Below are 144179 nucleotides of genomic sequence, written 5' to 3'. Positions count from 1 at the left end.
TCAATGGACAAGAATTTTGAGCAAACTCCAGGAGATAGTGAAGGACAGGGAAGCCTGGCGTGCTGCAATCCCTGGAGTTGCAAAGTTGCATATGACTTAGCAACTGAACAACAAGAGCCGTTATTTCTTTTTTTTTTGTAATTTATTTTTTATTTTTGCTTGCACTGGGTCTTTGTTGCTGTACGTGGGCTTTCTCTAGTTGCAATGTGTGAGGGCTACTATTTGTTGCGATGTACAGGCCTCCCATTGTGGTGGCTTCTCTTGTTGCAGAATCAGGCTCCAGAGTGTATGGGCTTCAGTAGTTGCAGTCCATGAACTCTAGAACATGGGCTCAGTGTTTGTGGTGCATAGGTTCAGTTACTCCATTGCATATGGAATCTTCCCAGACCAGAGATTGAACTTGAGTCCTCTGCATTGGCAGGTGGACCATCAGGGAAGTCCCATTATTTCTTTAAGCACTTTTCAGCATTACATTTTTCCTCCTCTCCTTTTAGGAATCCAATATTGTGAATGTTAGATCTTTTCCTATACTGTACTGTGCTCTGCTTAATCAGTCCTGTTTGACTCTTTGTGATCCAGTGGACTGTAGTCTGCCAGGCTCCTCTATCCATGGGGGTTCTCTAGGCAAGAATACTGGAGTGGGTTCCTATGCCCTCCTCCAGGGGATCTTCCCAACTCACGGATGGAACTCAGGTCTCCTGCATTGCAGGTGAATTCTTTACCATCTGATCCACCAGGGAAGCCTAAGAATACTGGAGTGGGTTGCCATGCCCTCCTCCAGGGGATCTTCCCAACCCATGGATCGAACTCAGGTCTCCTGCATTGCAGGTGAATTCTTTACCATCTGATCCACCAGGGAAGCCTAAGAATACTGGAGTGGGTTGCCATGCCCTTTTCCAGGGGAACTTCCCAACCCATGGATCGAACTCAGGTCTCCTGCATTGCAGGTGAATTCTTTACCATCTGATCCACCAGGGAAGCCTAAGAATACTGGAGTGGGTTGCCATGCCCTTTTCCAGGGGATCTTCCCAACCCATGGATCGAACTCAGGTCTCCTGCATTGCAGGTGGATTCTTTGCGAGCTGAGCTACCAGTTCAGTTCAGTCGCTCAGTCATGTCCAACTCTTTGCGATACCATGGACCGCAGCATGCCAGGCCTCCTTGTCTATCACCAACTCCCAGAGTTTACCCAAACTCTTGTCCATTGAGTCTGTGATGCCATCCGGCCATGTCATCCTCTGTCGTCCCCTTCTCCTCCTGCCCTCTATCTTTCCTAGCATCAGGGTCTTTTCAAATGAGTCAGCTCTTTGCATCAGGTGACCAAAGTATTGGAGTTTCATCTTCAGCATCAGTCCTTCCAATGAACACCCAGGACTGATCTCCTTTAGGATGGACTGGTTGGATCTCCTTGCAGTCCAAGGGACTCTCAAGAGTCTTCTCCAACACCACAGTTCAAACGCATCAATTCTTCGGTGCTCAGCTTTCTTTATAGTCCAACTCTCACATCCATACATAACTACTGGAAAAACCATAGCCTTGATTAGATGGACCTTTGTTGGCAAAGTAATATCTCTGCTTTTTAATATGCCAGGGTAGCCCATAATTCCATAAATTTTGTTAATCTAAGGTCTGTTAATTTTTTTTTAATTAGTCTATTTTTTCTCTGTTATTCAGATTAGGTCACTTCTATTGTTCTATCTTGTAGTTCACAATTTCTTTCCTTTGTTATGTCCATTCTCTTGGTTAGTCCATACATTGAACTTTGTACTTCAACTGTTTTGTTATTCCGTTCCGAACTTTCCATTTGATTCTTTTTTACCTTTTATTTCTTTGCTGAGATTTTCCAGTTTTTCATGTTTCAAGTGTGTTCATAGTTGCTTACTAATGCAACTTTAACCTGGTTGCTTTAACATTTTTTTCAGATAATTTTATTTTCTCTGTCATCTTTGTGTTGGCATTTAATAAGTTTTTCCATTAATTTTGAGATTTTTCTATTTCTTGGTATGACAAGTGATTTTTTTATTGAAACTGGCATATTTTTATATTATCCTATGAGACTGTGGATCTTATTCAAACCTTCAGTTTTAGCTGACTTTTGCCAGCATTGCTAAAGTAGTGGAGAGAAAGTGCCACCTTATTACCATCACAGAGAGGTTCACTCTCCAGTGGTACCAGAAGAAGGGACTTCTCATTACTTCTGTGTAGGGATGGAAGTTATGGCTCCACACTGGCATTGCAGGGAAAGGGAAGGAGGAAATGTGCTTGTTACTGATCTTCAGAGATGAAATTCCTGACTCTCTACTTGGTCTTCTTTGACACCACTCCTGCAGAAGTGGTGAGACATCCTGTTACCTCACAAGTCTAGACGTGTAGGCCCCCACTTAGCTTTGGTGGTGTGGGTATGGGTGGGGCCAAAGATTTTTCTATGGCATTTGGCTGAAGTAGAGTTGTAATCACGTAAAATTTTGTGTCCTAATACTCTACTTCTTTCCTAGTTCTTTGATTAGAGTGAGTAAACACACATACATCAACTGTTGGGCTGCACCCCATAGGCCTATATCAGCATTATAATTGCCCAGCTGCAAGACTTGAGAAAGAGTGAAAAGTCATTGGCAAAGACATCAATGATTTCTTCAATAAGGAATCTTACACTTCCAAGAAAAGGCCCTGAAGAGACACCCCACCATGTGCAGCAGACAGCAGGTAGGACATGGTAGTGGTCTCAGTCTTCATTAGCAGAGGGAAGGAGAAGATACCAGTTATAGGGGTAATTCGGAGAAGGCAATGGCACCCTACTCCAGTACTCTTGCCTGGAAAATCCCATGGACGGAGGAGCCTGGTAGGCTGCAGTCCATGGGGTCGCTAAGAGTCAGACACGACTGAGCAACTTCACTTTCACTTTTCACTTTCCTGCATTGGAGAAGGAAATGGCAACCCACTCCAGTGTTCTTGCCTGGAGAATCCCAGGGATGGGGGAGCCTGGTGGGCTGCCATCTATGGGGTCGCACAGAGTGGGACACGACTGAAGTGACTTAGCAGCAGCATAGGGGTAATTGATGGCAGGTTTGCTCCTCAGTTACCAGGGAAACTATCAAAGGCACATGCCCTTCACTGCCCCTTTGATAAGCTATCCTGATGGAGACATTCTGATCTAAAAATTAGAACAATCACTAGTTGGGTCCAGGGAGCAAGAATGTAGGCAGTTACTGCTTAGGCTCCATGATTAATAAGGAAGGTCAGTCATGTGAGTAGGGTGTATGTAAGGCAGGGACTGATGGAACAGAAGATGTACAAAGAGCAAGAGAAACATCTTGAGTGGCCAGATGTCTCTTTCACACACATACACACACATAAACACAAAGGTAGGACCTTTTTTTCCCCCTGTGTCTTCCCATTAGCATTTCCAGGTTTCTGGCTTCTTTAGCTCTACATATAATATATAATAGGCAAAAAGAAAATATAGAAAACTCACCTGTGGTTATTCCTTGGGTCTCAAGGCCCTTAACCACTCTGCTTTGTGTATTTTTCAGTGTTTTCTTAAGTTCATTTTCTACATTATGAACTTGGTAGGAGGAATAAGAAAAGTTTATCCCATTTTCCCAGAAGTAGAAGTTTCAGGAAATATAATACTTAGAAAGGTTCTTTGGTAATACAAACACATTTATGAAATAAGTATAAGTTTTTAAAGTTTCAGCCAGCCATCCCATGATTTAGGGGAAAATGGAAAGAATTCCCAAATGACTGACTTCTGACCAAATGACTGACTGATAATAAACCATCTTCAATATATCTTCAGTACAACCATCTTATCAATACACGGAATGATATATGTCTAGATACAAGGGAGAGAGTTGACACTAATGATTGATGCTAAATATGTAAATATTAAATACATTTTATATTAAAATCTTGGTTTTGCTTTATCTAACAAAAAAGATAGATATTCTGGGTATTTCATCCTATGAATTTACTTTAAGTTCTCCCAATGAGATTCAGGAGATTTAGGAAAAAGTTTTGAGAGCATTGCTGTATTTATTTTCCAGCCCAACTTTTCTTTACAGGGGAAATGAAAACTGATGGTTCTTCAGTCATCTACCCAGATAAGTGAAGCATTCATCTACCCAGATAAATTATTTGAATATTTATGTTTACTTGTGTGTGTGTGTGTGTGTGTGCTCACGCGCGCGCGCGCGTGCGCTCAGTTACTCTGTCATGTCTGACTCTTTGTGACCCCATGGAGCCCGTCAGGCTCCTCCGTCCATGGAATTTTCCAGGCAAGTCTACTGGAGTGATTGCCATTTCCTACTCTAGGGGATCTTCCTGACCCAGGGAACACATTTGTGTCTCTTGTGTCTCCTGTATTGACAGGCAGATTCTTTACCACTGAGCTTTCTGAAAAGCCCCAACTTTGTAGTTTTTAGTTCAGTTCAGTTCAGTTTCTCAGTCATGTCCGACTCTTTGCGACCCCATGAAACGCAGCATGCCAGGCCTCGCTGTCCATCACCAACTCCCAGAGTTTGCCCAAACTCATGTCCATTGAGTTGGTGATGCCATCCAGCCATCTCATTCTCTGTCGTCCCCTTCTTCTCCCACCCTCAGTCTTTCCCAGCATCAGGGTCTTGTCAACTCTTCGCATGAGGTGGCCAAAGTATTGGAGTTTCAACATAAGTCCTTCCAATGAACACCCAGGACTGATTTCCTTTAGGATGGACTGGTTGGATCTCCTTGCAGTCCAAGGGACTCTCAAGAGTCTTCTCCAACACCACAGTTCAAAAGCATCAATTCTTCGGCACTAAGCATTCTTGACAGTCCAACTCTCACATCCATATGTGACTACTAGAAAACCATAGCCTTGACTAGATGGACCTTTCTTGGTAAAGTAATGTCTCTGCTTTTTAATATGATGTCTAGGTTGGTTAAACTTTCCTTCCAAGGAGTAAGCGTCTTTTAATTTCATGGTTGCAATCACCATCTGCAGTGATTTTGGAGCCCAGAAAAAAAAAGTCAGCCACTGTTTCCACTGTTTCTCCATCTATTTCCCATGAAGTGATGGGACCAGATGCCATGATCTTCATTTTCTGAATGTTGAGCTTGAAGCCTACTTTTTCACTCTCCACTTTCACTTTCATCAAGAGGCTCTTTAGTTCTTCTTCACGTTCTGCCATAAGGGTGGTGTCATCTGCATATCTGAGGTTATTGATATTTCTCCCAGAAATCTTGATTCCAGCTTGTGCTTCCTCCACACCAGTGTTTCTCATGATGTACTCTACATAGAAGTTAAATAAGCAGGGTGACAATAAACAGCCTTGACGTACTCCTTTTCCTATTTGGAACCAGTCTGTTGTTCCATGTCCAGTTCTAACTGTTGCTTCCTGACCTGCATACAGGTTTCTCAAGAGGCAGGTCAGGTGGTCTGCTATTCCCATCTCTTGAAGAATTTTCCACAGTTTATTGTGATCCACACAGTCAAAGGCTTTGGCATAGTCAATAAAGCAGACATAGATGTTTTTCTGGAACTCTCTTGCTTTTTCAGTGATCCAGTGGATGTTGGCAATTTGACCTCTGGTTCCTCTGCTTTTTCTAAAACCAACTTGAACATCTGGAATTTCACGGTTCACATATTGCTGAAGCCTGGCTTGGAGAATTTTGAGCATTACTTTACTAGCGTGTGAGATGAGTGCAATTGTGCAGTAGTTTGAGCATTCTTTGGCATTGCTTTTCATTGGGATTGGAATGAAAACTGAAAGACTGACCTTTTCCAGTCCTGTGGCCATTGCTGAGTTTTCCAAATGTGCTGGCATATTGAGTGCAGCACTTTCACAGCATCATCTTTTAGGATTTGAAGTATCTCAACTGTGAAAAGAAGAGAAGCAAAAAGCAAAGGAGAAGAGGAAAGATACAAACATCTGAATGCAGAGTTCCAAAGAATAAAAAGAAGAAATAAGAAAGCCTTCTTCAGCGATCAATGCAAAGAAATAGAGGAAAACAACAGAATGGGAAAGACTAGAGATCTCTTCAAGAAAATTAGAGATACCAAGGGAACGTTTCATGCAAAGATGGGCTCGATAAAGGACAGAAGTGGTATGGTCCTAACAGAAGCAGAAGATATTAAGAAGAGGTGGCAAGAATACACAGAAGAACTGTACAAAAAAGATCTTCATGACCCAGATAATCATGATGGTGTGATCACTCACCTAGAGCCAGACATCCTGGAATGTGAGTCAAGTGGGCCTTAGAAAGCATCACTACGAACAAAGCTAGTGGAGGTGATGGGATTCCAGTTGAGCTATTTCAAATCCTGAAAGATGATGCTGTGAAAGTGCTTCACTCAATATGCCAGCTAATTTGAAAAACTCAGCAGTGGCCACAGGACTGGAAATGGTCAGTTTTTATTCCAATCCCAATGAAAGGCAATGCCAAAGAATGCTCAAACTACCGCACAATTGTATTCATCTCACACGCTAGTAAAGTAATGCTCAAAATTCTCCAAGCCAGGCTTCAGCAATATGTGAACTGTGAACTTCCTGATGTTCAAGCTGGTTTTAGAAAAGGCAGAGGAACCAGAAATCAAATTGCCAACATCCGCTGGATCATCCAAAAAGCAAGAGAGTTCCAGAAAAACATCTATGTCTGCTTTATTGACTATGCCAAAGCCTTTGACTGTGTGGATCACAATAAACTGTGGAAAATTCTTCAAGAGATGGGAATAGCAGACCACCTGACCTGCCTCTTGAGAAACCTGTATGCAGGTCAGGAAGCAACAGTTAGAACTGGACATGGAACAACAGACTGGTTCCAAATAGGAAAAGGAGTACGTCCAGGCTGTATATTGTTGCCCTGCTTATTTAACTTATATGCAGAATACATCATGAGAAATGCTGGACTGGAAGAAACACAAGCTGGAATCAAGATTTCTGGGAGAAATATCAATAACCTCAGATATGCAGATGACACCACCCTTATGGCAGAAAGTGAAGAGGAACTCAAAAGCCTCTTGATGAAAGTGAAAGTGGAGAGTGAAAAAGTTGGCTTCAAGCTCAACATTCAGAAAATGAAGATCATGGCATCTGGTCCCATCACTTCATGGGAAATAGATGGGGAAACAGTGGAAACAGTGTCAGACTTGAGTTTTTTGGGCTCCAAAATCACTTCAGATTGCGACTGCAGCCATGAAATTAAAAGACGCTTACTCCTTGGAAGGAAAGTTATGACCAACCTAGATAGCATATTCAAAAGCAGAGACATTACTTTGCCAACAAAGGTCCATCTAGTCAAGGCTATGGTTTTTCCTGTTGTGACGTATGGATGTGAGAGTTGGACTGTGAAGAAGGCTGAGTGCTGAAGAATTGATGCTTTTGAACTGTGGTGTTGGAGAAGACTCTTGAGAGTCCCTTGGACTGCAAGGAGATCCAGCCAGTCCATTCTGAAGGAGATCAGCCCTGGATTTCTTTGGAAGGAATGATGCTAAAGCTGAAACTCCAGTACTTTGGCCACCTCATGTGAAGAGTTGACTCATTGGAAAAGACTCTGATGCTGGGAGGGATTGGGGGCAGGAGGAGAAGGGGATAACAGAGGATGAGATGGCTGGATGGCATCACTGACTCAATGGAAGAGAGTATGGGTGAACTCTAGGAGTTGGTGATGGACAGGGAGGCCTGGCGTGCTGTGATTCATGGGGTTGCAAAGAGTCAGACACGACTGAGCTATTGAACTGAACTGAACTGAACTGGAATTCGATCACCTCCACGAACTTTGTTCATGGTGATGCTTCCTAAGGCCCACTTGACTTCACATTCCAGGATGTCTGGCTCTAGGTGAGTGATCACAGCATCATGGTTATCTGGGTCATGAAGATATTTTTTGTACAGTTCTGTGTGTTCTTGCCATCTCTTCTTAATATCTTCTGTTCCAGTTAGGTCCATACCATTTGTATCCTTTATTGAGCCCATCTATGCATGAAATATTCCCTTGGTATCTCTAATTTTCTTGAAGAGATCCCTAGTCTTTCCCATTATTTTGTTTTCCTCTATTTCTTTGTATTGATCGCTAAGGAAGTGCCGGGAGCCGGCATATTGCATATTGAGTGCATATTGCATATTGAGTGCAGCCCTTTCCACAGCATCATCTTTCAGGATCTGGAATAGCTCAACTGGAATTCTATCACTGCCGGGAGCCAGAGTGAGGAACTCCACCCATGACAAAGGTCATGAGGAAGGAGGCTCAGCATACGCAAAGGCGGGATCGAGCCTCAGGAGTCCCCCTGGAAATTCTCGAGCATCTACCCCCAAAACCAGAGTCTGCCTACTTTCTGCTTTGTGCTTTCACCTACACCTCTGACTTTACGGGGGACTGTCCCCCACTACCTCTCTCTGAAAAAAGAATTAGCTTACAGCTCCAGTTAATAATTCCTGGGTGTGACAGTGTTTAACCTACAAACTCCTTTGGAAATCCTCTAGCCTGCCTGAATAGGTTTTTCCGGCCACATGTGATTGTTCAGAGCCTCCCAACTGTGAGAGGCAGGAGATGTTCTAAACTGTCTAAACACAGATTCTTTTGAGTAGTTAAAAGATTGATTAGAAATTGTATTGGTGAAGGGTTTTTCACTTATTGAGCCAATGTTTGCTGCTAAGTCTCCATACTCCTTACCTACTGTGTCCTTGGCAGTGTATTGATTGATATAATGGGTGTATAGAAATGTAAAATGCAGCTTTGTCCAATGCTTTTTTGGAGGCTGGTGCCTGCCTTTGGAATAATCACCTTTAGAGAAAAATAAGTTTCTTAAAATGTTAACAGGCCTCCGGGCCAGAAGATGATGTCAATCACCTGAACTTTTGCATATGATAAGTTTGAAAGCCTGGCTTAGATTAGAACCAGGAACTGTTGTCCTTGCATGACTCCACCCCTTCCCCCATTAACCTCTATGCATAACTTAAGGTATAAAAACTACTTTGGAAAATAAAGTGTGGGCCTTGTTCAATGAAACTTGGTCTCCCCATGTCGCTCTCTCTTTCTCAAATTCTGGCTGAGTCTCCATCTGGAGCGCGGAACCCGCCATGCTTGCTAATTATGCCTGGGCTTCTAAGATCCGACCGGGGAGGCCTCAGTGTCTCCTCTCCTTCGGGAGAACGGAAGGACGCCTGCGGCCTACGTAAGTGGTGCAAACTTCTTGTCTTGAAGTTTTATTGGTCTCCTGCGTAAACCAAGCTACTCAGCCTCTTTTCTCCACTGAATTTTCCTACTGAGCTATCCTCATTCTATTACTCTTTATATCTTTAATTAACATTTAATTAAGCAGTTGTTTCCTGATCCTCGCCTATGCCGTCTCTCCTTCGAATACCCTGGATCAGCTGGGGCTGGTCCCCGGCAAGGAAGGCCTTCTAATCTCTCCTTGCTATTCTTTGGAACTCTGCATTCAAATGGGTGTATCTTTCCTTTTCTCCTTTGCTTTTTGCTTCTCTTCTTTTCACAGCTATTTGTAACGGCTCCTCAGACAGCCATTTTGCTTTTTTGCATTTCTTTCTCTTGGAAATGGTCTTGATCCCTGTCTCTTATACAGTGTCATGAACCTCTGTCCATAGTTCATCAGGTACTCTATCAGATCTAGTCCCTTAAATCTATTTCTCACTTTCACTGTATAATCATGAGGGATTTGATTTACATCATACCTGAATGGTCTAGTGGTTTTCCCACTGCTAAGTTGCTTCAGTTGTGTCCGACTCTGTGCGACCCCAGAGAGGACAGCCCACCAGGCTCCCCTGTCCCTGATTTTCCCACTAGGTATATCTAAAAAGTAGGAGAAAAAAAGTATAACTCAGTGACTCTAATCAGAGCAGGTTTCCGCAGACACAGGGAATCTGGTCATGAAGGAATTGCCACAACCTCTGTGTGGCACAGCCAGGGGTGTCACAGTTCTAGTTGGAGGTTATGTTCCATACTCAGTATTACAAAAACAGTAATTTGGTAATTATGCCGCTAAGAGACTGCTCTGAAATGTTTGCCAATGTCTGTTAATGACTCAGGGCAATTGACAGAAACAGCATTTGATAGTTTGAACAAATCAAAAAGTTTTTTTTTTCTTCCTCAGCAGGACATAAAAAATCCGTTACTGATTGCCAGACTGGCAAATGCAATCATGCTGCCAGGCCTGATGGTGACTGAAATTGTTTATGGACTGCTCAGTGAGTTTTCAAGAGGATTCTGGGAACAACAATAGGTGACATGCTTTAATTGAAGAAGCTAAGATCAAAGAATTACAAAGTTTCCAAAAAATCATTAGTAAAAATAAAATTATTTCTTAGTTCCCTGCCTAAGAATCGATCCTAGGTAGCCTGGATGAAAACCAGGAATCCTAGCTGCTAGACCACCAGGGGCTAGAGGCTAAAGGCAAAGTGGCTCTGACTCTTGTTCTCCCTCCATCCCCCACACCGCCCCCCTTTGAAAGCAAGAATGTTTCAAAGAGGCAAAAACTGTAAAAATAGATACAAAGTTTATTGTTCAAGATACAGTGCAGAAAAGCAGTTTGTTTACTTAAGACAGAAGCAAGGCAGAAATACACACTAGGAGAGGAGTGCAGACATCTTGAGAAACGAGCACTTAAGTAAAGAGGTGATGTAAATCACCTTTATGCTAAGTCGCTTCAGTCGTGTCCGACTCTGTGCAACCCCATAGACGGCTGGGCCGCCCCCGTCCCTGGGATTCTCCAGGCAAGAACACTGGAGTGGGTTGCCATTTCCTTCTCCAATGCATGAAAGGGAAAAGTGAAAGTGAATTCGCTCAGTCATGTCCGACTCTTAGTGACCCCATGGTCTGCAGCCTACCAGGCTCCTCCGTCCATGGGATTTTTCAGGCAAGAGTACTGGAGTGGGGTGCCATTGCCTTCTCCAATCACCTTTATAGGACAGTGTTTCTGGGTCTTTGTTTCTGTTTGGTCAATTATCTTGTTTCTTTCTTCACAAGTGACTGGTCTTAGGACTCTCCCCAGGATGTGTGGACAACTTCTTACTAAAATGGATCCGACCCCAGAGGCCTGTGGGTGCATGTCCACACTTATTATAGGATAGGGTTCCCTCCCTTTTTGACCCCCCAAGCAGCCTTCCTGGGCATGTGCAGATAGGCAAGTCTTCCTTGACCTTAGGAGTGGGCACCTTATCTCTGGACTTTTAGCAGAGCTCAGCTTTTGCCACTAGCTTTTTTGTCCTTGGAGTATCTGAGTGAGAACAAAGTTCTAGTTTTAGTTCATTTGACAAACACCAGCTGTCCAGCCAAGGGGCCCATCTATCTCCTACCTCACTGCCAACTCCAATACTTGGCAAACCACTCTTGGCAACAAATGATCCATAACATGTCATTGCCAGCAATAACCATCTACAGTTCATACCCAAGATAACAAATCATCCCCAGAATTTCGACAAATGGGGACTTCAGACATGCTTTACCAACTGCAATGGTTTGGCCATAAAATTTAATTGCAGAAATAAAATAATAACAGTAATAATAATCACTGTTTTTATTTATTCATTTCTTTGGCTACCTTGGGACTTAGTTGCAACATGTGAGATATTCATTGCATCATGTGGTATCTTGTGGGCCCTTAGGCTTCAGCAGTTGCAGCATGAAGGCTTAATAGTTGTGGTGCATGGGCTTAGTTGCTTCATGGCATGTGGGAATCTTAGTTTTCTGACTAGGGATTGAACCTGTGTTCTTTGCATTGCAAGTTATATTCTTAACCACTGGACCACCAGGGAAGTCCCAATAATAACCATTGTTATTTCCTGTTCTCCTATAAAACCAGCAGCCATGACATGATTTTATTTGGAAATGCCCTTTTCTTTACTGACCAGTCTTTTTAGACAGATGATGGAAGTGTGACAGTTATGCAGAATGCACCAAATGCATTTATCATGATTTTCACAGATATGTCAGTAGTAAAACATGGTTCTCCTTGACACTTTATAGCAGGTTCAGTAAAGATGGGTTTGTTGTTTTGTCTCCATGACACATCACTTACATACTGCATACTCATCTACTGAGCCCTTTATCTGTACCTATGTATCCAGTAATTTATGCATCTCTCCATTAACCCACCTATCCATCCATTCATCCATACATCCATGTACTTTTTCCAATACCTTTCTCTCTAATTAGAAAAAAATAAGATGATAAGTGAGAGGAAGAAAACAAAAGGGAAGAAAATGTATTTTCAAAAAAGGCTTATAGAGCAGGAAGAAAGAAAAGAGGAACAGCATGATGAAATGAGAGAAACACTGTAACTGGATTCGGAATATATTTTCTTTTGCAGCTCCTTCACTTCTTGGCTGTATGATCAGTGACAGCTTCCTTGATATTCCTGAATCTCACTTCTTACGTTTTTCAAGGGGTAATATTGTATCTCTACTCACTTCAAACGATTAATGGGAAAGTGTCGTTCATTAACAAACATGAAGCATTCTGTAATTGTAAAGTTCAAAGTAAATTCTATATAGTTTTTATAATAAACTTGAATATAATGTAGATAGTTTAATATGACTTAGTTACCGGACATTTTCATTCTGTAACTGTACTTTCTCCTCCCAGAATTTCTTGTAGTATTCTTGTGATTTCATTTTTAAACATTTAAATCTCTACTTTGTTTGAAATTTATCCTTGGGTATGTGTGAAAAATTGACCAACTTTTATCTTCTTTTCCTCCATGCGAATCTCTAGTTATTCTAATGTTTATTAAAAAGTCTACCTTTCCCACTGATTTGAGATACTGATTTAGAGGCTTCCCTGGTGCCTCAGATGGTAAAGAATCTGCCTGCAATGTAGGAGACCTGGATTTGATCCTTGGGTCAAGAAGATCCCCTGGAGAACAGAATGCCTACCCACTCCAGTATTCTCTCCTGGAGAATCCCAGGGACAGAGGAACCTGGTGATTTACCATCCATGGGAACTCAAAGAGTCGGAAATGACCGAGCGACTAACACTTTCGCATGTACTAAGTTTTCATGTGAAATTGAATGTGTTTTGTATTTTTATATTAGTCTGCCTGTCTATTCCTATGTGAATACAATGCCTTTTAATTATACATACTTCATAATATGTCTTACTATTTGCTTCTATGCATTATTTTCTTTAATCTTACAATGACTTTATATACCCTTTGACCATGATCTTTTCTCTTCATGTTTAAGTGAGATAGCTTTTTTTCACACCCAGTAAAAAAGCATTGGCCAGCAGAGTTTTCCTAGCTTCACAGTTGTAGAACTCCCTCTCATTATTGCTGTGTTCAAATACATGATCTGATACTTTCTGTGGCCTGTCTTCTCTGACACCTCCCCTACTTTTATCTGAATCTTTTCTTTCCTTTGGTCCCAGTGTCTCTCAACTGCTCAGTTTCCTTTCTACTCCAGAAGATTCTCCTGAAGGCTAGTCTTTGTCATACCTGAACACTGCAGTTGTTTTATTTCAAATTTTCTCAGGGTACAAACTGATGTATACCACCTGATCCTTTGCTGTCTCTTTGCACTCACGCACAGATTGGAGCCTATGAAACCAATTCTCAGTTTTGGTGTTATTCCAAGAATGACCCTCTGAACTCTTCCTAACGGATCCTTCAGTTTGGGGTCCTTGAGCAGTTCAGTTTCTGAGTCTTCCAGCTCATCCAGCTGTCAGAAACCCCTTTGCTTACTCCCTGCTTCCTCCCTCAGAGTTGAGAATACTATGGCAGGCTTGTTATAGTTTGGCCTCAATTCCTCAAATTTGGGAGTTCGTGGAGATATCTTGTTGTTTACTTCTGTTGTGTGTTTTGGCTGCATGTTTGTTTAATTCTAGGGCTTCCCTCATGGCCCAGATGGTTAAGAATCTGCCTGCAGTGCAGAAGACCTGAATTTGATTCTTGGGTTGGAAAGATCCCCTTCAGAAGGGAATGGCAACCCACTCCAGTATTCTTGCCTGGAGAATTCCATGGACAAAGGAGCCTTGCGGGCTACAGTTCATGGGGTTGCAAAGAGTTGGGCATGACTGAGTGACTAAATGCTTTCACTTTTGTAATTCTGGTTGTTTTGCCTGTTTTGTAGAGTAATATGGAAAAATCGACAACTATGCTGTACCTCTTCAATCTTCCCTTGAACTCCTTCCCGAATTTCCTTATAATGGTTTCAGAAGGTTCACCTTTCTGAACAGTTATTTACTATTCAACCTGACTTTTGTTTTCATGTAGGTTATGAGGTAAAGATTTAACTATTTTTTTCATTTATATAATTCCACTCCCCAACATATGTGCATCTTTTCTTCCTGTGAAATGTAATACCATATCTCTTACATGTTTCATAGATGCTGGGTTCTATTCTGAGATTTGTTGTCTCTATTTGTATTCTTCCACCAGGATTACTCTGTTCTAATTACTGTAGTAATTCTAATTCTTGATATTTGACCTCATAAGCTTTCCCCACATCTCTTCCCTGCTCTTATTTAAAATGCTTTGTTTATTCTTTGCCTCCTTTCCGTATATGCATTTTTATTATTAGCTTGGTAATTTTGCTAAAAATATTTTTAGGATTTAGAAAGACCTGAATTTTTTAATGTATTAATTTTTCTTAACTATGCATATGGTATCTCACCATTTATTTATGGATTTTATGTATATTAAGCTGGAATCCAGGAGCTTTCTGAACTCTCTTGTTAGTTTTCACAGATTCTCTGTAGAGCTTTGAGAGTCATTTCCTAGGCAGGTTGATAAGGAGTCTAGGGGTCCCCAAGGAGAGAGGGGTCTGGAATTCTCAAGGAGAAAGAAAGGACAAACTTTTTTTCTTTCTCTACATTCCTTAGGATTATATAACAATAATGTATCCTGCCTGAGGACAGTCTCTGGATTAAGGACAGTCTCTGGATTAAACCTTCTGGCTAATTCTGTTATCTTAAAATGTAAATTATGGGAGTAGGTCTGGTGAGATCTTTACAACCTCCAGACATTCTTTGGATTCATTGGAGAGTATATAACTTCATTGTTAACACTAGCAAGCGGGTACTCTTTCTGCCCCCTTCTGATGCCTATGTCAGAAGCTTTCTCTATCTCCTTTATACTTTAATAAAACTTTATTACAAAAAAGCTCTGAGCTATCAAGCCTCGTCTCTGGCCCCGGATTGAATTCTTCTCCTCCGGGGGCCAAGAATCCCGGTGTCTTCGTGTGATTCAACAACAACCTTTCAGCTTCTTGAATGCTCTTTGTAGATAATATCATCTGCAAAGGTTAGTTTCTTTGCTTTCCAAGCTTCTATGTTTTTTACTTTGTCTCATTATTTAGCTAAGGCTTCCAGTTCAATGTTTAGTAGTGGTGGTTTGAACAGAATTCTTATCTTGTTAATGTTATTGAGAATTTTATTTCCAAGGCTGCTGCTAAGTCACTTCAGTCGTGTCCGACTCTCTGTGCCCACCAGGCTCCCCTGTCCCTGGGAATTCTCCAGGCAAGAACGCTGGAGTGGATTGCCATTTCCTTCTCCAATGCATGAAAGTGAAAAGTGAAAGGGAAGTTGCTCATTAGTGTCCGACTCTTAGCGACTCCATGGACTGCAGCCCACCAGGTTCCTCTGCCCACAGGATTTTCCAGGCAAGAGTACTGGAGTGGGTTGCCATTGCTTACCATAAAATATAATACTTGTTACATATTTTTGTAAGATATTTTTATCAGATTGAAAAAAGATACTTCAGGTCCTTGTTTCCTGAGAGTTCTTATCATGAGTAAGTATTAAATTTTAATCAAAGTTTCTTTTTTATCATTTTGCCTTGTGCAGGTTTTACTCTGTTAAGGTGATGAGTATATTAAGAGTTTTTTCCTCAATAGTAAATCTTCTTTACTGGATTAAACTCACCTTGCTTGTGATATATGTTATGATTTATATTTCACATAATATGAATTCCAAAATATTGCTTTTGATCCCTGTCTTTCATAAATGTTGTTCTCAATCAGGGGTGGAATAAAGTATTTATCTTCTTAGAAGAATGAGTGGTATTAGAGGAGAGGGTGAGGAAAGTGTACTATTAGCAAGCAGTTCTTTTTGGGAAGCAGGGAGGTAGGTGGAAGGTAGATGGCTGTCTCTTAGCATCCTCCAGGCTTAAGATTACCAGGTTGCTGATGCTGTTGCCCTAGTCACAGCTGATGACCACATGGTACCAAACTATTTTGAGGATTGAGACAAGACTCATCCTATGAGGATGGACCCTTAAAAATCTCAGCTAGCTGACTCTGCAGGTCATTTCACTATCTTATAATAAGGAAATTTACCAATTTATGGGACTTTTTTTTCTGCACACTATTGTTGTTGTTGTTCAGTTACCCAGTTGTATCTGACTCTCTGTGACCCCAGGTACTGCAGCATGCCAGGCTCCTCTGTCCTCCACTATTTCCTAGAGTTTGCTCAAATTCATGTCCATTGAGTCAGTGATGCTATCTGACTACTCCATCCTCTGCCACCCCCTTCTCTTTTTGCCTTCAATCTTCCCCAGCATCAGGGTCTTTTTCAGTGAGTCAGCTCTTTGCATCAGGTGGCTAGAGTATTGCAGCTTCAGCATCAGCCCTTCTAATGAATACTCAGGACGGATTTCCTTTAGGATTGACTGGTTTGATCTCCCTGCAGTCCAAGGGATTCTCAAGAGTCCAGCAGCACAATTTGAAAGCATCAGTTCTTTGGTGTTCAGCCTTTTTTATGGTTCAACTTTCACATCCATACTTGACTACTGGAAAAACCATAGCTTTAACTATACAGACCTTTGTTGGCAAAATGATGTTTTGCTTTTTAATACTCTGTCTAGATTTGTCATAGCTTTCCCTCCAAGAAGCAAGCATCTTTATTTTCATGTCTGCGGTCACTGTTTGCGCTGATTTTGGAGCCCAAGAAAATACAACTTGTCACTGCTTTCATTTTTACTCTTCTACTTGCCATGAAGTGATGGAACCAGATGCTATGATCTTAGATTTCTGAATGTTGATTTTTAAACCAGGTTTTTCACTCTCCTCTTTCACCATCATTAAGAGGCTCTTTAGTTCCTCTTTGCTTTCTGCCATTAAGGTGGTATCATCTGTATATCTGAGGTTGTTGATATTTCTCCCAGCAGTCTTGATTCCAGCTTGTGATGCCTTCAGCCTGGCATTCCTCATGATATACTCTGAGTAAAAGTTAAATAAACAGGGTGAAAATATACACCCTTGTCATACTCCTTTCCCAATTTGGAACCAATCAGTTGTTCCATGTCTGGTTCTAACTGTTGCATACTGATCTGCATACATCTCTCCACTTCTTTGGAGACAAATAGAGTGGTCTGGTATTCCCATCTCTTTAAGGATTTTCCACAATTTTTTATGATCCATACAGTCAAAGGCTGTAGCACAGTCAGTGAAACATAAGTAGATGTTTTTCTGGAACTCCCTTGCTTTCTCCATGATCCAACAACTGTTGGCAGTTTAATCTCTGTTCCTCTACCTTTTCAAAATCCAGTTTGTACATCTGGAAGTTCTAGGTTTATGTGCTGCTGAAGCCTGGCTTGAAGGATTTTGAGTGTAACTTTGCTGGCATGTAAAATGAGTGCAATTATATGGTAGTTTGAACATTTTTTGGCATTTCCCTTCTTTAAAACTGAAATGAAAGTTGACCTTTTCCAGTCCTGTGGCTGTTGCACATGTAGTTTTGCTAGAAGAGATTCTGTCAGTGGCTTGAAATTTAAATTGACTGAATCATATAATTTGGAACCTTGCAGAAATGGAAATGTTATTTTAACCCAGTGGTAAAGAATCCACCTGCCAGAGCAGGAGACGCTGGTTCCATCCCTGGTTCTGGAATATCTCCTGGAGAAGAAGATAGAAACCTACTCCAGTATTCTTGCCTGGACAGAGGAGCCTAGTGGGCTCCAGTCCATGGAGTTGCAAAGAGTTCGACACACTTAGCACCTGAGTAGGCACATGCTATACCCAAGCTAAAGCTAGAAAATTTAACCTAAGCCTTGAAGAAGCTAGTGACATGCTAGGTCTTTCTCAAAAATTTAGTTTTCTCTCCTCATCAATAGAAGTGAGTCTCAGAAAAAACCTGATTAGGGGTTTTAACATTTCCTTTTGAGGTTATTGTTTTAAATTTTATTAAAAAAAAAAAGCAACCATTCATATAGGGAAAATGGATAAAGGGACTCTTTTAATCATTATTCTCCAACAAAGCAGAGTCAGTTAGACATACACAGAGGAAAAATTATTATGAGGAATTGGCTCACATGATTATGGAGGAAGTTAGTCCTGCAGTTTACCCTCTGCCATCTGGACGCCCAGGATAGCCAATAGTGTAATTTCAGTCCAAATTCAAGGCTGAGAATCATGGGCACTGACAGTGAAAATTCCAGTCCAAGGAGGAGAGAAATAATGGTCAATATGGTCTAAGAGACAATCAAGTTGACAGAAAATTGATCACACATAGGCCCACAGGTAACTAGTTAGAATTTTCATTCTAAATTAGTGCTTCTCAAACTATCTGTGGTGAAGGACCAGTCCCCTCCTCCTTTCATTGCACACCAGAATATTTTATTTATAAAATACCATAAAAATGAAATTACTAGGAAAGTGACACGAAAAAGAAAAACATAAAACACAGGCCCATTTTTTGTTCATCTGTATTTAACAGATAAAAATGACCATTTAAAATTGTTATAACAGTTGCTAAATTTTGTTCTCAGTTTCTGCACTTATCTTATCAGGAAGCGATAACAAGCTGACTGGCACTGGTCCTTGAACCACACTCTGAGTAGCACTGGTCTGAGGATTCGCAAGACCTCTAGATAAAATCTCTGACTGTAGTTATTCATTCACTGGCTTGACTGGAACCTAATAGATGGGAAAGCTACACTATTTTGAGAAAACTCTGTAGGTATTAAGCCTGTTTAGTAATAGCCTGTGACTGTTTTAAGCCCTGAAACAAATCGTCCACCAGACTCCCAAACTCACACTAATAGGAAGCAGATTGGAAAACCATGCAGCATCCAGGAAGAACATCCTTTTTAATACTCATCTCCTCTATGGTCAAATAGACAAGGAAGAACCTCCCACAGCTGCAAAACTGGAGAGAAGTGGGAAAGCAGATTTTTTCTTGTGGCTTATACCAAATTGATTAAGAAAATACTTGTACTGCCTGAATAAGGAATCAGAATACCACACATTGAGATTTAATGTGTATTGTGAACTGTTGGTGTCAATTCTTCCTTTCAAAATGAGAAGTGTAATTGTAGTAATCTTATTTCATTTCTTATATCAAATATTGTTTAGGGCATAGAAAATCTATCTTTTAGGGATTCCCTGGTGGCTCAGATGGTAAAGAACCTGCATGTGATGCAGGAGACCTGAGTTCAATCCCTGTGTCAGGAAGATCCCCTGGAGGAAGGCATGGCCAACCCAAACCAGCATTCTTGCCTGGAGAATTCCATGGACAATGGAGCCTGGTGGGCTACAGTCCATGGGGTCACAAAGAGTCAGATATGACTGAGCATACCTGAATATATTCAGATGTTTGGGTATTTTCATATATACTCAATTTTCTTGTTCTGGCATAAGGGCCTTGTTAATTTTTTTCATTGTACTTGACTGTAAGTTATTTTTTTTCTTGTATATTTATCTAGGATTTCTCAGCATTTGTTTTAGGAGGGAGTCTTGTGTTAATTTTATTTTGCCGGAATTGTTCAAAGGCTTTGTAAAACAAAGAACTTCAGATATGCAGATGATACCATTCTAAAGGCAGAAAGAGAAAAGGAATTAAAGAACGTCTTGATGAGGGTGAAAGAGGAGAGTGAAAAAGCTGGCTTGAAACTCAACATGAAAAAACTTAAAATCATGGCATCCAGTTCCATCACTTCATGGCAAATAGATGGGAAAAAGTGGTGAGTGACAGATTTTATTTTCTTGGGCTCCAAAACCACTGTGGACAGTGACCACAGCCATAAAATTAAAGGATGCTTTCTCCTTGGAGGGAAAGCTATGATAAACCTAGACAGCATATTAAAAAGCAGAGGCATCACTTTGCCGACAAAGGTCCATGGAGTCAAAGCTATGATTTTTCCAATAGTCATATACAGATGTGAGAGTTGGGCCATAAAGAAGGCTGAGCACCAAAAAACTGATGCTTTCAAGAAGACTCTTGAGAGTCCCTTGGACAACAAGGAGATCAAACCAGTCAATCCTAAAGGAAATAATCCCTGAGTATTCATTAAAAGGACTGATGCTGATGCTGAAGCTCCAATACTGTGGCCATCTAATGCGAAGAGCTGACTCATTGGAAAAGACCTTGATTCTGGGAAAGACTGAGGGCAAAAGAAGAAGGGGGCAGCAGAGGATGGGATGGTTAGATAGCCTCACCAACTCAATGGACATGAGTTTGATCAAACTCCAGGAGATATTGAACGACAGGGAAACCTGGCATGCCGTAGTCCAGGCAGGTGTCGCAAAGAATAGGACTTAGCAACAGGATGACAACAAAATCAAGATGTCAATACCTACAGAGGTATGATTCACCAATTTTCTTATTCTGCCTAATTGGGTGCTTTAGTGGGTATTTGGCGGTATGGTAGAATGGATAAGAACATGCAATTTAGGGTCAGAAATTTTGGGGTGGTAATACTATCTGTTGGAGAAGGAGATGGCACCCCACTCCAGTACTCTTGCCTGGAAAATCCCATGGATGGAGGAGCCTTGTAGGCTGCAGTCCATGGGGTTGCGAGGAGTCAGACACAACTGAGTGACTTCCCTGTCACTTTTCACTTTCATGCATTGGAAAAGGAAATGGCAATCCACTCCAGTGTTCTTGCCTGGAGAATCCCAGGGACGGGGGAGCCTGGTGGGCTGCTGTCTATGGGGTCACACAGAGTCAGACACGACTGAAGTGACTTAGCAGCAGCAGCAGCAGCAGCAGCAATACTATCTGTATCTTTGGTAAGTTACACTACCTCTCTAAGACTGACTTTATTCATATTAAAGTAAATGGTTTTTACTTCATGGGATTATTGAGATGATTAATTACAATGTCTGACACAAAGAAAATGAATTAATAAATGTTAGCTATACTTATTACAGAATATTGTTCAAATTCTTTGTCAGGATTTAAAGATCATAAGCTGGCTTACTTCACTCTGTATAATAGGCTCCAGTTTCATCCACCTCATTAGAACTGATTCAAATGTATTCTTTTTAATGGCTGAGTAATACTCCATTGTGTATATGTACCACAGCTTTCTTATCCATTCATCTGCTGATGGACATCTAGGTTACTTCCATGTCCTGGCTATTATAAACAGTGCTGCGATGAACATTGGGGTACACATGTCTCTTTCAGTTCTGGTTTCCTCGGTGTGTATGTCCAGCAGTGGGATTGCTGGGTCATAAGGCAGTTCTATTTCCAATTTTTTAAGGAATCTCCACACTGTTCTCCATAGTGGCTGTACTAGTTTGTATTCCCACCAACAGTGTAAGAGGGTTCCCTTTTCTCCACATCCTCTCCAGCATTTATTACTTGTAGACTTTCGGATCGCACAATACAGTATACTAACGCATATATATGGAATTTAGAAAGATGGTAACAATAACCTTGTATACGAGACAGCAAAAGAGACACAGATGTATAGAACAGCCTTTTGGACTCTGTGGGAGAGGGAGAGGGTAGGATGATTTGGGAGAATGGCATTGAAATATGTATAATATCATAAATGAAACGAGTCGCCAGTCCAGATTCGATGCACGATACTGGATGCTTGGGGCTGGTGCACTGGTTCGACCCAGAGGGATGGTATGGGGAGGGAGGAGGGAGGAGGGTTCAGGATGGGGAACACATGTATGCCTGTGGTGGATTCATTTCGATATATGGCAGAACCAATACAAAATTGTAAAATTTAAAAATAAAATAAAATTAAAAATAAATAAAGAAATAAAAGAACACACAAAAAAAGAAAAAAAAATAAAGATCATAAGCTATTCTTCCAGTTTTATCTCTTCATGCAACTTGTTTCCTTGCTCCAAAAGTTACTGAAATTATCTCTGTTCTCTAAACAAAGTTTTTCCCACCTTTCACATTAATTTTGTCTACATGAAGCATTCTTATCTTGTTAATTGGATCGATTCCTCTAGATTGAAGAAACTATTTTTTTAAAAAAAAACTTGTTAATATTCCTTGATAAAATATGGTATAATGACTGTCACATCATGGTATGTGATTAGTATTAGTATTATTTTAGCTTCCTCTTTCATTTCCTAACACCAGATGATTTTCTTTTTCTTTATTTAGTATTTCTTCTTCTAGAGCAGTTAAGTAAGTTTACAAACTGTAATTCTCCAAATTAAACACATACATTACATAGTTTATAATATTTGAGAAAGGGGTATTTGTTGAGGTTAAACTCTGTACATTTGGATAAAATGAAGAAAATACTTTTTTTTTTTTTTTTACTATTACAATGCATTTTTGCAATTTAAGGGCTTTTGGATAATCTCAAAATTTCTTTCTGGTTATACTTCCTAGTAGTCATGATCTTCGAAACTTAAAACTGCTGAGAAGCTTGTCACTTGACATATTATAGAAGTGAGATTTCCAGACTTTAATGTTATGTTGATTCTTACTATTTCCATTATTTTGAAATTGTTTATTTCAGATGTTCATGAAAATCAAAAGCCTTTAGAATAATTATAAATTTTATTTGATCCATTAATAGCTTTTCATAGAATATCATTACATTCTGCCCTTTCAGCAAGTGGTATGCTTATTCAGATATTTTAAATAACAGTTCCAGTAGTTTTCATTTTATTATGTTAAAATGTGTTTGCCTATCACAACTGCATCTGCATTGAACTATCCTTACTTTTGACATTAGAGACAAAGATCAGTCAGTACTTTAATTGCCTGAGGCCTATCAACAGACATGAAACTTTCCTTAAAGTAGTAATCATCTTTAGAAAAGAAATTATACTTTAAAGTTCAATTTATACATTTACTAATTCTGTGTATATTCTCAAGATGGTGGGTTATACATTCAGTTTAGTTCAGTTCAGTTCAGTCACTCAGTCGTGTCTGACTCTCTGCGACTCCATGAATCGCAGCACGCCAGGCCTCCCTATCCATCACCATATCCCAGAGTTTACTCAAACTCATGCCCATCGAGTCGGTGATGCCATCTCATCCTCTGTCCTCCCCTTCTTCTCCTGCCCCCAATCCCTCCCAGCATCAGTTTTTCCAATGAGTCAACTCTTCACATGAGGTGGTCAAAGTATTGGAGTTTCAGCTTTAGCATCAGTCCTTTCAATGAACACCCAGGATTGATCTCCTTTAGAATGAACTGGTTGGATCTCCTTGCAGTCCAAGGGACTCTCAAGAGTCTTCTCCAATACCACAGTTCAAAAGCATCAATTCTTCGGTGCTCAGCTTTCTTCACAGTCCAACTCTCACATCCATACAGGACCACTGGAAAAACCATAGCCTTGACTAGACAGACCTTTGTTGGCAAAGTAATGTCTCTGCTTTTTAATATGCAATCTAGGTTGGTCATAACTTACTACCTCTTTCTTTTTATGTTACATTAATTTGGGAATCAACTTCTATTTCAGGTGCCATAGTAATTTCTCATTGTTGATAGAATTACAATGAGAAAATCTTGAAAAGAACACGTTTGATTTAAATTAAGCAAAAAAGGAAATACATATTTTTGTATAAAATTAATTGTCTGCAGAGTTTATGAAATAAAGATAATGGCTTTTTCTGTCTTAGTTATAACCAGAAAGTATGATAAGAGGAGTGCAACCCTTCAGTGAAAATGAAAACGAATCCTCAGTGACAGTAAGAGAATTAAATCCCTTAGGAGCTTATCTTAAGGAAGAATAAATAAAAGTGTGCTAGGAAACAAGTTTTAAAAACTTAAAACTAATTTTATTTAGAAATATAGTCATATTTGTGCATTTTCCCAGTGAAGACTGAATGCTGCTTTAAAGGAAATAAAGTTAACTGAATATATATTCTTCCTAAATTGTTTCAATTAAACATAAGGTCTAACATTCCTGTGAGCTTATATCTTTCCAGAGTTGGTTGTATTATGTGTCTACTCCTTTTCTGATTAAGGATATGAGGTTGTAAGGAACAGAATATCACTCAAGTAAGATTAAACAAAAATGTAATGTCACCAAATGCAAACAGAATTTGTGTTTTATACTTTTTCTGGTCAGTCTGATTCAGTTCAGTTCAGTTGCTCAGTTGTGTCCGACTCTTTGTGACCCCATGGACTGCCTCCTTGTCCATCACCAACTCCCAGAGTTTACCCAAACTCATGTCCATTGAATCGGTGATGCCATCCAAACATCTCATTGTCTGTCATCCCCATCTCCTGTCACATTGTACAGGAGACAGGGATGAAGACCATCCCCATAGAAAAGCAATGCAAAAAAGCAAAATGGCTGTCTGGGGAGGCCTTACAAATAGCTGTGAAAAGAAGAGAAGCAAAAAGCAAAGGAGAAAAGGAAAGATATAAGCATCTGAATGCAGAGTTCCAGAGAATAGCAAGAAGAGATAAGAAAGCCTTCCTCAGCGATCATTGCAAAGAAATAGAGGAAAACAACAGAATGGGAAAGACTAGAGATCTCTTCAAGACAATTAGAGATACCAAGGGAACATTTCATGCATAGATGGGCTTGATAAAGGACAAAAATGGTATGGACCTAACAGAAGCAGTCGTAAGAATACACAGAAGAACTGTACAAAAAATATCTTCATGACCAAGATAATCACGATGATGTGATCATTCACCTAGAGCCAGACATCCAAGAATGTGAAGTCAAGTGGGCCTTAGGAAGCATCACTATGAACAAAGCTAGTGGAGGTGATGGAATTCCAGTTGAGCTATTTCAAATCCTGGAAGAAGATGCTGTTAGAGTGCTGCACTCAATATGCCAGCACATTTGGAAAACTCAGCAGTGGCCAGGACTGGAAAAAGTCCGTTTTCATTCCAATCCCAATGAAAGGCAATGCCAAAGAATGCTCAAACTACCACACAGTTGCACTCATCTCACAAACTAGAAGAGTAATGCTCAAAATTCTCCAAGCAAGTCTTCAACAGTACGTGAACCGTGAACTTCCAGATGTTCAAGCTGGATTTAGAAAAGGCAGAGGAACCAGAGATCAAATTACCAATGTCCATTAGATTGTAAAAAAAAAGCAAGAGAGTTCCAGAAAAATGTCTATTTCTGCTTTATCAACTATTCCAAAGCCTTTGACCATGTGGACCACAATAAACTCTGGAAAATTCTGAAAGAGATGGGAATACCAGACCACCTGACCTGCCTCTTGAGAAACCTATATGCAGGTCAGGAAGCAACAGTTAGAACTGGACATGGAACAATAGACTGGTTCCAAATAGGAAAAGGAGTACGTCAAGTCTGTATATTGTCACCCTGCTTATTTAACTTCTATGCAGAATACATCATGAGAAACGCTGGGCTGGAGGAAGCACAAGCTGGAATCAAGATTGCCAGGAGAAATATGAATAACCTCAGATATGCAGATGACACCACCCTTATGGCAGAAAGTGAAGAAGAGCTAAAGAGCCTCTTGAGGAAAGTGAAAGTGGAGAGTGAAAAAGTTGGCTTAAAGCTCAACATTCAGAAAACTAAAATCATGGCATCCGGTCCCATCTACTGTTGCTACTGCTAAGTCAATTCAGTCGTGTCCGACTCTGTGCGACCCCATAGACGGCAGCCCACCAGGCTCCCCAGTCCCTGGGATTCTCCAGGCAAGAATACTGGAGTGGGTTGCCATTTCCTTCTCCAATGCATAAAAGTGGAAAGTGAAAGTGAAGTCGCTCAGTCGTGTCCGACTCTTAGCGATCCCATGGGCTGCAGCCCACCAGGCTCCTCCGTCCATGGGATTTTCCAGGCAAGAGTACTGGAGTGGGGTGCCACTGCCTTCTCCATCCGGTCCCATCACTTCATGGCAAATAGATGGGGAAACAGTGGAAACAGTGACAGACTTTATTTTCTTGGGCTCAAAAATCACTGCAGATGGTGATTGAAGCTGTAAAATTAAAAGACATTTACTCCTTTGGAAGAAAGTTATGACCAACCTAGACAGCATATTAAAAAGCAGAGACATTACTTTGCCAACCAGGGTCCATCTATTCAAAGCTATGGTTTTTCCAATAGTCATGTATCGATGTGAGAGTTAGACTATAAAGAAGCTGAGCGCCAAAGAATTGATGTTTTTGAGCTGTGGTGTTGGAGAAGACTCTTAAGAGTCCCTTGGACTGCAAGGAGATCCAACCAGTCCATCCTAAAGGAGATCAGTCCTGAATATTCATTGGAAGGACTGATGCTGAAGCTGAAACTCCAGTAGTTTGGCCACCTGATGTGAAGAATTGACTCATTTGAAAAGACCCTGATGCAGGGAAAGATTGAAGCAGAAGGAGAAGGGGATGACAGAGGATGAGATGGTTCGATGGCATCACACACTCAATGGACATGAGTTTGAGTAAACTCTGAGAGTTGGTGAGGGACAGGGAAGCCTGGCATGCTGCAGTCCACGGAGTTTCAAATTGTTGGACATTACTTGGTGACTGAACAACAACAAAAGTAGATAGATACATAATGTAGTTCATCACTGAGTCTTGGTTGATTGATTTGGCTTTTTCCAGTGGGTTGCTTTTCCTCGGTTTTAGTGTGTCTCATAATGTCTCATTGAATGCTGACATGGTATATAGAGGAGCAGTCTGAGATAGTAATTCTCATAATGGGCAGTGGCCATTCCTGTGGGATATTTAGTTCAGATAGGATTTAGTTGTTACATTAAACTGTAATGTAATTACAATTGTAATTACAGTGGTCTCTCTTGTGTGTAGCCTGATTTGAATTTCTCTATGATTATCTTATTCTTATGGAGTTGCTTTTTCTCAATTTTTTTGTTTTATCCTGTTTTAGGTTTTCCTGGGTCTGTCTCCATACTCTTGGCCCTCCCCAAGCGGTAGGCTGCTATTGACTGTTTTTTTGGTGCTTGCTGTTAACCTGAGATGTAATACAGAGGTGTATGCTAAGATGCTTCAGTTATGTCTAACTCTTTTTGATCCTATGAACTGCAGTCTGCTAGGCTTCTCTGCCTATGGGATTCTCCAGGCAAGAACACCTGAGTGAGTTGCCGTGCTCTCCTCCAGGAGGTCTTCTGGACCCAGGGATCAATCTATGTCTCTCATGTCTCCTGCACTGGCAAGTGGGTTCTTTTAACTCTAGCACCACTTGAGAGGAGTTCTCTGTTATTTTGTCTTAGGTCGTTTCCAGTTTATGCTTGGAAGGTAAAGATCTTATTGCCAACATCTGCAGCCAATTTGGGGTAAGAGGACAGGGAGCTCAAAATCCACTTTACATCCATTTGGTCATTTTCTCTGTTATTGTCTGTAATTCAGAGATCCTATTTTCTAACCTCTTAGGAAAAAAGAAAGAAAGGAGAAGAGAAGGAAAGAAAAATCCCTCTAGGTGTTTATGAGCATGATGGTGGTATAGTCATATGGCTGATCAGAGTGGAGAAAGAATTTGTGGCTCTAACTTCTCCAAGCAGATTTTCAAAAATCCTCTCATTTTAGTAATTTTCTCTCCACTTTGCTTTGCCCACAGTTCCTAAAATTTGGGGGACGTTTTGAATTTTAAGTTAGGTTATATTGTAGCACTCCTCATTGTTATTTTAGGATTCAGGGTTTTGTTTTTTTCAGATCTGTTTTCATCTTCCATAATTTTGTTACTGTAGGTTTGCCTTCTGTTTTCCCTAAATTTTGGGGTTCATATCTTTAAACAAAATCCTATTACTCTTACACTAGTGGGAGGGATCCCAATGAATGCACTTATGAATGTGCTTAATTGCAATTAATGTGCTTAATCCTCCATGTTTATACAGAAGTTCCATGGTTGGCAATCTTAAAGTGATGAATCATTTTCACTTCTTAGCAGGTTTTTCTATTATATGTGTAAATAAACTTTAGGGAGGGCCCATGTAGCCTTATTGATGTCACCAGAAATAGGTGAAATTGTCTAGGATGTGCAGTTTACATTTTATCTCTGGGATATGTGTTTGTCACATCTTATTTTCTAATTAAGATTTCAAATACCTTGATGGGAAAGTTCATATGTCTTTATAATGCTTTTTACATCTTGCCTTGATCTCCATTATTTTAAGCTATTTCATGTATTTAGCCTAATTAAAATTCTAGCCTTAAAGTCCTATAATTTTTATAGAAAAATTGTGTTACATAAGGATTATTCTTTGTTTTACATTTACTCAGAGTTGCTTTTTTCCCAAAAAAATGTTATTTGAATATGAAAATTGGAAGAATCTATGTGTAGCAGGCTTTTAAATACAGTTTAAAAACTGAATCCCTTTTTTAAAATGTTGTTTGAGTGAGGTTAAGTGCCCCTGGTAATATAAATACAAAACTGGCTCTTCTGTTTCCTCTAAAAGGTGTCAAAGTAATGTTAAAAAGTTCCAGAGTTTTTTAATAAAAATTCTCAATGTGGGCATACAGTACTGGGGGCCAGATCATTTTCTAATGCTATTTATATTTATTTATTGAGCAGCTACTCACCATAAGAATCTGTGTTAGATACTCTGAAGGACTTTGAGGAGCACCAGTTCCCACCAGGACCCAATTTGTTACTTTGTGCTGTATTCCTCTTCTCCACACAGCAAGAACCCTGAATACTTCTTTAATTTTGTATCTATCTGACATGGTGGATGTTCACTAAACTTATTGTGGTAATTACCTCATGATTCATGTGAATCAAATCATTATGCCATACACTTTATACAGTTCTGGATATAAATTATATCTCAATAAAACTAGAAGAAAAAAAAGTTTTTTCTTTGTAACATGGATAGCTATGGAATTTAGGTGCAAAATATTAAAGATAATAAAGGAAAGGGGATGACTCGCTTTCTGCAGTGAATTGTTTATTTAACCCAAACACACATGAAAACCTAATTCCAGAAGCATTTGCTGTCATTGTTCTATTTATATTTAATTACTTGGAGAAAAAAAATAAGGCATCTTACACAAATAGCTTCTCTTTTCTAATAAAAGAGATTGTCAGATATAGTCAAGTCATTATAGATGGAAATGTGAGCTAGATTATTAAAACTCTGACTCATTCATCTTGCTTCGTGGCAGCTTTTCAAAAGGGAAGATAGAAACCAAGACGTATGAAGGTTTGCTCATGTTTCTTTCCCTTGTGCAATCTAGTTCCCTCTCGGTCTGTTTTTGGTTACTGTCAGATTGATTCCAGGGAGACAGCATTACGATCAGATTTATCATGTGTTTAGGAAAAAACCTTCCTTGGATTACTTAGCATTGAAAAAAATTATAATTTGTATTGAGCCTTTGATCTTGGGTCAGTTAAACCCATGAAGAATGAGTTGGAAGTGCGGGAAACACGTCCTGGAGTAATTTTGATGGGATTACTAAACTTTCCATCCTGGCTGTAGAGAAGATAAAAGTGGTGCTTCTCTAATTTAATAAAAATGCAAGATAAGTGAGGGATCTGTTGATGAAAGGGACAAACACTCTCATTTGCGTTGGTCCATTTAGAATATTCTGATGAAAACTCTAATACACTTGAATTCTGGGCTTTATTGTGGTGGAAAGTGCTCAGTTGTCTCTAAAATGAAGAGCTTTTTCTGTTCCTATAGAAAGATGATGTACTGGCCTAAAAAATCTAGATACAGAAGACATTGAAAGCATTATGATAGTGTGCTTGGTCCTTCCTTTAGTCACTGAGAGTATTTTATTTTTGGCACATAGTAAATGTCAGGCATTTTGATAGGCACATGAAAAATGTTTTTATAGAAGAAGAAATGGTTCCCATATCATATAATAAAGATCAGGTCTGAAATTTGAATCCATGTTTGTACTTTTCTAAAATCTTTTCTATGAATAAGAGGTGATAGAGCTTGATTTTTGAGAGTGTGGTCTCTACCGACTGTTAGCTGTCAGTCCTGAGAAAGAATTGCCTTTGCTTGAGGTGAAAAGAACCATGGCTCTTAGCAGAATAATGAGGCTTAGAATAAGACCCAAAGTTGCTGCTGTGAGTTTCCAAGATCTGATAGGAGGTGAGAGAAGTCGGGAAAATTTCCCAATTGGCTCTACGTTTCCACACGTCAGAAAACAGTGCCTGACAAAATGTGGATTAGAAATAAATACTAGTGGTGATGGTAGAGTTAAAATTTCAGTAACAAAACCAGACAGCAGTTACCCTGATACCTCTGAACTTGTAAACTAAACCTTTAATTTTTTTTTTTTTTTGACTATTTGGGAACCCCAAAGGAATTTTAGCTCAGAAGACACTTATTTGATATAAGTTTATGTTTGGTCTTTATTTCCTTTTCTTTCTCTTTCCTTCTTCTAAGAAGTAAAGTTAAATTTCAGCATGTGTCTTATAAGGGAGTTTAGGTTACAGTGATTTAGTAAAACACAGGAAAACAAGAAAATGTGTCACACATACCAAATTAACGATGTTGAGCTATGTTACTAATACATGTAAGTTCAGTTTTGTTTAACACTATCTGCCAAAATAAATTTTATTTCTTATAACTTAAAGTATGTGTATGTATTATAGTTTATTATGTATTGTTAATTCTACTGTTTTGGCTGCAATAAAATTAATTTTGAAAAAAAGGAATGTTGAAAGGAGGACACATATTTATTAAGATTTATTCAAGATGACAAGCATTGCTAGAGGAAGAATAAAAATTAGAAACATCTTCATGGGGGCAGCAAGCTTGAACCTGGGAAGATGGTGTTGAGCGTCAATTCCGAAAAGTGAGGTGTGAATGAAAATAGGAGGGTTAGAAACTATGTGATGTCAAGGGTAAGACAATGCCAGAAGAATGGACTGGGACAAGTAAAATGGGAATGAGCATGCTGACATTCTGATTTTTATGTGACATTTAGTGTGCAGTGGAAGTGATTATTCAAAGGAATCCTACAGGGTCAAGCATGTACTTTTTCATTGTGTCAAATAGCCTGGGTACCAAAAGGCTTCACATGAGTGAATTCTACTTACAACATTGTCCACCTTTTGTTGTTGTTTTGTTCTCAGGGAACATTTGACTTCAAATAAATAACACATCTTGATAATTATTTCTCCTCTGGAGAAATTTTGTGCAAATGAACTAGAAAGTGTGAAGTCATAAGCTAAAATCTAATCTTAGGAAAACCATGATGTCTCATTTCTCTTTCCTCTAAAAGGTGAAATCAAAGAGAAATAGAGGGTCATTTTCTACTGATGGTTGAAAGGTGTTGAAGAAATACAGAGCATAAGCCTATCATTTCCACAGCCCTGAACTATGCTGTCCTCTGAATGCAAGATGGAAAACTGAAGTTGCAGCTTATTGCAGTTGGCCTCTTGTGACCCATGATTAACTTCAGTGTAATTTAAATAGCAGAAGTAACCCAAGTAAGAAAGAGGCAGCTCCTAATATCGATCTAGGCAGTAATATCAAGGGGAACATCAACTACCAACTTTTCATGGACAGCTGTGATTTCTTATCTCTATCTCAATGGAAGAATAAAATCAAAATTATGGTTTACTGAGCTGAAGAAGAGTCTGACTCATAGGTTATAGCCTCAATTAATTTCTGAGTTCTTGCTTCAAGTCTAAAGTATGACCTAGTCAGGTTCAACACTAATTCATGCAGCTGTCACATTTATAACTGAAATACTGGGGGAGAGAGACAGGGGAAGACACCTCCAGGAAATAGATGATTTGAGTTGTAAGCAATTCCTGTTATCCAGCTAAGAGAAAAGCGGGAACCACAGAGATTGAATGTAAAAAATTTATTTATAATTTTAGATTGCCAGTATGGAAATGGAAAAGGTCCCTGGCTGTATACAGCCCCAAATGTAAATAGATTCATTAGCTGTTAACTGTGTAACACCTCGTCTATTATTCTGAATTTACCATAAACTTTTTTTTTAAAGGCATCAATTTTTTTTAAAAACTTGTCTGGAATATAAATGGAGCTACGTTCCTCCAAATAGAATTGCTTCTGAAATAGCAAGACCTGGGAAACACTCACAGCTACTCTGTATCAGCATTACAATAGTAAGGCCCAGAAAATTTCAGCTCTAGGGTATCCGGTCCTCAGCCTGTTGACCTGGCAGTGTATCAAGAGTGAGCCTGCACTGCTTCAAGCCCTTTCAGATAGAATGTTTCAGTGAGAGCTTTTTATGGGGAGGTCATTTTTTTCTTTCTTAAGATCATTTATCACTTAGTATATAAACCAATATTTACTTGAATCTGTCACAAAGACTCAAACTTATTCCAGAACATATTAAAGGGAATGTGTAGAATATGTGTGTACAAAAGAAAGGCTGTCGGTTCCCATATTTTGGGCAATTGTAAAGTACCTCTTCCCTTCCTCTCCTATACTGACCTCACTCAAGTGTTCTTGCCCTGCCTTACAAAAAACTCTGGCTCATGTGTATTTCACACAAAGCTAGCTATTGGGCTAAAGACTGTGGACAAGAGAAAGAGAAGCTTGCAATTTTCTAATTTTTGTGGTTAAGAAAACACAGTGATATGACTGTTTATAGTTAGGGCAGGCAAAAGCAAATCCCTACTTTGCCACTGATAATTATTATCTCTGGAAAATTATTTGACTTTTCTAAATATCAGTTTCTCTGACTGTCAAATGAAAAAATGAGAGCATCTATATCCTAAAGTTGCTGTGAGGGTTAAATGAAATCATGTACATGAATGTGTCTCAATTAATTTCCAAATCACTCTGTGAAATGAAATTCTTATTACAAGTATTTCTCACCCTATGGATGAGGAAACAAAGCCTTACAGAAATAATTAAAATTAAAATTAACTAACATTCCCCAGGCCATGATGTTGACAAGTGTGGGACATGATAGTCAAACCCAGCTCTGCTTGACTCTAAGGCCTGAACTGTTCACCATCGCATGATCCTCCCTTGTAAGCATTCACTAGTTTCTAGTGAGAAAGGATTCCAGTCATTGGCAGAACTCCACTGCATATTATCTGTATTTTTAATATGTGTAATTTGGCCTATTACAATTGTAGAGAAAGCTGTTTCCAGTTTTCATACCATACTACTGGCTGAACCATTTCTAATCAAAACTTTGGTTATTATTTTAAAGTCCCAGATCTGAAAACTTCTCAAGTGTTTCTATAGCTTGATAGCTAACAAGTAAGTCCCAAAGGGTATGTTGCAGTGGAGGTCCTGGAGCTCAGGATGGGCAAAGCGAATCAGCAACTGGTAGAAAAAGACTTTTCTTTGGGTGTTCTGCAATTATGCTTATATTCACAAATGTTAACTCAGCTGCCTCCTAATTGAAATCACAAATAGAATTGCCTTTCCTTAAGCCAGTACTCAAAAATCCAAACCACAGATAAAGTTAGTCCTGTAGGAACGGATAGCTTAGGAGCTTATTCCAGTAGATCTTAACCATTTAACCTCAAGACCTCTTTATGAGGATCCCCAAGTGTGTGCTATGTGTGTTAAACATCTATGATTTGTGTGTTACATATCTATTTCTGGAGTCCATGTTAAAAATTTAAATTGAGAAAATTTTCATTTGAAAATAATAATAAACCCACTATGTGTTGAGTAGATGTAAACTGACAGCATAAATAACATTTTTTCAAATGAAGAGTAACTGCATTTTTCATTAAAAAATTAACCTGGAAAGTTAATGTTTGTGCAAATCTTTCTGATGGCTTAATAGAAGATAGTTGAATTCTCCTATCTGCTTTTGCATTTAATTTGTTATGTCATCACACTTCATGTTGATTCTGCAAAACAGTACTGATCACTCATGAGAGAATGAGAGAGAAAGGAACATAGCATTTTAGAGTTATTAAAATACTTTTGTCATTACAGATCCCCTGAATGGGTCTTGAGGACTTTCTGAGAAGTACTCCCTCGGCCAATAAACTTGAAGCATGAGGAATGTCTTTTGATACTGCTAGTCTAATTGATAGTACAATAATATTCATGGCTGAAATCATTCAAGCTTAAAATATAGACTATTTAGTAGCATAATGTATTGACACATGCTTGGATTTCTAAGTTCTATAACTTGTACACAAACTTCAGGAAGGTCAGGGAACTTTGTCAATATTGATTTGCAAAGGTGAAGAATAGTATTTCTTTCTATGATTTTTGTTTGTTTAGAGCCCCATCTGACATTCTATATACCATTTAACAGAGAGTGTTTGCTGTGAAATTCAAATATATACTCCTTTCCGGTGTCCAGGTGCCACAAATCCATCAGGCGTCCACTGTTAAATCAAGCCTGTGGGAGCCCAGATGGCTTTCTCTTGTAGGGTTCCCAGAAAGTCCAACTCTCCCCACTTTTCCTACTTGCTATTTGAACTATGTGAACTGGAACCATTAGGAGACCAGTGTCCTCCAAGCTCCCTGAAGCCTCAGTTTACAGTAAACTGTGTACTTTGGCAGGCTGCTTGGGAGCACACAGCCTGGCTCCCCACCAGTTACAGTCCCATAGATTCTCTTCTTTTCCTGCTTCCCAACATTGTCCTTAGGGTACCATAGCTACATTTCTGGGGCTCAAAGCAGGTCAGCCTGCCCCTGAACACATTCCCCTAATTACCTCTCCTCAGAATACTGCCTGCTTTTCTCCAGCCACTGGAAGGAATTACTCAATTGCCTGAAGTTTCTTGGAGTCTCACTTATTTATATAGCTTGTTTCCAATTATCTGTTAGTTGTATTTAGATAACTCTAAAATATAAGAAATCTTGAAATAAACCTGATACTGATGCTATTAAGATTTGCAAGGGTCTACTTAGATATGCAGATGACACCACCCTTATGGCAGAAAGTGAAGAGGAACTAAAAAGCCTCTTGGTGAAAGTGAAAGTGAAAGTGGAGAGTGAAAAAGTTGGCTTAAAGCTCAACATTCAGAAAACTAAGATCATAGCGTCTGGTCCCATCACTTCATGGGAAATAGATGGGGAAACAGTGGAAACAGTGTCAGACTTTATTTTTTTGGGCTCCAAAATCACTGCAGATGGTGACTGCAGCCATGAAATTAAAAGAAACTTACTCCTTGGAAGGAAAGTTATGACCAACCTAGATAGCATATTTAAAAGCAGAGATATTACTTTGCCAACAAAGGTCCAACTAGTCAAAGCTATGGTTTTTCCAGTGGTCATAAATGGATGTGAGAGTTGGACTGTGAAGAAAGCTGAGTGCCAAAGAATTGATGCTTTTGAACTGTGGTTGTTGGAAAAGACTCTTGAGAGGCCCTTGGACTACAAGGAGATCCAACCAGTCCATCCTAAAGGAGATCAGTCCTGGGTGTTCATTGGAAGGACTGATGCTGAGGCTGAAACTCCAATACTTTGGCCACCTCATGCAAACAGTTGACTAATTGGAAAAGACCCTGATGCTGGGAGGGATTGGGGGCAGGAGGAGAAGGGGACGACAGAGGATGAGATGGCTGGATGGCATCACCAACTCGATGGACATGAGTTTGGGTAAACTCCGGGAGTTGGTGATGGACAGGGAGGCCTGGTGTGCTGCATATTCATGGGGTCACAAAGAGCTGGACACAACTGAGCAACTGAACTGAACTGAACAAAGTCTTTAAAACCATTGTTATTTTTGATGTTGTGTCCAAATTCTTAAAATTTAATAAGCTCATGCATCTTGCAACATGTATAAATTGTAAAACATTATATGAATGATATACAGTGCTCTAAATTGTAGAACAAAGTTCTGAATTGTAGGGCATTATATTAATCATCACATGAAATGTCAATTATGATGTGTTCATAAAAAGAATACACTAACAGTCATATAACTCTTTTTAGTTTACTAAGTTCTTTCACAGAAATTTTTATTTAATCCACAAGAAATGATATTTCAGGCAGTAGCTAGAAAGTTTAAGGACTTTGCTTGAGTAACTGAAAAAGCTGTTGCCTAATGATAGGTCTTCAGATTGGAAAGTCAATACCCTTTCTACTACACTGGTGGTCTGTAAAATCATTTATTTTCATACAAATTAAATGTATCTACCATATCCATACACTCAAATGTGCTATATGCATGAATTAAAATTTTTAATCTTACTACTTGCTGCTGCTGATGCTAAGTTGCTTCAGTCATGTTCGACTCTGTGCGACCCCATAAATGGCAGCCCACCAGGCTCCTCTGTCTCTGGGATTCTCCAGGCAAGAACACTGGAGTGGGTTGCCATTTCCTTCTCCAATGCATGAAAGTGAAAAGTGAAAGTGAAGTTGCTCAGTCGTGTCCGACTCTTAGTGACCCCATGGACTGCAGCCCACCAGGCTCCTCCGTCCATGGGATTTTCCAGGCAAGAGTACTGGAGTGGGTTGCCATTGCCTTCTCCAATCTTACTACTTAAATGAGCATGTATTAAAAGTAGCTTGATTTACTGTAAATGAAAAAACTAATCTTTTGCTTAAAAAAAGAAAACAAATACATTGAAAATAAAACAAAATTATCAAATTCTAGTTAGAGACTATTTCCTGCTAAAACACTTGAGGTCCTATATTTCTTCTGTTAAATAGGGAAAATATCTTGAGACTTTGAAGATGTTAACATCACACAATTCCAAACTGAGGCTTCCTCTCTTAAAGATTAAATTGAACAAGGAAAACTTTAACATTTTGCTATGTGTGATAATTTTAGTACAGCATGTGTACTAAAGTTGTAGTATGAAATATCTGAAAAAGTAGTGGAAGAAAAGGCATTTAACTAGAGAAAAGGATAAAGTTTATAATAAAAGTAACTGAGGAGAATTTACCCAAATTCATTGAAAGTTGCTTTGTACTTGTCTGGGAGGAAGGAAAGGGCTTCCCTGAGAGCTCAGTTGGTAAAGAGTCTGCCTGCAGTTCAGGAGATCCCACTTCAATTCCTGCGTTGCAAAGATCCACTGGAGAAGCGATAGGCTACCCACTCCAGTATTCTTGGGCTTCCCTTGTGATTCAGCTGGTAAAGAATCGGCCTGCAATGCAGGAGACCTGGGTTTGATCCCTGTATTGGGAAGATCCCCTGGAGAAGGGAAATGCTACCCAGTCCAGTATTCTGGCCTGGAGAATTCCATGGATTGCATAGTCCATGGGGTCAAAAAGAGTCAAACATGACTGAGCACCTTTCACTTGGAAGTGGAGGTAACACAGTGATGGGTAAAATTCAGGTCCCATTTAAAAAGGTTTTCTGTATAGGGGAAAAACATGTGTCAATGATTCTAATTAGGAAAGAAGATAGGATAGACCCACATTCCCAACTTTTTCGTATCTGGATACTGTGATTTTGTAATAAATGGAAAGAGTCTTTTGTAGCTTCCTGGGCCTGCCTGACTGTCCTGTGGGTTAGGGGGCCAAAATTTCTGTACACTTACAGACCACTTGTGGCTCAACAGAGCACAGCTGCACACTGGGTGGACACTCTGCCATGTGAAACTGATGAGAGGACCACAGAATAAGCAGATTAAAACATGGTCCCTGACAGCAAGGAGTCCACAGTTTCTTCTGGAAGCATTTCTAGGGCATCTTTTACAAGTGAGGTGCTGCAACAGATCCCATGGGCACATGACACATTCATATTAGGCAGAGTATTGAGTTTTACCACGGAGAGAAAATTGTTGAGCATCTACACCTTGTGATAACATAGCAACAGACATTGTAAACTTACGAGTATTCGAGAAACAACTATGTATTTCTCTACCAAATTGAATTTTTTTTCCATACTGAAGTTGTTTTATACACTTTATGGTCATAAATTTCAGTATATGCATTTCAGCAAAACCAATACAATATTGTAAAGTTAAATAAAATAAAATTTAAAAAATAATAATAATAAAAAAATAAATAAATAAAAAATAAAAAGAGAAAAAAAAAGTGAATAAAAACTTTAAGCTAATGTCTTTCTTTCCAGAAAAACGAAGTTTATTGGCTACTGACATTGTAAGAGGCATCATAATGGTGCCTAATATGAATTATTTTAACCTTACAATAATCCTACAGAACCAGAATTCTACACCCGTGGCGGATTCATGTTGATGTATGGCAAAACCAATACAATATTGTAAAGTAATTAGCCTCTAATTAAAATAAATAAATTTAAATTAAAAAATATGAAAAAATTCCATTTTACAAAGAGAGAATCTTGACTAAAGAAAGAAGTACAGAATAGACAAAGACCCAGCATTTCAGACTTCAAAGCTGATCCTCTTTCACTGTAATATGTACTGCAGTTTTGAAATCTGTCTCTATTAATTTTATTCTTGACTTAATGAAACAGAAACAGCAAACTGTTCATTGTTATAATTATGTTCCTTCCTTACATACTTCACACTGATAAATACACACGTACATAGACACACTCCTATACACATACATTAAGAATATAAATGATAATACTACTTTAAAAGTATGAAATCATCTATTTCTATAAAAATGCATGGTTTTGGTAGTGGGAGTGGACCTATAAAACTGTTCAGTAGTTAATCAACAAGGTTACAGGATCCCAATAAAATGAAAATCCCCTGCCAGATGCACTAAGAGTCACATACTAAGTCTCTCTGGGGAGTCTCCACTCTCAGACAGTTTTAATAGATTTTTGATTGAACACTTGCTTTCTGGAAAACTTGGAGTTCAATAATGCAAGGGAGTCTTAGTGATCCAGGAGAGTTTCTCAAACCTCGATGTACAAGTTCTGATTCAACAGATATGAGATAAAGCCTGTGATTGTATTTCTACCAAGCTCATAGGTGAGGCTGAAAATGCAGATGCTGGGGCCTCATTCTGAGGAGCAATCAAGGTACAGTCCCTAAACCAGAGCTAGGCAGTGAATTGTTGGTTACCGGTCTGCAATGGGTTAGGCACAGAAAATGAAAGTAAGCATTCAGAAACTTTTGAAGCATTTTGAAAAAGTATTTTTTTGTTTATTGTATATAATAACAAAATTGGGACTCATGCTTTATATATCCCTGTTTTTAAATTTCTGGTAACTCATTTTTATTATATTTCACAAAAATACTGGTCTTTGTATATACATATAAATGGTTTTTCTTCACAAATGATTTGAGAAGCATTGGTCTAGAACAATGTCCCTGGCCTAATGAAACTTACAATAAAACTGGAGAACTATGACAAGAAATCATAAACACAAGACAGAATATGGTAGAGACCATAAAAGAATATAAGAGTTTTGAGACTTCTGTATTAAACTAAAACAACTTTCTCTAGGCAGTTAAGTGTTTTCTCTTTTCAGTAGCATATTTGTACTAAAAAGATGAGTGATAATGACAATCCCACAGGGGTTTTCTTTAAAATTTATATGTAGATAATTGTTAATATTTTATTTTTTTAATCATTGCCAAAATTAGTTCTATGGATTACTTAATTGTATCTTTTTCAGTGAGAAGTTTGCCTCAAATAGTCAATACCTATCATATATCAAAGAAAAGTTTCCTAAGAAGGCAAACATTTTTTCTTGAATGACTTTTTTTTTTTTGTTATCATTGACAATATATTTCAAAGTGCTCAGGGAGATGTGTGTGGATATTTTTCTTTCAGTGCCCAAATTAGCTCCTGATTATGACTTATAAATGATGCTGGTACATGACAATAATAAAAAGTAAAAGAATAAAACTTAGTTTATTTTGAAACCTGAAGTCGCAGTTAATCAGTCTTATTTAATGTCAGTAAGACTAACAACAGTATCTATAATTTGTGATGAGAGTTACTAAGATTGTTAAATTTATAAAAATTGGTGATGGAGGAAAAATAAGCGTTTTGTTGTCATAAAGAAGACAATGAAAATGGAAGTTACACTAATGTAATGGTTGTTTAGAAATGGCTACTTCATATTAATCTTCCTTCAGCCTTAAAAATATCCAAGCCATTAGGAGGAGAGAAAGAGAGGGGAGGAGATGGGGAGGCCTAAGAAGAACTGAAGGGAGACAGAGACTAGCGATGATGGAATATTAGCATTGGAATAGTGGCTAAAACAGGAGGTCTGGAGTTTGAAGACTTGGCATTTAGTTCTTGGGCAAAGAAAGATTTGGAAGTGTGCTATTGACTTTGAATATCCATTTTCTTAGCTGTAAGATATAAAAGCAATGCAATACAGTATAAGAAAAGGCTTTATGAACTGTCACACACTATACAAATATCAATTATTGTTAATAAGACTCCCAGAGAAAGCAGGGTGAAAAACCTCTGTTTTGACCACTTTTTAGGTGCCATTTCTATGAGACCTCCACATGCATTAATTGCAATTTGTTTCTTATTGTCCTGTTAATCTGTCTTATGTCAATTTCGTTATTAGTCCATCCACAAGAACTCAAGAGTAGTGGATGCAGAAATTTCTACCTCCTTAACAATGGCATACGTTCTTGTATGGTTCACACTGAGAAAGAAAATCTACAAGAGGGATTTGGACAATGGGATCTGAAAGCAGGGGAATTCGGAGCAAAAGTGTCTCTCTCTCCCTTGTATGCAGAGCCCCAAAGAAAACCTATGATAAGAAACTGAGAAACATTACAAAATGCTTGAATAGTGCAGGGAGCACTGCTTTCTCACCTGCCATCAGTGCCAAGACCACCACTCCACTACTGTGCGCTGCCTTGATGGAAGGCATGGTGCTGCAGCATTCTGTTAGATGTGCAGCTTGCCAGGCTTTGCCCTCCTTACCCACCAAAGTACTGATTTCAAATGTCACTTGTCCTCATAGTCTAGATATCTTTTATAATTAAACTTAGAGAAGTTCTTTAAATGACTGACCTTTTCTTTTTCTCTTTAATCTGTTTCTCCTTTGCGCTAGCACATACACACCAAGAAGCTAGACACTTATCTTGTTAATTAAAGTATCTCCTTGCCTAGAACAGTGTCTGACAAATTATTGGGCATTAAAAAATCAATTTTGATGAGTGAGTAAATGAAGAAAGTGGCAAAATATTTTCTTACAGTGCAGATTCATATGGTTATCAGAAAGGAAATGATATGACCTTATGATTGCCAGCATGCATGGATTCAGATGATAAAACATTTGTTTTCCAAAAGAAAAAAAAAATCCACGGTAATGTCATTTTTTGGGTAGCTAGTAATCTGAATTCTTCATCTTTGTTTTTCCCCTTTTGCCTCTTCCTCTCATCTTTGGTCTTTTCTACCCTTCTGTCCCTTCCCTCATCACTTAATCCACTATCAGTTCTGTCCTGGAGAGGAGCTCCAGGTCCTTACTGTCCAACCAGGAATAAGCTCATGTTTTTTAGTCTTACGGAACACGTGCAATAGAACAGTATTTCTCTTGCTCTGTTGGCTGCACTTTCATAGTGGTTTTTATAGGATATTACTGCTAAGTCACTTCAGTCATGTCCGACTCTGTGCGACCCCATAGACGGCAGCCTACCAGGCTCCCCCGTCCCTGAGATTCTCCAGGCAGGAATACTGGAGTGGGTTTCCATTTCCTTCTCCAATGCATGAAAGTGAAAAGTGAAAGTGAAGTTGCTCAGTCGTGTCCAACTCTTCACGATCCCATGGATGGCAGCCTACCAGGCTCCTCCATCCATGGGATTTTCCAGGCAAGAATACTGGAGTGGGGTGCTATTGCCTTCTCCATTATAGGATACTATGCTAACAAGATTTCTATTTCTTTTGTTTCTTATCACATTTGAGGAATATAAGGGGGAATAAAAGGACAGGACTAGAAGGAAGCTAGAGGGCTACAGAAAATTCCATTATGCAACATAAGTTACTGTCATGGTGATGGCAACTTAAGACTCTGCAGAATCTTCAAAAAGTGGTTTCAAATGCCCAAGGGCATAGTGGTCACCTAGTAGCAGATTTTGATTCAGTGGTGAACCTGAACAGTTTGCATTTCTAATAAGCAATCAGGTAGACCACACATCCACACTTGAATTAGGCTCTCTAGATAAATCTTTTCATTTCTCATCCCTGCCTTATAGTCTACTACAAACAGAATTGGGTAAAGGAAAGAACAAAATGATTTTGGAATCAGCTATAACTGGATTTGAAATCTGGCTTCCTTAATTCCTTAGAAGACGTTGGACAAGGATTACTTTTTAGGTATAAGTAATCTGCATCTCATTATCATTTGTAATATGGAGCTAATATCTCTTACAAGATTACTATAAGAATTAAATATTTCTGTTTTTCAAAGCATTTTTACGTGGGGTCTAGACTACTCTCTCTATTTTCCTTGCCCATTTAAAGTTCTTTAAGATGGCATGTAAGGATTGTCACAATTCAGCCCCAAGTTCTATTTCAAACTCCATCTATTTATTGATGGAATTCCAGCTGAGTTATTTCAAATCCTCAAAGATGATGCTGTTAAAATGCTGCACTTAATATGCCAGCAAATTTGGAAAACTCAGTGGTGGCCACAGGACTGGAAAGGTCAGTGTTCATTCCAGTCTCAAAAAAAGGCAATGCCAAAGAGTGTTCAAACCACCTCACAATTGCACCCATTTCCCATGATAGCAACATTCTCCAAGTGAGGCTTCAATAGTATGTGAACTGAGAACTTCCAGATGTTCAAGCTGAATTTAGAAAAGGTAGAGGAACCAAAGATCAAGTTGCCAACATCTATTGGATCATAGAAAAAGCAAGAAAGTTCCAGAAAAACATCTACTTCTGCTTTATTGACTACATCAAAGCCTTTGACTGTGTGGATCACAACAAACTGTGGAAAATTCTTCAAGAGATGGGGATACCAGATCACCTTACCTGCCTCCTGAGAAATCTGTATGCAGGTCAAGAAGCAACACTTAGAACCTAACATAGAACAACGGACTGGTTCCAAATTGGGAAACGAGTACGTCAAGGCTGTATATTGTCACTCTGCTTATTTAACTTATATGCAGAGTATATCATGTGAAATGCTGGGCTGGATGAAGCACAAGCTGGAATCAAGATTGCTGGGAGAAATATCAATAACCTCAGATATGCAGATGACACCACCCTATGGCAGAAAGCGAAGAGGAACTAAAGAGCCTCTTGATGAAAGTGAAAGAGGAGAGTGCAAAGCTGACTTAAAAGTCAACATTCAAAAACCTAAGATCATGGCATCCAGTCCCATCATTTCATGGCAAATAGATGGGGAAACAATGGAAACAGTGACAGACATTTTTTTCTTGGGCTCCAGAATCACTGCAGATAGTGACTGCAGCCACAAAATTAAAGACAGTTGCTCCTTGGAAGAAAAGCTATAACCAACCTAGACAGCATATTAAAGAGCAGAGACATTACTTTACTGACAAAGGTCTGTCTAGTCAAGGCTATGGTTTTTCCAGTAGTCATGTATGGATGTGAGAGTTGGACCATAAAGAAAGTTGAGCACCAAAGAATTGATGTTTTTGAACTGTGGTGTTGGAGAAGACTCTTGAGAGTCCCTTGGATTGCAAAGAGATCCAACCAGTCAATCCTAAAGGGAATCAGTCCTGAATAATCATTGGAAGGACTGATGTTGAAGCTGAAGCTCCAATTCTTTGGCCACCTGATACGAGCTCAGTTCAGTTCAGTCCCTCAGTCATGTCTAACTCTTTGTGACCCCATGGACTGCAGCACACAAAGCTTAACTGTCCATCTCCAACTCCCAGAGCCATCCTGTCATCTCATCCTCTGTCACTCCCTTCCCCTCCTGGCTTCAGTCTTTCCCAGCATCAGAGTTTTTTCCAATGAGTCAGTTCTTCACATCAGGTGGTCAAAGTATTGGAGTTTCAGCTTCAGCATTTTGAATTTACTGATTGGAGCAGTAGATTTATCCTCATTAGGTATATAGCCTGTTCTCAAAAAAATACATCACTCAGCTGGGCTCATCAAATGTTTATTTACTCTTCAAAGACTTTCTTCAAAGTATCCCTTACCTTATCCATTCATCTTATACTATTACATTATAAACTTTGTTCATTACCAACCAGACTCCCTTATTAAAAGACATGCCCTACAGCTGAGTAAATGCTTCTGATATGTTAAATAAAAGGGAGAAGGCTTAAAAAAATAAAATACATTCCTTAAACTACACCTTAAAACCTTACAGATGCTGCTTTGACTCCCCCTTTACAAAATATTTTGAATTCTGTCAAAATCTTAAGTGGCCCCTGTTCCTGCAGTAAACAATAAACTTGTCTTTGTTTGATCGAACAGGTTATTTTGCTGGTCTCTTCAGAGACAGGTGAAAGTCAATAATCTCTTCCATGAAAACTACCATCCAGACAAATGTAATTATATTTGACCCTTGAACAAGGCGGGGGTTAGAGGAGTCCACCTTTTCTGCAGTCAAAAATCAGTAAGTAAGTTACAGTCGGCCCTCTGTACGTATCCAGTTCCTCCCTACCCATGGATCCATATCCTCAGATTCAATTAACTGTGGATTTTGTAGTACTGTAGTATTTACTATGGAAAAGAAATCAGCATCTATATGAACCCGCACAGTTCAGGCCTGTGTTGTTCAAGGGTTGGCTGTATTACTTGTTATTACTTAAGGGTATTGTGCTTTCTCATAGTCTGTGTTTTTACATACCAGTTTATTTTTTCTAGAATAGCATCTTCTTGTCTTTTATCTAACTTTCAAGACTTAGACTAAATGTTGCTTCCTCTGAAATCCTTATTGAAACTCTAGCAACATAAATCACTTAGGCATCTGTGTTCCAATAGCATTCAGAAAGCCTTTTCTATAGGATCCTATTGTTTTCTGATTGCTTGGTTACACATTTTTCTTTCCCAAAGACACTGTGCTCCTTTATTGTGGAGAGTGAGCCTCATCTACTTTTTCCTGTGCCTTGAAGAATGAAAGAAGCTTACTAGTTGATCAATAAATATTTGTTGAATGTGGAATGAGCAGCATTTATCTTAGCTATATAGAGAAAGAAGAGGGCAAAGAAATGTTTGTCAGAAGAAACTTGGGCTTATTTTCATAAAGATATCTTTTCATCCTTGATTATATTTTCCTTTTTGTTCTAGGTAACCCTGGGAAGTTAAAAACAAAACAAAAATCTGAAGTAGTAGCTCTCTGAGCCAACAAAAGATTGTTGATGTTTCATGCCTCTCTCAAAAAGGTAATTTCTCATTTCCCTTCCATCTAGCAATTACAGATGACAATTATGAACATGCAGCTGGCCCAGCCCTTCTAACAGGGTTGCAGATGGCTTTTTCTCCCCCTTAAGGAAAATTTTATATCCTCTGGCATCGGTCTGGATATAAATGTTGTCAGTTTCATGATCGGAAATAAAAGGTGAGCATGTTGTTTAGCCCAATCAGAGCTGGAAGAAGAACCAAGTTTTATAGTGTTGTGAAATTCATGACACTATTGTGGCTAATAAAAATGAAGCCTGATATCGTTATTTGTCTGCTTAAATATTATTTATTCCCTATGCACAACACATGCCTTATTGGATAGCCTCAATTCATCCAATACTTGGGTTATTGAAGGTAAATTTATACTATGGCAATAGAATTTTTAAATTTCCATCTGAACTGAAATTTAGAAGTTCCAAAAAAATGTCAGAGTTCATGGATAACAACTTTTGACAAGGGCTAAATTAATATTTGCCACATTGAACACTTACTATAAAACAGTTTGTTGAGACATCAGAGAAATTGTTGAGGAAAAAGGTGAACTAGAGAATACTTATGACAAATAGTGAAACTGGATTGACATTCTACATAGCAAATTAAACTGCTTTTAAAAGGAAGGCAAAATTATGTATATCATATCTCAATTTCTGATCATTTTTGATCATTTGGAAGTATGATTATTTAATAAGTTTAGTGTTAAGTAGTGAGTCTGCTGCTAAGTCTGCTAAGTCGCTTCAGTTGTGTCCGACTCTGTGCAACCCCATAAGACGGCAGCCCACCAGGATCCCCCGTCCCTGGGATTCTCCAGGCAAGAACACTAGAGCGGGTTGCCATTTCCTTCTCCAGTGCAGGAAAGTGAAAGTGAAATCGCTCAGCCGTGTCCAACTCTTAGCGACCCCATGGATGGTAGCCTACCAGGCTCCTCTGTCCATAGGATTTTCCAGGCAAGAGTACTGGAGTGGGGTGCCATTGCCTTCTCCGAGTAGTGAGTCTAAGATGTTTCTATTTCTCTTTTTTGGCTGTCATCTAAAAATGAAAGAAATAACCTTGCTTATAATGTAAGCTACTTATCCCGTTGAATACTCTGTTTATTTCATATCATAAAGACAATAAGCATTATAACATATTCATGTTGAGTCTCAGTGATTCTGATATCTTTGTGGCTTGTGTCAATTATATTTTGTAAAAACTTGAATAGGAATTATAATAGTTTATTGTAAGTATATTAAGTATATAAGTATATTAGTATAAGTATATACTAGTATTAAGTATGGGAGAAGGCAATGGCACCCCACTCCAGTACTCTTGCCTGGAAAATCCCATGGACAGAGGAGCCTGGTAGGCTGCAGTCCATGGGGTCGCTAAGGGTCGGACACAACTGAGCAACTTCACTTTCACTTTTCACTTTCATGCATTGGAGAAGGAAATGGCAACCCACTCCAGTGTTCTTGCCTGGAGAATCCCAGGGACGGGGGAGCCTGGTGGGCTGCCATCTATGGGGTCGCACAGAGTCGGACACGACTGAAGCGACTTAGCAGCAGCAGTATTAAATATATGCTAGTATTAAGTATATATTAGTATTAGGTATATAGGTATATTAAGTATAAGTATATTAAGTTTTTGCCTTAAGCATGCATGATCTGAGTAATCCATCAATTCTGCCAGGTAGTAATGGGTCCATTTTGCAAAGGAGACAAAGAATCAGCTAGAAGAAATGATTTCAACAAGTCACATAGTTGTAAATGGTGAAGCTGGTGCCAGAACTCAGAACTCTTGTCCTGCAGAAACAGAACTCTTTGTTCTACAATACACAGATCCCTGTTAATATATTTTAAAATAATTACAAAAGAGATGTTACAGACCTTTCACATAGAATCTGATCAATGTTCATTTTGAGGAAAGGGAACTAATACAGGCATTAGTTTTCATTGCTTCCTCCTTTTGAGAACACTAATCATGAAAAGAAATTAAAAGATTGAGTTCAGGATTGATTTTCCTGTCTTTGTAGCAACCCCTGCAGCTTCAAGAAACCTCTAGAAAGATTTTCTTCACAGACTGTTTTGACTTCCTCATATTAGAGTATCAGAGACAGTCTCTGTACTCTGTGCAATATTAATCATAGTGGATTGGAACTTAGACATTTCTCTAGGGATGTTCCTTCACTTTGTAAACAGTGTCAGGGCAAAAAAATATATGCTCCTGTGTGGCACAGCATAAATAATTGATGACATCTATTGGTAGTTTCTAACATGGTGGTCCAGTTTCTTTTTTTTTTTTTTCAATGTGACTGTCTAGTGTTCCCCACACCATTTATTAATGAGAATGTCATTTCCCTATTGTGTGTTCTTGGTTCCTTTGTTGTAAATTAATTGTCAATATGTGTGTGGGTTGATTTCTGGGTCATTTTGCTATTGTGTGTTCTTGGTTCCTTTGTTGTAAATTAATTGTCAATATGTGTGTGGGTTGATTTCTGGGATGTCTGTTTTGTTTCAATGATCTGTGTGTCTGTTTTTATTTGTTTTGTGGGGAAAGAAAAAGTGGCTCCCCTGGGGAGGGGTCCACAAAGATGTCCCCCTCTTGAGATAGATCAAGCAGGGCTAGCTAGGAGGTCCTTTCCCAGGTTAAGTGTCAAGGAGATGGGTAAAGATCACACACCAGTCATGGACAGAGAAGTGTTGATGACTGAGACAGTAACTCTGCTGACCCCACACAATTTTGAGGTCAAGGATTGGGTCTTACTCATTTGGAATCAAAATCCACTAGGGACTGTACAGGAAATGCAGGACTTCGAATCCTCTGGTAAAGAGTTCAGAGGCCAGAGGTCATGAAGATGATTACTCACCTGAGTCTTGAGGAACCTCAGCAAACAAAGGTCACACGTGAGGCTCACTGCTGCGTCTGAGTAAGTCTCCTCTCACGCACTGAACAATTCAGATGCACAAGGAGGCCTCCCTGCAAGAGGGAGATTCTATAAAATTCTCTGTTGGAACTGCCCTTAAAACTACATTGTGAGTGTTCATTGGGATTTGGAATGAATTTCTCAGAATTCATCTTTTATCAGGCTTCCCAGGTAGCTCAGCTGGTAAAGAATCTGCCTGCAATGTAGGAGACCCCACTTTGATTCCTGGGTTGGGAAGATCCTCTGGAGAAGGGATAGGCTACCCACTCCTGTATTCTTGAGCTTCCCTGCTGGCTCAGCTGGTAAAGAATCTGCCTGTAATGTGGGAGACCTGGGTTTGATCCCTGAATTGGTAAGATCCCCTGGAGAAGGGATAGGCTACCCACTCCAGTATTCTGACTTGGAGAATTCCATGGACTATATAGTCTATGGGGTTGCAAAGAGTCGGACACAACTGAGCAACTTCCCCTTTTCATCTCGTCTCTTTATCATCCAACAGAAGGAAGAACAGAAGTCTTAAAACCTTGATGGAATGAATCTGATCATGTCCAAAATCAGCATGGGTGAAGTTTGACCTTTCAATCTATGATGACATGATATTGATTTCATTTCAGGTCTAAAATATTTAGTTCTCTGCCTTGACATCATTGACGAAAATGGTCCAGGATTTGAAATGGAAAGTTTCTTCATGTCTAAATGGTCAAGGACCTTAATTAAAAAAAAAAAAAAATCCAGCTGGTTCCAATCATAAGGGTAAAGCATCTCTCTCTCTGGTTTCCAGAAGCCTAAACTGGCCTATTTACTTCTTGATTATCTTTGCATGCTTAAGCTGTATTTTTATACTTTCCTTTTATGAAGTTATCATTAATACAAATGGTAATTATATAAAATCAAGTTACAAAAGTGATTACATTAATAAATTTCCAATCTATAATTTTTATCATCTCTCTAAAATAATCAAGTACTGGAAAATGTCTGAAGAGGTCTCAGAATGTGATTTTTTGAAGGGTGATCAAGGAATTATGAGCTTCTCCAGTGGTTCAATAGTAAAGAATTTGGCTACAATGCAAGAGATGTAGGAGACCCAGGTTCAATTCCTGAGTCAGGAAGATCCCCCTGGAGGAGGAAATGGCAACTCACTCCAGAATTCTTGCCTGGAGAATCCCATGGACAGAGGAGCCTGGCGAGCTATAGTCCAAAGGGTTGCAAAGACTCAGACAAGACTAAGCAACTGAGCATAAACAAGGAATTATATGATAAGTAACTATAAAGATTAGTATGATTCAGTTCAGTTGCAATAAGACTGCTCGATTTAACAAATAAAAATATAGGGCACACAGTTAAATCTGTATGTCCCAAATGTATATTTGAAAGGATACCCTTGATGATTTTTCTAAGTCCACCTCCAGAGGCCAAGGCTTACTTAGAACATACTTATACTAAAAAAATGCATTTGTTGTTTATCATAAATTCACATTTAACTGGGCATCCTGTATTTCATCCGGCAACCCTAATTTGGAGGAATCGGCTGTTTGCCATGACACTAAAAGTACTATTGTAATTTTTCATTCTGCATTATACTTATGTCATTAGGCTTATTCATAAGGGAGGAAAGTAAATTAAATTGGCTAACAAAATATTATCGAATGAGATTACCCGGGATTTTTACTCTGTTGGCATTTTTCTCTGCATAATGCTGAAATTTGTATTGACTGAGGAAGAGGATTTGTTGTGAAGTCATTTTGGGGTTGTATGGCTCTGGATTTTGTAAATGGACCATTTCGGAAGAAATTCCCAGCACCCTCAATGCCCCACTCTTATCATCACAGAGTTTTTCAGACTAATGCTTGAATGTGCCCAATAAAAGAGGAGACAGAGCTTACATTTATTTCCATGTATATGCTGGAAGGTCAGAGCTTTGTGTCTGAACAATAGCTGAGACCCAAACTTAGGGACAGGAATAAATGTTCTCAGTTCATTAATAGGCTTAGGGAGTTTAGATCAGTTTTGTGATTGACCCATCACATATTTATGGTGAAAGTTAAGTATACATTGCAAAACCTTTTGAAATCTTAAAGAGCAGGGAACACTATTTAAAGAAAAAGTGGTCTTTAGTTTTATTAAATGTAATAATAAAAGCCACAATTTGGACTTCCTTGGTGACGCAGTGGATAAGAATCTGCCTGCTAATGCAGGCAACATGGGTTCGATCCCTGATCTGGGATGATTCCACGTGCCTTGGGGCATCTAGAGCCCTTGCATCACAACTTCTGAGCCCACCTCTCTGACCCTCAAGCCACAACTACTGAGCCTGTGTGTCACGGCTACTGAAGCTGAAGTGCCTAGAGCCTGTGCTCCACAACATGAGAAGCCAACATATGAGAAACCTGTGTGCCGCAAAGAAGAGTGGCCCCAACTCTTCACGACTAGAGAAAGCCCATGTCCAGCCATAAAGACCCAGTGCAACAACAACAACAAAAGAACTAATTTATTCAGCACTTAGTATGTTGTGGCCACTGGATTAATGATCTCGAGTTATTTCCCTTATCCTTTCAATGTTGCCATCAGGTTGGGTGTTTTATCTGCATTTTATAAGCAAGTTTTAATCTTTCATCCCTGGTTCACGCAGTGCCAAGTGAAAAGCTTGCTTTTAAACCAAGTTCTTATGTTAAAAATTTTGTCTTAACCTCCACACTGTTTTGTCACCACTTTGTGTGTTGATTTTGCTTTAATGCATGACACGGCTAGTAGTAAAGCCCTCATAATAAATCCATTTACCTTCAGTTCAGGTTATAGCTTCTTTCCTAAAATGCCAGGCATATTGAAGGTTTAATCGCTTGAAACTCAGAAAAACAGATTAGAATGCATTTCTCCAAAGAGCTGAGAAAATGGAATCAGTGAATGTTTTTCTGCCTAATAAAATGAATCACATTTTATGTCGACTGATGAGCAGTGTAACTTTCCTGATAACCAAACTTCTGTCTTTTGACAGTTTCCACCTCAGGGCCAAACTCTTTTAAAAGAACTGATGTACCCCTAGCATGGCTAACTATTTGCCAGAGGTACCATGGATGATTTACTCTTAATCATGCTCCATAAAGAATATTACCATTTTACGTAAGAGTTGCAAGTTCAAGATCAGGAGTTCAAGGGAAGTAATGACAGTATAGCTGGAAGAAAATATTGGGAAGTGGTTGAAATATTTCCAGATTAGCATCCAGAGTATTGCATCTTTTCAAGGAAACTAAGGTGGATTGTGAATAATCTTCCTTCAAAGTCATCAGAATAGTGGAGTTTGGAGAACTGACCCACAGCATAGTGACTATGTGATATAAAGCACATGTTTTCTTTAGTGGAATACTGTTGTCCTTTAATGATCAGGAAAATAAAGACACTAAAGATCAGGAAAATAATGATCAGGAAAACCAAAATGAAGGCACAGTCTCTGCTAATTCCCTCCTGTGGTACTTAGGACACTTTGCCCACCCTAGGTCTTGTTATACCAAGAAGGGGACTGTAACATTCCCCTTTTTCAGAGTTCCTTTCATGGATAGTTTCAATTGTTGCATTAAAGCTGAAGTTTTCCAGTTGTTGAAAAATTTAATGTACCTCGGCTTCTTGTTTATAAATTTTGGCCACAATCTCTATAATTGGAATAATTTGTGAAATTTGTTAAGTACTTTATTGACATCATTATTTTACAGTCCTTTGTGCAAGCCTCTTAGGTAAGTCAGTGTTATTTTCATCGTTTTACAAATGCAGAGACAGTGGCAAGGCTATTTCTATTAATAGGCTCCAGAATAGAGCACAGTATTGGCTAAAGGTAATGCACACCATGGTGAAACAGCACAGAACTGGGAATCAGAAGATTTATTTGGAGTCTAAACCCTGTTCTTGCCTGCCTGTATGATCTTGGGACCTAACCTATTGAGTTTCTATTTCTTTCTCTGCAAAATGAGGCAGCCAGATGGAAACCTCAGCCATTCCATCTCTATAGTGATTGAGATATAGCAACAGTGATTCTTGTACAGGGACGTTTATTTAATTCTGTTCAACCAACATTAAGCACTTGCTGAATGCCAGGCAACAACATTTTCTGCCCTGAGAGGAGAGCTAAGATCACAGTAAAAGCAGGCCTTAGTAGACATCTGACTCAATAAATGACCAAGGCCTCGAGTCCACTGTTTGCACTGTTGTTTTGGCAACCTACCTCAGTCATTTCTACATATGAACTTATAATAACTCTATACTAAAATATTTTGAAAACTCTGTAGCAGCCTTCGATTTAATTGAAGACACAAAGGTATCCAAGCACCTGGGCTATGCCTTGAACACACACATGATAGAAACTCATCAATATTAAATGAATTAAAATATTAGTTGTCACTGGGGTAGGAGTTTTACCTTTGTTTAAGTTTCCAAAGGTGGAAGCACCTTCTTCATGTTTGGCAGGGTAATCCATACTCTATGGAATTTGAAAAATAATAATATTTATGTATTATATTTGTATGGTGTTTTATGGTTTATACCTTTTCATTTACATTGTCTTATTTGATCTTCACGATGTGAGAGTTGGACTGTGAAGAAAGCTGAGCACTGAAGAACTGATGCTTTTGAACTGTGATGCTGGAGAAGACTCTTGTGAGTCCCTTGGACTGCAAGGACATCCAACCAGTCCATCCTAAAGATCAGTCCTGGGTGTTCATTGGAAGGACTGATGCTGAGGCTGAAACTCCAATACTTTGGCCACCTCATGCGAAGAGTTGACTCATTGGAAAAGACCCTGATGCTGGGAGGGATTGGGGGCAGGAGGAGAAGGGGACGACAGAGGACGAGATGGCTGGATGGCATCCCTGACTCGATGTACATGAGTTTGGGTGAACTCTGGGAGTTGGTGATGGACAGGGAGGCCTGGTGTGCTGCGATTCATGGGGTCACAAAGAGTCGGACACGACTGAATGACTGAACTGAACTGAACTGAACTGAAACCCATGTTAGTTGGCAAGGCAATTATTATTGTATCCTTTAATTTTTTCCAGAAGAAGCTGAAGTTCCAAGAGTCTAAATAAGCTGTCCAAGATTCTGCAGTAATAAAAAAGTCAGGAGCGTGTAAAAGTACAATTCTTCATTCTTTTCTACCAAATAATTATGCTTCTACCAAAGGTTCCATCAATCACTAAATGCGAAATATGTATACAAAGTGCAGTGCACAGCAGGAGGTGCATGCTAAAACTGATTTCTTCCCCTACTTATTATGTGGGAAGGTAGGAAAAGTGCCTTTTTGAATGACTTGATGAATTTTTCAGCAGGCTTTGGTTGACTGCCTACCAAAGGCCACACACTGTGCCAGGCTTGGAGGAACAACTGTGGGCAAGACACGGTCCTTGCCTTCAAGTTGTTTATTTTCTGCTGCAAAAGACAGACCATCAAATAGGGAATGATTCAAAAAATGTAGTACCTCTTAGGAGAGGTACCTCCTGAGAGCTCAGGGAGAGACCAGCCCATAAGAGAATTAAAAAAACTAACCCAGGAAATAATCATCCAGGCTGAAATTTGAGAGGTGGAGCTTAATTTTCCTCCTTTGAGTGTAGCTTAGGCTTATTGACTTATTTTCAGTAAAAGAATATGGCCAAAGTGGGGTTTCATTTCAGAGATGAGGTTGTAAAAGACACAAAGCTTTTGCCTTGCTCTCTCTAAGGTCTCTTGTTTTGGGAGAAGTCAGCTGGCATGCTGTTAGGACACTCAGTCTATCATGTAGGAGGCTCACATGACAGGGAGCTGAGGCCTTTGCCAGTAGCTAACAAAGAACTGAGCTTTGCTGCCTATAGCCATATGAGCGTGCCATCTGGGAAGTGGATTTTCTATCCCACAGTGCAGCAGTCCTGGCCAACAGCTTGACTGTAACCTCACAAGAAGCCCTGAGCCAGAACCTCCTAGATGAGCTGTTTCTAGATTCCTGACCCACAGAAACTATGAGATAATAAATATGACTTGTGTAAAGCTGCTAAGTTTGCATAATTGTTATATAGCAAATAGATAATATGGACTTCCCTGGTGGCTTGGTGGTAAAGAATCTGCCTGCCAATGCAGGAGACTTGAGTTTGATCCCTGGGTTGGGAAGATCCCCTGGAAAGGGAAATGGTAACCCACTCACTCTAGTATTCTTGCCTGGGAAATCCCATGGACAGAGGAGCCTGGTGGGCTACAGTCCATGGGGTTGAAAAAGAGTCAGACAGGTTTTAGTTATTAAACAATAATAGATAATACACAGCAAATGGGAGCGGTAGTTGTGAAAGTGTTCTAAGTTGGGGCGAGAATGTGTGCAGAACACAGAAAGGGAGAACATGATGTATTTGAGGAGATGAAAGCAGTTAAGTACAACTGGGGACTGAGTTGGGGGCAGAAGGGTCTGGAGAAGGGTCTGTAGTGTGATAAGCAGATCATGAGAGGCTTCATAAAGCATTAAAAGGAGTTAAACATTCTTCCTGTAGCCTGTAACAATTCCACAAGAGCACCCCAAGGGTACAGTATAGTTGACATAAAGCATATGCCCTTTTTATTTTACTCTTTCACCTTCTATAATAGCATAATTTCTCTTTGGCTAAAAGTCTTAATAAAGTGAATAGCCATTACATAAGTACTCAGAAAAGTAGAAGTCACAGATTATATGGGTCCTGGAAAAGAGGAGTTAATGACCAGTCTAGCACATAGATCTTCTGACAGGGGTAGGAAGGGTAATGGCTGGTGGCTTCATTTGAGAAATTCCTCTTGAAACTCTACATATTTCATATCTCAGTGAAGCACTGGGCCAAACAAAGAAGGAGGTGAATGGATTTACTCCATTCTAGTTACCTTGGAGTTGCCCGTGAACTGTAATTGAAATGATATTTCTTTCTGGAAAGTTATATCTTGCAATTTCAGGGAGAAATTGTTCTACATTTTGGTCTTTTACTGGCAAAGTTAAATTGTGTGGTTTTGTAACAAGGTCAAAATAATGTTTAAAATGATTGTATGAATGGATATTACCCCTGCCTATATCTAAAGCTTGTCTAGTCTGCATTTTTGTGCCATTAAGTTGGCACATTTGATGAGAATTCCATTCCTGGCTCAGATAGATGCTTTCTTATGACCATTTTTATCAAGTGTTGCTCATGTCAAAAGTTATGTATACTGAAAGTTCTCAATTCATATGCCACAGGCCCAGAGATTTAGTATATGTTTGTGAAAGTCAGACAGAACATAAAGTTGGAGAGTATTCCATACTCTGAAGGGCAGCCGCCACTCAGTTTCTCCCAACTATTGTTTCTCATCCAGAAAAGCAAATTTATAATACCAGATCTTCCAATTTATCAATAGAAGTCAACAATCCAAATTGTATTTGAAATTTCCTACTTTTTGGATTTTTTTCCTACTTTTTAATTGCTTAGATTGTGAATTCAGTTTGTTAAATGCAGTGCATATTAGCACTGAGCTAGCAAAGAACAAAACAAAACACATCAAAACAAAAAAATATATAGCGAGGTGATGGAATTCCAATTGAGCTATTTCAAATCCTGAAAGATGACACTGTGAAAGTGCTGCACTCAATATGCCAGCAAATTTGGAAAACAGCAGTGGCCACAGGACTGGAAAAGGTCAGTTTTCATTCCAATCTCAAAGAAAGGCCATGCCAAAGAATGCTCAAACTACTGTAAAATTGCACTCATCTCACATGCTAGTTAAGTAGTGCTCAAAATTCTCCAAGCCAGGCTTCAGCAATATGTGAACTGTGAACTTCCAGATGTTCAAGCTGGTTTTAGAAAAGGCAGAGGAACCAGAGATCAAATTGCCAACATCAGCTGGATCATGGAAAAAGCAAGAGAGTTCCAGAAAAATATCTATTTCTGCTTTATTGACTATGCTAAAGCCTTTGACTCTGTGGATCACAATCAACTGTGGAAAATTCTGAAAGAGATGGGACTACCAGACCACCTGACCTGCCTCTTGAGAAACCTGTATGCAGGTCAGGAAGCAACAGTTAGAACTGGGCATGGAATAGACTGGTTCCAAATAGGAAAAGGAGTACATCAAGGCTGTATACTGTCACCCTGCTTATTTAACTTATATGCAGAGTATATCATGAGAAGCCCTGTGCTGGATGAAGTACAGGCTGGAATCAAGATTGCTGTGAAAAATATCAATAACCTCACATATGCAGATGACACCACCCTTATGGCAGAAAGTGAAGAGAAACTAAAAAGCCTCTTGATGAAAGTGAAAGAGGAGAGACAAAAAGTTGGCTTAAAGCTCAACATTCAGAAAACGAAGATCATGGCATCTGGTCCCATCACTTCATGGCAAATAGATGGGGAAACAGTGTAAACAATGGCTGACTTTATTTTTTGGGTCTCCAAAATCACTGCAGATGGTGATTGCAGCCATGAAATTAAAAGACACTTACTCCTTGGAAGGAAAGTTATGACCAACCTAGATAGCATATTCAAAAGCAGAGACGTTACTTTGCTGACAAAGGTCAGTCTAGTCAAGGCTATGGTTTTTCCAGTGGTCATGTATGGATGTGAGAGTCAGACTATAAAGAAAGCGGTGCACCGAAGAATTGATGCTTTGAACTGTGGTGTTGGAGAAGATTCTTGAGAGTCCCTTGGCCTACAAGGAGATCCAACCAGTCCATCCTAAAGGAGATCAGTCCTGGGTGTTCATTGGAAGGACTGATGTTGAAGCTGAAACTCCAGTACTTTGGCCACCTGATGCAAACAGCTGACTCATTTGAAAAAACCCTGATGCTGGGAAAGATTGAGGGCAAGAGGGGAAGGGGATGACAGAGGATGAGATGGTTGGATGGCATCACCGACTCGGTGGACATGTGTTCGGGTGAACTCCGGGAGTTGGTGATGGACAGGGAGGCCTGGCGTGCTGCAGTTCATGGGGTCGCAAAGTGTCAGATCTGACTGAGAGACTGAACTGAATTGAACTGATATAGCTTGGATGCAGGTTCTAGTGTGTTATCATGGGTTTCCAGTTTGCTATTTCTATATTAACAATATAATATCTGTGTTTCCTCAAAATTCATCTTCCAAAAGCAGCCAGAGTGTTCTATCTAAACGCAGTTCTCTCTGCAGTTCTGCAATGGTTTCCCCTTTATTAATTCCAAGTTTCCTTACAAAGTGTATGAGGTCCTCTAGGATCTGAATCTGGCCTTTGCTTCCTTGTCCAGCTTTGTATGTTCCTTAATTGTCAGCTGCTCTCATATCCACTTTGCCTAGAACAATTCAGATTTATGAAGGCTATCAGAAAGCCGTTCCTGTTTTAGTATTTGTGCAGGATTTTTCATTTTATTAAATAAAATATTATTAATAGTTGCAGTTGAATAAGGTCGGCTAGATTTACTCTACTTTGTACTTCCAGCTTTTCTAGTAGTGATGAGTGGCATATATATTATTAAAGAGAGCTCTGTTTATAATATGTAGCTAAATCTGAAAGACAATCAATAATAATCTTCCTTCATTCAGGCCTTTCCAGGCATAATATAATTATAACTAGTGCTGCATGTGTACAACTATCACCTACCATTTAATTATTATCTCCCTTTCAAAGACACAATGCCGAGTATTTGCTAATTAGAAAAAAAGATGAGTAGGGATTGTTCAACCTTTTGGTGTCAGGGAGTAAAGAAGAAGTATTTAATGTTGCCAACTAATTAAACTCAAACATTTGTATGTATCATATATGCACATATATGATACATGTATACAATGGAATATTACTCTGTCATAAACAGGAATACATTTGAGTCAGTTTTAGTGAGGTGGATGAACCTAGAGCCTTTTATACAGAATGAAGTAAGTCAGAAAGAGAAAAACAAATATTGTGTATTAATGCATATACATGGAATCTGGAAAGATGGTACTGATGAACCCATTTGTCAGGCAGCCATGGAGATGCAGACATGAAGCACAGACTTGTCGACACAGTGAAGGAGGGAGCAGGTAGGACAAATAGAGTAACATTGAAATATATTCATTACCATATGTAAAATAGATAGCCAATGGGAATTTGCTGTATGATGCAAGGAGCTCAAACCTGATGCTCTGTGACAACCTAGAGGGGTGAGATGGGGTGGGAGATGGGAAGGAAGGAGGTTTGGGAGGGAGGTTTAGGAGGTAGGGGACATATATATGCCTATGGTTGATTCACGTTGATGTATGGCAAAAACCAATGCAATACTATTAAGCAATTATTGTCCTATTAAAATGAATAATTAGAAAAGAATAATTATGCTTAATGTTATACTTGGTAACATTCAGATAGCCAATGGTAGATTTTTTTGTTTTAATATACAAAGATTATCTTATTTCAATTTTTGAAAGAATTTTATTTTTGGAAATAGTTGTTGAAAACGTGTTGTAGGTTCACCAATATTAAAAAATAATTTTATGACAATTTATAAATATTTTAAATTATATAATTTTGATTATTTTAACAGCCTCCTTCACTTTTAAAAGTGTCCCACTTTGGACAATAAATTATATGATCGTTTTACTTAATTTCTTCTGCATTCCAACCACTCAAAACCACTGGTAATCTGCTCAGTTCACTGAACTGTTTCTCTGAGTCTTTGCTCATGCAAGTTCTTCTGTTTGGCTTGACACCATTCCCACTTTCATACCCTCTTTACCTCCCCTTCCCTCAAAGTTTAATTTACACTCATCATTTAGTAATTCGTATGGATGCACATGTATGTGTTAGCAAAGAACACATTTTACAAGGGTGATGCAATATGATCTAGGGAATTAAATTTCTGTTCAGTATTAAAGTAAAGCAAAATTAATCCAGAGATCATGATCTCCAGGAAGCTTTCTATTATACTAAACCATATGGGCGGCTATTTCCCAACTTGATTTCAGCTTATTGGTGGCTACACTGCGTTGCCAGAGGCCAGCGCAATGCTGACATGCATCTGCCTGCTAACAGTCTATGATACAAAATAAAGAGTAAATAAACGAATATGGATAAAAAGGATGTGATCTAATGTCCTTAGTTCCTCATTAACCTCTTGGCTAGTTTTCCCTGAAATAGAAACAAAGGGCAGTGGGTTTTATCCTGGTTTCACATGAGGATGATTTATCACCACCCACGCATCCCTATTCTAGTCTAATATGTACTCTCTGAAAGGAATGGGTGCCAGTGACATCTGTATCCCATAACAGTACTGCGCCAAACAGTACGGTGCCATGTTTATCCTTCCTGTCCCCTCAGGATATGGTTCCGTTTCTTGGCTGTTATTCACCAGAGTTGTGTTTTCCTTTCATTTGGGAAATAGAATGGATTTTTAGTTTGTATTTTTCATTACTGGCTCAGCAATATGGAACCAAAAAGACTTCTGTCTGACCTTGTTTTTCAAGATAAAAAAAATCTAAAGTTTGGACTTCATATATGAAGCCAAGTGGAGAAGACTAACATTTGTTTTGTCCTCTGTCTGCAAAGTATGGCAGGAACTGACTCTGGTTTAATTCTGAAGAAAAGAGCATCAGAGACACTGTAATTGTAGCAGCCCATGATGCCTCAATTAGAGACATCACCATAGTTTAAGCTGCCAGTATTTTGTAGTCACTCACTTATGAACCTCAGAAAATGTGAGCACCAGCTCTTTACATGACAAATTTGTAATGGTCACAAGGGAAGGTTCCGATATATCTCTCTCTGTCAGTTGTATAAAAGATAGTCGTATTTGCTAATTTGGTGGCATCTATGCAAAAGCTTGATGGAGAGGAAGAAATCATGTTCCATACATATGTTAATGAAATGGAAGCTAAAACTTTCTCAAGTGAAAGGAAAGAGGCTAGTGTCTGACAAGAGAACATTAAAATAATCAGGCAGCTTGTATGTATGTTATTGTCTGTAAGTTAATAATTTCAGCTTTGTTGGACTTCCCTGGTGGTTCAGTGATCCCAATGCAGGGAGCATAGGTTTGATCCCTGGTCAGGAATTAAGATCCTGCATGCTACATGGTACGGCCAAAAAAGTTAAAAGATAAATAATTTCAGTTCTATCAAGATCTACTGCGTGCATAGACCCTGTCCTTGCTGGATAAGTTGGGTGAGGTCAGTATTTATACTCATAGCAGGATCTCTATGAAAATGCAAACTGTCAACCCATTTCCTGAAATTATGAATGAGAAAACAAAGCTAAGACATATCCAGGTCAGACGCAGAAAATTTTTAATCATACAATTAGAATGTTAGTAATAGAGAAGTCATATGAATATACTAAATACCACTAAATTGTACACTTGGAGAAAGAGGATGTTAGAAGTAGAAAGGGGACACTATTATGTAGCACCAGCCTTTTATTTTATGGATTAAGAAAATGAATCCTATGGATGTTAATGCAACTGGGAAGACTGAAAGACTGCAGAAGATGTGGATGGAACCTTCCCAAACTTTCCTCTGGTGGTGGGGGTAACATCCACTAAAAAGTGTTTTGATTATGTCTTAAGTCATGTTTGTTCAAATATGAGTGAAAGATTTATTGAGCACTTAACTATGTACTGGGCACTGGACAGTGGCTTGGATATGAGTGAAATGTTGCCAGTTCAGCTAAAATGGTTACAAGCAATTACCTCTTCTAAAATTGATGGCAGCTCCTCACCTTGCAAACAGCAATGCATGCACAGTGAAAATAGATTATTAAGGAGGCATTTAATCTCTCACTATTACTTTACTTTTTAGTAAGGGATGAAATATTAGAGGGCTTCTCAGGTGGCTCCGGAGAAGGCAATGACAACCCATTCCAGTACTCTTGCCTGGAAAATCCCATGGACGGAGGAGCCTGGTAGGCTGCAGTCCGTGGGGTGGCTAAGAGTCGGACATGACTGAGCAACTTCACTTTCACTTTTCACTTTCATGCATTGGAGAAGGAAATGGCAACCCACTCCAGTGTTCTTGCCTGGAGAATCCCAGGGAAGGGGGAGCCTGGTGGGATGCCGTCTATGGGGTCGCACAGAGTCAGACACAACTGGAGTGACTTAGCAGCAGCAGCAGCAGCAGCAGGTGGCTCAATGGTAAGGAATCTGCCTGCCAAAGCAGGAGAATCATGAGACTTGGGTTGATCTCTGGGTTGGGAAGATCTTCTGGAGTAGGAAATGGCAACCCACTCCGGTATCCTTTCCTAGAAAATTCCATGGGACAGAGGATCCTGGAGGGCTACAGTTCATGGGGCCGCAAAGGGTCAGACACAACTGAGCAAGCACACACGAAGTATTAGAAAATGTCAGTCTTTAGCTTTCAAATTGTATCAGAAAGCCTCAAAGCAAATACAGTAGAGATGATGAGGTTCAACTGAGAGAGGAAGAAATGATATTTCGACATGATTTGTATTCTATGTATTATTAGTGCCGTGTGTATTTACTTATTCATTTATTTATGTGATGACCATTTGAGTGTTTGCTATATGCCAGACACTGTTTGAAACCTTGGATACGTAGATGCATCGATGTGAGAAAGATCAAGTTCTTGTTCTTAGAGGACTTGTAGTCATGTTCATAATATGACTTACAGACTTACAGTGGAGGAACATTGAAGCAAAGTCGCTCAGTCGTGTTCGACTCTTTGTGACTTCATGGACTGTAGCCTACCAGGCTTCTCCGTCCATGGGATTTTCCAGGCAAGAATACTGGAGTGGGTTGCCATTTCCTTCTCCAGGAGATCTTCCCAACCCAAGGATTGAATGCAGGTCTCCCGCATTGTAGGCAGACACTTTACTGTCTGAGCCACCAGGGAAGGAACATTAAGAGCTGTATATTTCTCTATAAAGATTTTTTCAAGCAGAAATTTGAAAAATTAAATTTATAGCAAAAAAATTGATCTTTTTTAAGTTAAAAGTTTTGTTAGAACTATCAATTATAGTAGAAATTGAATGCTAGTTCATAAATTCCTGATGAAAAGGAAGAAGCCCCAAGTTAGACATTTTTATTGTAAATGTCTACCTTGAGGTTTTCATACACTTCACAAATTAGAATGAGAAGCCTCTGCATAATTATTTTTTTCTATTTTAGATATATTATTGTTCTCAGAGCCTCACTCATAGGTCTGAGTGAGATTTGGACATTAGAATTTAAAAAAAAGTCTTCTCAGGTAATCTGATATTCCAGTATTGAGAACCACTGTTATAAGTCACTGTTTCTTAAAAAGTTATAGTTAAGATCATTTTAAATGGTTCTAAGTGATTTTCAGTTTTCATGGTTATTTTTTTTAATGGAACTAGTTGCTTTTTAAAGTTTCATCTTAATTACAATAATCCAATAATAACCTGAATGTTTGTAATAGAGGAACAGATAAACTATATCATATGTTATCCAACATATACATCTGTGATAAATGAATGTCAGCATACTATCAAAAGAGAAGAATCCCTGATAAATATTCAAACATTGAGAAGTTAAAAAATTAAAAATATTAATATCAAGAAACATAAACTATTTTCATTTTTTAAAATTATAGTTGATTTATAATATTATATTAGTTTTAGATGTATAATATAGTGATTCAATATTTTTATACTCTAAGTTATAAAATATTGACTATATTCCCTGTGCTATACAGTATACCCTTGTATCTAATATGTTTTATACATAGCAGTTTAGTGATTTTTTAATATATACCAGAAAAAATATTTAAGTAGCCCATCACTATTATTGATTAGGACAAGTAAAAGGTTATGAAAAGTGGGTTAGTTCACAACAGATTATCTACCTACATATGTATTTATCAATATCTATATCTATCTAGCTACTGATGTGTGTGTGTGTATATATATATATATCTTTCCAAATCTATTTATCTGTATGTTGCCTATCTATCTATTTAACTATCTATCCATCATTTCTGTAAGAGTTCAGTTGGCAAAGTTGTGAAGGTAGAATACAAATGATTGAATTTTAGAAAATCTGGGCCAAATTTTGAGATAAGAAAGGAAATAAGAAGGACCAAGGAATTTGGGAGACAAAAGGGACTTTGTTTCCTGCTTTTAGAACTAACACCCAAAAAAGATGTCCTTTTCATTATAGGCCACTGGAATGCAAAAGTAGGAAGTTAAGAAACACCTGGAGTAATAAGCAAATTTGCCCTTGGAGTACAGAATGAAGCAAGGCAAAGGCTAATAGAGTTTTGCCAAGAAAATGCACTGAACATAGCAAACACCCTCTTCCAACAACACAAGAGAAGACTCTACACATGGACATCACCAGATGGCCAACATCGAAATCAGATTGATTATATTCTTTGCAGCCAAAGATGGAGAAACTCTATACAGTCAGCAAAAATAAGACTGGGAGCTGACTGTGGCTCAGATCATGAACTCCTTACTGCCAAATTCACACTTAAATTGAAAAAGTGGGGAAAACCACTAGACTATTCAGGTATGACCTAAATCAAGTCCCTTATGATTATACAGTGGTAGTGAGAAATAGATTTAAGGGACTAGATCTGATAGATAGAGTGCCTGATGAGCTATGGATGGAGGTTTTTGACAGTTTCAGGAGACACGGATCAAGACATCCCCAAGAAAAAGAAATGCAAAAAAGCAAAATGGCTGACTGAGGAGGCCTTCCAAATAGCTGTGAAAAGAAGAGAAGCTAAAAGCAAAGGAGAAAAGGAAAGATATTCCCATTTGAATGCAGAGTTCCAAAGAATAGCAAGGAGAGACAAGAAAGCTTTCCTCAGTGATCAGTGCAAAGAAATAGAGGAAAACAATAGAATGGGAAAGACTAGAGATCTCTTCAAGAAAATTAGAGATACCAAGGGAACATTTCATGCAAAGATGGGCTCAATAAAGGATAGAAATCACATGGACCTAACTGAAGCAGAAGATATTAAGAAGAGGTGGCAAGAATACACAGAAGAACTGTACAAAAAAGATCTTCACAACCCAGATAATCACGAAGGTGTGATCACTGACCTAGAGCCAGACATCCTGGAATGTGAAGTCAAGTGGGCCTTAGGAAGCATCACTACGAACAAAGCTAGTGGAGATGATGGAATTCCAGGTGAGCTGTTTCAAATCCTGAAAGATGATGCTGTGAAAGTGCTGCACTCAATATGCCAGCAGATTTGGAAAACTCATCAGTGGCCACGGGACTGGAAAAGTTCAGTTTTCATTCCAATCCGAAAGAAAGGCAATACCAAAGAATGCTCAAACTACCACACAATTGCATTCATCTTACACGCTAGTAAAGAAATGCTCAAAATTCTCCAAGCCAGGTTTCAGTAATACATGAACTGTGAACTTCGAGATGTTCAAGCTGGTTTTAGAAAAGGCAGAGGAACCAGAGATCAAACATCTGCTGGATCATTGGAAAAGCAAGAGAGTTCCAGAAAAACATCTATTTCTGCTTTTTTGACTATGCCAAAGCCTTTGACTGTTTGGATCACAATAAACTCTGGAAAATTCTGAAAGAGATTGGAATATCAGGCCACCTGACCTACCTCTTGAGAAATCTATATGCAGTTCAAGAAGCAACAGTTAGAACTGGACATGAAGCAACAATAGACTGGTTTCAAATAGAAAAAGGAGTAAGTCAAGGCTGTATATTGTCACCTTGCTTATTTAACTTCTATGCAGAGTACATCATGAGAAATGCTGGGCTGGATGAAGCACAAGATGGAATCAAGATTTCTGGGAGAAATATCAATCACCTCAGATATGCAGATGACACCACCCTTATAGCACAAAGTGAAGAGGAACTAAAGAGCCTCTTGATGAAAGTGAAAGTGGAGAGTGAAAAAGTTGGCTTAAAGCTCAACATTCAGAAAACAAAGATCATGGCATCTGGTCCCATCGCTTCATGGCAAATAGATGGGGAAACAGTGGTAACAGTGCCTGACTTTATTTTTGGGGGCTCCAATATCACTGTAGATGGTGACTCCAGCCATGAGATTAAAAGATGCTTTCTCGTTGGAAGGAAAGTTATGACCAACCTAGACAGCATATTAAAAAGCAGAGATATTACTTTGCCAACAAAGGTCCATCTAGTCAAAGCTATGGTTTTTCCAGTAGTCACATATGGATGTGAGAGTTGGACCATAAATAAAGCTGAGCGCTGAAGAACTGATGCTTTTGAACTGTGGTGTTGGAGAAGACTCTTGAGAGGTCCTTGGACTACAAGGAGATCCAGCCAGTCCATCCTAAAGGAAATCAGTCCTGACTATTCATTGGAAGGACTGATATTGAAGCTGAAACTCCAATACTTTGGCCACCTGATGGGAAGAGCTGACTCATTTGAGAAGACCCTCATGCTGGGAAAGATTGAAGCAGAAGGAGAAGGGGACGACAGAGGATGAGATGGTTGGATGGCATCACCGACTCAATGGACATGAATTTGAGTAATCTCCAGAAGTTGATGATGGACAGGGAGGTGTGGCGTTCTGCAGTCCATGGGGTCGCAAAAAGTTGGACATGACTGAGCGACTGAACTGAACTGACTGAATATAAATGATAAGATGTAAAAAAAAGAGTTTAAGGACAAAGATCATATTTTCAGCTATTCTTTGTGAATTGTGCTTGGATCAAGGTAGTTAAAAATGATTGAAGTGTGTGGTTTGATTGACATTCTTTTGTGTAAATGAAGAAGCCTCAATGTTATTCTTGCCTTGGTGGATGACCAACCTTCCTCTCTGTAGAGATGGATTGGATTGAGTTACCATGAAACAACACTTCAGGCACTATCTCCATCTATGAGCCTTGAGATCATCCATAATGCGATAGCAAAGAGGACAAAGAGTAATATCCAAAGAAAATGCTGCTTAAAATCCACATAATGCACTGGGACGACCCAGAGGGATGGTATGGGGAGGGAGGAGGGAGGAGGGTTCAGGATGGGGAACACATGTATACCTGTGGCGGATTCATTTTGATATTTGGCAAAACTAATACAATTTTGTAAAGTTTAAAAATAAAATTAAATTAAAAAAAAATCCACATAATGAGGAGATATTTTCATTGGTTCTGTAGATGTCACCCTGTCCACTCTAAGATGTTGACATATGGTGAGTAGTTCTGTGAGTATGGACAGAGGGAGATCAGTAATGGTAGAGAGATCAGTCAGATCTCTCACCTTTGGGGAAAGGTGATGAGTTTTTTATCACTAGTTAAGCAGAATAGTCAGAGTGACTCAACAGTTTTATCTTCTATAGTGGGAAATTTATTGGACAATAGTGAGAAATTCATTGAGGAGTATTCTGAGTGACTCTGTCTCATGGAAGTGAACATCATAATGAGTTAGTGAGGCCAGGCAAGGAAGCTGCAGACACGAGGGGCAGTAGTAGTCCTGTCTTCTGTCTCTGAAGATGGTTTGAGGATGTCACATCCAGCATAGTGATCCTAGTCAGGGTGAAACTTGACAGTCAGCTGACAATAAATTTCTCACTGCACTTGGGTAAGACAACATACATTTGCTGTTGTCGTTTAGTTGTTAAGTCATGCCCGAATCTTTGCGACCCCGTGGACTGACTGTAGCCCACCAGGTTCCTCTGTGCATGGTATTTCCCAGGCAAAAATACTGGAGTGAGTTGCCATTTCCTTCTGTAGCAGATCTTCCCAACCAAGGATTGAACCCATGTCTCTGCTTGGACAGCATACGTGGACTAGTGCATTTTTTCTTTCATGGTGCATGAACTTCTGATTTTCAGTGATGCCCTTTGTTCTTTAAGTCAGTGTCTCCTTATTCCTTAATCTACCTGGTTATTAAATGAGACAAGGTTGGAAATGAAATTGTCTTAAAGAGTAGTATTTACAGCTAGCTGGCCCTGAACATTAATCCATAATTCAATATAAAGATAAAGAGGTTAAGTGATCGACCCAAGTCTTTGAGCAGTGGATACATTCATCTCAGCTGTCTTTTTTCAAAGGCAACTTAGGTATCTTTTCGTGGGAGAAAAGCCAGGTATCATAACTAAATTACTCTGGATACTGTTGTTAAATCACAGGCGTTGTCTTGTTGCTGAGCACATATCTTATGATTATGTTAGCTATCGTAAAGACTTGACACCAAGGGAGATGTATGCTGGGATGAAAACATCTTTTCCTCATCAAGGCATTTCTCCTAAGGAGATGTTTCCTGATTGGTAGTTTAGTATTTTGGCTACACTGGTGTTGAAAAAGACATCATTTCTCCTCTCTCAACATCTCTCTCTCTCTTTTCTTTTTTATTCATTCATTAAAAATATTATAAACCTATTACAAGCCAGATACTGTTAGGCTCCAACAAAATAGATTGAACAAATGGACATAATTTTACCTCAAGGGTCATATATTCTTATTCCAAATAAACACGTTTAATCACACTAGAAAGTAATATGTAAAATTTTAGGAAAGTAAAGGGAACAATGAGAGCAATTAGGAGAGCTTGGAAATGGAGCTTCCTGGAAGAAGTAATGTCTTGGCCAAGTCCTAAAACCTAAAAAGGAGTAAGCCACGTGAAGTAAGAAGCTGGGGTAGAGCATGTGGAAGAAAGGAGGGACAAAAAGGTCCAAGGCCAGGAAAGAGCACGTCTTTCAAGGGACTGAAAGTTTCCACCGTGGCTGGATTGTGGGAGTGGACTGGGAAGTTGCACGTGACATCACATAATTATACTTTCTGAAACCTTTTTAAGGAGGATGAACCTTATCTTGGGAGCAACGAAGAGGTATTGAAGGCCTTTAAATTTGGCCTGACATGGATGAATTTGCATTTTAGAAACATTTTGTTCTCTCCTCTCTTTTTCTTTCTTAACATACATATGGTATATATTATGAAATATGTCAAGGTAGATTGAATTTTTTCAGGTGTTTGTAGTGTGGAAAAGGCTCCCCCACCCCCCCACCCCCCCACCCCCCCCCATAGCTGAGCTGGTAAAGAACCCGCCTACCAATGCTATAGATACAAGAGATGTGGGTTTGATCCTCGGGTTGGGAAGATCCTCTGGAGAAGGAAATGGTAACCCACTTCAGTGCTCTTGCCTGAAAAATTCTTGGACAGACGGAGCCTGGCGGGCTATATAGTTCACGGGGTCAGAAAGAATTGAACATGACTGAGCAGGCACGCACACTGTGGAAGAGTCTGGAAACAATCTGGTAAACTCTAGTGGAAGATATAAATCATAAATTAGTTGCATGGCATCTAACAAACAGTGACTATGACAGTGGTCTTCTGATAACTTTGTTTAGAAAATACTGCTGACTTATAATATCATAGACGTCTCTCACTTGTCTGCAATGTCTATTGTTAAACGGAGCAAGTAAAGGAGTCATTGATGAATTGTGTCTCTTAGTTGCAGGTGACAGAAATCAAAGTTGGCCTGACTTCAGCAGGAATGGGAGTATATCAGTTCATTTGTTGAAGGGGCTAGAGTGGTTGGAAGCAGAGATTTGATCCATTTTCCTACTTGTTTACTTTATATTTCACTTGCTGTTATCCATGAGGAATAAGAGAGAATGCTGGCTCTTCAGGTGTCTTAGATTAGATTCTCCAGAAGCAGATCCTGAAAGTTATTTATTAGGAAGTGTGCCTTTAAAAATCTGATCGAGGGATGGAGACTGGAGACAGGAAAGGGAAGGAAGTTAAACAAAGTTGTGAAACCAAGCAAAGCCCCACAGAAGGTAACTTTGGCTTCACCCCCCAGTGGGACCCTGGAGATGGCGTTGATCTCCTCTCAGCCTTGTCCCAATTAACAGGTGCTGCTAGAGAAATGTAAGTTTCTAGGCACTTTCAGCTATATGTGTGCACGCGCAATTTTAGCATCCTGAGGACAGTTCTTCAACAGAGAGAAGCAGATATGTGAAAATGGTGATAAGATTAGTAAGCCTGTGAGTGGGGCATTAACATATCTGCTCCGTCTTCACTTCCTTCCCAACAACCCTTTCTTACCCTCCTCTCTCCTCAACAGTTTCTGTTAAATCACAGATTCAAGTTTGATTGAAGGGTGGTCACACATCCACTCTTTCTTTCTATCACTGTGACCTGCAGTGATGGTGAAATATTATGTTTGGTGCAGTTTAGGCCATATGTCTGGCTGCAAACCAGAATGAGACTGTATATCACTAGAGGCAAAGGAAAGGGGATTCTAGTCAAACGGATATTATGCATGTTTCCTGAGCACCGTATCAATATAGTCTCCATTCAGTCTCATATTTTACATTGAAGCATTATATAGAACTAACTCTCTGAGGACAACAGCCAGGGAGATAAAGCCAGACCACTGTTGTACTAGTCTGTGTTCTTACGCAACAATCAGATCTGGTTAACTTAGGCAGAAAAGGAATTCATAGCTCAAAGAAGCATAGAAAGCCTGGAGAACTAGGATCGACAAGAATGAAATGAGACCTCTACAGCTAATTTCCAGACCCAAGAATCATCTGGCAAGTACGGTTACCACCACATACCTACTGCCATCATGGCCAGGACCTGCCTTGTAGGGCACTTGCTTTGGGGGCACCTGGACACTCATCTTCATGCCAGGGGGTCAGCTCTAACCAACTCTGCATTCACAATAAGCACGTACTGAAGATATTTTATTTAGGTTTCCCTATGAGTTGGATAGAGGGGCATGTGGCCTGCAAGACAGCAACAAATCCATCTACCAGCTCCCATTTGGGAGTTGTCAAGTTGAGAAAAAATATTTTAAAGCTTTTGGAAAATGCATTTTATTTAGACTAGCTGTCATTTTTCTTGGCTTGTGAAATTATTAATATTACTCTAGCGTGGAGAAGGCAATGGCAACCCACTCCAGTACTCGTGCCTGGAAAATCCCATGGACGGAGGAGCCTGGTGGGCTGCAGTCCATGGGGTCACTGGGAGTCGGACACAACTGAGCGACTTCACTTTCACTTCTCACTTTCATGCATTGGAGAAGGAAATGGCAACCCACTCCAGTGTTCTTGCCTGGAGAATCCCAGGGACGGGGGAGCCTGGGGGGCTGCTGTCTATGGGGTCGCACAGAGTCGGACACGACTGAAGTGACTTAGCAGCAGCAGCGTCAGTGCAGTTTACGAAGAGGCAGCATATTATTGTATTTAGTGCTTGATGCACCTAAGTACCATGGGACATCCAAAGAATCATCATGGGAGCAATGTGATGGATTTTCTTTCCTGGACATTTGGCTTACTGATCAGTGGGCTCTTCTGAAGCTCTAAGCCAAAAAAAAAATATATATATTTTTTGAAGTATACTTTGCCTGCCTATAGTACACACTGCAGGGCTGCAGAACTTCCTTGAAAAACAAAAACATCCTGTGTCTCTCTGGAGGGAACGAGAAAAGCACAGCTTGCTCAACTGGTCTGCCTTGGGCAATTGTGATGGAAGTGAAATTGCAATCAGGAGCCACAGTAGTCCCTTCTGTGTATTTGCTCCTCTCCTTCAGAAATACAGTTACTTGCTCATTCTTTTCTCTTGTTGACTCTTAACTTTTCTTTTTTTAACTGCCCTTGTCTCCCTTCCATTCTACCCTCCCCAAGTCATCACATCCTCTGATAAAACTTCAACCCTTGTTTTCAGAGAGTGCACCCCCAGACCTCCATGTCCATACCTCAGCTGCTGTATTCCCATTTTGGGTCACAGCATTGCTTACTTCCCAGGCCAGAGACCTGAATGTCATTTTTGATGGCATCTTCCCTCTTACCAAATTCTTGAACAGTTCAAACTTGAAAGGCCACAAACCTAAATGTTTTTAGCTTTTTTTCCAAAATCTCTGCCTCTAGCAGTAATAAATTAAACCCCCCTTTCCTACCTCTTAAGACCATTTTAGGATGATTCTATACCTTGTGGTTGTTTGCAAAACACAATCTCATTCAATATAAAACTCCAGTCTGGGGCTTCCCTGGTGGGCCAGTGGTTAAGAATCCGCCTTGCAATGCAGGGAACACAGGTTCAATACCTGATTGGGGAACTAAGATACCACATGCTGCAGAGCAACTGAGCCCACACACCACAACTTTTGAGCCCACTGCTACATCTAGAGACTGTGTGGTGCAATTCAAGATCCCGAATGATACAATGAGGATCCAAGTGCTGCATCTAAGACCCAATGCAACTAAAAAATAAACAAATAAAAATTTAAAAATGAATAAACCTTCAGTCTGAGACCCATATGGATCTCATATTTTCCTTTCCTCAGAGTGCTGATAGATCTTTAGCTTGAGAGGCTGACTGCGTAGGGCAGAAGAGTGTGGTCTGTGCTTTTACATCTCCTCTTCCTTTATCAGATTATATAAGAACTTCTCTGGGTCCCTCTGAAGTCACTTTGCCTCACTGAATATATGAACAATCCTCTGTTGATTGTCATTCTTCCTCTGACCCTGTTCTTAGAAGCACATGTGAATTCTTTAGATTCAGTTCCCTGGGCACTATGGCTCAGCTCAGCTTTTTGATTGACCCCCACCACCACCTTTCACTTCCTGCCCATCATTTCCTATGTCTGCAGAGCCTCCAGTGACCCCCTGTTGGGAAGTTACTAGTCTAGGAAGAGAGAGAATATGAACTGAGAAACAGCAGTGGAAAAAGTATTAGCAAAATTAACATTAAGAGCTACTGACTGACTGCCATATGCCAGAGCTGCACTGTATCCTTTCACCTTCCCATAGCAACTTGGCAAAGTAAGGGTCATTGTCCACATTTTTAAGCTAAAACTCAAGAAGGCTGTGTATTTTGCTGCAGATTGTGAAATTGAAAAACTCTCTCCCTTTTTTCCCTTTTCATCCCTGTCCAGATCCTTCCCAGGCTTACACTACCACCTGAATATCCACCAGCCTTATGCCATGAGAACTTGCTGCTATAATACACCACTTCCAAGATGACTGCAGGCATGCACATTGCACCAAACAATCTACATATATTTTTGAAGTGTTTATATGCATTGTACCAATCAATCTACATGTGTTTTTGAAGTATTTACAGAGTGTTAGGGGCTGGGAAATGATGGTAAGTAAGGCAGCCATGGCCCTGCCATGATGATACTTATAGTCCGTTTGGGAAGATGACATCAAAATATAATTAAACAAATAATGAAATGGCATTTCATATATGCAAAAATGGAAAATTTCAGTGTTCCATTAGAGCATCCTAATCTTAGAAGCCAGAAAAGACTTGTCTGAAAAAGTAGCATTTATGCTAAGACCCAAAGGTTGAATAAGCATTAGGCAGATAGAGAGGTAGAGATGGAGTTGGGACAGGGGCGTAGAAGGTTTCAGGGAATAGCAAGTGCAGAGGCCGCCAGGAAAGATCAGGGTTATTGGAGAAGCTGCGAGCTGGTGTCTCTTTTTTTTGTCTCATCAAAGTATACCTGGCCAGTATGTCGTACTCTCTCTGTACCAATCCCAGGATTCTAAGTCTACAGGTATTTATTTGGTGAAACCTAAACTGCCTAGCCATCCACAAGCCTCAGAATTTTCTTTCCCAATTCCCCTGAAGCCAACAAACAAACAAACAAAAAAAACACCAACAAACTAATCTACACCAGTGTTAAAGATCTCCAAGCCTTCATATACTCTGTTTTTGTTAGGGGAAACACACTGACTAAAACCACCCTCCCTGGCCAGACATCATAGTAGTCATTTGTGTGAGTTATTTTGCGACAGAAGGTCCTATTATGGAACACGGAACTAATAAGCCACCACCAACCAGAACAGTACAGGAAAGATTGAAAGGAGATGCCACGTGTCCTACTACCTCCCAGAATTCCCCTCACTGGAATTTATCTTGACTGAACAATGTGTGCTCCACCAAGAAGGACCCTGAGTCAGAATGATTGACCAGAGACAACCAGGAAGCTAATCTCGTTGTCATAAAACCCGAGACTGCGAACCACTTGGCAGAGCCCTTCTCCTGGGTTTCCTTACCCTCCTGCTCCCCACCCAGGCAACTCTTCCTAATGAAGTCTCTTGCTTTGTCAGCAAGCTTATCTACTCTCCTCTTCAGAGTAATAGACAAGGGCCCACTTTGGGGCCCTGGAAGATGTCCCCATTTCTGCAACATTTTCAGGATCATTTGTATTTGAACAAGAAGCTTCTGGGTGTAGCAGTGCTTACTCGATAAAGAGCGACTTCTCCATAAAGGGGGATTTCAGTTCTTTGAACAGGAATTTCATTTGCTTTGGGGAGTTGGGGAATGAGCCAAGATTACTCATGCTCAATAAAGATCATATTATCTGAAGGCAAGCTTGTGATTATCTCACACATGTTGACACCAGTAACGAGATGTCAAACTTCATAATTTAGCATTAACTAGAAATATAATCATTCCTATTTATTAACATAATTAAACATTTACAGCATTTCCTTTTTATGAAAATTAAAACTTTGAAATGCCCCCTGGAAAGTGAGAATAAATAGAGATTTTAATCTGTGGCAACTGAGTACATTGAGTACAAAAGCAGATTTTGTATTCTTTTCATCGTTGTTGAGCGTTATAACCTATGGTAGTAGTTCGTAGCAGTGTTAATCGCTCAATCATGTCCAATTCTTTGTGATCCCATGGACTGTAGACTGCCAGGCTCCTCTGTCCATGGGATTCTCCAGGCAAGAATACTTGAGTGGGTTGCCATTCCCTTCTCTGGGAGGTCTTCCTGACCCAGGAATTGAACCTAGGTCTCCTGCATTGCAGGCAGATTCTTCACCATCTGAGCCACCAGGCAGTCAGATCTTCCAGCCAAAGCAATTGCTTTCTCAGCTGTGGTGCCCTGTCCTCTTAGGTCTGAGCTCCATGGGGCTGGAGAGTTCAGGTAGTTCTGATGCTTACAGTGATTTCTTTCTGGCCCTGAGGGAGAATGAAATGACAAGTTTGAAATACTTCAATGTCATGTCTAACCATAAATAGGCAGTGCAAAAGCCACATTGCTAAGGATCAAAAAGTTAAAGGGAGGCTTGAGTACTCTAAGTAATCAATGAGGATTCTTCAAGACGAGCTCATTAAATTAACATGGACTGCAAAAGCATTTGTCAATATTATACATGTTGTCTTAGACTGGATTAATAAAAGATTCATAAGTGCTCTAGTTCTATTGACTTTGCAAATTTGAGTCTTAAAATGATTGCCTTCTTTGCATGTGTAGTTTACTGGTAAATTTTTATAGATATTCTAGCTCTATGCCAGGCATCGATTAGCACTTCTTATTCATGCCAGTATATCCAGTCGTTTCTGGTCTACCACAATTACATGCCTTTCTTGTAGTCTATGTATTTGTATGTATATTCATATCTTGGCTTATTCCAAAATTATTTTGACACAGTTCAGCAGATTGGAGAGGTTCAGTACTAGACTTTATGATCGTTTTTGGTTTCTCAGAGGTTATTTTAAAACTCACAATATTTTTATTGGAAAAATGTAAAGATTCCCTCTGGATATTAAAAAAAAATATTTTAATACTTTTATATATATGGCTGAGTCCCTTTACTGTTCACTTGAAACTATCACAACATTGTTAATCGGCTACGTGCATGTGTGCTGAGTCATTTCAGTCGTATCTGACTCTCTGACACCATGGACTGTCAGGCTCCTCTGTGGGATTCTCCAGGCAAGAACACTGGAGTGGGTTGTCATGCCCTCCTCCTGGGGATCTTCCCAACCCAGGGATCAAACCCAGGTCTCCTGCATTGGCAGGCAGGTTCTTTGCCACTAGCACCACCTGGGTCGCACAGAGTCGGACACGACTGAAGCGACTTAGCAGCAGCAGCACCACCACCACCTGGGAAGCTCTAATAGGCTATGCTGCTACTGCGAAGTCACTGCAGTCGTGTCCGACTCTGTGCGACCCCATAGACGGCAGCCCACCAGGCTCCCCCGTCCCTGGGATTCTCCAGGCAAGAACTCTGGAGTGGGCTGCCATTTCCTTCTCCAATACAAAATAAAAAGTTCAAAAAAAAAAAAAAAAAAAGGATTATTCACTATGAAAAACGAGTTTTTAAATTCTTTAGGAAGATATGGCCTATTTAAATAAGCTTAATACATCTAATGCTGAGATGTGAGTCTGATTCAAAATGCAAAAGTCTATAGCTGTTACCAAAGAAACAGTTTCATTTATTAGCTATCTATTGGGGTACAATTTAGCTCCCTGAGAAATCTTTAATTGGAGACTCCTTGTCCTAGGTCTGTTGAGGTTGTTAATGTGTATCCAGTGGTCATAACCTCTCTTGTGACAGCTGAGGCCAGGTGCATGCAACAGAAAGTAATTTTTTTCAAGGGCAAAAAACAAGGGTTGATACTTTCAGAACCTCCTGAGATTAGCAGATGTTTTTTAGGTTTTGTATAAATTGCTTTGATGGAAAAAGCAAATAAGAGTCCTCTAATGACTGAGAACTACATACAAGGCAAAGCTTTTGAATTCTATGATGATAGTCAAATTTAATATTAAAACAAAAGATGCAGGTTAAATGCTCTTCAAAACTGTCAAGGAATAAGAATATTCAAAATCAAGTCATTATTTTTAAAAAAAATATTGAATTATATCTAGGTGTTTCTATTTACAATCATTATAGAGTATTTATTTTTAATAAGTCCTAGAATGGCAATGATGCTTAAATTGTTTGTCTGATTTCCTTCTCCCTGTTGTTCAAATCAGGTGAAATTTCAATTGATCAGTTCAGTTCAGTTCAGTCTCTCAGTCGTGTCTGACTCTTTGCGACCCCATGAATCACAGCACACCAGGCCTCCCTGTCTATTACCATCTGCTGGAGTTCACTCAAACTCACATCCATCGAGTCAGTGATGCTATCCAGCCATCTCATCCTCTGTCGTCCACTTTTCCTCCTGCCCCCAATCCCTCCCAGCATCAGAGTCTTTTCCAACGAGTCAACTCTTCGCATGAGGTAGCCAAAGTACTGGAGGTTCAGCTTTAGCATCATTCCTTCCAAAGAACACCCAGGACTGGTCTCCTTTAGAATGGACTGGTTGGATCTCCCTCAGTCCAAGGGACTCTCAAGAGCCTTCTCCAACACCACAGTTCAAAAGCATCAATTCTTCGGTGCTCAGCTTTCTTCACAGTCCAACTCTTGCATCTATACACAACCACTGGAAAAACCATAGCCTTGACTAGATGGACCTTTGTTGGCAAAGTAATGTCTCTGCTTTTCAATATGCTGTCTAGGTTGGTCATAACTTTTCTTCCAAGGATACCATTTATTTATTTTTTTTTTTTCAAGGAAAATCTGTTGATTTTGCCAAAAACTATTTGGGATATCATGGATACAGAACACAGTCTATGCTCGAAAGAGTTTACCACAGGCCAGTGGTATAAATAGTGGAAAACTTAACCCTTACAGTACAGTTATCCTAAATTCCTGTTGTTGTTTAGTTGCTAAGTCAAGTCTGACTATTTTGCAACCCCATGGACTAGTCCTCCAGGCTCCTCTGTCCATGGAATTTCCCAGGCAAGAATACTAGAGTGAGTGTGTATCTTATAAATGCCATAACAAAGATGTGCATGGACATTATGAGAATATAAAGAAACAGCATAGAGGAAGACACCTAACCCATCCCCAAAGGAGGAAGATAGGGACTTAGAAAAGTCTCCTTAGAGGGGGCAGTATCTCTGTTGAAAGTTGACTAAGAACTTAAGAACTACAGGTACAAGAGAGAAAGGCTAAGCTCCAAACACTATTTTTCATCTAGTTTTAGCTTTTTACATTGTATATAAATTTAAAGCTAATAACCAAATATGAAAATATATTACAAAGCAACAAAATATCAAAATAATATAATGTTGAATCAGGAGTAAGAATATGACCAGAGTTCAGAAGAGATAACCCAGAAATTCTTTTTATTATATATAAGAATGATATTTAGAGATTAATATATTATAAATGAAGTATCACAAAGCAATGGGGGATGAAATAGGTTATTATATAAATTATGTTAGGAAAATTGATGTTTGGGGAAAAAATCAAGTTGATTTTCCCACTATCAGTTCAGTTCAGTCATTCAGTTGTGTCCGACTCTTTGCGACCCTAAGGACTGCAGCATGCCAGGCTTCCCTGTCCATCACCAACTGCGAAAGTTCACTCAAACTCATGTCCATCGAACATGATGCCATCCAACAATCTCATCCTCTGTCGTTCCCTTCTTTTCCTGCCTTCAATCTTTCCCAGCATCAGGGTCTTTTAAAATGAGACAGTTCTTCACATCAGGTGGCCAAAGAACTGGAGCTTCAGCTTCAACATCAGTCCTTCAGTGAATGTTCAGGACTGATTTCCTTTAGGATTCACTGGCTGGATCTCTTTGTAGTCCAAGGGACTCCCAAGAGTCTTCTTCAACACCACAATTCAAAAGCATCAATTCTTCAGCACTCAGCTTTCTTTATAGTACAACTCTCACATCCATACATAACTATTGGAAAAACCATAGCTTTGACTATACAGGCCTTTATCAGCAAAGTAATGTCTTTGCTGTCTAGGTTGGTCATAACTTTTCTTCCAAGGAGCAAGTGTCTTTTAATTTCATGGCTGCAGTCACCATCTGGAGTGATTTTGGAGTCCCAAAAAATAAATTAAAAACATTTCCCACTATAACATATGCCAAAATTAATTCCAGGTGAATGGCAAAGTTTATATAAAAAATGAAATCATTAAAAGGAACAGAAAAATGTGAATTAATTTTAGCTTTTCCTAATATGATGCACTCAATATGCCAGCAAATTTGGAAAACTCAGCAGTGGCCATAGGACTGGAAAAGATCAGTTTTCATTCTAATCCCAAAGAAAGGCAATGCCAAAGAATGCTCAAACTACCACACAATTGCACTCATTTCACATGCTAGTAAAGTAGTGCTCAAAATTCTCCAAGCCAGGCTTCAGCAATACGTGAACTGTGAACTTCCATATGTTCAAGCTGGTTTTAGGAAAGGCAGAGGAACCAGAGATCAAATTGCCAACATCTGCTGGATCATGGAAAAAGCAAGAGAGTTCCAGAAAAACATCTATTTCTGCTTTATTGACTATGCCAAAGCCTTTGACTGTGTGGATCACAATAAACTGTGGAAAATTCTGAAAGAGATCTGACCTGCCTCTTGAGAAACCTGTATGCAGGTCAGGACCAAACAGTTAGAACTGGACATGAAACAACAGACTGGTTCCAAATAGGAAAAAGAGTACATCAAGGCTGTATATTGTCACCCTGCTTATTTAAGTTATATGCAAAGTACATCATGAGAAACACTGGGCTGGAGGAAGCACAAGCTGGAATCAAGATTGCTGGGAGAAATATCAATCACCTCAGATATGCAGATGACACCAGCCTTATGGCAGAAGGTGAAGAGGAACTAAAAAGCCTCTTGATGAAAGTGAAAGAGGAGAGTGAAAAAGTTGGCTTAAAGCTCAACATTCAGAAAACTAAGATCATGGCATCTTGTCCCATCACTTCATGGCAAATAGATGAGGAAAGAGTGGAAACAGTGTTCGACTTTATTTTTCTGGGCTCCAAAATCACTGCAGATGGTGATTGCAGCCATGAAATTAAAAGACGCTTACTTCTTGGAAGGAAAGTTATGACCAACCTAGACAGCATATAAAAAAACAGAAACATTACTTTGCCAACAAAGGTCTGTCTAGTCAAGGTTATGGTTTTTCCAGTAGTCATGTATGGATGTGAGAGTTGGACTATAAAGAAAACTGAGCGCCAAAGAATTGATGCTTTTGAACTGTAGTGTTGGAGAAGACTCTTGAGAGTCCCTTGGGCTGCAAGGAGATCTAACCAGTCCATCCTAAAGGAGATCATTCCTGGGTGTTCATTGGTAGGACTGATTTTGTAGCTGAAACTCCAATATTTTGGCCACTTGATGCGAAGAGCTGACTCATTTGAAAAGACTGTGAGGCTGGGAAAGATTGAGGGCAGGAGAAGAAGGGGATGACAGAGGATGAGATGGTTGGATGGCATCACCGACACAATGGACATGGGTTTGGGTGGACTCCAGGAGTCGGTGATGGACAGGGAGGCCTGGCGTGCTGCAGTTCATGGGGTCATAAAGAGTCGGACACGACTGAGTGACTGAACTGAACTGAATATGATGAAAAATATAATGGTAGGTATTGCTCTATTGGACTTCATAAAAAAACTGTGTACCAAAATTATATTTATAAACAAATGGAAAACTGGGAAAATTTTAGCCAAAAAAATGTTGCACAGTTTACTTAATACAAAAAAGTCAGTTCCAGTCCAATAGGAAGATCTAATATTACAATAAAATGGGCAAAGAGTATGAGAAGAAATTTCTGCCTAAATGAAGCTCTTAAAGTGAAGTGAAGTAAAAGTCACTCAGTCTTGCCTGACTTTTTGCGACCCCATGGACTATACATCCATGGAATTCTCCAGGCCAGAATACTGGAGTGGGTAGCGTTTCCCTTCTCCAGGCTATCTTTGTCCTAACCCAGGTATCAAACCCAGGTCTTCTGCATTGAAGGCAGATTCTTTACCAACTGAGCTATCAGGGAAGCCCTTATGACAGTTAAAATGGAAAAATAGGGAAGAACTTATAGAATGATTGGCTACTGTAATAAAATATCATAGACTGGGTGGCTTAAGCAATAGACATCTATTTAATCACACTTCTGAAGGCTGTGAAGTCCAAGATCAAGATGCCAGCATGCTCAGGTTCTGGTGGGAAGTCTTGTTAGTGTCCATTTTCTTGCTGTGTCCTCATACATAAGGAAGCAAGTTCTCTGATATGTCTTCTTATGAGGACACTAATCTCATAGTGGAGGCTCCATCATCAAGATCTCATCTAAACCTAATTACCTCCCAAAGTCCCTAGCTTTTAATACCATTACATGGTGTGTGTGTGTGTGTGTGTGTGTGTGTGGTGGGGAAGTGGCCAGGAGTTTAACATATGAATGTGTTATATAACTCATAACATATATATACTCATATATGTAACTCATAACATATATATATACATATATATACATAACATATATATACATAACATAACATAACATATGAATGTGTTATATAACTCATAACATATATATACATAACATATATATAACTCATAACACAGAGTTAAGACAGCTGAAAATCCATTCTTCCATAAAACAGCAAGAATTTTGGCAAAAATTATCAAAATCAGCTTTTTAAAAACTCTTAATAAACCAAAGCCTGGCAGCAGTGTGAGAGAATTCATTCAAGAAAAGCAACTGACTTTGGATAAGAACAGCAAGCTTTATGGTGTTTTAACTTGTTCTTTTCCACTCCTCTTTTCTTAGCTTCTCAGTAGTTTAAAAACCAGCAATCTCAGAAACAAGGTAACTGTTAAACCTTAAGCCTAGCAGCTACTGGAAGGAAGGGAAAGAGATTGGAACTCCCCCAAAAGCTTTATCTCCAGAGAATTTTCATTAGATGACCTTCATGGTAGCTCCCTGAGAAAGTTTACTGTTGCTTGACCTGAGTCAAGTCTTGTATCAGCTAAGAGCAGAATCTGACTCTATGTTGGATCTTTTACTTTAACATTTGCTATCTGTTGCTTTTGTTACTATAATCACTGGAAGGACGCTGTCTATAGTGTAAACATTATGTAAACATACATAATGGCCTGCCTCGGGGAAGCCTGTCCCTTCTGCCTGAATGTTAAACTAAAGTGCTTTTGTTCAGCACACAAGGAGATATTCTGACCTGTCCACTTGTGAATGGCTGCAGAAAGAAGAAATTAACACATCCTCTTGCTGGAGCGGGCCAATCCAGCAGATATTTTACAAGATTTATGGCCTTTTTACTTTATTTCCTCACCTTCCTCTCTCTGTTAGACTGGCATCCAGACCACCATAAGATGATACTCTAGAGGACTAGCCCACTATCTTCTCAAATGCCTGGTTTTCTAAATAAAGCTACTATTTCTTTCTTGCCTCCACATCTCATCTCCCAAGTATTGGCTTGTTGTGCTGTGAGATGACCAACTTCTGATTCAGTAACAGCTTCCCTCAGTAAGGAGATGTCTATCCTTACCACAATCAGCAGCACCTGTTACAGATGCCATAGGCATTGGTTCCAGTAGGGGCAGGCAAAAAGTTGGCTAAAATATTTAAAAATAAACTATGGGAAATGAGAAGCCCACCGTGGGATTTGAAAAGCTCTGACATATTTCTAGGGATCTAGAAGGCCATACACACTTGGCAATGTTTTGTGCATCCCCAGGAAGGGCCTGAGAATGTTCTAATTGCCTCTCTGGTTGATCTTGAGATTCTGCATATGCTGGAAATCAAGACTTACACACCATTGTAAACTACTGGAGTGTTGAAGGAAGATCCTAACATTCAAAAGAGCCCCTCAGGAAAGACTGGAAAACAGTAGGAAATTGGAGAAAACCAAGTTCTAAAATAATACAGAAGACCAAAAGAGTAAGAAAAGTCAAGACACATTTGAAGAATGGCTGGCTACCGGATATCAAGATTTTTTTTTACAATTATAGAAATTAAAGCAGTTATATAGTAGAGAAAAAAATAGACTTATGTAATGGACGAAAAAATTGTAAAGTACATATGTGAATGTATAAAGACTTGATATCAATGACATAGAAGATATATAAATGACATAGAAATATAAACTTGTAACATCTAATTATGTAAATGCCATTAAATAGATAAAGGATATATAAATGATAAACGTGGTGTCTCAAAACAGTAAGAAAATACGGTCTGTTCAAAAAAGTAGTGTTGAGTCAGTGGATTTCCTTGGAAAAGTAAATTTAGGTTCCAGTTCAGTTCAGTTCAGTCAGTCGTGTCTGACTCTGCAACCCCATGGACTGCAGCACACCAGGCTTCCCTGTCCATCACCAACTCCCTGAGTTTACTCAAACTAATGTCCATTGAGTCGGTGATGCCATCCAATCATCTCATCCTCTGGCATCCCCTTCTCCTCCTGCCTTCAATCTTACCCAGCCTCAGGGTCTTTTCCGATGAGTCGGTTCTTCATATCAGGTAGCCAAAGTGTTGGAGTTTCAGCTTCCTTCCAGTTTCAGTCCTTCCAATGAATATTCAGGACTGATTTCCTCTAGGATGGGCTGGTTGGAACTCCTTGCAGTCCAAGGGACTCTCAAGAGTCTTCTCCAACGCTGTAGTTCAACAGCATCAATTCTTCGGTACTCAAGCTTTCTTTATAGTCCAACTCTGACATCCATACATGACTACTGGAGAAACCATAACCTTGACTAGACAGACCTTTGTTGGCAAAGTAATGTCTCTGCTTTTTAATATGCTGTCTAGGTTGGTCATAGCTTTTCTTCCAAGGAGCAAGCCCCTTTTAATTTCATGGCTGCAATCACCATCTGCAGTGATTTTGGAGCCCAAAAAAATAAAGTCTGATACTGTTTCCACTGTTTCTCCATCTATTTGCCATGAAGTGATTGGACTGGATGCCATGATCTTAGTTTTCTGAATGTTGAGCTTTAAGCCAACTTTTTCACTCTCCTCTTTCACTTTCATCAAGAGGCTTTTTAGTTCCTCTTCACCTTCTGCCATAAGGGTGGTGTCATCTGCATATCTGAGGTGATTGATATTTCTCCCGGCAATCCCAGCTTGTGCTTCATTCAGCCCAGAGTTTCTCATGATGTGCTTTACATATAAGTTAAATAAGCAGGGTGACAGTATACAGCCTTGATGTACTCCTTTTCCTATTTGGAACCAGTCTGTTGTTCCATGTCCAGTTCTAACTGTTGCTTCCTCACCTGCATACAGATTTCTCAAGAGGCAGGTCAGGTGGTCTGGTATCCCCATCTCTTGAAGAATTTTCCAGAGTTTGTTGTGGTCCACACAGTCAAAGGCTTTGGCATAGTCAATAAAGCAGAAGTAGATATTTTTCTGGAACTCTCTTGCTTTTTTGATGGTCCAATGGATGTTGGCATTTTGATGTCTGGTTCCTCTGCTTTTTCTAAATTTAGCTTGAACATCTGGAAGTTATGGTTCACATAATGTAAATTTAGTCCCAACTTCACCCAAAACATAAAAATGAACCTAAAAGAGACTGAAGACTTCAGTATGAAAAAATAAATCTATTAGAAGAAAATATGGTTGCAACATGGTGGGCTAAGTATTCTTAAATATGATACATAATGTGAGCCATATGAGAAAATTGATAAATATGTTGCAATTAAAATTTTAAAATTTGCATGTCAAAAACAGTTATAAACAAGGAAAAAAAGTAAAGCTGCAGACCTGGGAGTAAATAGTTGCTTTATATATCTAAAAAATTATTATTATCCTGAATATATAATGAGCTACAAGTCAATTTTTAAAAGAAAATGTTTACTCTTTAATATTTTTCTTATTTCTCACCCAGAGTTTCTCTTAAGCATCTGAACTAGAGGAAATAATGCTTAGACTTTCAAATCCAATTCTGTAAAAGTCAGTTAACATTAGTATCCAATGTTTAGAAAGACTAATACAATTATGTAAAGTTTAAAAATAAAATAAAATTAAAAAAAAAAAAGAAAGACTGTCATTGGCAGTTTATCCTATTGCTGAAAATATAGAAAGTTTAAACTTTTTATTCTGATAAATGTAAGAAAAATGCTTAGATCCTTCCTGTCAGAAGATTTATGTGGTGCCTAAATATATCTTACATGTGTTGTGATTAACCTAATTGCGTGTATCTTGTTACTGTTATCCTCCTGCCACTGGGTTTAATTACATTGCATTATGACTGGTAATTAAACAAAACAAAATATCATTATATCATTAGTTGGTTTTATAAGGCTTTGAAACATTTTCCTAAGAGCTCTTGTATTTATCACAGCTATCACGGCAGTAATCAGTTCTCCCAGAATAGTTTCTGGTCACTGACTTGTCATGTATACATTTTCCAGTTGCTTGGAATTTGAGCTCAGAAACCACTGATGTGCATTGATTTAGGTGAATTAAAGGTCTTCTATTCAACCAGCTAGATTACAACCATTTTGAAGCAGTCTTACTCTTAAATGTGTTCTGTTTTAAATGGGGATACTGAAAGTCCTATAGGAACAACCAGCAGGTTCATTTTGTCTGATTTGCCTATGGTTATGCAACAGAAAATAAAAACAAACAAAAAAAGAAGCTACCATTTACAATCTGCTGAGTTGGGTCTTCCAATAAGTCTTGACACAGCCAGGAGAGTGCATCTTGTAAATCTTTCTATGATGCTACAAATAGTACAGAAGGGTAGAAATATCCTGAGTGAAAGGCACTCTGGAACAGTAGCTGGGACCACAATCCAGTATGTATGCAAATGTGAAGAAAGTACGCACCTTTCTCAGGAGTATGCACTTACCTCCTGGGTGAGTGCTAAGTGCTTCAAACTGCTCTTCTGAGGGTAGAAAATAGCATCTGGATACATAAACAGTTTTTTTAAAGATTAACTTAGTCATTCTGGCTTATCTATATAAGTCAGCATCTGTCATTAAAAAAAAAAAAGGGGGTAATTTAGAGGAGCTTTACAGGAAAAATTTATCCCCTCAACTTTTCTTCTTTCTTATCCTCTCTCTTTCTTGCCTTACACTTACTTTTAAGCTTTTCAGCCACTCCAGCATATAAAATTTGCTACTGGCTGAAGTTGTGGTCATTTGGTATTTTCTATGACTTTGATTTATATCCTCAGCATTAACAGCTTGAGGTTTAGGGCTATTTGTCCTCTTAAGTAAACAAACCAAAGAATGTTAGTCTAGCTCAGGACTTTTAAGATTTGTAAATAGCTTACAAGTTCAAAGTAAACCAAGGTCTTCGAAATATCAACCAGAGTTCACAGTGCAAGGTTATTTAAATATGAGTAGTATCCCAGGTGGCACAAATGGTAAAAAATCTGCCTGCCAGTGCAAGAGATGCAAGGGACACAGGAAAGATCCCCTGGAGAAGAAAATGGCAACCCACTTCAGTATTCTTGTCGAGGAAATCCCATGCAAGAGGAGCCAGGTGGGCTACAGTTTATGGGGTTGCAAAGAGTTGGGCATGACTGAGCACACAAAAATGATCTAGTTTAAACCAATTTTGGAGCTTTCATGGTGGCTCAGATGGTGAAGAATCTGCAATGCAGGAGACGCAAGAGATGTGGATTCGATCCCTGGGTAGGGAAAGTCTCCTTGAGAAAGGAATGGTTAACCACTCCAGTATTCTTGCTTGGAGATTTCCATGGACAGAGGAGCCTGGTGGGCTACCTAGAACTCAGAAAAATATATACAATATTTTTAAACAAGTAATATTATATATTTTCATATAAATATATAAAATATGTACAAAAAATCTCTTTCAGAGTACCACAATTCTCATAATTAAAGAATGGCTGGAAAGGGTCCTGTACTTACGTGAGGAAAGCTTGGTTCTTGTCTGGGTCAGCCATTAAGGACCTCTAAGGCCTTGGGCAAGAGTTGACTACCGGATGACTCTTTGCTGTGACTGTCTGGGTGTTGCTGACTGATTGGCTGCAGCAGTCTCCACTGTGGCTTTACAGTTTGTGAGTTTTCACTGTGTGACCAAAACCATGCATTTGAATAGGTGACTAGTAATCTGGATCCATATTTTTATTGCTTCTTCAAGTGATTGAATTTAATTCTATGCCAATGTTCAAAGTCTAAATTCACACTGGTAATGGTGGGCCCTTATTTGGCTTCTTTCTCAGTGCTATGTATTTACCTCCCTGTACTTAATTGAGGGTAGAAATCAAGGTAACTGAACAGGAAGAGGCCCTGGGGACTCTGTTTTGTAACCTGTTTGTACAAATGACCTGAGCCTATGCAGAAGAATATATGCCTGGAAACAGTAATGCTCTGATTGAAATAAAAATGACATCATAATTATTACTATTCCAAGCAAAGACAATGACAAAGTAGCATAAAAATTCACCGATTAATTACTTGGCATCATATCACCTAACACCCAAATTATTAGTTGAACCTAATAAGGCAAATATAATTTAATGGCAAAGATAGTATATTCTGTTTTTCTGGCATATTCTTTGGTATCAATTAATTGTGGATTAAGAACACATTATATGACTTTCCTGAACCCTTTTATATCTTTTGTAAAATTGCTGGGGTTGTCTTACTTGTCCTCAAAAACTAGCACTAACCATTCAATACATTTCTCATTCTGTGATATTCACCTCATCAGAGTCTTGGAACCAGATAGCTTTTCATCTCTTTTGATTGACATAGAACCTCTATATAGGGTCACCCCATCTTTGCTTAGCCGTGCTTTCACAATATATTACTGGGCTCATGGTCTTATATTTTGATTTCTTTTTGATCTCTAGAGGCTTTTATGAAATATTTTCAGCTGAATAATCTACAGTGATACAGTCTGGGTCAGTTTCCTTATTCCCTGTTCATGTTCCCAGTTGCAGTCTTATGGAAAGAGGTTAGAATGAATCATGAATAAGCTGGCGGCTTTATCTGCCACATGGGAGCCATAACTTGAAAATACAGTTTTTGAGTTTTGAGCACATAATGGCTGTTGCACACATTAAAACTCATTTTTGAGGACATACATTATTTACTGTAATAACTGGTTTAAACCTTTGTCCTCACATTGTTCCAGAGAATTATTGCATATTTCTTTAACCCTATGTGATCAGATAAGTGAATAACTATGTTAGTGATGAGGTAGAATATAGGCAGATTCAGTGCTTCCCTAGGGCATCTTCAATTCAGCCTGTGAAATCCTTAAATGTGTTAATATCCAGAGACAACAAAAAGGCTTACTTAATTGCTAAGTGCATTGTTATGAGGCAAGACCAGATGCTAGCATCACATAAAACCTTTGTGTGATTAATACTTTAAGTACAGATGATTGAGTATAGCAGTCGTATATAATAAGATTAATATATCTTAAGCTATCCATTATAGAGAGAGCTCATGGGGAAGACCGTCATTTTAATTTCTAAAAGTAGAGGGAGGGAAAGGTCAGGTGATAATAGAGCACATCTGAATTTCATCTTTCTTGACAAAAATTTTCTATGATTTCTATAAACATTCTTTTCTTTTATTTATAGCATGCATTTCTCTTTATCTTATGTCTAATGAACTGCATTCTTCCCAGTAACTCAAGTATAGTTATTCTTCATTTTGAATTTGACTCTATAGAAATTCTCTGAAGATGTGGTCACCTGTTAAATTTTAAGAGGGTGTTACACTTTCTTAAAGTTGTATTAGGTGATGGGTTCTTAATACTATATAGGGCAGAAAAGTCTAAGAACAAAGGATAGATTCTTAAGAGGGCCTTAATCAATTGTGTCTCTTCCCTGGGGTGAGGTAGGTAGATTACTCCATTAGAACAGATACCAATGTTCTGCTCAACCAAGCTCAAATGACATGGTTAGCAATATGGAACTAACCACTGATTATCTCATTGTATTACTCTTTTATTACAAAATGATTTACATTATTCTAGTGCTTACTCCTTGGAAGGAAAGTTATGACCAACCTAGATAGCTTATTAAAAAGCAGAGACATAACTTTGCCAAAAAGGTCCGTCTAGTCAAGGCTATAATTTTTCCAGTAGTCAAGTATGGATGTGACAGTTGGACTATAAAGACAGCTGAGTGCTGAAGAATTGATGCTTTTGAACTGTGGTATTGAAGACTCTTGAGAGTCCCTTGGACTGCAAGGAGATCCAACCAGTCCATCTTAAAGGAGATCAGTCCTGGGTGTTCATTGGAAGGACGGATGTTGAAGCTGAAACTCCAATACTTTGGCCACCTGATGCGAAGAGCTGACTCATTTGAAAAGACCCTGATGCTGGGAAAGATTGAAGGCAGGAGGAGAAGGGGATGACAGAGGATGAGATGGTTGGATGGCATCACCGACTCAATGGGCATGGGTTTGGGTGGATTCCAGGAGTTGGTGATGGACAGGGAGGCCTGGTGTGCTGTGGTTCATGGGGTCGCAAAGAGTTGGACATGACTGAGTGACTCAACTGAACTGAACTGAGTGTTAATTTAATGTCAACATTCAAACTTAATGACCCAGTGAACACAAATATTCACCATGATTATATCAAAATTTGGGGCCTGTAGTTAATATTCTCCACATTTTCTTGACCTTCTGGTTATATGACATAAGTCAAATATAGGAAAAAATCCTAAGCCAGTATGTTGGGTTTGGTTGTCAGGTTCAGAAAGAAGAGAATAATGATAATGGATTTTGCTTAAGCCTGAGTAATTCCCAGCCCTCTTGGGGTGCTGCATTATATTTGAACTGACTTTTTCATCCATTCCATTATACATTTCATCTTTCTTACACTCCAGGCTCTTGGAATGTGGTGAAAAAAAGCATGGTAATTCAGGGCCCAGCTTATCCCTGAGTAAATTCTATGGTTTGATTAGTCTGAAATGCTTGTGTGTCTTCATCCAAAAATACTTATACTATGCCCTAACTATATAAATGGAAACATTGGGATAGATCAAACATTGGGATACATCAGTGATTTAAATAAAGATTTTAGCCTTTGTAGGTTATGCATTCTAGTAGGGGAAGGCAGAGAATAAACAATAAGCATAATAAAAAGTAGATTTTATAGAGTGCTGCTGCTGCTGTTCAGTAGCTAAGTTGTGTCTGACTCTTTGTGACCCCATGGATTGTAGTATGCCAGGCTCTATGGGGTTCTCCAGGCAAGAATACTGTGATAAATGTACTTAAGAAACGAAAGGAGCCTGGCAGGGAGAATCGGTAATAGAGTCACTATGGGCAGTGAGGAACAATGTAGAGGTTGCAGTTTTAAACGAGGTGGTCAAGATAAGCCACAGTGAGAAGACATTTGAGCACAGTTGAAATAGATTTAAAAAGTCAGTCCATACACATAATTGGGAGAAAAGACATTCAGGGAGGGAGAACAGCTGGATTCATTGCCCTATGTCAGGAGAATGTCTACCATGTTTGAGCAACAGGGATGGTTAGAGTGGATGGAGTGATAGACCCCAATGTGAATATGTGAATGTCTTCTAATGCTCGACACAATCCTGTGGATGGAAGGATTGGATACAGTTATCTCACAACATAATGAAAAAGGAACCAATAACTACTGAGCACTGACCTTATGCTTTTTAATTTCATCTTTGCATAAATCTGGGCTTCCCTTGTGGCTCAGCTGGTAAAGAATCTGCCTACAATGTGGGAGACATGGGTTTGATTCCTGGATTGGGAAGATCCCCGGATTGGGAAGATCCCCTGGAGAAGGGAACAGCTACCCACTCCAGTATTCTGGCCTGGAGAATTTCATGGACTGTTTATAGTCCATGGGGTCTCAAAGAGTTGGACTGAGTGACTGAGTGACTTCACTTCACTTTCATAAATTTATTGAGGTTGTTATTACAATCACCATTTTACAAATTAGGGTGATAACACATAGATAGGTTATAAGACAAGGCTACAAAGCTATTAAATAATGGGGCTGAGATTTGATCCCTTCAAATCCTGAACTCTCTCAGCTATACCATCCAACCTCACTAGTATTCATGGCTTTCAAGTTCAGTTTTTAAACAAAGCAGCCAAAACTATCTAAGGGTTACTAAAACCCAGGTCCAGGGCTAGCACATAGTGTCATATTGGCTAATGGGGTCAGAAGTGATGGTGACTCCCACTTGTTGTCTCTCATTTGCTTATTTTCCAGCTCTCCTTGCCTTGTTTACAGCAAGAGAAACTGTTGAAGGTGACCTCAGTATCGCTCATAGCCATCAAGAGTTGTAGTCACTATGAAAAACAACCAGCCAAACAGAGCTATATGACCAGTCTCTTTGTCCCAGTTAAGGTCCCCTTTGGGTCACATTCCTGAGCAGTCATCTGATAACACTGACTTCCTCTTCCCAGCATGGAACTACCAGGAGCAGTCAGCTGGGCTAAAGTTGTCAAGGTCATAAGCAACTTTGCCTCCAGGTAGAAGATATGAGTCATTTGGGGAGGAAAGTATGCCCATTTTGACACCTCAAGATGACTACAGATCAAGGCCCCCTTGAAACTCCTGGGCATCTAAAAAGCACTGTTTATAAACCTCTGGCTCCTAATGAGTCATGATTAGATTTAATAGGAAGACTTACCCTACAGGGAAAAACAATAAAATCTACTGGTGTTGTTCCAGAGAAATACCTGAGCTTAATAAGATCTTGCACATAATTCTGATGAAGATTCGATGTCCCCAGTGATCAGAATAGCTAAATCAACAGAATGTTTGCTGAAGTTCTGCTGTAACACGTCCTATCGGTGTGTGACCCCTTTTATCAATGACAGCAACAATGATAATACAATAATAGTAGCAAATATTTATGGGTTGCTCACTTTGGGCCAGACACTATTCTAAGCACTTTGTAAGAACAAATGTATTGAATTATGGTAGAAAATTCTGAAAAATATATGTTATTGTCTTCATTTTATAGATGAGAAAACTACTGTGCTGAGACATTCTTGTCCCAGGTCACGTGGCTGTTAAGCACTAAAACTTTGCAGTATGGGTCCAAGTTGATACTAACACATTGGAGGAGGTAAATAAATATTGATTTCGTTTTCTTTTCTGTTTGTGGACCTATTGAGAAGTTTTGGCTGGATTGGGAGGAAATGTAGATCATCTTATTTTCTACTCAATGACTTCTGTCTCCCAGAACCTTCCAGAACGTGGGCCGTCCTGCCTATTGGCAGGCACTGGTGTTTGTTCTCGGCACTGCTGTCTGTCCTAGAGTCTACTGCAAAGTCACAGACTATACTCCTTCAGGAATATTGGAGGAGGCACTATTATTTCTCAGTAAGAGCCTGTAGGATTTTCACAAGGATAATTGATATGTGTGAAGGGCCACAACTATAAAAACTGCCACTTTTTATAGTTCTAAGAAGTATGGTGAGATAAAAATGACAGGAATTTTAGTTGTCTCATTAATATAGGCTTGTTTGTTTCTTTAAGAGATAAATTATTAGAATATTTGAGGATAAAAACACAAGTTCTAAATTTTGTTAATTTAAGGAAGAAAGAATTCAAAACTTTAGTCATAAGTAAATTATTGCCTAGTGTATACAAGGCCTTAATACAAATATTTATGAACTGGCTGGTTAAATAAATGATATTAAGCTCGTGGTGCTAAATTAATAGCAGATAAAAGTAGACCAAATTTACTTGGAAATAAAAACTTTTGGAAAAAGTTACAGAGTATGAAGCTTGCCTGCCGCTTTTTATATTGGCCGTTTATGAGAATGGTTTCAATTGTATATCAGGGATTGACAATTTGGGGTAAAACTTACAACCTGAAGCTAGTATAAATATTACATTTATCATTAAAATGAACGAAAAACTTTGGGACAGATGAGGCACAAAGCCACCAAGGTAATTAACTTCTTTTTTTTTCAGTGTGATATAGGCTGAACAGAATGAAAAATAATAATAATGAATTTTTAATACTAGTGATTATTATTTTAATAATTTAATATTGTTGATATTATTATTAAATAATAATATTGAATTTTTAAAAATAGAATTATTAGCCTTTGGCATTGTGCATTGAGGAAAACCCCAATCTAGGGCTTCACTTTTTGAGCTAAATAAGAATCTATCAATTTCCTAAGCAAATTCCCTCATGGTGCAAGTATAAACTAATGAAATCAAGAGAGTTTTTAAGCCTTCCTCCAACATATTTCTACTAAAATAACTAGGAGGCCTGGAATTCTGAAGAATGTTTGTCGTCTTTCAAATAAAATCACATTTTTGACAATCTTAAACATCACATGCTAGTATTTTTTCTGTTTAAATCTGAGTCATTCAGAATCTAAACATTGCTTTTAGATTATAGCTCTGCTTTAGATTAAAAAATCATGTTGGATTCAAACTTGGACTGGATGCATTATCTCAAGTTGGTTGTTTCTTCCACAAATATTATTGTAATTAACCCTCATGATTGTTCCATGCATTTGCCTGTAAAAAGAAAATTGTTCTAGATTGTGAAATACAGTTACAGTTGAATGTTATCAACATCTTTGGTCTTTTATTCTCAAATGTTAAAATATTACTTCTTTAAGAACTTCAGTAAGAAGAAAACAAAATTGGAGGCTTTATTCATGAAACCAAAAAGATGTCTATGTTTAAAAATAAAATGAAAAATAATGAAATGTTTAAATTGTGATCCAAATTATTAACTCTAAGCATTTACAGGTGCCTTTGTTTCTCTAGTTTATTTAAGAGAAGAGCCAAAAAAAAAAGATAGAAAAGTGAAAGACAACAAAGAAAGTCTCTGATTTGTATATTTTAACTACATGTCAGTATTTAAAACAGCCTTGCTCAGACTTACAGGCTTATAGAATCTTCTGGAGGAATTTATGCATTATTATCAGTATTGTGTATGGAGGCAATATGATAATATGATCTGGTATATCTTAGAAACTTATTTTTTTTCCAGACTCATTATGACATCTACCCATTTCAATAAATTGACATTGTCACCTCAACTGCTTTATTTTGCAATAATATCAAATTCTCATATCATTACATGGTCTATGTATATAAAATAATTAGAATTTCTTTTTCATATCATCCTTATCATAATTTATCACACACCTAACGTTTTGTTTACTGCATTTACCAAACTTGCAAGATCCTGATAAAGACATGGAACAGGAAAGGTCCAGAAAGAGGAAAAGCATAAGAGACAGGCAGGAAAAAGGAAAAACACTATTTGTCATTAATAAAGAATATGATCCTGACAATTATGTTGTCATAAAGGCAGAATACTTCTGCTCTTAACATCTGTTGGCATGAGAGTCAATGCTTCAGAAAGAAAGGGTGTTTCATGAAGAAATTTAAGTGATGGTCATGGAAGTGACAGGAGGTTAGAGATGGAGATCTGGGAAAATGAAAAAGTTAGTATGCTCCCTGTTTCCAAAGATGTTTCCATGGGCAGAGTCTGAGCTGTAGGGAGAGAAGGGGTTATTGAGATAAAGACAGAGATAGCAGCACAGGTAGAGTTACAAAGAGAGGGGATACACAGAAGACTTTAGAATAATCTGTTGTACTCAATAAAAACACTAAAAAAGCATTATTATCCAGAACATATTTTAAAAACTCTCACAAGCCATTATGAAATTAAGACATAACTCAGGAGAAATTGTCAATTTTATTGCTGGACATCATGGAAGAAAGCTAAAGTATCAATAAGATTTGGAAAGATTCTCAACCTCACATCTTGATCAGGAAAATGTAAAATAAATTAGCAATGAGACACCATTTCATACCTACAAGGATGTGAAAAATTAAAGCATCACAAACATCAGTATGGACACACATGAGGGAAACCCTCATAAATTGAGCATAGAAGATGCATGTGCCCTTTAATCCAGCACTTTCACTCCTAGGTATCTATTTTAGGGAAAGATCTGCATCTATCATGCAGATGTGCACAAGTAAACATGCATACAGATGATTTTTTTTTACAGTGAAATGAAATAATTTTCCCCTGACAGGGGACTGACAAATTATATTTTCTTCAAACTATAGTATGCACTACAGCAGTTAAAGGTAACAATTTAGAGTTTCATGTTTAAACATGGATAAATATCAAGAAATACAACTTTGAGTAAAGAAAACCAAGTAGCAAATCATACATATAATACGAAAACAGATATGTAGATATTGTAAAATCACAGAAAAGTATACATATTTAATGGATGCATATACATGTAGTAAAAGTACAAAGCATGCATGGTAATAGGACATAGCGACCTCTGGATGGGGTTAACCTCTGGAAATGGGTATAGGAGACAAAATGGAATGGGTTGGGATGTGGGGTGTTTTTGCAGTATTTTCTTTCTTTAACAAAAAGAAAGTTGAAGAACTTCCAATAATGTGATCTTGACAGCAAGATTGGTTTTTAACCTCCCAAAAATTCCTCCTGAAAAATAAATGAATCAATTAGGATAGAAAATGATACCTGTTGATACATCAAACCCGTTTGATACCCGTGACAGTATCAAAATAAAACTAGAAAGTAAGACATTTCTATAAACTTCAGATTATGAACCCAAATGATAAATCACCTACAGCAGTAGAACAATAACATGATCAAAGTTCAGTGGCAGGAATAGTGAGAAATGAATGGGGACAACCTCGGTACCCCACAAGCTCCAGGTTCAAATACTTTGTTAGTAAATATCCACTTCTGAGGAAAGAGAACACTCTGTATTCTGGGAATACAGAAAACTTGGAAGCAGATTTGAGAATGAGCAGTGAAATGGAAAAACCCCAGGGTCTGCAATTTGCAAATGAATCTAAACAATGCCATGCAAGCATTACAAAATCAAAGTTCTGAGCTCATTTCAATTTGTAATTAAAGGACCATATGATTAAGTTACCAGTTGTTGTTCAGTTGCTGTCGTGTCCGACTCTTTGCGACCACATGGACTGCAGCATGATCCCAGATGTCCTTCACCACCTCCCAGAGTTCGCTCAAACTCATGTCCATTGAGCTAGTGATGCCATCCAACCATTTCATCACCTATTATCCCCTTCTCCTCCTGCCTTCAGTCTTTCCGAGCATCAGAGTCTTTTCCAATGAGTCAGTTTTCCCCATTAGGTGGCCGAAGTATTGGAGCTTCAGCTTCAGTATCAGTCCTTTCAAGGAATATTCACGATTGATTTTCTTTAGGATTGACTGGTTGGATCTCCTTGCAGTCCAAGGGACTCTCAAGAGTCTTCTCCAGCACTACAGTTTGAAGGCATCAACTCTTTGGCACTCAGGCTTTTTGATTATCCAGCTTTTACATTCTGGATTTCTCTCTTTACTTCCTTGCTCTGTCATTCAACTTATAAATGGAAGTTAACTGGTGACAGACTTTATTTTCTTGGACTCCAAAATCAATGCAGATGGTGACTGCAGCACTGAAATTAAAAGACACTTGCTCCTTGTAAGAAAAGCTATAATCAACCTAGACAGCCTATTAAAAAGCAGAAACATTACTTTGCTGACAGTTCAGTTCAGTTCAGTTCAGTAGCTCAGTCGTGTCCGACTCTTTTCAACCCCATGAATAGCAGCACGCCAGGCCTCCCTGTCCATCACCAACTCCCAGAGTTTACTCAAACTCATGTCCAACGAGTCAGTGATGCCATCCAGCCATCTCATCCTCTGTCATCCCCTTCTCCTCCTGCCCCCAATCCCTACCAGCATCAGGGTCTTTTCCAATGAGTCAACTCTTCGCATGAGGTGGCCAAAGTATTGGAGTTTCAGCTTTAGCATCAGGTCTTCCAATGAACACCCGGGACTGATCTCCTTTAGGAAGGACTGGTTGGACCTCCTTGCAGTCCAAGGGACTCTCAAGAGTCTTCTCCAACACCACAGTTCAAAAGCATCAACTCTTCGGTGCTCAGCTTTCTTCGCAGTCCAACTCTCACATCCATACATGACCACTGGAAAAACCATAGCCTTGACTAGATGGACCTTTGTTGACAAAATAATGTCTCTGGTTTTTAATATGCTGTCTAGGTTGGTCATAACTTTCCTTCCAAGGAGCAAGCGTCTTTTTATTTCATGGCGCAATCACCATCTGCAGTGATTTTGGAGCCCAAAAAAATACAGTCTGACACTGTTTCCCCATCTATTTGCCATGAAGTGATGGGACCAGATGCCATGATCTTCATTTTCTGGATGTTGAGCTTGAAGCCAACTTTTTCACTCTCCACTTTCACTTTCATCAAGAGGCTTTTTAGTTCCTCTTCACTTTCTGCCATAAGGATGGTGTCATCTGCATGTCTGAGGTTATTGCTATTTCTCCCGGCAATCTTGATTTCAGCTTGTGCTTCTTCCAGCCCAGCGTTTCTCATGATGTACTCTGCATAGAAGTTAAATAAGCAGGGTGGCAATATACAGCCTTGACGTACTCCTTTTCCTATTTGAAACCAGTCTGTTGTTCCATGTCCAGTTCTAACTGTTGCTTCCTGACCTGCATACAAGTTTCTCAAGAGGCAGGTCAGGTAGTCTGGTATTCCCATCTCTTTCAGAATTTTCCACAGTTTATTGTGATCCACACAGTCAAAGGCTTTGGCATAGTCAATAAAGCAGAAATAAATGTTTTTCTGGAACTCTCTTGTTTTTTCGATGATCCAGCAGATGTTGGCAATTTGATTTCTGGTTCCTTTGCCTTTTCTAAAACCAGCTTGAACATCTGAAAGTTCATGGTTCACGTATTGCCGAAGCCTCACTTGGAGAATTTTGAGCATTACTTTACTAGTGTGTGAGATGAGTGCAATTGTGCGGTAGTTTGAACATTCTTTGGGACTGAAGTTCCATATAGTCAAAGCTATGGTTTTTCTAGTAGTCACATATGCATGTGAGAGCTGGACTATAAAGTAAGCTGAGCAATGAAGAATTGATGCTTTTGAACTGTGTGTGTGGTGTTGGAGAAGACTCTCAAGAGTCCCTTGGACTGCAAGGAGATCGAACAAGTCAAATCTAAAGGAAATCAATCCTGAATATTCATTAGAAGGACTGATGCTGAAGCTGAAGCTCCAATATTTGGTCACCTGATGCGAAGAGCCAACTCATTAAAAGAGATCTTGATGGTGGGGAAGATTGAAGGCAGTAGGAGAAGGGGACGACAGAGGACGAGATGGTGGATGACATCACTGACTGTATGGACATGAGTTTGAGCAAGCTATGGGAGATGGTGAAGGACAGGGAAGACTGGCATGCTGCAGTCCATGGAGTCACAAAGAATCAGACATGACTGAGTGACTGCACAGATTGATTTCAGCCATGGAAAAACCATAACTTTGACTATATGGACCTTTGTAGGCAAAGCAATGTCTCTGCTTTTTAATATGCTGCCTAGGTTTGTCATTGCTTTTCTCCCAAGCAGCAAGCATCTTTTAATTTCATGGCTGCAGTCTCTGTCCATGGTGATTTTGGAGCCCAAGAAAATAAAGTCTGTTACCAGTTACTTTCCATTTATAAGTTAAATGACAGAACAAGGAAGTAAAGAGAGAAATCCAAAATGTGAGACATTTTATAGGACAAAGAATCCAGTTTGTACAAGGCAGTGTCTGAAGGGGGAAGGAGAGGTGAGACACTTCTCTGAGTGTAAAGGAACTTAGAGACATAATCAAATTAAAGTGGGAACCTTGTTTACATCTTGATTAAACAAACTGAGGCAGAAGATAGATAGATGGGACCCAGGCTGAACAGTCTATCCCTGTGGACAGAAGCTCCATAATAGCAGAAACTCCATAAAAGCAGGATGAAAGAAGGTGGGTCCTGCTCAGATAAGAGATGAAAATCTGCATATTCCTCATTTTCAGTTAAGGAGATCTCCCTGACTACATATGCACAGAAAGTTTCCTTGGAGGTCAAAAGAGAGGGGGGTGTCACCTAATAGTAAGTGATGTGGCTACTCATAAGCCTTTTAGATAGAATCCATCTTGGTTAAGACATGCACACGTGCACACAGGAGGACCCTGAGATATACCAAATATGAACTCAGAACCAGGCAAAGCAAGATTTCCTCAGTCAGAGGAAACTCGGAAGAAATGCCCCATAAAAGTAATTCAAACTACCAAGAGGGTGTGACTCTCTCTGAACCCACCTGTGTGTCTATCCACACTTTCTATCTTCTGTACTGTACTCTTTCTTCTCCCAATAAACACTTGTTTCACTACTTTCTGTCTCTATATGGAAATTAATTTCTACACAGCTGACAGGCCAGCCTCTTGCCCCTGGCCACTGCCCCTGGTGATCTAGTGGTTAGGATTCAGCATTCTTCCCTGCCGCTGCCCAACCTCAGTCTCTGGTAGGCATCGAAATCCTGCTTCAATTCACTATAGGATGAGACCAGCTGAGGGGAAAACCAATAAACACAGTTTGGAGGCAATTTGTACACTTGAGTTTGGACTAGGTATGAGATGATACCAAATAGTGCCAATTTTATTATGAATGAGAATAATATTGTGATTTTGTTAGAAAAAGTGACCATAAATTTTAGAAAACCATACTGAGTCATGTAGGGATAAAATTATGCTGTGTGATATTTGCTGTAAAATGCACCAAGAAGAAAAAAGAAAAGCTGTTTAAAAAATGGGTCAAGTTGGTGGTTCAGACAGTAAAGAATTTGCCTGCAATGCAGGAGACCCGGATTCGACCCTGGGTCAGAAAAGAGTTGGACACGACTAGTGACTAATACTTTCACTTTCATTCAAAGCCAGTCATCAAAACAGTGTGGGACTGGCATAAAAACAGGCATATTAAGTTAATGGGATAGAATAGAGAACCCAGAAACATACCCTTGCACATACAGTCAAATAATCTTCAACAAAAGTGGCAAGATGACAAATGAGAGAAAGAACAGTTTTTTCAACAAATGATGTTGAGAAAACTGAATATCTACCCGCAAAAGAATTAGTTTAGACCCTTATCTTACATTATTTACCAAAAACTAACTCAATATGGATTAAAGTTCTAACTGTAGGACCTGAAACCATAAAATTACTAGAAGAAAACACAGGGGAAAAGCTTCATGACATTGGATTTGGGAATGATTTCTTGGTAGGACACCAAGAACACAGGAGCAAAGTTAGACAAATGAAACTATATCAAATTTAAAAACATCAGTGCATCAAAGAAATAGCCAACAGAGTGAAAGGCAACCTTCAGGTGGGAGAAAATATTTGCAAGTCATATATATGATAAGGAGTTACATCCAGAATGTATAAAGAACTCTAACAATGACGATGACAACAACAACAAAATTAAAAAATGGGCAAAAGATTCGAATGGACATTGCTTCCAAAAAAGATGGCTCACAAGTACATGAAAAAATGCTTCCACATGACTAATCATTAGAAAAACGAAAACTTCAATAAAATATTACCTCCTCCATTAAGATGGCCGCTATAGAAAAATTACAAATGTTGGAGATCATAGAAGTTTTGTACAGTTAATGGGAATGTAAAATGATGCAGCCACTTTGGAAAACAGTATGGAGGATCCTCAAAAAAATAAAAACATAATTACCATATGATCCAACAGTTCCACTTCTGCGTGTACATTCAAAAGAATTGAAACTCAATTTCAAAGAGATATTCACACACTTGTATTCACTGAAGCAGTACTTATAACAGCTAAGAAACAGAAGTAACCCAGATGTCCTTCAACCAATGAATATATAAAGAAAATGTGATAATACATATATTGGACTGTTATTCATGAAGGAAATTCTGTCATGTGCTACAACACAGATGAACCTTCAGGACATTATGCTAAATGAAATTAGCCAGATATAAAAAAAATAAATACTGTATAGTTCCACCTACATGTGGCATTTATAATAGACAAATTCACAGAAACAGAAAGTTGAATTGTGATTTCCAGGGGTTGGAGGAGGGAAAAAATGAATTGTTCAAAGAGCATAGAGTTTCAGTTTTACCAGATGAAAAACTTCATTGTATAACAGTAGGAATATGGCTAATACTACTAAATTGTGCACTGAAGAATGGATATGATGGTAAATTTTATGTTATGTTTTTACCACAATTTAAAAAAATAAATAACAGATTCAGTGAATATGACAAAGTTTTGGTAATTGTTTTATGACTGATATCTCTTGTGGTCCAACTGAGGCGTGTGTGCTCAGTTCTGTCTGACTCTTTGCCACCCCATGGACTCTATTTAGATAGCTCACCAGGCTCCTCTGTCCACGGAATTTTCCAGGCAGCAATACTGGAGTGGGTTGCCTTTTCTTCTCCAGGGCATCTTCCAGACCCAGGGATTGAACTGGTGTCTCTTGCATCTCTTTCCTTGACAGGTGGGTTCTTTACCAGCTGAGCCAGTAGGGAAACCAGATGTCTCTTGTACTAGTCTCTAATTTTATATCTATATCAAATTTTTAGTAATTATTTTAGAAAAAATTGAAAAAATATAGAAAATGTTAACATATTCACTCAGACAAGGAATAATTGGGTGTTTTTGTGTGTTTGGAATGTTTCATAATTGAAAAAAGCAATAGATACAGAAAATTGGCAACATTGGACCTTAAGTTCATCCAATTTGAATCTATGGATCTCTATTTCAAATTACTATAAGAAAGAGAATTCTATACTAGTTAAATCAATTGTGCCAGTAGAGAAGATCACATAGTTCGAAAAAGACTTCATGGGGAAGATAGGGTCAAATCCAAGGGAGTGATCTGTACTTTGTAGAAACTCTGAAAATATATACTATAGGTCAGAAGGGCAGGATGGATTTTCACTGTAGATAAGAAAATTAGACACAGTTAAGGCATAAGGCCTGGAGGTATTTGGCTGTCACAGTTAGATGCCACTGTCTTTTTGTGCCAATAATAGATCCTGAGACTCCTGTGCTAGTTCTTTTTCACTTTGCTGAAAAAGAAAAAAGGTGCTTTCAGAATTCCAAGGTATTTGCTGCTATACTCTGGTAGCTGAAGGTAATGCTTGAGTCTCCCTTTCTTTTTCTTCAGGGAATGCTAAAAAGGTGTTAGTTATAGTCATGACCCAGTCAAAATGATTCATGAGCTTTTTTAAAATCTTTTTTTTAATTCATTTTTAATTGAAGGATAGTTGCTTTAAAATGTGTTGGTTTCTGCCATACAACAGCGTGAATCAGCCATAAGTATACATATATTCCCTCTCTCATGAGCCTCCCTCCCACGCCTCCCCTATCCCACTCCTCTTTGTTGTTGATGAGCTCCCTGTGTTATACAGAAAATTCCTACTAGCTATCTGTTTTACATATGATAATATACATTTTTCAATGCTACTCTCTCAATTTGTCCCTCCCTCTCCTTCCCCCACTGTGACCACAAGTCTGGACCCATGAGCTTTTACACAGGTTAATTATTGAAGACATAAAAGAGAAGAAATTGATAACAACATTAGCATGAAAACAGGATTGCATTCTCCACATTAAACAGGCCATGAATAACTATAAAAAAAAGACAAGAAAACTTCGATTAGTTACTCAGGAAATCTGCTCTGTGATTTTACACCTACTCTAGTGTGTGTGTTTTATGTTTTCTCACAGAAGATGTTTCTGAATATGGTCTATTAAAGAAATTTTTGAAGCTTATTATTTGTTGTTTATTTTAAATGAAGATTTACAAAAGTTGCAAAACCAGGAAATTTACATTAATACAATGTTGTGTATAGGTCTGTTATTTTACTATATGTGTAGTTTCCTGTAGCCAAAACTACAATCAAGATATAGAATTCTTCCTTAAGCACAAAGATTTATTGATACTGAAATCAAATATAGAACACATGACTCTGTATAAGTCCTTTTATTTTATTTTACAGGCAATGAGATTCACATAATAGAATATTGTATTTTTTGTTTCAAATGTTTAAACAAAATTTAGAATGTTTAAGAGGAGAAGGCAGCTCTTTTGTATTTACAGACAGTTGTTGTCTCTTCTTATGTTCTACAACTTCTTCTTCATAATTTCCTTTCTTATTCAAAGACTTCCTTTAGTCATTATTTTAGCTTATGTTCTGCTGTTGACAAATTCTCTCAGGTTTCATTCATCTGAACATGTCTTTTTCCTTAACATTTGTTAAGAAGAATATACAGGATTTACTTATGGAAGCCAGATACAGTATTTGGGGTTGATGTTTCTTTTCTTTCATTATCTGAAAATGCAACATTTCTTTCTCACTTCCATGAGGATGAGAAATCCATTATCATTCAAAGTGGTCTTTCACCTGGTAGGTAAAGTGCCATTTCTCTCTTGTTGCTTTCAAGTTGTTTTCTTTGTTTTTCGTTTTCTAGAGTTGTCGTCTCCATTCCGCTTCTGAGACATCCACTGAGCTTTTTACTTCAATTATTTTTTCAGTTTTTAAATTTCTACTTGGCTCTTCTTTATATTTTCCATTTCTGAGCTGATGTTTTCCATTTTTTCATTTGTTTCAAGTGTATTTATAGTTGCTCATCGAGACATTTTCATAATGGCTCTTTTAAAATCCTTGTGACATAATTTCAACATCTGGGTCATATTAGTGCTGGCATTTGTTGAATGTCTTTGCTCACTCATATTGAGGTTTTTCTGGTTCTTAGTATAGCATGTGATTTTTTTATTCTATCCTGGACATTTTGGGTGTTATGTTGTGAGACTCTAGGTCATATTTAAATCTCTTTTATCTGCCCTCCCTGATACTGTGTCATAGCGGGCAGGGATACGTCCTCACTACTGCCAGTGGGGGATAAAGGTCCAGGTCCCCATTTGTCCTCTGTTGATGCCTCAGGGCTGCCTAATTACTGCTAAATGGAGGTGAGATTTCAGGTTCCCTACTCAGTCTCCATGACAGTTTTCTCTGGGTATGGAAGGGGTGCCATTGCTTCCCGCTTGACTTTCACTTGGCTTTGACCTCCACTGACACTACAAGAGGGAAGCTGTTCCAGTGCTGGCTGGTAGGGGAAGTTCCCCAGTCAGCCTTCTCCAGTATCACCTCATTGCTGCCAGGTGGGAATCCCTCAGTGGCCTCCACTGACACTGTAGGGAGAGGCTTCTGACTGCTAAGTGAGGATGAGAGTTCTACTTCTCTACCTGGCTTCTCAGACACCAGGTTGGCAGTGCCTTATTACATCCTGGCAAGAGTGGAAGCCTAGGCTCCCATCTCAGGGAGCCTAGGCTTTTGCTGATAGCAATGGAACTCTGAATGGGACAACACAAGACGAGATGGTTGGATGGCATCATCAACTCAATGGACATGAGTTTGAGTAAACTCTAGGAGATAGTGAAGGACAAGAAAGCCTCGCGTGCTGCAGTCCATGGGGTCGCAAAGAGTCAGACATGACTTTAGTTACTGAACAATGGAGCTAGAGCTTCATTTTGTTCCATGATGAATTTCTGTGTTAGGGTAGTTATTGTCTAAAAAATTTTTCTCTTTTCATGCTGTCCCTTTCTTTGCCCTTTGCTAGAGAGAATGGGCTTTTATTTATTTTCTTTTAAACCGATTCTTACTGACTTTTCTGGGTTATGGCTTCTCTAGCACCACCCAGTGAGAATATACAAGTCAAAAAGAAGACTCAGGGAATTTGCCACATGGTCTTTTGAGGGTTTCAAGATCCATAGCTGGTCTTTAATTTTATGACTACCTTCACAATGTTCTGATATTTGTTTTATATTTAACGTCAAGGACTTTTACTTGCACTTAGTAGAAGAAATTATATCTACTTCATTTAGTCTGTAACCAGACAGTGAGATTTTAGAATTTTATAAAGTTTAACTTAGTTCAGACAATTTTAAATTTGATTAAACAACTTTTGTTAATTTTTAAAAATCATTTAATTGTAGTAAAAATGCCCATGAGTTACAATGGAGCAACCACCTCATCCCAACTCTTAACAGCTAGTTTAATACATTTAGCACAGAGTAGGTAAGATCAGTAACCTGGGAAGTCATCTTTCAAACATGATTTTCTTTGGAAACCAATAACAATAGGGCTTGACTGTGGTGCAGATAATGTATTAACATAGCTAAAGAAAGAAATATGCAAACTGATTATTAATGTGAAAACTTGAAAGAGGAAGTCCTCCAAACCCACATGTAATACTTTTCATTTCAACAACACAAAGTGAGAAAATGCCCTATGCAGGGAAGTGGATTTTCCAACACTTTATCCTTAGACATTCTGTCTTCAAACAGAAAAATATAAGCATTGACCTGGCATAATTTGACTAACTCCTTCCTTTTATTCTGATTCCACAAAAAGAGGTGACATATCTGTTGGATTTCATGTCAATTTCTTATAGATAGAGAATAAGCCGCACAGAAGATTCAACTTTCTGATACCTGCGGCAACTCTTTCTTTAAGTTGGCCTTGTCACCGTTTTCTCATGAGTTTGATCTGTGTGAGTCAACTCCTCATTTCCACACCTTCAGAGTGGAGGAGCAGATAATGAAAAGAGGGACCCAGAGCAACTTACTGCCTTCCTGGGAGAGCCAGATGGCGTTCCTAAGCAATATCTCTAAACTCCTCAAATTATTCCAATTGTTTACATGCTTCAAAAACAAGTACTTAGAAACGATACTTTTTAACGTGACCATATTAATGCCTAATAGGCATTTAGCTACAGTGATCTAAGCATCATAAAGAAAAAAAAATATTCTTAAGGATTCATATCCCAAAGAGTAAATGTTTCCTGAAGGTAATCTCGGAGAAGGCAATGGCACCCCACTCCAGTACTCCTGCCTGGAAAACCCCATGGGTGGAAGAGCCTGGTAGGCTGCAATCCATGGGGTCGCTGAGGGTCGGATACGACTGAGTGACTTCGCTTTCACTTTTCACTTTCATGCATTGGAGAAGGAAATGGCAACCCACTCCAGTGTTCTTGCCTGGAGAATCCCAGGGACGGCGGAGCCTAGTGGGCTGCCGTCTATGGGGTCACACAGAGTCGGATATGACTGAAGTGACTTAGCAGCAGTAGAAGGTAATCTGACAATCTGATGACAGCCATTCTTCTATTCAAGTAATATTTACAGAGTGTCTTGTACAGTCCAGGTTCTTAAGATAGGTCAGGAAAGGCAGCAAACTTCTGTACTATGGAACTTACGTTCTAGAGAGTGGAGACAAGACAGAAATAAGACATGTAAGTAACATGTCAATTTCTTACATGTAAGTAACATGTAAGACATGTTTGTAACACATGCCATGGGGAAAAAATGTAATATGGGTGAAGGGGATCAACAATGTGGGAGTGGAAGGGAAGGGTGTAATGGAGAGTAGGACAGTACAATTGAGGAGATGAGATCCTACACAAATTTAAAGGAGATAGATATCTGCATGTAACAAGGATATCTGACAACAAAGCATTGAAAAAGGGAGAGAGTGATGGAGAAGATGCACTCAGAGAGGTAAAGAGAGTACACATAAGGATGTGGAGACTTTATAAGAATGTTGGGTCTTATACTGACTGACACAAGAAGCCAAAGAGGATATTCATTAATGTAACCTTTTTCTTTGATGTAACTTCAAACTGACAGCAACAAGAAGAGTAAAGGAAATAACTTTTACTTATATTAATTGGTTGTTTATATTTTCTCCCATTGACATCTATCATTCTTTCTCTCTCTCTCATTCCCCTTCTCTTTTCCTCTGTTTTTCTTTCCCTTTAAATAGATGCTTTTTTTTTTCTAAATCATTTGACAGGAAATTGAAGAAACTGATAACTATATACCACTGAATAGTTCAGTGAATATATTCTCAAAAAAGGGGCATTCTCTTATATAACCATGGTACAGTTAATAAAATTAGGAAAATTGATATTGATAAGCACTGTTATTAACTCTACCATCCATATTTGACTTTTGTCAATTTTCTGAGTAATATCCTTTATAATTACACTTTCCCCTCTGATACAGCCCTGGAATCATTTTTTTCTTTAAGAACTCTAAGTTCCTTTTAATGCAAAATGTAAATAGTAATCAAGTTATAGGTATTAGGTGTGCTCATGCAATGCTATGTGGTAACTTTTAGACAATCTCAGTGAACACATCTTATATATGTATATGTGCACATATACACATATATGCCTATATATATTATCATTTGTAGATTTATCTAGTGAGAATGGTAGATATTAAAATCCATGAGTTTATAGTAATGCTTTCCATCTCAATCCAATACTACTGTGCCTTATTTCCATATTTATAACTCCCTCTTAAGATACTGCTCCATTACCTTTATTTACTCATTTATGTAAACGAGGTTTAACATTGCTAATCCAAAAAACCTCAAATAGCCAAAGCAATCTTGAGAAAGAAGAATGGAACTGGAGGAATCAACCTGCCTGACTTCAGGCTCTACTACAAAGTCATCAAGACAGTATGGTACTGGCACAAAGACAGAAATATAGATCAACGGAACAAAATAGAAAGCCTGGAGATTAATCCACGCACCTATGGACACCTTATCTTTGACAAAGGAGGCAAGAATATACAATGGATTAAAGACAATCTCTTTAACAAGTGGTGCTGGGAAAACTGGTCAACCACTTGTAAAAGAATGAAACTAGAACACTTTCTAACACCATACACAAAAATAAACTCAAAATGGATTAAAGATCTAAACATAAGACCAGAAACTATAAAACTCCTAGAGGAGAACATAGGCAAAACACTCTCCGACATACATCACAGCAGGATCCTCTATGATCCACCTCCAGAATATTGGAAATAAAAGTAAAAATAAACAAATGGGACCTAATTAAACTTAAAAGCTTCTGCACAACAAAGGAAACTATAAGCAAGGTGAAAAGACAGCCTTCAGAGTGGGAGAAAATAATAGCAAATGAAGCAACTGACAAACAATTCATCTCAAAAATATACAAGCAACTCCTACAGCTCAATTCCAGAAAAATAAATGACTCAATCAAAAAATGGGCCAAAGAACTAAATAGACATTTCTCCAAAGACGACATACAGATGGCTAACAAACACATGAAAAGATGCTCAACATCACTCATTATCAGAGAAATGCAAATCAAAACCACAATGAGGTACCATTTCATGCCAGTCAGAATGGCTGCGATCCAAAAGTCTATAAACAATAAATGCTGGAGAGGGTGTGGAGAAAAGGGAACCCTCTTACACTGTTCGTGGGAATGCAAACTAGTACAGCCGCTATGGAGAACAGTGTGGCAATTCCTTAAAAAACTGGAAGTGGAACTGCCTTATGATCCAGCAATCCCACTGCTGGGCATACACACTGAGGAAACCAGAATTGAAAGAGACACGTGTACCCCAGTGTTCATCGCAGCACTGTTTATAATAGCCAGGACATGGAAGCAACCTAGATGTCCATCAGCAGACAAATGGATAAGAAATCTGTGGTACATATACACAATGGAGTATTACTCCGCCATTAAAAAGAATACATTTGAATCAGTTCTAATGAGGTGGATGAAACTGGAGCCTATTATACAGAGTGAAGTAAGCCAGAAAGAAAAACACCAATACAGTATACTAACACATATATATGGAATTTAGAAAGATGGTAACAATAACCCTGTATACGAGACAGCAAAAGAGACACTGAGGTATAGAACAGTTTTTTGGACTCTGTGGGAGAGGGAGAGGGTGGGATGATTTGGGAGAATGGCATTGCAACATGTATAATATCATGTATGAAACGAGTCGCCAGTCCAGGTTCGATGCACGATACTGGATGCTTGGGGCTGGTGCACTGTGACGACCCAGAGGGATGGTGTCGGGAGGGAGGAGGGAGGAGGGTTCAGGATGGGGAACACGTGTATACCTGTGGCGGATTCATGTTGATATATGGCAAAACCAATACAATATTGTAAAGTTAAAAAATAAAATTAAATTAAAAAAAAACATTGCTAATTCACACCATTTCAAAAAGCAAATCTGTTAACTAGAGTTCAATATTTGTCTAAAGTTTTATAAAGGTAAATTACATGCAAAGAAATGCATAACAATTGTGTACAATTTGATGATTTTTTGACAAACACATACACTTCTTTAACCTGTAACTCCTCTAATTCTGCTAACCTGTCAGGGCAAAGAAGTCAAGGTTATATGCAAGGAGATGATAATAAAGATTCAGAAAATTTTAGTGAGGCAAGGAGGGAAGTAAGAACATTGGTTGTGGGGAAAGAAGGGGAAAGATATAGGAAAGTATACAGAATCAGTGAATTTGAGATTCATATGGGGTTCCTCTGGTGGAACCTATTTGTTGTCAGAGGGTGGGCTTCCTCTGGTGGCTCAGCATAAAGAATCCTTCAATGCAGGAGCCACAGGAGATGCAACTTTGATCCCTGGGTCAGGAAGATCCCCTGGAAGAGGACATGACAACCCACTCCAGCATTCTTGTCTGGAGAATCCCATGGACAGAGGCGCCTGGCAGGCTATAGTCCATAGAGTTGCAGAGTTAGGCATGACTGAAGCGATTTAGCATGCATTCATGCATGCATGGGGTTGAAGGTTAGTATAGGACATTTTCGTATGGACTGTCATATCTGTGTGTCAGCATATTTACTAACACAATAGATGCTCATTGTATGAAATATATTGAGAATTTATTATATTTGGAATAATCCTAAAGGTTTCTTTCTCTTGAGAAATGCTTTCTTTCTTGAGGCCACTCATAGATTGGTGTATGCATTTTTAAACTGCTTCTCACATCTGCTAAATCTAACAGTGAAAAATTAAAGAAAGAACACAAAACTTGTTTGATTGTTGTTCTGTTCAGTTCAGTTCAGTTGTTTAGTTATGTCCAACTGTTTGAGACTCCATGGACTGCAGCATGCCAGGCTTCCCTGTCCTTCACCAACTCCCAGAGCTTGCTCAAACTCATGTCCATAAACTTGGTGATGCCATCCAACCATCTCATCCTCTGTTGTTCCCTTCTCCTCCTGCCTTCAATCTTACCCAACATCAGGGTCTTTTCCAGTGAGCTGACTCTTTGCATCAGGTGACCAAAATGCTGGAGTTTCAGCTTTAGCATCTGTCCTTCCAATGAATATTCAGGACTGATTTCCTTTACGATGGACTGGTTGGATCTCTTTGCAGTTCAAGGGACTCTCAAGAGTCTTCTCCAACAACACAGTTCAAAAGCATCAGTTCTTCAGTGCTCAGCTTTCTTTATAGTCCAACTCTCACATCCATATATAACTACTGGAAAAACTGTAGCTTTGACTAGATGGACCTTTGTCAGCAAAGTAATATCTTTGCTTTTTAATATGCTGTCTGGGTTGGTCATAGCTTTTCTTCCAAGGAGCAAGTGTCTTTTAATTTCATGGCTGCAGTCATCATCTGAAATGATTTTGGAGCCCCCCAAAATAAAGTCAGTTGCTGTTTCCATTGTTTCCCCATCTATTTGCCATAAATTGATGGGACTGGATGCCATGATCTTAGTTTTCTGAATGTTGAGTTTTAAGACAAATTTTTCACCCCCCTCTTTCTATTTAGTTTAGATGGCAGTTCAGCAACTCTTTTAGATAGATGCCTTTTAGCTTTACAATTTTGATGAAGAAATGTATCACCTCCTAAAGAGAAACTTTGGTTCTGAAAACCAACTTAAAAATTGTAAGGTCCTTTTTAACCTTTGTATTCTGAAGCAGTTTTAGTAAGTTAAAAAAAAAAATCCTTCAAAGAATATAGTGTGAAATGTAACTATGCTTTCTACTCCCTTGCCAAAAAGTTGACAGTATTAGTTTTTCTTCTAATTTAAAAATATAAAAAAAGACAATCATGGTCCCTTTATAGAGCCAATAGATTCAATTCTGAAATTTCCACATAGGTTATTCTCAGTCTTCAACTAATAGGAAATATTTGTTTTGCTGCAACTTTAATATAACATCAAATATGTAAATATTTATAGTCTTTGTTTACATAATTTATATTGCCATATGAAAATGCCTTCACAAGCAATCCATGACCAAAGCTGCTATAAGTGGAAGTAAATGGTTGCTCATAACACACAAATTCAGTTGTTTTCATTGTTTTATTAAAAAATAAATTTCATATTTTCACTACAATATGCTTGGATCAAAGATAGCTATCAAAATCCACAGACAGGGCAAGAACAGTTGGTGTGTTTTCTCAGCAGACTTTGAACTCAATGACCCTAGAAAGTTCACTGAATCTCTTTGTAGTTCACATTCAGTTGTTAGAATGGTGTGGGAGAGGGATTGAATGGGAAACTCAATCCCTACTGAGTTTAGGGATTTATATAAATTGCAGAATTTTTCTTTTATTTTTTCTATTTTGTTTTTGGTGAGACATGGTTTTTGGTCATTGTTCTTTAGTATTACCTCCAGAAAGTCTGTAGAAAAGGAGAACAACAGTGAAATAAATGCATAACTTTTAAACTTGATTTCTTAAATTTACCAGTAATAATAATTGAGATGCAAAATGAAAAAAAAGGTTTAAAATTACCACTTTTTTTCCCAAAGAAAAACTTATACTCCAAAGATTCTTCTTTGTAGGTGTAATTCTTCTAGTATTAGCAAATACATTCAAACCTGAATTTTGGCAAAGAAAGGAGTTGAACATAGTGAAAGAGGCTGTGGAGTTAGGAAGACAACCAGTGACTCTGCTGACATTTCTTTAATTTCTTTCACCTCAAATTTCTTATCTGTAAACTGGGGGCAGCAAAATCTATCCCGAAAAGATTATAATGAGAATTAGAATGAAGATGTAAAGTATTTAATATTACTGGTGATAAAAAAGTGACAGCAAACACCCTTACTATTATGTCTTAGGGTAAGGGAGCCAGTGTCTGATCTCTGACTACTTGAGCAGACTTGGCCAACTTTTGCTTTATCAGCAGTAAAACTTTGTAGTATTAATAGCATAGAAAGTTAATGAATTTACCTTTATTACAAAATGCAAGAGAAATAAATGAAATGAATATTTACCAAAGTTCTACTGAAGTTTTGAAATTATCAGTTTGTTTTTCATATTTGAATAGAGATGCTTAGGTTTTGGCTCAGTTGGTAAAGAATTTGCCTGCAATATGGGAGACCTGGGTTTGATGCCTGGGTTGAGAAGATCCCCTGGAGAAGGGCATGGCAACCCACTCCAGTATTCTTGCCTGGAGAATCCCCAAGGACAGAGGAGCCTGGTGGGCTGTAGTCCATGGGGTTGCAAAGAGTCGGATACAACTGAGTGGATAAGCACAGTACAGCTTAGGCTGAAATTGTAATAAATAGCCATATGATCATAAATATAGTTGCTTTTTGTGATATTGTAGAGATTTATCTAATTATTCCCATATTCTATCCAGTAATTTTAATGTACCTAGTCTGCTATACTTTTATTAGTTTTTTCTTCTTCAGGTTATTTTTCATGGCTGTACTGCAAATGGTACTGGCACAGTACTTGGTACTATATTTGCACTGTATTATCAGATGTTTATCACATCTGGCAATCAGCAAGAAATAGATTACATTTTACAGAATGGGAGAAAACAGTTGTTGTTGTTCAGTTTCTAAGTCATATCCAACTCTTTGCAACCTCATGGACTGAAGCATGCCAGGCTCCTCTGTCTCCAGGAGTTTGTTCCAATTCATACCATTGAGTTGATGATGCTATCTAACCATCTTATCCTTTGCCACTCCCATGTCCTTTTGCCTTCAATCTTCCCCAGCATCAGAGTCTTTTCCAATGAGTCGGCTCTTGGCATCAGGTAGCCAAAGTATTGGAGCTTCAGCCCAACCATCAGTCCTTTCGGTTATTATTAAGGGCTGATTTCTTTTAGGATTGACTGGTTTGATCTCCTTGCAGTCCAAGGGACTCTCAAGTCTTCTCCAGCACCACAATTTGGAAGTATCAGTTCTTTGGCACTCAACTTTCTTCATAGTCCAACTCTCATATCCATACATGACTACAGGAAAAACCATAGATTTGACTATGTGGACTTTTGTTGACAAAATGATGTCTCTGCTTTCTAGTACACTGTCTAGGTTGGTCATAGCTTCTTTTCCAGGGAGCAAGCATCTTTTCATTTAGTGGTTGTAGTCACTGTCCAAAGTGATTTTGGAGCCCAAGAAAATAAAATCTGTCACTGCTTCCACTTTTTCCCCTGATTAATTTGTGAGTGAACATATTTGTGTTACTAAGACCTCTGCATCCCTACACAGCTTGCAACTGCAGAGAGTCATAAGAAATACAGAAGAAGATTGTGCACAACTCTATGAAACCACCCCTATCACTATTATTCTCACTTCACACCCGAGGAAGCTGAGGCTTAGCCAAGCTGAAATTGACAAGATTATCAGGTTAGTTTAGTAAGTGTCAGAGTAAGGGATTGAATCTGTATCTGTGACTTTCAGAGCTCTAATGACATCATAGTAAACTATAAAGAATTTCACTTTGATTTTTTTTTAAAGAAAAAACAGAGCAGAGGAACAGGAAACAAAATTAAAACAAAACAAAACAAAACCTAGGATTTCCCAGGTGGCAGAGTGAATAAGAATCTGCCTGCCAATGCAGGGTCTGCCAGTTCGATCCCTGGTCTGGGAAGATCCCACATGCCATGGAGCAACTACTGAAGACTGCATGCCCTGGGACCCGCATGCTGCAACTATTGAAGCTCGTATGCCTAGAGCCTGTGCTCCGCAGCAAGAGAAGCCACCAGAATGAGAGGCCTGGGCTCTGCTCACCACAACTGGAGAAAGCAACAAAGACTCAGCACTAAAAAATAAAATCTAGACCATTAATTGTACAGGAATTCAGGAAAGGACATTGGTTCATAGACTAGGAGAAGATGGGAATGTACAGATTATTTAGTCCTCATTTTCTCAATGAAGAAACTGAAGCCATGTAGGTAAGTCGATTGCCCCAAACCACAGAATCTCTTAAAACTACAACTCCATGCTTTTTCCAAGATAGATTTGTGACTAATTGAGAATAATCTATATCTAAATTGTCAGATCCAAACTTTTTAATACTGTACATCATGAAGTTAGCCAAAATTGGATAAACTTGGTATTATTGTGACACAGAGAAATGGAGAAAAAATAGGATGATTCAAACATCAAACCTGTCTATATGGAGGCTTTAAGATGTATCAGGTACTGTTGGGTCCTGTGGTCACAGTCTTTTAGGGAACAGAGATATATCTACCAGTAAGGATAATATAGCACAACAAATGCAATTTGAATGGCAAATCACAAAATGCTGTGAGCACTTGGAGTGGGGAGGAATTAATTCAGCCTGAGAGATTTCAGCTGATCCCTGTGTGATGCTTCACAAAAGCGATGATATTTGAGTTTGACAGGCACCTGTGGCTGGAGGCTATTTCATTCAGAAAGAACAACAAAGGTATCAGATATCATACATACAGTGAAGTGTGTTAAAGAAATAGCAAGGAATTCAACCAGGCTCTAAATATTTATGCAAGTGCCTCAGAGATGTATTTTGAAGAGTTCTTGGCTTATGAAAACTGCAGAATCATTTTGTTCAAAAAACTTCTTACTCATTTCAAATCTTGCTCAAGTCAAAATCCTTTAGAATACATTTCTACTCCTCTGGTAACAGCATCACCAGACCCACCAATGGCATGCTTATTTGAGTAATTGTCACAAGCTATACATGTTGACCGGGCTTCCCAGGGCGGCACAGTGGTAAAGAATATGCCTGCCAATGCAGGAGATGTAAGATAAGGCTTCAGTCCCTGGGTTGGGAAGATCCCCTGGAGTAGGAAATGCCAATCCACTCTAGTATTCCTGCCTGGAAAATTCCATGGACAGAGGATCCTGGGGGCTACAGTCTATGAGGTTGCAAAGAGTCAGACCCAACTGAGCAACTAAGCACATACATGTTAACAACCTGTGAATAACCAGTCTTTTATAGCTTTGGCCATATTTTTGCTCTATGTCTTTGAAAAAATTGTGTGGACTTTGCCAGACTATTTGCTTCTCAGTTATGGATAGAATTCAGTTAAAAGGTAACTAATGCAAATAGCACTGACTAATGCACTAATGAACTAATGCAATAAGAATCTTTACAGTTCTATAAGCAAAAAAATTTCCTCTGGTGGTATCTGCTATTCATTTTATATTTATTGCTCTTAAAGCTTGTTTTATTTCAAATATAAAGAAAAAAATTTTCATTTCTTAACATTTTTTATACCTTCTGGAATTCTTTTTCTAAGTTAAAATTTTCAATGAGCTTGGAGGGAGTCTGTATCACAAGATTACATGCTTGTTTTCTTCATTCCTCTTAGCCTTGAATAGATTGAATGTGGGGGTGGTGTGGGGAATGACATCGTACTCAACTAGTATTTCCAGCATCTGGCACTTAATAGGTGCTTAACCAGTGAGAAATAGATGAAGGAGAATAAGTGAATGAAATTGGTGAAAGCCCCACTGATCTGAGAATCTAGATATTGGCCAGGGTGAGTTTGGTAAGAACTCACCTTGAATCTTCTAAGAAAAGAGGTTATCTGAAACATTGGGAATTTCAGGAACCAAAAATAGCCCCCCTTTTACCTTTTCCTAAGTTTGTGAAGTAAGACACATAAAACAGTTGGAGATTCTTTTAAAGGAAGTTGGATTAGTGATAAGCTGTTTGGAGATCATGACTTAAATCTACAGTCAAATAAGTTTTCTGATACTTCATTCAGTGTTGGATAGACCTATCTCCCAGGTCATCAGCATAGCTGGGCACCTAGGGTCCTCCCAGAGGGGAGTCTCCATACCATTTGGCAGAGAGCAGATCAGATGTTATTAGTTCATTCTAAAAATGTGAATCATATACTCATTATATGCTAGGCAATACAGACATGACATTAAATAATTCCTGTGTTCACACTGTTGGACTAAAGTAAATAGATGATTTCCATACAGTGTAATGGTGAACTCCAAGGCACAAAGGGAACAGGGGAGGAACCCAAAGCTGGACTTAGAAGGTCTAGGAATGATTCTAATAAAATATCCAAGATGTAGCTTGAAGTAATAATAAAAGCTCTCCAGTTAAAAAGAGAATGTTCTAGAAAAGGAATGGAGTGTTTGAGGCATAAAAAACATTTTTTAATAACTGGAAGGTAAGATATAAAGGAAAGGAAAAGGAAAGAATGAAATTGAGGCAGGAGAACTTAGAGGAGGACAGATCAGGAAGGACTTTGCAAGCAATTTTAGGCACTTTTTACTCAACTTTCACTTAAAGGGAATGGTAGTTAATTGAATGACTTCCAGTGGGAGAATAATATGTGTTAGACTGACCCCTTTATAAAATGCATTTAAAAAAAAAAAAAAAGATGTCCAGAGGACCATTTGGGAGACTTGAACATCAGTAGAGGCAGGGAGGTCAGAGAGAAGTAGACAGATTTGAGAAGCATGTAAGATGTAATATCAAGAGGAATTAATAGAAGCTTAGTTGAAGAACAGTGAAGTCAAACCTGATGCTAGTGTTCTCTGGTATAAGTGGAGAGATGTGTGGCCTTAAGTGATACAGAAAAATGAACATAGGAATGTCATCTGGGTTGGAGATAAAGTTTTGAAGAATGTCGACAAGGTGCAAAGTTGATTCACGTGTTGATATTATAAAAGATAAAATGGAAAAAATACTGAAGTGTTCCACTGAACATTAACTCAAGATGTAAAAATACTTTGAAAAACAGATGCTTTGGGGAATGGTTATTAAAAAAGATTCAAGTATTCCCCTTGGGCAGTTATAAAGCATATCTATCTGCAAAGGTACACTTATTACCTATTTTGAGCTACAGTTACATTTGATTGCCATGGATTTATTTCTTTGGAGGTTTTTTTTCCGCGTCAGTTATAGATGAAACAAGTACTTTCCCACGTTCATCTTTGTGCAATATGTGATCTGGAACAGCTCAATATAATTAGCGACTTCAGAACATTGCCAGAATTGAAGCAGCAAAGTGTGACATCTCCTACAAATTAAGATTCATTGCCAACTATCCTCAGGGTGAATTGACTCTGCATTATTAGCTCCCCTTTTCTATACAAACTCTTTGTCTTATGATTATTTCTGATTGCATATATATATATATATATATATATTTTTTTTGCATTGACCACTCAGACAATTAAGAATCTGCCTGCAGTGTGGGAGACTTGTGTTCGATCCTTGGGTCAGGAAGATCCTCTGGAGAAGGGAATGGCAACCCACTGCAGTATTCTTGCCTGGAAAATTTTATGGAGAGAGAAGCCTGGGGGGCTACATGGGGTTACAAAGAGTTGGACCTGACTGAGCGACTGACACTTTCACTTTCACACACTGTTATTTGGATGTGTTCATTTCAGTGTCTCACATCCTAAAATGTGAGCCTGAGTGAGAAATCAGTGGCTTAAAGGCCTGTGGCTCCAGCAGCTGTCATGGAAGCCAGCACACGACAGGTACTTGGGTGAAGACCTGGACGGTTTGTGTTATCTGACCATCAAGTGAGCCACCACTAGAGGGCACTGGCAGTTCGGTCAGATTGGAGGCGCTGGAGGTGTTCCACAGACACAGGGTCAGGACTGTTTGAGAAAGCACCTGGACTCAAGCCTGGACTTCTGTATTTCACCCAGGCAGGAGGACAGAGAGTCGATGCTCTTATTAGCCCTTATTTCTGGCTTGATTTCTTTGCTCTGAATGTCTCACTGGCTTTCTACCTAGTTTCTCTGACTTAGAAAGTTTTCCCCCTTACCTCCTCAGGTGTGTCTAAGAAACAGCTCTTTTCCAGTCACCTCTTCTTATCATGTTATAGAAGGCACTGCACAGTTACCCAGACTGCCCTTGTTGCTGTATGTCTGCCCCTGGTCCTGGTCCTTCACAACTCTGGAAGTACCAAACCATTTTGCTGTTCACTGAATAGGCTGCTGACTCTCACACATCACATGCTAGGAGCTCAGACGGTTCTTCATCTGCAAATACACTTCTCCACAAAGTATCTTTTATAATCTACTTAATGAAGTTTTCTTACCATCAGGGAGATCTTGCTGTTCTTTCTTCTTTATGTTTTAAGAGTGTACAGTCAATGGCATTTATTACACTCTCCATACTTATTTGTTCTCATTACCTCCCCTTCAGTTTATACTTTCTCCTCAAGGGCAGGTATCATAACTCAGAACCTATGGACTACTTACTTGTAATGATGTAAGTGGCTGGAAAGATAGAACATCTCTCATGGTCCCAGGATATGCTTATGAGGCCAGGCTAGATCCTAAAGAAGCTTTCCCAACTGGGGTGGCAAGAAGGATACATTTAGACACATTATTCTCCAGAGTAACAAAACTCTTCAGTGGCTCAAGATGGTCTGTGCTTAGGCTGCAAATAGGCACCATGTGTGTCAGTCTTGTCTTTCTCATGTGTAATCAGTTCAGTTCAGTTCAGTCGCTCAGTCGTGTCCAACTCTTTGTGACCCCATGAATCGCAGCATGCCAGACCTCCCTGTCCATCACCATCTCCCAGAGTTCACTCAAACTCACGTCCATCGAATTGGTGATGCCATCCAGCCATCTCATCCTCTGTCGTCCCCTCCTCCTACCCCCAATCCCTCCCAGCATCAGAGTCTTTTCCAATGAGTCAACTCTTCACATGAGGTGGCCAAAGTACTGGAGTTTCAGAGTTAGCATCATTCCTTTCAAAGAACACCCAGGGCTGATCTCCTTCAGAATGGACTGGTTGGATCTCCTTGCAGTCCAAGGGACTCTCAAGAGTCTTCTCCAACACCACAGTTCAAAAGCATCAATTCTTCAGCACTCAGCTTTCTTCACAATCCAACTCTCACATCCATACATGACCACTGGAAAAACCATAGCCTTGACTAGAAGGACCTTTGTTATAGATTGTTTGAATACGGGGGCTTCCCAGATGGCTCCATGGTAAAGAATCTGCCTGCCAATTCAGGAGTCACAAGAGATGCAGGTTCCATCCCTGGGTTGAGAAGATTCCCCTGGAGTAGGAAAAGACAACCTGCTCCAGGATTCTTGCCTGAATAATTCCAGGGATAGAGGAGCCTAGTGGGCTACTGTCCATGGGGTCACAAAGAGCTGGACACAACTGAATGACTGAGCACATACTGAATACCAAGATGGGCAATAGGCAGCAGGCCTTCAAGGCTAATTCCATTTGCCATTTTGGGCCTCTAAAAAATGGACAAACTCCTAAGCAAAATATTATAAGTTTACTGTGCCATGGATACACCATGCTATTTTATATCTTGGGCCTTTGCATATGCTGTTCCCTCTGCCTGAAATGTATGTACAGTAGGTCCCCTACAAAGGAAGGAGCTCTTTTCTTAGAGTGCATTTGTAAGTTTAATTGCTTGTACATGACAGCAACTGAGCACAGCATAGCATAGTCAACAAAGTTAGTCAAGGTACCCAACTAACACGGTTGGCTATGTATTACTGTACTGTAATAGGTTTTTAACACTTTTCACACAAATAATACATAAAAACAAAAAATAGACATTTTTAATCTTACAGTACTGTACCTAGAAAAGTACAGTAATGCAGTACAACAGCTGGCATACAGGGGCTGACATTGAATCAAAGGACAAGAAGAATTACTGACTGAAAGAGGAAGAAAAGTGGGAGATGATGGAGCTGAAGGATCATCAGCAAGAGGAGACAGAGGGTCAGCAGCAATTTCACTCACCCCTGACGTTAATGACACCGCTTCTGATTCCTTGCTGGAATCAGATGCGCGTTCACATCTTTGAAAGTTTGCAACTTGAAGATTGGTATGTAGGGAACTTTCTGTACTTGCACTCACTGCCCTTCACCGACTGGCCATTTTGTCCATCTAGTATCCCCCCATCTCATTTTTCAACTCCTCTCCAATATCACCACCTCCTCTGTGACACCCGTCTTAGCTTTCATAGCCAAACCTTGCCTGTCTCTCTCAGTGTTCCCATTAGATTTTTGAATATTTCTACTATATCACTTATAATTATTTTCTTCCTCTTTGTTTTCCTTTTGAGACTATGTGCTCCTTGATAATATGGTTTACTTCCTCCTGTCTCCACAGCTTCAGGATTTAACATTTTGTCTGACACAGCATGCACTTATTAAGTACTCAGTGAATGAATGACTGAATGTTTTGTTCCTTTATTCATTGAGTACTAGCTGCCAAAGATCTATCCTTAGGGTTTAGATGGTTTAACTTTTTGCAGCTCAGTTCCCTGGAGTTGGGCACAAGGTAACAGATAAGTGGACTTTAGAAATCCCTAAGGGTGTCCACAGGGAAGTCTGTCTGTAGGTCACAGAAAAGCAGCCCCTAAGATTGCACTCTGAATAATAGCTTCCATCCCCAGGGAAACAGGATTGCCCATTAGGCAGACTCCTCCTAAGAATGGTCTAGAGAAACATGAGGACTTCTAGAACAAGAACTGAAATGGGAGTGAAAAAGTAAAGCCTTATTTTGCAAAATAGAATCATTGGAGGAAACTCATGTTTGAGCTTCTCTTTTCTGGAGAAGGCTAACCCTCACAAGTTCAGAAATCTTGAGTCATAGCTGCTCTGTAGCCACACAGGAAGGCAAAAATGCCAAGCCATACTTGGAGGTGGCTGGAGTCACAGAAAGTGGCTCAGGTGGTGGGCAGGACTAAGTGACCTGTTAGAGGCTGGGGAAGGCTGTGCTGTGGTTTTGAGATGGGGCTGATAGCAAGGACTCTGTCCATCTCTGTGTCCTTGCTACTGGGTTTATAGCAAAGGCTCAGGAAATGTTTGCTGAATTGTTAAGTCATGATTATTTTTTTTTCCCTCCCATCATGGACTACTGGGCAACTCATCTGAGACCAGTGATTAGTTCCAAATGATTTGGGCAGGATAGAAGAGCGTAAGAATGAGGAGACCTGAAGGTCATGCTAAGATTTCTAATGAGAAATCTAAGGCAAATACAAACCCGTTTGCCTCATAGCTGGAAGCGTATCTGACCTGAAATTAGCTCTCCTGTTAAATTCCTATGTAGGGTTATTCCATTTTTAAGGTGCTATTTTAGCTTATCAAAAATTTAAGTGTCCTCTCCCCTCCCACATTCCATTTGAGAGGTATATCTGTCATATTAAGATACTTTTATCAAGTTTACCAGCCTGCTTGTCAAAAGTTTGTTATGGTTAGTCACCAGAGAATTATAAATATCTTTAGCCTCAGATGCGATTGTACTTAAGGAAGAGAGGACTAAAAGAGGATAAGGGTGGCAGTTGATTTTGTAAAAGCCATTGGTGTATTAAGTACTTTGAATTTTTTTCTATTACTCTTCCTCGTGGATTAGAGGTATATTAGACATGTTGATCTGAGTGGCTCCATGTCGGCAAGGTTGTGGGAGATGGTTGGTGTTTTTCTTGACCATATGCTCATATTTTTCCTGCAAAGGGTAGTGGTAAATCTCTTGAAGAACTATAATAATTTATTTTTATCAGGTAAATAATGTGCATAACCAATGATATTTCCCTCTTTGCAATGGTTGTGTTTGCACAATGGCTAGAAGCTTTGTGTATCACTCTCATAGATTTATTTTTCAAACTGAATAAAAGTAACAACCATTATTGAACATTTATGTTCCAGGCACTGAACTTTATTTTTATTTTTGAATTTTTAAAAATTGGAGTATAATTCCTTTACAATGTTGTGTTAGTTTCTGCTGTACAATTAAGTAAATCGGTTGTATATATACATGTATCCCCTCCCTCTTAAGCCTCCCTCCAACAACCCCCCACTCTCACCCTTCTACATCATCACAGAGTGCCAAGCTGAGCTCCCTGTGCTGTGCAGCAGCTTCCCACTAGCTATCTGTTTCACACATGACAGTGTATATATGTCAGCGCTACTCTCCCAATTCATCCCACCCTCCCTTTCTCCTTTCTCATGTCCATTCCCATTCTATGTCTGTGTCTCTATTCCTGCCCTGGAAATAGGTTCATCTGACCAGTTTTCTAGATTCCATCTCTCAAAAGAAGACATGCAGATGGCCAAGAGGCACATGAAAAGATGCTCAGCATCATTAGTTATTAGAAAAATGCAAAACAAAACACTGGTCAGAATGGCCATCATCAAAAAATCTACAAAAAATAAATGCCAGAGAGGGTGCAGAGAAAATGGAACCTTCTTGCACTGTTGGTGGGAATGTAAATTGGTATAGCCACTATGGAGAACAGCATGAAGGTTCATTAAAAACCTAAAAATAGAATTATCATATGGATTAGCAATCCCACTACTGGCCATATACCGTGAGAAGACCATAATTCAAAAAGACACATGTGCACCAATGTTTATTGCAGGCACTGAGCTTTATATCCACTTAATCCTCACAACTTACAGTACTTTATGAATTAAGTTCTACTTTTATCTCATTTTTTTATAAATGGCAAGAATAGAGACTTGGAGAAATTAAGGTGCCCAAGGATTACTCAGGCCTAGTTCTATGTGATGTGTCCTCACTTTGACCTTTCTTTCTTTGTAGTCTGGGAGACCTAGCGCCCTCTTCCCAAGTTCCTCAAAGTTGCTCTCTCTACCCTCATCCTCCAGTAGCATAGTTTCTTCAACTTCAAAAGTTCTCTCTTTTACACAACATCAATAACCCTTTATTTTAAGCATCTTCTATTTTCCACTCTGCAGCAATCTCAGGGGTCTGGCTGTGATGTAGGAAAACGTAAGAAGAATAAAGGCAAGTTAGTATTCCCTTAAGTTATTTTGCCACGCATATTCTTTCTTTTAGGTTTGTTTATCAGATGAGTTGGTTTGAATGGGTGTGTGGATTCCCTAGGTAAGGTGTAATGAGTTTTGAGGGTGGTGTCGTTCCCTTGCAAGTCTGTTTTGCAGATCCCACTGCCAGACTGCCCGGAATAGTTGTGTTCCTTCTAAACCTCTGCTTTATTTTTATCTTATGGACACCATGAGTCATGTAACAAAGCTACATTTTCCTTTCTGTAGGGCCTTCAGAGACATTTTGATCAGATATGTGTTTGTGTACTCCGACATTCCTAAGAAATATTTCTTGGCTGAATTTTTTTTGAAGGAAAGAGAGATTTGTTTTAAAAATACTGCACATTATCATATATGTCAACACATTGTGTGTGTTTAGAGGGGCGCCTAATGAAAACTGCCTCTGATTCAATGTTTTAAAAAATTTTATTTTTGTGTATGGTGTTAGAAAGTGTTCTAGTTTCATTCTTTTACAAGTGGTTGACCAGAGTTCCCAGCACCACTTGTTAAAGAGATTGTCTTTAATGCATTGTATATTCTTGCCTCCTTTGTCAAAGATAAGGTGTCCATATGTGCGTGGATTTATCTCTGGGCTTTCTATTTTGTTCCATTGATCTATATTTCTGTCTTTGTGCCAGTACCATACTGTCTTGATAACTGTGGCTTTGTAGTAGAGCCTGAAGTCAGGTAGGTAGACCAGAAACTATAAAACTCCTAGAGGAGAACATAGGCAAAACACTCTCTGACATACATCACAGCAGGATCCTCTATGACCCACCTCCCAGAATATTGGAAATAAAAGCAAAAATAAACAAATGGGACCTAATTAACCTTAAAAGCTTCTGCACATCGAAGGAAACTATTAGCAAGGTGAAAAGACAGCCTTCAGAATGGGAGAAGATAATAGCAAATGAAGCAACTGACAAACAACTAATCTTGAGAATATGCAAGCAACTCCTACAGCTCAACTCCAGAAAAATAAATGACCCAATCAAAAAATGGGCCAAAGAACTAAATAGACATTTCTCCAAAGAAGACATACAGATGGCTAACAAACACATGAAGAGATGCTCAACATCACTCATTATCAGAGAAATGCAAATCAAAACCACTATGAGGTACCATTTCACACCAGTCAGAATGGCTGCAATCCAAAAGTCTACAAGTCATAAATGCTGGAGAGGGTGTGGAGAAAAGGGAACCCTCTTCCACTGTTGGTGGGAATGCAAACTAGTACAGCCACTATGGAGAACAGTGTGGAGATTCCTTAAAAAACTGGAAATAGACCTGCCTTATGATCCAGCAATCCCACTGCTGGGCATACACACTGAGGAAACCAGAAGGGAAAGAGACACGTGTACCCCAATGTTCATCGCAGCACTGTTTATAATAGCCAGGACATGGAAGCAACCTAGATGTCCATCAGCAGATGAATGGATAAGAAAGCAGTGGTACATATACACAATGGAGTATTACTCAGCCATTAAAAAGAATACATTTGAATCAGTTCTAATGAGGTGGATGAAACTGGAGCCTATTATACAGAGTGAAGTAAGCCAGAAAGAAAAACACCAATACAGTATACTAACGCATATATATGGAATTTAGAAAGATGGCAACAATAACCCTGTGTACGAGACAGCAAAAGAGACACTGATGTATAGAACAGTCTTATGGACTCTGTGAGAGAGGGAGAGGGTGGGAAGATTTGGGAGAATGGCATTGAAACATGTAAAATATCATGTATGAAACGAGTTACCAGTCCAGGTTCGATGCACGATACTGGATGCTTGGGGCTGGTGCACTGGGATGACCCAGAGGGATGGAATGGGGAGGGAGGAGGGAGGAGGGTTCAGGATGGGGAACACATGTATACCTGTGGCGGATTCATTCTGATATTTGGCAAAACTAATACAGTTATGTAAAGTTTAAAAATAAAATTAAATAAAAAAAAATTTTAAACATTCTTCATTTTTCAGTATCTAGATTTCAATTTTTTATGTTTAATTAAGAAATATGGTGTCACTATTAAGTAACACTTTAGACCTGATACTACAAGTTCAAAAATAAATTTTTATAATGGTTTCATCTTTGTCTCTCTTTAGATATTTGTTTTTCCAGCACGAAGTTGGTGGAAGAGAGGGTTGTAGGGCAGCCCTGGAGGCAGAGAATTGCAGGCCAGCCAGAGAGAAGCAGAGTGCACTGTGGATTTGCACGTACTCACGCCTCAGCCCCAGGAGGCTCACAGACTTGAACTTACCCACCCCTCAGAACAGGAGAGAATTAAATTCATTTCCACTTTAGTTCCAGAAGGTTGCTATGTTCCTGGTGGGCACAAAATAAATATTGACTTAATTGAATGTTGCCCGGTGGTGTCTTCCTTTCCTTTTTTTTTTTTGCTCCCTGGTCCTCCAGCGGCTTCTTCAGATCCTTGGAAATTACATATTGATGAAATTCTAAGGCAAGTCAAGGAAAATTTGAACGTAAAAAAATTTTCTCTGCCCTTTGGCGTCCTCTCTCGCCTCTACTGTGCCTTATGCAACCCCATTGGCGGAAATACCGGCTCAACCACAAACAGCAACATTCTCCCAGCATCACAAAATGACTCCTGAGGTGATAACCTTCCTGCTTAATTTTGTAAGGGGCCACAATGACCTGTGACCTACTACTCCTTTTGTACATGGAGACCTGGACTGTATCAGCTGTCAGTAATATGTCATGTAATATGTCCAGTTCTCTGTTTCAAAACACTGTATGACTCTGCTCTGATATCTAATGGGCAGATCAGTTCCTAGAGATTTCTGAGACTCTGTTCTTGGGTTATAACACTCAATTTGTCTTGAACAAAATTTTCCATCTGTTTTGCATAGATGGATTGATTAATTTTTCATCCACAAAATATCTTTTCCTCAGAGTCTTCCCTTATTTTTGTCCCATTAGCTTTCAGCGTTAGGTCTCTTCATGTTTCAATATCATGTCTTCTTGTTTGTCTTTGTATCTAGGTCTTGTTTCACAGCTTCTCTGGGAATCTGTCCCTCTGTTTTCTCTGAGATACACACACTCTCTTCTATTCCTCCTTTCCATCTCTGTCTCTACTTTCTCACATACTGTTTTATATTTGTGTTTGCGTCCCTTCAGAATTACCATCAAAAATCATTGCAGCTTTTCAAGAGGTTAGACACATTTAAAAATTTTTATAAGGGCTCAAAAGAATTCACTTTACACTTTTTTCTTCAAAATCATGTTTTCATTTTTCAATATTAATTAAGCACTCAGGAAAAGTGGATTGTCTGTACTAACCATAGTATACTCAAGTCATGTGGAGAATTGGGTCTGCTCTCCTCTGGGTTTTCTGTGTGCACTTTGTCCAGACAGGACTACATTCCTCTGTTCCTTCTGACACAAATATAGTGACATTTCACCGGGCGACTATTGGTCTAGAGGGAATACTAACTTCTCCCTTCCCCTAGTGTTTTAAATCTCATTCCAGTCATTTGGCCCTGGATATTGGCACAGAAACGCTGGCTGCATAAAGTCCTTGGAGCCTGAAATGGGACATTGATTTGCTAATACGTCCCTGCAGCAGGGCTTCCCAGGTGGCACGCATGTGTGCTAATTCACTTCAGTCATGTCTGACTCTTTGCAAGGCTATGGACTGTAGCCTGCTAGGCTCCTGTGTCCGCAAACTCACCTCTCCTGCAGCTCTTGCATTGCAAATGGATTCTTGACCGCTGAGCACCCAGGAAAGCCCAGGTGGTGCTAGTGGTAAAGAATATGCCAACCAATGCAGGAGACCTAAGACATGCAAGTTTGATCCTTAGGTTGGTAAGATTCCCTGGAGGAGGGCAATGGCAACCCACTAAACTATTCTTGCTGAAGAATCCCATGGACTGAGAAGCCTGGTGGACTACAGTCCGTGGGATAAAAAAGAGTCCACTGAACATGTATGCCCTGCAGCTACTTTCTGGGGAAGATCTAATGGGTGTGGTCAACCTCCTCTGGGCATTAAAATTAACCCTTTAAGCATCCTTTGTGCCTTGAAAGGTAACAAACTAATTGCTAGCTAAGAAAGTACATCTCAAAAATGACAATGATCTCTGTTTCCAAGGCAAACGATTCAATATCACAGTAATCCAAGTCTATGCCCCAACCACTAAAGTTGAAGAAGCTGTAGTTGAATGGTTCTATGTAGACATACAAGACCCTCTAGAATTAACACCAAAAAAAAAAAAAAAAAAAAAAGATGTCCTTTTCATCATAGGGGACTGGAATGCAAAAGTAGGAAGTTACAAGATACTTGGATTACCAAGCAAGTTTGGTAATTGGAGTATAAATTGAAGCAGGGAAAAGGCTAACAGAGTTTTGGCAAGAGGACAAACTTGTCATAGCAAACACCCTCTTCCAACAACACAAGAGATGACTCTACTCATGGACATCACCAGATAGTGAATACCAAAATCAGATTGATTATATTCTTTGCAGCCAAAGAGGGAGAAGCTCTATATAGTCAGCAAAAGTAAGACCGGGAGCTGACTGTGGCTCAGATCATGAACTCCTATTGCAAAATTCAGACTGAAATTGATGAAAGTAGGGAAAACCACTAGACCATTCAGGTATGACCTAAATCAAATCCCTTACAATTATATGGAATTGTAAGAATTTATGGAAGTATAAATACAATTATATGGAATTGTATATACATTGTATGTATTGTATATATATAACTGTATAATTGTATATATTGTGTATAATTGTATATATTTATATATATATTTGTATAATTATATACAATTAAATACATCTGTATAATTGTATAAATACAATTATATGGAATTGAACTTCCATACAATTATATGGAAGTAACAAATAGATTCAAGGGATTAGATATAATACACAGAGTGCCTGAAGAACTATGGATGAGATTTGTGACACTGTACAGGAGGCAGGGATCAAGACCATCCCCAAGAAAAAGAAATGCAAAAAGGTAAAATGGTCACCTGGGGAGGCCTTACAAAAAGCTGAGAAAAGAAGAGGAGCTAAAGGCAAAGGAAAAAGGAAAGATATACCCATTTGAATGCGGAGTTCCAAAGACTATCAAGGAGAGATAAGAAAGCCTTCCTCAGTGATCAATGCAAAGAAATAGAGGAAAACAGTAGAAAGGGAAAGACTAGAGATCTCTTCAAGAAAATTAGAGGTACCAAGGGAACATGTCATGCAAAGGTGGGCACAATAAAGGACAGAAATGGTATGGATCTAACAGAAGCAGAAGATATTAAGAAAAGGTGGCAAGAATACACAGAAGAACTATACAGAAAAGATCTTAAGGACCCAGAAAACTATGATGGTGTGATCACTCACTTAGAGTCAGACATCCTGGACTGCAAAGTCAAGTGGGCCTTAGGAAGGAAACATCACCACAAACAAAGCTAGGGGAGGTGATAGAATTCCAGTTGAGCTATTTCAAATCCTAAAAGATGATGCTGTGAAAGTGCTGCACTCAATATGCCAGCAAATTTGGAAAACTCAGCAGTGGCCACAGGACTGGAAAAGGTTAGTTTTCATTTCAATCCCAAAGAAAGGCAATGCCAAAGAATATTCAAACTACCACACAGTTGCACTCATCTCACATGCTAGCAAAGTAATGCTCAAAATTCTCCAGCTAGGCTTCAACAGTACATGAACTGAGAACTTCTAGACGTTCAAGCTGGGTTTAGAAAAGGCAGAGGAACCAAAGATCAAATTGCCAACAACTGTTGGGTCATAGAAAAACCAAGAGAATTTCAGAAAAACATCTACTTCTGCTTCACTGACTATGCCAAAGCCTTTGACTGTGTAGATCACAACAAGCTGTGGAAAATTCTTAAAAAGATGGGAATACCAAACCACCTTACCTGCCTCCTGAGAAATCTGTATGCAGGTCAAGAAGCAACAGTTAGAACTGAACATGGAACAACAGACTGGTTCCAAATTGAGAAAGGAGTACATCAAGGCTGTATATTGCCACCCTGCTTATTTAACTTATATGCAGAGTACATCATGCAAAATGCCAGGCTGGATGAAGCACAAGCTGAAATCAAGATTTCTGGGAGAAATATCAACAACCTCAGATATGCAGATGACACCACCGTTATGGCAGAAAGCAAAGAGGAACTCAAGAGCCTCTTGATGAAAGCGAAAGAGGAGAGTGAAAAAACTGGCTAAAAACTCAACATTCAGAAAACTAAGATCGTGGCATCTGGTCCCATAACTTCATGACAAATAGATGGGGAAACAATGGAAACAGCGAGACTTTATTTTCTTGGGCTGCAAAATCACTGCAGATGGTGACTGCAGCCTTGAAATTAAAAGACGCTTGCTTCTTGGAAGAAAAACTATGACCAACCTAGACAGCATATTAAAAAGCAGAAACATTACTTTGCCAACAAAAGTCCGTATAGTCAAAGCTATGGTTTCTCCAGTAGTCATGTATGGGTGTGAGAGTTGGACCATAAAGAAAGCTGAGTGCCAAAGAATTGATGCATTTGAACTATGGTATTGGAAAAGACCCTTAAGAGTCCCTTGGACTGCAAGGAGATCCAACCAGTCCATCCTAAAGGAAATCAGGCCTGCACATTCATTGGAAGGACAGTTGCTGAAGCTGAAACTCCAATACTTTGGCCACCTGATGTGAAGAACCGACTCATTGAAAAAGACTGATGCTGGACAAGACTGAAGGCAGGAGGAGAAGAGGATGACAGGATATGCTTGTTGGAGGCCATCACCAACTCAATGGACATTGGTTTGAGCAAGCTCTGGGAGCTGGTGATGGACAGGGAAGCCTAGTGCTGCTGTCCATGGGGTCACAAAGAGTCAGACACAACTGAACAACTGAACAACTGAACTGAACTGGAGAAAGTATATGGATGATTGAAGTTTAAGCTGTTGGTGGCCAGATGGAATATAAACAAAGCTTCTGCCATTATGTTTAGTAAACGAACTGATTTTTTTTTCTTTAAGCTTTTATTATTGAGATTCTAAATGTGTCAAGCACTTTGTGCAAAGTATCTCATTTACTCCTTAGGACCACCCTGCATGTTAACATGATGACCCCATGTTGCTAATGAGAAACTGAAGCTAAGATGAGTCAAGTGACTTGACAAAGGTCATACAAAATAGTAGAGTTGAAACTTGATAGAAATGAATATTTTTATGTTCTCGAGGGCAATTTTTATGCTTAGAAAAGAAATACTGAAGATTATTGTGGTGTAAAATTAATATTCAACTCACTTGAAACCCTTGTTTTTCTTAAGCTTTTATGTTTATAAACTTTATTAATCTATCCATAAATCTAATAAGTTTGTAATTATTTTGAAGGAAGACTTTACAACCTAATTAAATTCCTTGAACATTTAGCCACATTTATTAGTGTCATATATTTTTATTTCCTTTTTTAAGTACCTTAATCACACGACTTAACACACTTCCTAAGAACTTAAGTAATTCTTATAAATCAAATAAATTAAATTTACAGATCTGGTGAACATTAAATTCTCCTAAATGTTCCAAAGAAAATTACAGGTCTAAAGCAATGACCCAATACTCATTTTAACTTGAAACTTGAAAGTTTACTTGATTATTCTAATAAGCCTAATTTTTATAATTAACACAAACAATTAAAATTCAAAATAAGCACAGATTCTTAAATGCAAATATTTTAACATTGATTTTTATATTTTGATTTTTTATACATAATCCTAAGTTATACCATCATTAAAAGATAAAGGCACTATTACATATTCCATATAATTTTGATGTTACTTTCCTAAGTAATTCTTGGAGTTGCCTTCTAGCGTGCGAAGGTTTATTAAAAATCAGAACTGCTACGTAAACAATAGCTGGTGGGAACCTACTATAAAGCACAGGAAGCTGATCTCATTGCTCTGTGATGACCTAGAGGGGTGGGATGAGGCGAGGGGAGGAGATTCATAAGGGAGGGAATATATATATATACTAATGACTGATTCATTTCACTGTACAGCAGAAACTAACACAATATGGTAATGCAATTATATTCCAGTTACACACACACACACATGCAAAACAAAAATTACCAACCAGACATGACTGGACCTTTATCAGCAATGCCTTTGGGACACAGTGAGCCCTATTTCCTTTGGTCCCCACTCTTGTAGGTAAACAACCTTCTGAAATAACCTCCAAGATTTTTGCCCTCCCTGATATTTGTGACTTGTATAATCCTCTCTCCTTGAGTGTAGGTAGGACTTTGTGAATAACATGGTCCATCACGTCTGTGAGTGCTGTGTTATATGGCAAAAGGAATTTCCCAGATGTAATACATTTCCAGTGGTAATGAATTTGAGTTAATCAAATGGGAAAAAGTTTTCTGAGTGGGCCTGATCTAATCAGGTGAACCTTAAAAGAGATAAGAATGTATACTACCATATGTGAAATAGATTGCCAGTCCAGGTTCAATGCATGAGACAGGGCACTCAGGGCTAGTGCACTGGGATGACCCTGAGGGATCGGATGGGGAGAGAGGTGGGAGGGGGGTTCAGGATAGGGAACACATGTACACCCATCCCATGGCTGATTCATGTCAATGTATGGCAAAACCCACTACAATATTGTAAAGTAATTAGCCTCCAATTAAAATAAACAAATAAATTAAAAAAAAAAAAAGGCAGGTAAGAAGCAATGAGGGCCCCTCCTGCTGGCTTTGGAAGAGGCCATGCATCAGTGCTGCTCGAGCCTCAGATGAGATTGTAGTCCTGGATGATGTCTTGATTTCAGTCTGAGGAGACCCTAAGCAGAAGATCCAGCTAACCCACACCCAGAGTCCTCCACAGGAATGGTGAGGTAATAAATTTGTGTGGTTGTAAGTTGCTAAGATTCTAGTGATAAAAAGCTAATACACTCCCCAACTGGGAATGGTCTCATCACCGTGTCCTTCAAATTCAAGTTATATATATCTAATGCTTCTGTCTCCTTACAGAGATCTGGCTCCCTCTCCCCTCAGCTGCTATATCTCTGTTTAGAATTTTGCTTACAATTTGCTAGGTGAGATATTTATATGCCTTACTACCTACAAAAGTGCCATCAAATATCTAAGTTCCTATTGATAGAAACTTGAGGGAGATCTTCTCTATTTGTTATATTTTTACTGTATTTGACTACAAATCTTCTAGATAGTCCAAATACATCCCATTGAATTCTATATATCTTTCATCATTTTGTCTAACTTGTTCAATGTCATTTTCCTGAAAACGCCGAAGTCCAAATCTATCTGGTTCTAGAGTCAGACTTTCTATTAGTGCCTTTAACAAGGAAACAGCTTAGTTTTTATGATGAGTCTTGAGTGCTGAAATGTCCTGCTATTGTCCCTGTGACTCTGAAAGCATTCTAAATTTTCTCTGGCTTGTGCTTCTCTGAAGCAATAATAATTATATTCTAACATTATTATTCACTCAGGACATCAAAAAAATGTCATACACTTTCTATCAAATCATTCTTATTATTCTGTGTCTTTACTTACTAAGCTTTTCTTTTAATGAAACAAAATAATATGTACCCATGAATGTACATAGTCCTCTGAGGCATATGAAGAATAAAAGATACAATTCCTGTTTGATGAGACTTTATGATCTAGTTGGAATCAAGATATAAATGCAAAAAATTTATTAACTTTGTATGCAAAGTAATATAGGCTAAGTAATACACATTAAGTGATATGACTGGTCCACATAATTAAGTGGAGGTACAGGTAAGGGTGGGGCTTCCCTGGTGGCTCAGTGGTAAAGAATCCACCTGCACTGCAGGAGACGTGGGTTTGATCCCTGGGTGAGGATGATTACCCTAGAGAAGGAAATGGCAACCCACTCCAGTATTCTTGCCAGGGAAATCCCATGGACAGAGGAGCTGGGTGGGTTACAGTCCATGGGGTCACAAAAGAGTAAGACACGACTTAGCAATTAAACAACAACCCTCTTCTTCACATTTACATTCTAGCGAGAAAGCAAAGCATAAACATGAGGGTGCATGCTGTAATAATTCTCTTGCAATGGTATGTACAACATGCAATGCAAGACAAGAGAAAGATTGTGCTGGTGATGAGGGTGGGTGGAAGTAAGTGATGAGGGAGACTTCAAAGAGGTGACATTTCTGCTGAGCCTGATAGTAAAGATAACACTGTCTTTTTGTTAACCGTTTCCTAGATGCCAAAACTACCCTAAGCACTTTACACTACTGAATCTCATATAATCATAACAGCAACTTCATTTGATATAACAGTGGCGAGTAATATCTAAAGAGGACACTGGAATCATCCTACCAGAGAGCATCACCTCCTCCACTACCATTCCAGTCAAAGCTCTTCTCGTCCCTCTCTCAAACTTCTGCAGAAGCTTTTTAACTGGTCTCTCTGCTTCTGCCATTGCTTCATACCCAGTCTCTCTGTGAGCTTTTAAAAACACAAATCAGATAATGTCAGCATTGTGAACAAACTTTCCAACAGATTCCCATCTCACTTGGGTTAAAACCCAAGGTTCTTAGCATACATTCAAGATCCTACATAATTTTGCCCTCACTCTTCTGTGATACCATTTCCTACCATTCTTGGATCCAACACCCAACACCATCTTTCCCCTTCTTGGCTGTTTGTCAAATACAACAGGAATGCTCTTTGCTCATCCCTTTGCCTGGAATGCCATCTCCCAGATATCTGCAAGCATCACTCCCCTTTTCATTCAGGTTTTTGCTCGATGCCGTCTTATCAGAAAAGCCTTCCTTGACCAGCCTGTGGAAAACATAATCTTCTCTCCTCTCCATGCCTGTGGCACTCTGTGTCCTAACCTAGCTTTGTTTTTCGTCATGACGTGTATCACACATTTTCTCCCAACTAGTCTCCCCCAACTAGAATAAATGCCTCGTGAGGGCAAGAATTTTTGCACTCTTTTTTTTAACTCTATTCCCAATGTGCAGCACAAAGCCTGGCACACATTACAGGCTCAATAAATATTGCTGAATTTATTAATTCATTAATGACTGAAATGACTTCGCAAGGTCACACTCTGGGTATATGGGAGAGATGGCCCTTGGATCCTGGTTTGTCTAACCCCAGAGTCCAAGTTCTTAAACACCTCTTACTACTGAGGAGGAAGAGGAAGCATGCTTTAACACTGGAGAAAGCTGGAGCATAGGGGTGTGAGAATGAGGGTCCTGCAGATGAGACTAAGAAGATAGTTTGGGACAGATAATGAAGAATCCAAAAGTCTTAGGAAAGTAGCTTACAATTTTGTCACTGGATGCAAACAGAAGGCTTGCCTCATGGTGTTAAGTGCCCCCTGAAATGCTAGTGGTGAGAGCTTAAGACTACCTGGGATGGGGAAAGGGCATTTATATAAACCCTAACAACACTTCATATTTTTCTTCCTTTCCCTTAGAATTCTACAGAGCAGTGCAATCTAAAAGTGGAAAATTTAGTAAATATATTTCTTCCTAGTTTTTCACCTATGACTTGATATAGATGTTTATTTGCTAAAGCTTCAGGTGATGGCTGGCTTTGACCTCCAAGCCTTTTTGCTGATCATTCCACATGTAGTGGGTCATAATTATTATAATTCTTTCAAACCAAATGGATATTTTGTACTTCCTAAGAAGCATCTTTCGTTTTTCTTTGCTGGTGGGGTAGACAAGGGGAAGAGGAGTCTCACATTTCTAGATCCATGCTTTCTGATATTTCTTATGGTGGGGAAGTAGCTACGGTTGGCTTTCTTTCAGTTCAGTTCTAGGTCCTCTATGTGAGATTTGTTTATTGCTCTTGATACTTATTTTTCAGTGAAAGTGAAAGTCGCTCAGTCATTTGCAACCCCATGGACTATACAGTCCATGGAATTCTCCAGGCCTGAATACTGGAGTAGGTAGCCTTTCTCTTCTCCAGGGGATCTTCCCAACCCAGGGATCAAACCCAGGTCTCCTGTATTGCAGATGGGTTCTTTACCAGCTGAGCCACAAGGGAAGACCATTTTCCAGTGAAACCCCTAAATAATTTCTCTCTGTTTTAAAATTTTCCAACTCCTGATGCCTTCTCTATAATGCTTTAGAGAAAGTAAAGCAGATTTAAAAAATCAGTTTTACACGTAAGCCACCTGATTTTCATCAGCTATCATTTTCTAGCTGGGTGGTTATGCTACGTTTCCTAATATGCCAACACTCGCATTCAAACACAAACTATAGACGAGTATGTGTAAGAGCAGAGAAATATTTTCTTTCTTCCATTATGTTTGGATATAAGATTCTATTTAGAACTCTCTGAGGAACTAAAAAAAAAAAAAGGATGGGAAAATACAGTTTCATGGGGGTTTAATCCTGCCTGGAAAGCAATGAAGCAGCAACACTGTCTCCATCTCGCTTTCCTTTTGGTGGTAATCAAGCATGCAAAGTTGTGGGTGTTGACACTTTGAAAATCAGCAGAGCTGTACCATGTACTCTGGCTAGCAGTACCCTGGCCTTTCTCCAAGCTGATTTTTTTGTGAGCCAGAGAACAGCCCCCAAAAGCCCGCTGATGGAGCAGAAAAAAGCAGCAGGCGTGATTGTATTGCCTGAGATATCTGGTGGGCATGAAAGGTACCCGAAGATGATCTTTTCCAGTCTCAGGCAGATCCAAAGCCTCTGAAAATCCACGATTTAAAGGATGAATAATAGATGTTAGAGAGAACCACAGGGAGGGGTAGGGAAGCTCAGGAATGGCAAATGTACCTACATCAATCCTCATATTCCATTCATCCTCCCAGGCTTTTAAATTCATCTGAGAGGCTGGGAAAGAGATGTGAGCTATTCTATAATGAGAAACTAGACCTTGACTTGTGTATTTGGGAACTTTTTTCTTTTTTAAATGGAAAGACAATGTGGAACATGAGATACAGCAGGGCTGTTAGTTATCCATGCACTTGTGCAAAGGAGGAAAAAAAATCTTCCTTCAGTTCACTAGGGATCCTCCCCTCACTTCTCCCTGGCACCCTTGTGCTGTGAACAACGTGCATACAATTTGCAGCTGCCCTGGGTTAGAGAAGGTCGCCATGCACTGCAAGAGTTTGGAAGGTTTGTTAGAAGATACAAAGCTTGAGAGCTGCTGACTTTATCTGGTGTTAAAGAAGCTTTCCCTTCTTTTCATGTCACCTTAGTGTAATTTACATGCTGCTGACCTATTCTAGCTAGATCTATGCTAAATCGCCCTTTTGCATCTTAACCTCCCCAAAATCTAAATCCAGTTCACCAAGAGAATTTCCACTTAAGGTTGTGCTCCATCTTGTTGGTTTATACTTTATTTGTGTTCAGTTAATAATGAATATAGTTATTTTATTCCTCTGCTGGACAAGTTTAGTTTGATGATGCAAAAGCAATTATTTTAATTTTTTATTTATCTATAAAGATTAACATGGCACATGTTCAGAAAAAATTAAATTACTGGAAGAAAAATAAAACAAGAATTATGATGCCAGCTGAACAATGTATCAGTGTTCAGAATAGGTTTCTATTCTTGGCTAGTAGAGAAGTCTTTGCATAAGTTTTATGCCCTATGGTTGTTTTTTTTTTTCCCCCTATGGTTTTCTTCTTGAAGTAATATGTTAAATGATTTCTGATGTGATATCTTGGTAGAAACTTGAGCTAAGAAGGAAAATGTGAGATCATTAACTCCTCTTGAAAGCCCCATGTGTCTGCAAGGACTCCTGCTGAGGTTCTTTCCCTTGGGTCAGCTTGCTTTCTTTACTGCTAGGAGCCACCTTCCATTTTACTTCATTAATATCATTTCTGTTTTCCTGTCCTTCATCCCCAAGGTCACTCTTGACCTTTACTGTGGGACTTACTTACCTGAAGTTGTTATACATCAGGCAATCAGGAATCCTTCTCCATCTCTTTAAGAAGCTTCATTTGGTGGTTTCATGTTCCACCGTTTCTTTTTGTTTGTTTATTTTTTCTTTATTTTATTTGTTTATAACGTTACTGGAGTATAGTTGACATAAAGTTGTGTAGTTTCAGGTGCACTGCTGAGTCAATCAGTTATACTTACATATATTCACTCTCTTTTTTTCTAAGATTCTTTTCCCTTCTAGGCCATCGCAGAGTATTGAGTATAGTTCCCTGTGCTATACAGCAGGTTCTTATTAGTTATCTATTTTACATATAGTAGTGTGTATATGTCAATCTCAATCTCCCAATTTATCCCTTCCCCTCTAAGCCCCTGGTAACCATAAATTTGTTTTCTACATCCATGACTCTACTTCTGTTTTGTAAATAAGTTCATACCTTTTTTTAAGATTTGTATCTCTTTTTAAGATTCCACATTTAAGCAATATCATATGATATTTGTCTTTCTGTCTGACTTACTTCAATATGACAATCTCTAGGTCCATCTGTGTTGCAGCAAATGGGATTATTTCATTCTTTTTATGGCTGAGTAATATTCCATTGTATATATGTGCCACATTTTCCTTATCCATTTCTCTGTTGTTGGACTTTTAAGTTGCTTCCATGTTCTGGCTGCTGTAAATAGTGCTGTAGTGAACACTGGGGTGCATGCATCTTTTCACCTTATGGTTTTCTCTGGGTATATGCCCAGGAGTGGGATTGCTGGGTCATATGATAGTTCTATTTTTAGTTTCTTAAGGAACCTCCATACTGTTTTCCATAGTGCCCATACCAATTTATATTCCCATGTACAGTGTAGGAGGGGTCCCTTTTCTCTACACCCATGTCAGCATTTATTGTTATAGATTTTTTGATGATGGCGATTCTGACCTATGTGAGGTAGTACCTCATTGTAGTTTTGATTTGCATTTCTTTAATAATTAGTGATGTTGAACAGCTTTTCATGTGCTTTTTGGCCATCTGTATGTCTTCTTTGAAGAAATGTCTGTTTAGATCTTCTGCCCATTTTTTTGATTGGGTTTTTTTTTTTTCTTTCTTTCTTATTTTGATATTGAGCTGCATGAACTGTTTGTATGTTTTGGAGATTAATCCCTTGTTGGTTGCTTCATCTACCATTTCAGCTCAATTATTTCCTGATGGAAAATTACATGTCGACCACGAGGGAAGGCCCTTGGGGGGCACAAAGTCAAAGGAAACAAATGTAGACCCTGAATTCAGTGAGCATTCAGTGGACAATGGCAAGAGTAGTAATGATAACTGGCATTGTTATTCTTCAACACTCGCTTGAAGGCACTCTGTGTGCGTTTTCTCTTTTAACCCTTACCGGTGACAACCCCTTGACATGGGCATTCTTATTATCATCTTACCAATGAGGACACTGAGGCTTATAGAGGGTAAACAGGTTTCTTATGATCAGAAAGCCAATAAGTTGTAGACTTGAGATTTGAAATGATCCCCTGATCAATCTTCTAACCTCTTCAAAATAGTTGAAGATGAAAGAAGTAGACAAAAACAACTGTGACACAAATATCGGCCCATTATTTCATGTTACCATTCACCTCGAGTGCCATCCTTCTCAAACTCCTTATTATCTTGCTAATGACACTGTCATCTAATTATCTGCCAGAGTCCAGCTCATCATTTCCTAGCCATTTATGCCATTTTACCAATTTTATCACTTAAATATCCATCCTTTTTTTTTTTTTTTAACTGTAACAGCCAGCTCTCCTTCTCACACATGGCCATCCCTGAGCTGATCTCCATGTTGCTACAAAAGAAAATGGCTTTATTGTGTTCCTAGTCATACTCTTTCAATCACTCATCTTAAGACAAAGTTCAAACTCAAGCCCTGTTACTTTCTCCAAATACAAGCTATCCTCTCTGGAACCTGCTTCTTTGAGGCAATGAGTTCTACTCATCTTGCAAAGCTCCTCTTTATCTTCTCCAGGATGGGCTTCCGCAGCTCAATTTTTACCAGGTTGGATTAGGTGACACTTGAGAATTCTTGTATAGCTGGCAATGCCACTGTGGTACCCCACTTAGCTCACTCCATCTTTTTCTATTTCTGACCTTAGACCATGAGTTTCTAGCAGGCGTGGACTATCATTCATCACACAGGCACTCAACTAACAATCATTTAATGAAAGACTGAAGGAACAATAATCCAAAATTATTTCTATTTGATTTTGCTATGCATTTCATGTATTCCCATTTGATATAAACATATTCACTGGGCTTCCCTGGTGGCTCAGATGATAAAGAATCTGTCTGCAATGCAGAAGACCTGGGTTTGATTCCTGGGTCAGGAAGATCTCTTGGAGAAGGGAATGGCTACCCACTCTAGTATTCTTGCCAAGAGAATCCCATGGATAGTGGAGCCTAGTGGGCTACAGTCCATGGGGTTGGAAGAGTCAGACAAAACTGAACGACTAACACTTGACCTGTTACTAGAGATGTCAATCTTAGACTGACAGTTATTAATAAATATTGATAAAACAGCCAGAAACATTTCAATGAATTTTAAAGGCTTAACTAGCCCTGCTCCTTTTCTCCCTCTTTCATTGCTACCTTTTGTAGAGATTTCTTCTTTCTCTCTCACTCTAACTGACAAAAGTGAATCATCCCTGGCAGTCCGGTGGCTATAGGACTCCATGCTTTCACTGCAGGGGATCCAGGTTCAATCCTGCATGCCTAGTGGTGTGGCCATAAAAAAAATAAAAAATAAAATAAAAATACATTAAAAAAAGAAAAAAAAGCCTTTCAGTTTGTTGACATCGAATGATGTCTGTGACTGCTAGAGGAACGCAAGTCAGTGCCATGTTATATCCATTTGTGGTTTTAGATCAGACGCTCTCCAAGGCTGGAACTGTGTTCTTGATCCATTTTGCTTGTTTTAGAGCTTTCAGACTTGCATAACATTCTTTTTCTCTAACAACAACAATCATAAAAATAGCATAGTCTTTCTTGCAATCTTACTCATAGCCTACAGAAGGGAAGATTGCAAAATTATTCCAATGTAAGATCATCAAGGGAGATCCCAAAAGGTCCTAACAATGCTTAGCAAATGCTTTATATAATTTGGAGACCTGAGTAAAAGAGCCATGTTCTGTAAGTCTTAGATAAGAGAATTTGAAGTTGCATTTAAAAGTGGGATTGGAACAAATCAACAAAATCTTTGCTATGAAATCTCACATAGTGGGTAAAGCAAATCCAAAATTAGCCTGAGCAATGTTGAATAGGCCAGCAACTTATTTCCGTATAATCAATCTATGACTAAGTATTTTGGAGCACTAACTATATGACCTCTAGTGTGAAGTACATAGAATTGAGAAAGTAGAACATGGAGGTTCAGGGGAAAAAAGACTGGAAGCAGACAGATCTGCATTTCAGTCCCAATCTGTCACTTATTAGCTGTAGCCTTGAGGCATAGCAGTGAACTGCTCTAAGACTGTGTTTCCTCATCTGTACAATGGTGATAATAACTCTACCTCACAGGTTTGTTCTGGGATTTAAACAAGATATTCACAGTGCTCAGCACACTGTCTGGCTCAGAGTAAGGGCTTAGTAAGTGGCTGTCACCTGCTGACATCTATTTAATGAGCTTTAGCATCAAGTACCATTCATCTCAAATGAGAAGTACACTGCAAAAAACTGCAACAAGAGAAAGTACATCTCTAATGTTCTGTGTACTCATACAAATTACACCAGGCCCTCCAAGGATAATCACAACCCTGCCTTCTGTTTTCCTCCACCACTAATTGCAACCTTCACTGAAGCAAGAACCTTCAGATAATATCAAACCCACAGCAGATCTTAAAATATATATTAAATAATATTTCATCTATGTGCTTTCTGTGGTTAGGTGATTGGCTCCTAGAAAGCAAAAATGAGGTCTACCTTTTTTTTTTTTTTTTAATGCTTGATGACTATTGAGTACAACTTTGAATTAAACTAAGGACAAAACAAAATAGCTCAAATTGAATCTAGTTTATTAGCTCCCGGAGAAGGCAATGGCATCCCACTCCAGTACTCTTGCCTGGAAAACCCCATGGATGAAGGAGCCTGGTAGGCTGCAGTCCATGGGATCCCTGAGGGTCGGACACGACTGAGCGACTTCACTTTCACTTTTCACTTTCATGCATTGGAGAAGGAATTGGCAACCCACTCCAGTGTTCTTGCCTGGAGAATCCCAGGGACGGCGGAGCCTGGTGGTCTGCCGTCTATGGGGTCGCACAGAGTCGGACACAAGTGAAGTGACTTAGCAGTTAGCAGTTATTAGCTCCAAGATCATTGTCTTCTTCAGGTAGTATGAGAGGTACTTTTATGTGCCAGGCACCTTATACATGCTGCCAAACTTAATTTTAGAATAATCCCCATGAAGTAGATATTGGTTTCCCTGATGGAGGAGACTGAAGCTCAGAGCCATGCAGGCCTTTCTAAAGTCATGCACCTGAGTAAGTGGCAGCGCTGTGATTTAATCTAGAATAGGCTGATGCCTTCTCCTGGGACCACTGCCTCTTGTTTCAGCCCTAGGACTATGATGTAGAGAAGGATATGGGAACAGAGATATCTGGGAATTGTAGTGGAGGGTCTGGGAATGTGCCAGGAATTGTACTGGAGGGTCTTGTTTACTCTGCTGTGCTCAGTTGCTCAATCATGTCTGATTGTTTGAGATCTCATGGACTGTAGCCCAACAGGCTTCTCTGTCTGTGGAATTTTCCAGGCAAGAAAACTGGAGTGGATTGCTATTTCCTACTGCAGGGGAACTTCCTGATCCAGGGATCCAATCCAGGCCTCTTGCATCTCCCACATTGGCAGGCGGATTCTTTACCTCTGCGCCACCTGGGAAGCCCTTTTTCCTCTGCTAAGTATACAGATTTCCCTGTAATACTGTGACTTCCTGATGAGGCAACCTCATCAGGTCTTTCACCAACATCTGGCTTACCCAGTTAGGTGACAAGATCTTAGAGAGAAATCATTATATTATATAGAATCAAGGTCCCTGAGTTCATATGTCAGTGTTCATGGAGGAATGTGAGATGCCTTATATATGACTAAGAAGTCTTCCTTGAAGAATCGGGACTTTTCCATTAAGGAGGAGATTTTATTATACAACTTGTTCAAGTAAGTCAGGAAAAATGCCTTTGAAAACTGCTGCCAAGGTGAAATCCCCCAAATGTTCCAGTCAGAAGTGCATTTAGTGCTAGGAAGAAAGGCCACCCAGAGAGTGAATTTGTGGGTAGCTCCCCTGATATTTTAATCACATCTTCTACATTCTCCAAATCCTATTTAACATTTTATTCAGTTCAACAATTTTATTCTTCAAATAAAAATTTTTAATCCACTTGTAACAGTAAAATCAAAACACATCTTTTGCCCTATTCTAAAATGAAATTACAAATGCCAAGAAGCACATTTTGCTTCTGGTTAGAATGGAAAGTAACCTTTTGAAGGACCTGATAAATTTTATTTCTTATGTAGTTTTGTGATAATCACCAGTTTAACCATGTTAAATACCAAATAGCATTTTGAGCCTACAAGTCTGCCAGAAAATTACATTCAACTCCCAGTCTCTTAGATGACCTTGAATAACTTGACATGTTGCAGTATCCTTCTGGTTGTTTGATACAAAGAATATTCGGTTATTTTTTACTCTTGTTGAAGGCAAACATCATTTCTTTCAAAAAATGTGTTCCATAATTGCTCAACTCAGAAAGAAATTTGATTTTTTTGGAGTGCTATCATGAACCACAATTTCTGTGGTATTTGGGTCAAGCTTCATCTTTAGGCAAAAGGACATTATCAATAAATTTACTGTCTGCTTCTTGAAAGCCCTCTCTGTATCCCACTCCCCTCCTTACCAGAGATACTTTAATCTTTACAAGAGTATTCTGTAGATGTTATTAATTTCATTTTATAAATGATGAAACTGAGACTTAAGGAGAGTAAATATTGTGACCTCAATTATGCAACTAAAAAGTGACATAGATGAGGTCAAACCACCTAGTCCAATCTTTTCACCTGCAGTGTGACTCTCTTAACATTTCTTTATTTTTTCTTTCTTTAAAGATTTTCTCTTCACATTTCAACTCTGAATTTTGCACAGCACTAAGAGTGAAGGGATAGAATTCTGAAAAAGAAATGACAAATAGGAGAAATTATATATATATAAAAAGTAAGCCATGATCTTTACCCATCCTTTTCTTTTTTTCTTAAAACTACTTGACAGTCTACAGTCTACCCTCTGTTTATGTGTAGGGCTTTCTGAGAAGGTCAATTACTGGTCATGAATATCAACTCTAACAATCTACAGTTAATGTGGTTAGTATTCTGTAGGTTCCAGCAAGCTTGCAAATAAGAGAAAGGGGGAGGGGTCTCAGAATTCAAGTGGTTGCTTATGATCAATCATTGCCTTTGAATAGTAGTTAGTTCTCCTATAAAACTTCAAAGTTGTTCATTCAACATCTAATGAAAGGGGTGATGAACATCACTTTGTTAAACCAAGCAAGGAGATGCAAAGCTGTAATTTGGATTTCAGATGCTACAAAGATGTGTTAGAACTCTCTGCAGGGGCAGTGAGAGTTTACAAAAACAAATTTCTGTTTCACAGAAACAGCCCATAGCATATTTGAGGAAGAAAATACAAACAGGAAACCAACCAGGTCTTACATCATCTCAGGTGAAGTGTGAACAGTGTACCACTTGAGAGTTTGTTTCATTTGCATATAAAAACTGTGGTTTCGAAGCTCAGTTTGAGGTGGTTGCAAAGCAGGTCTCAGCAGTAGTCAAGCAGTTGTACTCAACAAAATGCGTCAAAGAAACCCTTTCCACAGATCCCTGCCCACCTGTGTCAAAGTCTCCATCAACCCAGGGAACAATAGGAAGTAGGAGCCACACAGTCCATGTACTCTTGTTGGTTGATGTAAGGTTACAGCTACCCTTTCTGGGAAAGGCTGCCCTTTGCAGTGAGTTAATAAGATTCCTAAAAATTTTGGTGTTAAATTAAATTAAAATAAATTTAAATTCATTCTAAAATAGTGATGATAACAGACTTCAGGGTTTTTTTTCTGAATGTCTTTACATAACTAAATTATGAATTGGCCATTGTTATCAGTTGAATTTAGTCCCTCCAAAAGATGTTGAAGCCCTAATCCCTAGCACCTGTGAATTGGATCTTATTTGGCAACAGAGACTTTGCAGATCAATACTGAATACTCATTGGAAGGACTGATGCTGAAGCTGAAGCTCCAATACTTTGGCCACCTAATGCGAAGAGCTGACTCATTGGGAAAGACCCTGATGCTAAGAAAGATTGAAGGCAGGAAGAGAAGAGGATGATAGAGGATGAGATGGTTGGATGGCATCATTGACTCTATGGACATGAGTTTGGGCAGATTCTGGGAGATAGTGGAGGACAAGGAAGCCTGGCATGCTGTACTCCGTGGGGTCACAAAGAGTCAGACACAACTTAATGACTAAACAACAATGACTTTGCAGGTGATGGAGTTAAAATGAAAGCATGGGGGAGGAGTGGTGTTTATATGACAGCATCCTTATAAAAGGGGGAATTTTGGACACAGAGACAGACACACACAAAGGGAAGAAGAGGTAAAGAGACAAGAGAATGCCCTCTCTAATCCAGTGAATGCCAAACCACCAGAAGCTAAAAGACAAACATGGGGCAGATTCTGTCTCAAAACCTCATAAGGAACCCAATGTGCTGACATCTTGAACTCAGACTTTTAGCTTCCAGAACTGAGAGACAATAAACTCTTGTTATTTAAGCCTCCTAGTTTGTGGTAATTTGTTAGAGTAGCCCTGGCAAATTAATACAGCCACCCTAGGCCAATTCTACATTTTTGTTTCTATTTTGTTTTGCTCTATGAAATTTTACTAGGTCTTAAAAGTGCCCAGTTTTAGAATCCTTAAACTAGATGAAATTATGTCCCATTTTATACTGTAAAATATATTTTCCAAGTTTTCTGGTAAGTCATCAGGGTCCCTATAGGATTGGAGCCTTCCAGATTCTCCTCGAAGGTAGAGAATAAACAGAAGCAATATTTAGGTGTTTCAGAGCCAAACCTAGAAAGCATCTCACTTTTACTTGAAATTCCAAACATGGATTCAGGATTTCTTTCCATGTAGTTTGAATAGAAGTAAAACTCTAGGTGCTCCTAGTATAGAATATAAGGATTAAATGCTTTTCTATCCATGGAGCTGGTGATTCTCAGAAGATTAAGGATAGGTGCCCAAAGACTGTGGAACACCTCTTCCTTTTTCTGTTTGATTCATCACAGAGTCCTCATCCCTCATGTGTCTTGGGAACTCTTTCTCTTTTCCTTTCTCCTCCTAGGAAAGGTACACAAGAAGAGATTATGGATAGTGGGTTATCTTTTACCAGATCATGCTTAAATCCACTGGTGAGTGCCACATTTCCATTGGTTCTAGATGGACTTGAAAAAAAATCTCACCTGAAATTAACCCACTTATTTATTCACGTATTTATTCAATGAATAGTAAAAAAAAAAAAAAAAAAAAGGAGACCCAGGGACCCATTGTCACAAAATGACTCTATAAATTATATGTGTCAAGAAGCTTAAACCTCATTTTATAGATGAGAACACTTTGATGTTGTTTTTGTTCAGTCGCTCAGTCATGTCCAACTCTGTACGACCTCATGGACTGCAGCATGCCAGGCTTCCTTCGCCAAGTCTTGGAGCTTGCTCAAACTCATGTCTATTGAGTCAGTGATGCCAACCAAGCATCTTGTCCTCTGTTGTCCCCTTCTCCTCCTGCCTTCAATCTTTCCCATCATCAGGGTCTTTTCTAAAGAGTCAACTCTTCACATCAGGTGGCCACAATATTGGAACTTCGGCTTCAGCATCAGTCCTTTCAATGAATATTCAGGATTGATTTCCTTTAGGATTGACTGGTTTGATCTCCTTGCAGTCCAAGGGACTATCAAGAATCTTCTCCAACACCACAGTTCCAAAGCACCAATTCTTCGACCCTCAGTCTTCTTTATGGTCCAACTCTCACATCCATACATGACTACTAGAGGACCTTTGAACTCAGGTAATTGAACTTATCCATTTCCATAGCTGATAAATCCACCTGCTTGACCTTCTGTATGACTCCCATGTCTCTGTCTCATGTTTCCTCCATATTAAACCTGCCTGTCCATAAAA

The 144179-nt window shown here is 39.0% G+C and overlaps 1 long non-coding RNA gene across 1 annotated transcript; it reads left to right on the top strand.

Moving 5' to 3' along the window:
• Positions 1–68227: 68227 nt before the first annotated feature.
• LOC129656192 (uncharacterized) lies at positions 68228–123324 on the top strand. The gene is made up of 3 exons (XR_008716260.1): positions 68228–68324; positions 90346–90450; positions 123174–123324. It is a non-coding gene; the product is annotated as an uncharacterized LOC129656192 (long non-coding RNA).
• Positions 123325–144179: the final 20855 nt, after the last annotated feature.

The sequence above is a fragment of the Bubalus kerabau genome, chromosome 6 (assembly GCF_029407905.1).
Source record: "Bubalus kerabau isolate K-KA32 ecotype Philippines breed swamp buffalo chromosome 6, PCC_UOA_SB_1v2, whole genome shotgun sequence".
Taxonomy (NCBI): domain Eukaryota; kingdom Metazoa; phylum Chordata; class Mammalia; order Artiodactyla; family Bovidae; genus Bubalus; species Bubalus kerabau.
The sequence above is the reverse complement of the archived record's forward strand: the minus strand, read 5'-3'. Positions and strand labels throughout refer to the sequence as shown.